This window comes from Somniosus microcephalus, unplaced genomic scaffold (genome assembly GCF_052327205.1).
Source record: "Somniosus microcephalus isolate GS21.2 unplaced genomic scaffold, FLI_Smic_1.0 unresolved_chr8, whole genome shotgun sequence".
In the NCBI taxonomy this organism is placed as follows: domain Eukaryota; kingdom Metazoa; phylum Chordata; class Chondrichthyes; order Squaliformes; family Somniosidae; genus Somniosus; species Somniosus microcephalus.
The window spans coordinates 22,990,659-23,134,837 of NW_028225186.1; the positions used below are offsets into that span (position 1 = coordinate 22,990,659).

The 144,179-nt window shown below is 46.2% G+C and overlaps 1 protein-coding gene across 3 annotated transcripts; it reads left to right on the forward strand.

Annotated features, from left to right (window-relative positions):
* The first annotated feature begins 50,910 nt into the window (after positions 1–50,910).
* LOC147085683 (cytochrome P450 2J5-like) lies at positions 50,911–103,818 on the forward strand. 3 transcript variants are annotated; one of them, XM_085979166.1, is made up of 9 exons: positions 50,911–51,197; positions 53,755–53,917; positions 54,010–54,189; positions 61,757–61,917; positions 75,145–75,321; positions 78,565–78,706; positions 93,943–94,130; positions 95,468–95,609; positions 97,679–103,818. In XM_085979166.1, the coding sequence occupies exons 1-9, from the start codon at positions 50,994–50,996 to the stop codon at positions 97,858–97,860; spliced, it is 1,539 nt and encodes a 512-aa protein (XP_085835292.1). In that variant the 5' UTR covers positions 50,911–50,993; the 3' UTR covers positions 97,861–103,818. The 3 variants fall into 3 exon arrangements, with proteins under 3 accessions (XP_085835292.1, XP_085835294.1, XP_085835295.1); XM_085979168.1 differs by having other exon boundaries at positions 54,010–54,150; XM_085979169.1 differs by lacking the exon at positions 53,755–53,917 and having other exon boundaries at positions 50,962–51,197.
* The last annotated feature ends 40,361 nt before the right edge of the window (positions 103,819–144,179 follow it).

The following is a 144,179-nucleotide window of genomic DNA, read 5'->3' on the forward strand; positions in this document are numbered from 1 at the left end:
GGGATTTATAAGTAGGTTGCAACGAATAGATGCAATGTGCTTTGAATGCCCAGACACTGCACATCAACAACAGCGCCAGGACACGGACACCCATACTTGAAGTACATTGAATGGAAGGTATGAAATAAGGAGGGAACAGATGCCAAACCCGCCGCCCCTCTGCCATGTCCCACATTATGTGAGGGAGTCCGAGGAGGTCTGGTTGTGAAACATACCAGAAAGGTGGGATATTTTGGAGTGTCCCAGTGAATAATTAAAATTGCCCTTAATATCAGCGGGATAGCCTTACCCGAGCGATGTGATAAACACACGATGGGATTATGGGAGAATCTATTAAAGAAACACTTAATGGGACCACAAGGGCGATTAAATAGGAAAAAGAAGGGGTCCAAGAAATGGCAGAAGCAGGGTATGCGGTGGCAACATTTAACACCTTTGCATAAGCAGTATAGACAAAGAAATCCAAGACTTATCTCAATGCTTAAGGAGGGAAACGATTTGACTTCCCGATTATCAGGAACAGGGAAAGAAATCGCTAGAGAGATGCTATAGGTCGAGCCTCATGCCCAAACCACTAACACAATAAGTGCACGAGTGAATGATCTATCCCAATAAACACATAAAGAACTATTATGATCAATGTATGGCACATGGTGACTAGGGAATATCCAACATAATATAAACCAGTTTAAACAGGTAAGATACCCGATTGAATAAATAATGATCAGCTGTCCAAATGGACATGCACCGGCATTGCCCTCTGCGATATGCGGAAGGTAACACAGGTGTTCCTATCACCAAGTAATTGCATTACTAAAAAACTGAAACTCTTAGCTGTGATTTTAGCTATTCCACAAATAGAGGTTTTGGAGATTGAACCTCTGTGGACAGTACAGAACATAGACGAAGTACACGGTCAATCCCGGGTAAATTTCCATGATACCCCCTCTTAAGCGGTAAAACAAAGTGATACATTCCAGCAGGCGCAAATCGAAGGTTGCACTCAATATTTCAACGTGGTAGTGTGAGCACACCCCATGGAGGGAGGGCAATGCACCACGTGCGAGTTCACCGAGACAGTTAATTGCATGTTGGAGATTAGTCCACTCAATAATAGAGGAAGTGATGTGGCAGCCATGGATGATGGGATGTACTGCATATCAACCACCGAAATTAAGTACGACCACGGTGGCACCGAATGTGCAATTCCACAACCTGACTTCTGTTTTACGCCTAAAACTGTGGCCAAGTTAAGTCATCGTCACATAGTCCCACAAATCACCTTAAGCCGACAGCATCACCTTAAGCAACCAGAAATGGGATGATGAAATGGAACAAGAAGTGATACCGAGTTGGCAAGGCATTCCACGTCTCGAAGAGCACTTGACTCAATTGAAAAAGGTCACTGAGAAGAGCAAACAACATTATCATGAGATCTTGGAAGATTCCATACAGCATTCGAAGGGCTTCGAAAAAATCCTGAAAGACACTCAATGGTGGGAAAGTGTATCGGATTGGGGAGTGAATGTTGATATACATCCATGGATTCATATAATCTCACATGAATTGGTAATCTTGCAGCTTATTTTGGTAAATATGTTGCTCATAATGCTATCTGCAAGGTGTAAAAGAGTACAGAGGAAGAGAAAGGCAAAAGCTTTAGTTAAAGAAAAGGATAAATTAATGCGCTCTGGAATGATCCGAGTTACTGAGAATAAGCATAGGAGGAGAAATAGATTAATTTTCTCTTGTAGTGGCAGGCTATCAATTAATGATAGTGGAAGGATGAAATAACAGTAGTGCTCACAATTTAACACACCTAAAGCCACACGCCTCCTATGAACAGATTGAGCTGATCACTCAAGAGGTAATGGGAAAAGGAAGTGTGCGGGTTGGGTGGTTTGCTTGAACTATTGTACAAATACCAAAAGAGGGGACTAAAGTAGCTCTACTATAATTAACGGGTTAAGAATGGGAATCGAATGAGCTGATAGGCCCTTGCAGTTGTAAGCTTTTTCTAAGTTGCTGAACGAGCAGTTGAGATAACCTAAGTGTAACATATTAATTTTTTTAGTAGTATTCCAATGATTGACGACTGCAAGCTGTATAACATGGAGACAATTGCAAATAGCCGGACATGGAGCCACAAGGGGCCTAAAGGATGAAAGTTCTGCTCTGACAGGGAAGTAAAACAATGAGATGGAAGTAAAAAGTCCAAGATAGGCAGGAAAGGAGAACAATGAGTCAAAAGTAAAATGTTGGCGAACCCCCAACTGGCATGAACGAAGGTGCAACAACAGCTTGCGGTGATAATGGACATATACTTTTCAGATAACAAAGGTGGTACTTTAATGTAACGCAGCATAGGCAACCAATCAGTGAATGTGCATACGGGGCGAAACCCAATCAAATTGTTAAGATGGATCGTGCATGAGGCGAATTATGTACCTATATTTTGTATAAGAGACTGCTTAAAACGTTGTATCATTGGAGAGAAGCCTGGCTAGAGAGATAACATGTTGTCTCACCAACGGTGCGAATAAAGACTGCTTGAATCCTACAACGCAGACCTGGTGTCGAGTGTTTAATTCAAATACTCAAATTCAGAACACATTGCATGGCATTTCATTGCATTGCATTGGAATGGTACCAGGCCAATAAATTTAATTGCTACGTGTAGCATGGTATTGCATTGCATTTCCAAACTTAAATGTTGTGTTTTATATTTTCGCGGGTATCTGTGGTGTAGCGGGGACTGCTGGTAAACAAGGGCCCTTCAGTATATCCTTTAATGGTAGTGTAATTGGTGGGATTGATTTGAGTTAATTTAATTTGACTTAATTAAAGGGTAAGTCATGGCAGGACAGCTCGGCCCCGTGGCATGCTCCTCCTGCGCTATGTGAGAAATCAGGGAAACATCCTGTGTCCCTGATGATCATGTGTGCGGGAAGTGTATCCAGCTGCAGCTACTGAAAGACCGCACTGCGGCGCTGGAGCTGCGAGTGGATACATACTGGAGCATTCGAGATGCTGAGGACGTCGTGGATAACACGTTTAGGGAGTTGGTCATACCGCATGTAAAGGCTGCACAGGCAGGAAGAGAATGGGTGACCTCCAGGGAGAGTAGTAGGCATAGGCAGGTAGTGCAGAGGTCCCCTGTGCCCATACCCTCGCAAAGAGATACAACGCTTTGGATATTGTTGTGGAGGATGCCTTGTTGGAGTGAGGCATCAACAACCAACTTCCTGGCACCATGGGTAGTTCTGCTGCACAGGACAGGAGGGTAAAGAGTGGAAGAGCTATAGTTATAGGGGATTCTATTGTAAGGGGAATAGATAGGCGTTTCTGCAGCCACAAACGTGACTCCAGGATGGTATGTTGCCTCCCTGGTGCAAGGGTCAAGCATGTCTCAGAACGGCTGCAGAACATTTTGGAAGGGCAGTGTTAACAGCCAGTTGTTGTAGTGCATACAAGTACCAACGATATAGGTAAAAAAATCTGGATGAGGTGCTAATAGATGAATATAGGGAGGTAGGATGTAAATTTTTAAAAAAAGACCTCAAAGGTAGTAATCTCAGGATTGCTGCCAGTGCCAGGTGCCAGTCAGAGTAGAAATAGAAGGGTATTTCAGATGAATACGTGGCTCGTGGAATGGTGCATTGTGGGGATTCCAATTCCTGGGACATTAGAAACGGTTCTGGGGGATGTGGGACCCGGACAAACCGGACGGTTTGCACCTGGGCATGATCGGGGTCAATGTCCTAGGGGGAGTGTTTGCTAGTGCTTTGGGGGAGCGATTAATCTAAAATGGCAGGGGGTTGGGAACCTGAGCAGGGAGACAGAGGAAAGGGAAACAAGGATAGAAGCAAAAGACAGGAAGGAGAAAAGTAAAAATCGCAGTCAGATAAATCAAGGATTTAAATCAAACATGGCCACTGTAAATAATAATTCCGAAAGAGTGATTAAAAAATCAAGCCAGAAATCCTCGTGTCTTAATGCGAGCAGCATTCATAATAAGGTGGATGAATTAGCTGCGCAAAAAGAGATAAACAGAAATGATACGATTTGGATTACGCAATTACATGGATCCAGGGTGACCAAGGCTGGGAGCTCAACATCCAGGTGCATTCAATATTCAGGTAAGATAGGCAAAAAGGAAAAGGAGGTGGTGTAGCATTGCTGGTTAAAGAGGGTATTAACACAATTGAAAGGTAGGATATTAGCTCTGATGAAGTGGAATCTCTATGGGTAGAACTGAGAAATACCCAGGGGCAAAAAACGTTAGTGGGAGTCGTATACAGACCTCGAAACAGTAATGCGGAGGTTGGGGATGGCATTAAATGCAAAAATAGAGACACGTGCAATAAGGGCACAGCAGTTATCATGGGTGGCATTAATCTACATATAGATTGGGCTAACCAAATTAGTAACAATACTGTGGAGGAGGAATTCCTGGAATGTATACGGGATGGTTTACTGGACCAATACGTAGAAGAACCAACTAGAGATCAGATCATCGTAGACTGGGTATTGTGTAATGAGAAAAGATTAATTACCAATCTTGTTGTGCGAGGCCCCCTGGCTCGGGGCGAGCATATTATGATAGAATTCTTCAGTAAGATGGCGAGGGAAGTAGTTGAATCAAAGACAAGGGTCCTGAATTTAAATAAAGAAAGCTACGATGGTATGAGGCGTGAGTTGAGCAGGATTGATTGGGGAATGTTACTCAAAGATTTGACGTTGGATAGGCAATGGCAAACATTCAAAGATGGCATGGATGAACTGCAGAATTTGTTCATCACTTTTTGGCATATAAATAAAACAAAAAAGGTGACTCAACCGTGGCATAAAAAGGAAATTAGGGATAGCATAAGATCCAAGCAGAGGGCATATAAATTGGCCAGAAAAAGCAGTAAACCTGAGGATTGGGAGCAGTTTAGGATTCAGCAATGGAGGACAAAGGGATTATTTAAGAGGGGGAAAATAGAGTATGAGAGTAATCAGGCGGGGAACATAAAACCTGACTGTAAAAGCTTTTATACATATGGGAAGAGTAAAAGATTGGTGAAGTCAAGCGTAGGTCCATTGCAGTCAGAATCAGGGGAATTTATAATGGGGAACAAAGAAATGGCAGACCAATTAAATACATGCTTTGTTTCTGTCTTCACAAATGAGGACACAAATAATCTCCCAGAGATGTAGCTTAACATAGGTTCTAATGAGAGGAAGGAATAGAAAAAAATCAGGTATTTGTAGGGAAATAGTGTTAGGGAAATTGTGGGGTTTGAAGGCCGATAAATTCCCATGGCCTGATAATCTACATCCTAGGGTACTTAAGAAAGTGGTCCTAGAAATAATAGATGCATTGCTGGTCATCTTACAAAATTCGATAGAGTCTGGAACAGTTCCCATGGATTGGAGGGCAGGTAATGTTGCCCCATTATTCAAAAAAGTTGGTGAAGAGATAACGGAGAATTATAGACCATTAAGCCTGACATCGGTAGTGGGGAAAATGCTAGAGTCCATTATAAAAGATGTAATAGCAGAGCACTTGGAAAACAGTGACAGGATCGGAGAAAGTCAACATGGATTTAGAAAAGGTAAATCGTGCTTGAATAATCTACTGGAATTTTTTGAGGATGTAACTGGTAAAAGAGATAAGGGAGAACCAGTGGATGTGTTGTATTTGGACGTTCAGAAGGCTTTCGCTAAGGTCCCGCATAAGAGTTTAGCGTGTAAAGTTAAGGCACATGGGATTGGGGGCAAGGTACTGACATGGATAAAGAACTGGTTGGCAGGCAGAAAGCAAAGTGTTGGAATAAACGGGTCTTTTTCCACGTGGCAGGCATTGACTAGTGGGGTACCGCAGGGATCGGTCCTAGGACCCCAGCTCTTCTCAATATATATAAATGATCTAGGCGAGGGAATTGGATGTAATATCTCCAAGTTTGCAAGCAACACAAAGCTGGGTGGGCGTGTGTGCTGTGAGGAGGATGCCGAGAAACTCCAGCATGATTTGGAGAAGTTGGTTCATTGGGCAGAAGCATGGCAGATGTAGGATAATGTGGTTAAATGCGAGCTTATCCACTTTGGTGGCAAAAACAGGAAGGCAAATTATTATCTGAACGGCAATAGATTGGGAGAAGGGGAAGTGCAATGAGATCGGGGTGTCCTTATGCACCAGTTGCTGAAGGTAATCATGCAGGTGCCGCAGGTGGTAAATGTTGTGTATGTAATATGTGTGCTACTTTGAACCTATGGACAGGACTGCACTACTTGTAGGGCGTAGTGATACGCAGTACCACTCCTGGCCATCGGGGTATAAATAGTACTGTGGGTACTGATCTCCCCTCAGTTCCCGCCTGTGGGCATGAAGTAAAGACCTACGTATAGTCCCTACCTCCAACCAGTAAAGACCTGTTTTATTGTTACTGATTAAGTCTGAGTATTAATTACTTGAACAACTCACAGATTTAACACTGGCGACGAGTCTGATTCGGACCCTGCGGCAGTCACTCCACGGCAGCTTCGTCCACAGCCAGGACGTTGCAGAGAGGTTTCCACCCTCTCCACCCCACTGGAAGACATCCTGACCTCGGAGCCTCCATCGGCGACCATCAGCTTCTTCTCCAGCTTGGCGGTGGGTAAGCCGTTGTCTGAGCCGGGCAGCGACGCGACAGGCAGTCGACCGCGTTGGCCGCACGAACGGGGCTGGGGGAGCTGGAGGAATAGGGCGCGAGAGCCGCTTCGAGCAGGAGGCGTTTCAACGGAGCGATCGCATCTCCTGATAAGAGCTGAGAGCCGCTTCGCGATCCAGCGATCGCATCCGCTGATAAGGGCCGCACTCGGGCGATCGCGGCGAAGATAAGGGCCGCACTCGGGGGCTGAAGGGAGACGGCGTTGGGGGACGGGTGAAGACCGCCAAGCGCGGGAAAACCGCCATTTTGTGGGCGGAGGACGACGGCAAGAGCGGGAAACCGCCATCTTGGATAGCAGTAAAAAAAAAAATTCTGAGAAATTGCAAATCTACAATGCCTAAACACGGGAATATTAGTACCTTTGATAGTGACCTCGAAGATTGGGCCATATATGTTGAAAGAGTAAAAAATTATTGTAAGGCCAATAAAATTCGTGACCAAGATAAAGCTCTAGCATTATTAAATTTAATGGGTGCGAAGACATACGGGCAATTGAAACACCTGTTATCACCAGATGAACCGGCGGATAAGACGTTCGATGAGATTGTTACTGTCCTGAAAGATCATCTAAACCCCACGCCGCTGATGCTAGCGGAACGATTTAAATTTTACGACAGAAGGCAGCTACAGCATGAAAGCAATGCTGAATATTTGCTGGAATTGCGTAAATTAGCGAAATATTGCCAGTTTGGAACGGGACTGACAGAGGCACTTCGAGACAAATTTGTGTGTGATTTATTTAAACAGGATACACAAAATGTCTGCTCGAGGAGAATGAGCTGACGCTTGAGAAGGCGGTCACTATGGCAGCAGCACACGAAGCCGCAGCGAGAGGCACGGCAGTAATGCAGCTACGGTCACCGGAGCTCAGTGCACAGAAATTGGGTGTGAGTTCTGGCAAATGTTATCGTTGTGGAAAGACAACGCATGATCAGAACCAGTGTTGGTTTAAAAACCAAGAATGTAGAACTTGTGGTAGGCTTGGACATAAGCTAGAGTATGCAGGTCAGCGAAGAAGACCAGCAACAAGAAGTCACCGCAAGGAAAATACGCAAAGGTACACAAGGTGACTGAACAGGAGTCCGATTCAGACAATAGCAGTAATGAACTGGCTAGCTTAAGAGTACTCAACGCTGGTAAGGGTGCAGACCTCCAGACAATTTGGGTCACTCTTCAGATAGAAGGAGTCCAAGTAAAACTGGAATTGGACACTGGATCGGCATTGACGGTCATAAATAAGAAAGATTATGGAAAGTTATTCCAACATATTCCCCTACAGGATACGGGGATTATATTGGAAACATACACGGGGCAAAGAGTGTACCCCATCGGGAAAATAGAGGTTGCAGTGGTCCACAAGGGCGAAGACAGTCAAATAATGGACTTAGATGTGATATCTGAAGGAGGTCCTCCACTACTAGGACGGGAGTGGATTAGGAAAATGAATATGGACTGGCATTTCCTACAAACAATAACGAGTGAGAACTCGGTGAAGATAGTCGGCCCAGACTCTGGAACGGATGATGGTAAGCCCAACTCAGGTGCAAAAGACAAAGTTTCAGCACAGAATTCCACTGAGCAACAACAACATAGTTTAACTGTGGATTCTGAGTCTGGCAAGTCTACTGATGTGCCCATTTCTGAGGGACACCGGGCTCGAACTCAACTCCATTTCAAACTACAACAGCAATTAGAACAAATGCTTCGCCGTTTTGAGCAAGAGTTGAATGCAACGAAAGAGTTCTTTGATATAGAGTTGGAGAATCTGGAAAGACAACAGAAGCAGCTGATGGAGAAAATGGAGCAGGAGTACACAAAACGTCTGATGTCAGAGGAGTTAACGGTCAGCCAACTCCTGCATATGCTGAAGGACAGGACTCTGAAATGGGAAAATCTTGAACACGAACTTCAATATTCAAACGAAAGGGGTTCGGAGCTCTCAAAGGTTATTGGAAGAGCTGAGGTGGCAACACAGACTGAGATGACTGCAACAGAGCAGCCCTTGGATGCCAAAAGTACGCTGACTCACGTCAACGTAGAACAACAGACCGCTGAAACAGCTGCTCCGGTAGAGGGATTGAATAGTCCGATCAATCAATCTCCAAAAGAAGTTGAAGTAGTAAAATCTCAAATGAGGTCATTAGTAAACGACTTGCTGAAAGCCCAGAAAAAGCTGGATGAAGAGGTACGCATGAAGAAGTCTCTTCAGGAAAGATGTCTGGACTTGGAACAAAAGCTGGCTAACGCCCAGCTGGGTATGGAGGAAATAGAAGACCCTCTCGCTGGCCTAGATCAGGACGACACCGAATATTACTATGTCCTGTCCTGCCCAACTTGTAACTTCGACTCCCACCATACAGAAATCATGGAGGAGCACCGAAAGTCTACGGAACATCGGGAGAAGGTGGCTCTACTACGGAAAAAGGAGGAAGAGAAGGAGGAACTGCGCATGCAGCTGGCAGCTGACAGTGGAGCCCAGAGAGTCTCCAAGAAGCAGAAAAGGAAAAGTCGAAACAGAAGATGACCCATCTGAACCATTATTACCTCCAGCAGATCACACACGTGGTCCCTCCGAACGGAGCCAATTCAGTTCGGAAGTTCAAACTGTTAAATCCATGGAAGGACTATTGAATGAGTCACTCCAGCAACGTGAACCGACTACACCACAGAGATTGAATCTGTGAACTGTTTTCCGCAGAGACTGAATCTGTGATCTGTTTTGACATGAAGTTATCTATGTATCTATGTTATTCTGTTATGTAAACCTGAAGTTATATATGTATATATGTTATTACGTTATGTTAAATGGGGAGATGACTGTAAAGCTAGGAAGGGAGGAATGTTGTGTATGTAATATGTGTGCTACTTTGAACCTATGGACAGGACTGCACTACTCGTAGGGCGTAGTGATACGCAGTACCACTCCTGGCCATAGGGGTATAAATAGTACTGTGGGTACTGATCTCCCCTCAGTTCCCGCCTGTGGGCATGAAGTAAAGACCTACGTATAGTCCCTACCTCCAACCAGTAAAGACCTGTTTTATTGTTACTGATTAAGTCTGAGTATTAATTACTTGAACAACTCACAGATTTAACAGTAAAGAAGACAAATGCTATTTTGGCCTTCCTAGCAAGAGAGTACGAGTAAAGGAACAAGGTTGTACATGTCCTTGGTGAGACCACACCTTTAGTATTGTGTGCAGTTTTAGTCGCCTTATCTGAGGAAGCATGTTCTTGCTATGGAGGGAGTGCAGCAACGATTCACCAGACTGATACCTGGGATGGCAGGAATGACGTATGAGGAGAGATTGGATCGATTGGGCTTATACTCACTGGAGTTTAGAAGAATGAGAGGGGATCTCATTGACATTTACAAAATTCTAACAGGACTAGACAGACTAGATGCAGGAAGGATGTTCCCGTTGGCCAGCGAATCCAGAACCAGGGGTCACAGTCTACGGATATGGGGTAAGCCATTTAGGACAGAGATGCAGAGGAATTTCTTCACCCAAAGAGTGGTGAACTTATTGAATTCTCTACCACAGAAGGCAGTGGTATCCATTTCATTCAATATATTCAAGAAGGAGTTAGATATATTTCTTAAGGCGAAAGGGATCAAGCGATATGGGGAGACTGCAGAGACAGGGTAGTAAATTTGGATGATCAGCCATGATCTCATTGAATGGCGGAGCAAGCTCGAGTGGCCGAATGGCCTAATGCTGCTACTATCTTCTATGTTTTTACATTTCTATCGCATTTGATTGGGATGCAATCTGGCTGTTGTATTGCATCGGAAGGTATTGCATTCCATTGTGTTACATTGGACCGGAATATGACTGTTGGTTTGCATTGCAACGCCCTGCATAGCATTGAATTGATTTTGAAGAATTCCGGACTGTTGGATTGCATTGTCATGCATTACCTGGCATTGTATTGGTTTGGAATGGAAGCTGACTGTGCGATTGATTTGAAATGCATTGCTGTGGATCCGAAAAGAACCTGACAGTCGGATTGCATTTGAACACATTGCAAGGAATTGCATTTCAATGCATTGCATTGGAATTTAACCCGATTGTTGGCTTGCATTGCATGGCATTTCTTGTTTTGAATTGGATTGGAACATAAATTGTCTGCTTGATTACGTACAAATGAATTCAATTGTATTGCATTGCATTTCCGCGGATTCTGACTGTTGGATTGCGTTAGAAAGTGATACATGGCATTGCAAAGTATTGCATTGCATTGGAACGGAACCTGACTGTTGAATGCACTGCAATGCATTGCATGAAATGGCGTTTCATTGCATTGGATTGGAGTGGAGGCTGGCTGTTGGATTTCATTCGAATGAATTGCATTACATCGCATTGAACTGGAACTGAATCTAACTGTTGGATTGAAGTGGAACACTCTGCGTGGCATTGCATTGCAATGCATTGGAAAGGAAACTGACTGTTGCTTTGTAATGGCAAATATTCCATTGCATTACATAGCATCACACCCTGACTGTTGGATTGTTTGGAGCGCATTGCATTGCATTGCATTGGAATGGAATCTGACTGTGGGATTGCATTGAAACAAATGGCATTGTATTGCATTGGAACTGAACGAGACTGTTGGAATACATTGAAATGCTTTGCTTGATATTGCATTGCATTGCGTTGGATTGGATTGGAACGCAATATGACTGTTGGATTGAATTGGCAACTACTGCTTTGCACTGGAACAGAAGCTGTCTGTTGGATTGCACTGCAATGCATTGTTTTGCTTTGCATTTCATTGAAACGGAAACTGACGATTGGATTGCGATTCAAATTGCATGGCATTGCATTGCATTGAGTTTGAAGAATACTTGACTGTTGGCATTGTATTGCATTGGAATAGAACATGACTGCGGGATTACATATCAACGTATTGCATTGGAATACAATATGACTGGTGAATTGCTTTTGAAAGCATTGCGTGGCATTTCTTTGTATTGGAAGGGAAGCTGAATGTTGGCTAGCATTTGAATGCATTGCATTGCATTGGAACGCAATCTATCTGTGGGATTGCATGAGAACCCATAGCATTGCACTGCATTGTGTCCGTAGAAGCCTGACTGGTGAATTGCATTTGAACACACGGCATTGAACCAACTGCATTGGATTGGACTGGAAGGTAAGCTGACTGTTGAGTTGTACTTGGAACACATTGACATGACAATGCATTGCATTCCATTGGCTGAAGAGCTCCTCCCAGTGTCACAGTGCGGATTCTGCCCACTAAGCGGCACAATGGACATGATCTTAACTGTGCATCAAATACATGAGAAATGCAGGGAACGCCACCATCCGCTGTACATGGCCTTCTTTGACCTCACAAAGGCCTTCAACACTGACAAACGTGTAAGATTCTGAAAATTGTAATTAATCCACTGCTGCCATGTGGAGATCCAAATTGGGAACGATTGTGAGATGATAACGGACGGATTCAAAATGTAAGATATGAGACTGTTTTCTACCTTTGTGAAGACACAACATGGCAGAAGTCAGCACGGAGTCCTTTGCCTGGTGGTTGGCAGGGTCCTTTGTTTGAGAGGCCACATGGACATGAAAGAAGAACATTATTGACAAGGAAGTCCCAACCCCATACATCTCACAGTTACAGGAACGTGACCTATCAGAGGGTGGCAGAGAGTAAATTACAATGGAGGCCGGCAGAGGAGGCATTATAACAGAAATAACTCAGGTACAGGAAATTCAAGATTCAGAAGGAAGCCAGAAGACAGAGGAGGAGGAAGAATGAACTGACAAAGCAGGCCAGTCTATGTATCGACTTACAATTTCCCTGGACCGATCACCCAGACATAAAGGAGTATCTATGAAAGTCGTACATATGCTTAGATGTTGCTGAAGGGGTACTTTTATGTACGTTTTAATTAATAAGTTGAAGCCGAGAGTTCCTTGAATTTATTGCGAATTTTCTTCTATGCACAGCCGAGTTTTGAACTATTGTGTGAATAAAGACCAATTTTATTGACCACAATCTTGACTCTCATTTTTAAGATAATTCGTAATACTCGAGGTCCGAACAGTAGTAAGAGAAAGACTTACAACCATGAGGGATTATGGAGTGTCCTCCTCAAATTTGGCTGCACTCAAATGTTTATCACCATCCTCCACCTGCTTCACGAAGACTTGCAAGCCCTGACCCAGACCAACAGATCCCCACCAGACCAATTCACGTATGGACCGGGGTCAAGCAAGGCTGTGTCATCGCATCAACGCTCTTCTCCATCTTCCTTGCTGCAATGGTTCATCTCACCCTCAATAAGCTCCCCGCTGGAGTGGAGCTAATCTAAAGGGCAAACGGTAAAACTTTTCAACCTCCATCGCCTTCATTCCAGATCCAAGGTCCTCCCAACATCTGTCATCAAAGTACATTGTGCAGACTAGGCTTGCATCTGCACACACTCGTTGGTCGAACTCCAAACTCTCATCAACATTTTCACTGAAGTGGACGAGAGCATGGGTCTTACACTTAACATTCATAAGACAACAGTCCTCTACCAACCTTCCCCCACCAAATAGTACTGCCACCCGGTTATCAAAATCCATGACGAGGTTTTCGACAACGAGGACCACTTTTCATACCGAGGGAGCCTGCGGTCAACAAGAGCAGACATAAATGACGACGTCCTACACTGCCTTCAGTGTGCCTGTGCAGCATTCGTTCACCTGAGGAAGAGAGTGTTTGAAGACCAGGAACTCAAACCAGGCACCAAGCTCATGGTCTACAGAGCAGTTGCAATTCCCGCCCTCCTTTTTGCCTCAGAGACATTGATCCTTTACAGCAGGCACCTCAAAGCACTGGAGAGGTATCATCAATGCTGCCTCCGCATGATCCTGCAAATCCATAGGCAGGATAGGCACACAAACGTCAGTGTTGTCGCACAGGCTAACAGCCCCAGTATCGAAGCTTTGACCATGCTAAATCAGCTCCGATAGACGGGCCATATAGTTCCATGCCCAATATGAACCTCCCGAAACAAGCACCCTACTTGGAGCTCCGATAAAGCAAGAAAACCCCAGGTGGGCAGAGGAAATGCTTCAATTACACCCTCAAAGCCTCCTTGAAAAAGTGCAGCATCCCCACCAACACCTGGGTAACCCTGGCCCAAATCGCACAAAGTGGAGGAGAAGCCTCCAGGAAGGCATTGAACACCTCGAGTCTCTTCACTGGGAGCAGGTGGATGGCAAGTGCAAACAGCAGAAGGAGCGCACGCCAAACCAAGCAACCCACCCACCCACCCGTCCCTTCATCCACTGTCAGCCCTACCTGTGACAGAGACTGTAGTTCATGCATTGAGCTCATCAGTCATCTGAGAACTCATTTTTAGTGTGGAAGCAAGTCCTCCTCGGTTCTGAGTGACTGCCTAAGAAGAGGAAAAATATTGCATGGCACTGCATCCCATTGCATTGGAAAGGAAACTGACTCTTGCATTGAATTGGAAGACATTGCATGTCATGGCATGGTATTGCACTGAATTTGAAGTAAACCTGAATGCTGGATTGCATTGTAATGAATAGCATGACTTTGCACTGCATTGCATTGAGATGGAACCCGACTGGTGCATTGCATTGAGTCGCATTGCATGGCACTGCATTTAATTGATTTGGATTGGAGCTGAAGCTCACAATTGTATTGCATTTGAAATCATTGAATTGTATTCGAATGGAAATTACTGCTTGTGAATGGATGGACATGAAATCTGACTGTTGGATTGCATTGCCACACATTGCATGACATGGCATTGCATTGCATTGCATTTGTACGGAACCTCATTTGGATTGCATTGCAACGCATTGTATTTCATTGCATTGGACTGGAACGTATGGTTTATGTTGGATTGCATGGGAATGCATTACATTACATTGCTTTGCATTTGGACAGAATCTGTCATTTGGATTGCTTTCAAAAGCAATACATGTCATTGCAAAGCATTGCTCTGCATTGCAGTCGAACGGAACCAGACTGTTGGATTTCATTACAACGTGTTGCATGTCATTTCATTGCATTGCATTGCTTTGGATCGGAATTTGACTGTCGAGTTGCATTGGAATATATTGACTACTTTGCATTACTTTTTATTGGATCCGAAAGTAAACTGATTGTTGGATAGCGTTAGAGCACATTGCATGTCATTGCATTCCGTGCATTGGATTGGAACGGATGCTGACGGTTGCATTGCAGAGGAAAGCATTGCATTGCAATGCATGGGAACGGAGTCTGACCGCTGGAAATGCTTTCGAACGCGATGCATTGCATTACATTACATTGGGACGGGAAATAACTGTTGAATTGCTTTGAAAGCAACGCATGGCATTTCAATGCATTGCTTTTCCTTGCATTGGAATGGAGCCTGTTTGTGGGATTGAATTCATTTCACTGGAATGGAATGGAATATGACGATTGGATCTTATTGTAATGCATTGCACTGCATTACATTGCACTGGAATGGAATCTGACTGTGGGATTGCATTGGAATGCATTGCATGGTATCGCATTGCATTGTATTGCATTGAACAGTATCTGACCGTTGGGATTGCATTGCAATGTATTGCATTGCATTGCATAGGAAGGAAAGCTGGCTGTTGCAATGTATTTCATTGCATGGCATTGAAATGCATTGCATTGGATTAGAATCGCAGCTGCGTATTGGATTAAATTTGAATGCATTGCTTTGCATTGGAACGGAATCTGACTCTTCGATTGCATTGCAAGACATTGGGTGGCATTAAATTGCATTAATTATGAAGACAGCCTGACTGCTGGACTGCATTTCAACACATGGCATTGAACAGAATGCATTGTATTGGAATGCACCCTGATTTTGGATTGCATTGCAAGGCATTGACACATATTGCACTGCATTAAAAAGGAGCCTGAAGTTTGGATTACATTGTAAGGCATTGCGTGACATTGCATGGCATTGCATTGCATTGATTATGTAAAAATCTTGACTATTGATTGCATTGGAATGCATTGCGTGGCATTCCATTGCATTGGAACGGAACTTGACTGTTGGTTTACATTGCAATGTATTTTCTTGCTTTGCATTAAATTGGAATGGAATATGAATGTTGGACTTAACTGCAACTTACTGCATTTCATTGCATTCAAACGGGATGTAATTGTTGGATAGCTTTTGCAAGCAATGCATGCCATTTAAAAGCATTGCATTCCAATGTATTGAAATGGAACGTGATTGTTTGTCTGCATTGCATCGTATTGCATGGTATTTCATTGCATTGATTTTGGATTGGAACGGAAGCTGATTGTTGGACTGCATTTGAATGAATTGGCTTGCGTTGCAACGCAATCTGATGGCTGGATTGCTTTGCATTGTATTTCATTGTATTGGAAGGAATTAGGCTGTTGCATTGCAGAGGAAATCATTGCAATGCATTGCAATGCATTGGAACGGAATCTGACCACTGTATTGCTTTCGAAAGTGACGCATTGCATTGAATTGTATTGGGACGGAAAGTAACTGTTGAATTGACTGCTGGATTCCTTTGCATTGCATTGAATTGGATTGGAATGAAAGCTGACTGTTGGATTGCTTTGCGTTGCATTTCATTGGATTGAAACGGAAGCTGACTGTTGGATTGCTTGCCAAAACAATGATTAACTGTACTGGCCGCGCTAGACGTGTTCCTATCTCGTTATCCAGCAAGTTAAACACTTACTCAAAAATAATTCTTCGTGAAGCCGGTTGCTGTTTTGAAGCTTTACTTGAACAAATTTGTGAAACTGTAAACAAAGACAAAGTATGTTTTGTACATAACTGAGTACTATACATTCGATATTACATAAGATATAAACATATTTACAACAGTAGAATAGACTAATTGTATAACTAACTAACATTTGGACTAACTTCTATAACTATCAAATATTAACATTTTATAAACATAGTGTTATCAAAATATTACTCTGACAACGTTGCTATTATGGTAAGGAACAAAGATACTCACAGATATTGCCCTTGGCCTAACATATGAAATCAGATTACATTGGATTGTAAAACCCTTATGGAATCCTCCATTACTGCCACGTTCTTCCTGGAATTCTACTTCCTGTGTTACACAGGAAGAAAGATCAGATGACCTTTCCAGCATACAAACTGTTAACACAATAACCACCACCAGAGGGTGCTATCTGCACACATAAAATGTTCACTGCATGTAAAAAGCCCATTGGTCCAGAACATTAACATTTAAATGCATTGCATTGCATTAGGCTGGAACGGAACCTGACAATTGGATTGCATTGCAACGCGTTGTATGGCATTGCGTTGCACTGGATTGGCATGGAAAATGACTGTTGGATTTAATTTGAATGCATTGCATTTCATTGTAATTAAACTGTCTGTGGCATTGCTTGGGAATGCTTTGCTTGTCATGGCATTGAACTGCATTGCATTCGAAGGGAAACTGCCTGTTGGATTGCATTTGAACCCAGTGAATGGCAACGAATTGCATTGCATTACATTAGAACGGAACCTAACTGTTGACTTGCATTGCAACACATTACATGACCTTGCATTGCATTGGAAGATATCTGACTGAGGGATTTTATTTGGAACACACTGCATGGCATTGCAATGTATTGCATTGCATCCGAAAGGAAACTGGCTGTTGGATTGCATTTGAACACATTGCATGGCATTGTTTTGCGCTGCATTGCATTAGAACCGAATCTGACTGTTGGATTCCATTTGAATGCATTGCACTGGAACGGATTATACCTGTGAGATTGCTTGACAACGCATTGCATGGCATTGCTTTGCATTCCATTGTTCCGAAAACAGCTTGAATGTTGGATTGCACTTCATCGCATTGCATGGAATTGCGATGTATTGTATTGGTAAACGGCCTGACATTGGATTTCATTTCAACCCACTGCATTGCATTGCATTGCGACGCATTGCATTGAATTGGGATGGAAACTGACTATTGTATTGCATTGCAATGCATTGCATGCCATGGCATTGTATTGCTTTGGTTTAAAGGAAACCTGACTGTTGGATTGCATTGTAATGCATTGCATGTCATTGCATTGAAATACCGTGGAATGAAAAGTGACTGTTGGATTGCACTGCAACGTATTGCATTGTACTGGAACGCAATGTAACTTTGGATTGCATGACATTGCATTGCTTTGGATTGGAAGAGAAACTGACTGTTGGATTGCATTTGAAAGAATTACGTTGCATTGGGACAGAATCTGTCTGCTGAACTACATTGCAACGTATTGCATTGTATTGCTTTACATTGGAAGGGAACCTGATTGTTGGATTTCATTGGAACGCATTAAATGGCATTGCATTGCATTGGAATGGAACATCACTGTTGGATTGCATTGCAACATATTAAACTGCATTGGAACGCAAGCTGACTGTTGGATTCTACTCGAACGCATTGCATGGCACTGCATTGCATTGGATTCGAATTTGAACTTGAATGTTGGATTGTTTTGGAAAGTATTGCATGAAATTGCATTGCATTACACGCCACTGAAACGGAATCTGGCTGCTAGTTTGCATTGGAACGTATTGCATGGAACGGCATTAGATTGGAATGGAAACATACTGTTGGATTCCATTCGAAAGCAATGCACGGCATTGCAATGCATTGTTTTGGTTTTGAACGAAATCTACCAGTTGGATTTCATGAGAGCGCATTGTATGGCATTTCACTGCATTGTAAACAAAAAGAACCTGACTGTTGGATCATATTGCAACACCTTGCATGGCATTGCATTGCATTGGAATGGAATCTGTTTATTGGATGGCATTAGACCTCATTGCATGGATTTGCATGGCAATGCACTGGAATGGAGCCTGACTGCTGAATTGTTTTGAAACGCCTTGCATGGCAAGGCATTGCATTAAACTGGAAGAAATCCTGACTGTTGGATTGCGTTGGAATACAGTGCATGGTATTGAATTGCACTATATTGCATCAGAATATAAACTGACTGCAAGGGCTATGGAATGCTTTGCATGGCATTGCATTGCATAGAATTGTATTGGAACGGAATCTGACTGTTAGATTTCATGGGAACGCATTGCATGTCATAGCAGTGCATTGGATCCAAAAGGAAATTGACTGTTAGATTGCATTGCATTGCTTTGCATTGGAACGAAACCTGACTGCTGGATTGCTTTTCAATGCATTGCATGGCACTACATTACATTGCATTGGTAGGGAAGCAGACTGTTGGTTTGCATTGGAATGGTACCTGACAGTTTGATTGCCGTGGAACGCATTGCAATGCATTGCATTGGAATGGAACGTGGCTGTTTAATTGCTTTCGAAAGCAATTCATGGACTTGCAGTGCACTGCATTGCATTGGAACAGAAGCTGACTGTTGAATTGCATTGCAACGCATTGCATAGCATTGCACTGCAATGCATGGGACTGGAACGAATGCTGGCTGTTGCATTGTATTTGAACGTATTGCCTGGCAGTTCATTGAATTGGAATGGAACCTGCCTGCTGCAATGCACTGGAGCACATTGCATGGTATTTCATTGCATTACATTGGATCAGAACAGATAATTGCCAGCATCACCTTCTCCATGGATTTTATGACCTGCAGGCATGCCGGTTCCCCACCACTTAGCTCCTGCTGCCTCTGACTGTGCGCGACCTTCTTCTGCTAAAGAGAGGGCAGTGTGTCACTGAATGTCGAGCAATATGATTGGGAGATGTGGCTATCATGGTTGAACAGCTGGAAGTGTATGCAAGCTGTGGGATGTGGGTGTGAGTCTTGCAAATGTGCTAAGAATGTGATGTTGACGGGAAACATAAGAATGTTCGGTATGAGCCTGGCCTGATAGAGAATGTTGGTCGGTAATTAATGGTTTGTGGTGAAATGAGCAGTGGCTGAGACTAGTGATGCAATTGGTAGGCTTTGGCATTTGAAGCTACATTCACTGATTTTCACCGTTCGTGTGAGATCATTAAACTTCTTTCAGCACTGCATCCATGTCCTCGGGGCAAAACTTCTGGCAGTGGCCTCTGCAGCTACTTCTTCCATGTGTCTGGAGGAACCTCTGCACCCCTTGGATGCAGGACATCCCTGCTCCTTTCCACCTCCTGCACCAAAGCCTACAGCGCAGCGTCCGAAAACTTTGGTGCACGACAATGAGCAGACAGCTTGAAGATGGCATTCTGCCTGCATCTCATTGAACTGGCACAGGTAATTGTTCATGGTGATCCCTGTGCTCATCTTCCAGGGCTAGGAAATTTAGCCTCCAATGGCATCGGTATTTCCAATATGTAAATGGCTTGAACAGTAATACAGCTATTGTTGTTTACAGAACCAAAAGCAGGATAGAGATACTTACCAAGAATAGCAACAGCAGCAGAGCTGAGAGAAAATTGGAAGAGCAGTAGTGCAGTTAGCAAAGGTACATAGAATTAATCGTTGCATATAAAGCCTTACCAGGGACGCCAACAGCAGCGAAGATGATATAATAAACGATGTCAGTAATCAAAAGAGCCAAATATATTCGAGCATCTTAAGTTATCCTATCATAATTAGCAGAAAGATATTCAAACTCCCAAGAGGAACTCCTGCCCATTGCTGAAACATTCCAACCTACTGTTCTCAGATTCTGTACCATTGTTATAACATTCCAATCCATTGTTCTCTTATTCTGACACATTTCTGTAACATTCCAATCAATTGTTCTCTGGTAGGCTATGTCCGTAGTGGGCGGGGTGCAATGTCGGCTCTGCTGGGCTAGGGTGCGCGGGTCTCTGTCTATCCTGGGCGGCTAACTTGCTTCATTGGGCTGGGCATTGGTTCCCGATTCCAAGCACCAGGCAGCGGCTAGTTACACCACTGAAATCGTTACAACGAGGATCCGCTCGGCAGTTCAGCAGCTCCTTGGCCTGTCTGTATTTGTCAGGCCCGCAGCATTTCCAAAACCTTCCATTGTGATTGGACCGGGGAATCGACCGCCACCCCGCCCCCACAGACTGAGGCAAACTGTCCCTCCCACAGACTGTGTGAAAAACTGAGCCCCCTTAGACTGTGGGACGCACATTCCTCCTCCCCTCACAGACTCTGTGTAACTGTCCCCCCACAACTTTTATACCAGTGTACAGGTGGTCCACGGAATTTTTAAATCACGGATGGGGGCCTCGGAAGCAAAAACGTTGAGAACACCTGGGTTAAGTGCGAGAAGACAGAGCACTGGTGAAGGAATGTTTTTCAGATTGGAGGTTAGCATTGACCAGAAACTTAACTGGACCAGCCACTTAAATATATTGGCAACAAAAGCAGGTACTCGGCGGCGATTGTCTCAGCTCCTGACAACCCAAAGCCTTTCCACCATCTAAAAGGCACAAGTAAGGAGTGTGATTGAATACTCTCCACTTGTACGGATGAGTGCAGCTCCAACAACACTCAAGAAGCTCGATACCATCCAGGACAAAGCATCCCACTAAATTGTCACCCCATCCACCACCTTCAACATTCACTCCCTCCAACACCGGAGCACCGTGCTTGCAGTGTGTGCCATCTACAAGATGCACTGCAGCAACTCGCCAAGGCTTCTTCGGCAGCACCTCCCAAACCTGCAAACTCTTCCACCTAGAAGGACACGTGCGGCAGGTGAATTGGACCGCCACCACCCCCAAGTTCCCCTCCAAGTCACAAACCATCCTGACTTGAAAATATATCGCCGATCCTTCATCGTTGCTGTGTCAAATTCCTGGAACTCCCTGCTTAACAGCACCGTGGGTGTACCTTCACCACACGGACTGCAGCGCTTCAAGAAGGTGACTCACCACCACCTTCTCAAGTTTCAATTAGGCATGGCCAATAACTGCTGTCCTTGCCAGCGACGCCCACATCCAATAAACTAATAAAAAAAATATACAATGCTGTACTCCAGGGGTGGGTAATAGGACAACTGCACTTCTTGATATTTATTAATGATCCGGACTAAGGACAAAATGCAAAGTTGCAAGTCACACACAATTCTTGCCTTCTGAATATGTCGTCGTTATTTCATCGATGGTGGGTCAAATTCCTTGAACCCCCTCCCTCACAGCACTTTGGGAGCACCTTCACCACACGGAATGCAGCGGTTCAAGAAGGCGGCTCAACATTACCTTCTCAAGGGTAATGAGTGCTGGCCTTGCCAGAGACGGACACATCCCAAGAAAGAATAAATGAAATGAAAGCCTTTCTTCATTGAATAAATCCATTGAATATCTAACAAGTGGCCTCTGTTTAGCTGTCATCAGCCCAGCTCTGTGATATTCTCGGAGAGAAAGATCTATTAAAACACGTTTTTTGAATGGATCATTAACTACTCAAAGGCCCACAGCAGTTCATAAAAAGAGGGAAGCTCATCTCCCTCTGTCTCTATCGCCTTATCTCTCCTCTCTTGTCTGCTATCTCTCCCCTCTCTCTCTGACCCTGTCCCTCTCTCTTTATTACAAGGAGGTTACAGTATACGAGTAAGGAAGTCTTGCTGCAATTATATGGGGCTCTGGTGAGAACACGTGGAGTACTGTGTACAGTTTTGGTCGCCTTACCTAAGGAAGGATATAATTGTCTTAGTGTGGTGGCAACGTGTGTTCCCTGGATTGATTCCTGGGAGGAGTGGTCTCTCCTGTGAGGAGATAATGATTAGAATGGGCCTATATTCTCTGGAATTCAATGAAAGTAGAATGAAAGGTGAACTCATTCTAACATACACAATACTTGGATGACTTGACATCTGGCCCATTGGCCAGTTACAGAGGAACAGATAGAGGCCAATCAGCCTCCAGAAGCCTGTTACACAGGAACAGAATGAGATAATTCAGCCACTCAAGTCGGTAACATAGTAACACGAGAAAGGCATTCAGCTCCTCGAACCTATTACACTTTAACAGGAAGAGGCCATTCAGCCCCTTGGGTAAGTTCGATAGGAACAGGAAGAGGCCATTCAGCCCCTCGAGCCTGTTACATGGGAACAGATGGAGACTATTTAGCCTTTGCGGTCTGTTACATAGATATAGGCGGAGGCCATTCAATCCCAAGACACTTTCACACAGGAACAGGAGGAGGCCATTCAACCCACCGTGTGTGTTACACAGGAACAGGAGGCCATTCAGCCACACCTGCCTGTTATTTTGGAACAGAAGGAGGTTATTTTGCCCGAAGAGCCTGCTACACAGGAACAGGAGAAGGCCATTCACCACTTCAAGCGTGTTACAGAGGAACATGAGGAGGCCATTCATGCGGTCGAGCCTGAAAAACAGGAACAGGATGAGGCCATTCTGACCCTGAACCTATTGCCTCCCAAAAGGAGGAGTCCACTCAGCAGCTCTTGCTTTTTGCATAGGAAGAGGCGGCAATTCAACCCCTCGAACTTGTTGCAGAGGAACTGGAGAAGCTCATTCAGACCCTCAAGCCTGTTGCCTAGTAACAGGAGGAGGACATTCAACACTGCGATCTTGTTACATAGGAAGATTATGCTGTTCAGCCCCTCCAGTCTGTTTGGAACAGGAGGATGCCGACTTGCCCCATCGAGCCTGTTGCACAGGAACAGGAGGATGCCATTCATCCCCTCGAGCTCGTTACACAGTAACAGGAGGACGCCATTCAGCCCCCTCGAGCTCGTTACACAGGAGGAGGAGGAGGTCTTTCATTCCTATTGAAGCCTATTATACAAGAACAGGAGTTGGTCAATCTGCTCATTGAACCTGTTACAAAGCAACAAGAGGAGGCCATTCAGACTCTCGAGTCTATTACATACGTAAGGGAGGAGGCCATTTAAACTCTCGAGCCTGTTATACAGGAACAAATTGATGCCATTCAGGCTTTCGTGACTGTTACATAGGAACAGGAGGAGGCCATTCAAGCCCGTAAGCCAACCAAAGGAGGCCAATCAGCCCTTCGACCCTGTAACACAGGAACATCAGGCGGCCAATCATCCCCTTGGGCCTGCTATATAGGAACTGGAGGAGGCTATTCAGACTCTCGAGCCTGTAGTACACGTACAGGAGGAGGCCATTCAAGCCCTGAAGCCTATTACACTGGATCTGGAGGAGGCCATTCAATCCTTCGAACCTGTTACACAGGAACAGGAGGCGACCGTTCAGTCCCACGACCCTATTGCTTAGTAATAGGTGTAAACCATTAAGATCATGGAGCCTGTTGCCTATGAACAGGAGGAGCCAATTCTGCCGCTCCTGATTGTTGCACAACCTCTTGAGCTTGTTACCCAAGAACAGGAGGAGGGCATTCAGCCTCTCGAGCGTGTTACAGAGTAACATGAGGAGGCCATTCAGGCTGTCGAGTCTGTTACACAGGAACAGGATGAGGCCATTCAGACACTGAACCTGTTGCCTCCTAACAGGAGGAGTCCAGTCAACTGCTCCAGCTTTTTGCATCAGAAGAGGCGGCCATTCTGCCACTCGAACTTGTTGCACAGGAACAGGAGAAGGTAATTCAGACCCTCGAGCCTGTTGCCTAGTAAGAGAAGGAGGCTATTCATACTTTTGAAGCCTATTATAGAGGAGCATGAGTTGGTCATTCTGCCCTTTGAGCTTGTTACAAAGGAAAAAGAGGAGGCCTTTCAGACCGTCGAGCCTATTACCTACGTAAAGGAGGAGGCCATTTAACCTCTCGAGCCTGTTACGCAGAAACAGATTGATGCCATTCAGGCCCTCGAATCTGTTATATAGGAACAGGAGGAGGCCATTCAAGCACTTAAGCCTATTACAAAGGATCTGGAGGAGACCATTCAGTCCTTCGAACCTGTTACACAGGAACAGGAGGCGACTGTTCAGCCCCACAAGCCTATTGCTTAGTAATAGGATTGGGCCATTAAGACCATGGAGTCTGTTGCCTATGAACAGGGGGAGGCCGTTCAGCCTATCGAATCTGCTGCACAGGAACAGGAAAAGGAGAGTCAAACCCTCGAGCCTTTTACACAGTTAATGGAGGAGGCCATTTTACTCGTAGAGTCTGTTACACAGGAACGGGAGTAGGCTCACTCAGCCACTCGAGTTTGTTGCGTAAGCACAGGTGGAGACCATTCATTCCCTCAAGCTTGTTACAGGGGAACAGGAGGAGGCCATTCAGACACTCGATACTGTTAAACAGGAGCTGCAACAGTGGATTCAGCCCCTCGAGCCTGTTATTCAGAAACAGAAGGAAGCCATTCAGCCTCCAGAGCCTACTACATCGGAACAGGAGAATGGCATGCAGCACCTCGAGCCTCCTACACTGCATAGGCATAATAGGAGGACATTCATTCCCTGCCGACAGTTACACAGGAACAGGCGGAGTCCATTCAGACACCCGACCCTGTTAAACAGGAAATGCAGCAGTTCATTCAGCACTTCGAGCCACTTACACAGGAACATGAGGAGGCACTTCGGCCCCTCGAGTCTGTTACATAGGACAAGGAGGAGGCCATTCAATCTCTGCAACGTGTTTGAAAAGTTAAGGAGGAGGGCCTTCAGCCTCTGTAGCCTGTCACGAGAGAGCATGTGGAGGCCATTCAGCCCCTCGAGCTTCTTATGCAGGAAAAGGGGAAGGCCATTCAACCTGCCATGGGCCTATTACAATTGAACAGTAGGAGGCCAATCAGCCCCTCCAACCTGTTACCCAGGAAGAGGAGGGGGCCATTAATACCCTCGAGCCCTTTGCCTATGATCAGGAGGAGGCCATTCAGCTCCTCCTGCCTTTAGGCACAGGAACAGGAGCAGGCCATTCAGCCCCTCGAGTCTGTTGCACAGGAACAGGATAAGCCATTCAGATCCTCGAGCCTTTTACGCCGGTAGGGCAGGAGGCCATTCAGCTCCTCCAGTCTATTGTGCAAGAATAGAATGAGGCCATACAGCACTAAGAGCCTGTTACACAGGAACAGGAGGAGGCTATTCAGCCTCTCGAAACTATCACAAAGGAGCAGAAGGAAGGCATTCAGCCAATCAAGCCTGTTTGACAGGAATAGGAGAAGGCCATTCAGTCCCATGACCCTTTTTAAATAGGAACAGGAGGAGGTCTTTCAGCTCCTTGAGCCTGTTACGCAGGAAAACAAGCAGATGATTCAGGCCCTCAAGCCTGATACACAGGAGCAGTAAGCGGCCATTCGGCCCCTTGAGCCTATAACACGGGAACTGGTGGAGACCATTCAGTCGCTCAAGCTTGTTAGATAGGAATAGGCAGAGGCCATTCAGCCACCCGGGCCTGTTACACAGAAATATGTGCAGGCCATTCAGCCGCCCGAACATATTACATTGGAATCAGTGGAAGCCATTCATCCCCACGAATCTGTTACCCGGGAATAGGCAGAGGCATTTCTGTGGCTCAGGCTGTTACACAGAAACACGTGGAGGCCGTTCAGCGCCTAGAGGCATTTACATAGGAACGGGAGGAGATAATTCTGCCCCTCAAGCCTGTTACAGATGAATAGGCGGAGGTCAGTCAGTCCCTCGAGCCTGTTACACTGGAACTGAGGAGGCCATTCAGCTCCTAGAGTCTGTTACATTGGAACAGGAGGACGACATTCAGCCCCTCGTTCCAGGTGCACTGGAATAGGTGGAAGCCATTCAGCCCCTCTAGCCAGTTACTAAGGAGCAGTAGGACGCCATTCGTCCCCTCGAGCCTGCTAAGTAGGACAGGCGGCAGCCATTCCACGTGGGTGATGCTGGAATGTAGGCTGCTGCGGGTCCTAATGACACTCATATGTTGACCCTGCCAAGTCCCTCCTGAAGTGGTTTGATATCTGCTTGTGTGCAACTCTTGCCCCTTGAGGTGGACTGGGGGCTGTCAGGTGACTGCCCAGATCCATGAGAAAGTGGGGACATTACATGTAGGACCAGCAACTGCTGTGGGTAAGAGGGGACATTTTGATAACGTCATTTTCAGATTGGCCTGTCGCAAAATGTCTTCGAAGGGGCAGTGCTCCAATCCCCAGCCCCATTTGGGCAGGTGCTGAATGAACCTGGAGATGTGGCAGGACCAGCAGTTGTCCAGCCCCACTGTGTCTGTACCACTGACCATAGAGATAGCAGACCATCCCCAGTGTGATTGACTCACAGGCACCAGGGGGATCATTTCTGCCCACTGTGATTGTATCACATACCAGTGGGGAGAGCAGAGCGGCCACAGTGTGATTGTCTCACAGGCAACAGAGGGATCATTACAGCCCCAATATTTTTGCATCACAGACCCTGCAGAATGCAGACTATCCCCAGGGTGATTGTTTCACAGGCACCATAGAAACATAGAAGATAGGAGCAGGAGTAGGCCATTCGGGCCCTCGAGCCTGTTCCATCATTTAATGAGATCATGTCTGATCATCCAAATTCAGTACCCTGTCCCAACTTTCTCCCCATAACCTTTGATACCTTTAGCCTGAAGACATATATCTAACTCCTTCTTGAATATATTTAATTAATTGTTCTCAACTGCCATCTGTGGAAGATAATTCCACAGGTTCACCACTCTCTGGGTGAAGAAATTCCTCCTCATCTCTGGCATACCCCTTATCTTTAGACTGTGACCCCAGGTTCTGGACTCCCCGCCATCGCGAAAATCCTTCCTGCATCTTCTCTGTCTAGTACTGTTAGAATTTTATAAGTTTCAATGAGATCCCCTCTCATTCTTCTAAAATCTAGCGAATATAAGCCCAATCGAACCAATCTCTCCTCTTATGTCAATTCCTGCCATCCCAGGTATCAGTCTGCTGAACCTTCGCTGCACTCCCTCCATGGCAAGAATATCCTTCCTCAGATAAGGCGACCAAAACTGCACACAATACTCAGGGTGTGGTCTCACCAAGGCCCTGCGCAACTGCAGCAAGACATCCTTGCTCCTGTACTCGAGTCATCTCGCTATGAAGGCCAACATTCCATTTGTCTTCTTAACTGCTTGCTGCACCTGCATGCTTACCTTCTGCGACTGGTGCACAAGGGCACCCTGGTCTCGTTGCACTTCCCCTTCTCCCAATCTATTGCCGTTCAGATAATAATCTGCCTCCCTGTTTTTGCCACCAAACTGGATAACCTCGCATTTCTCCACATTATACTGCATCTTCCATGCATCTGCCCAATCAAGCAACCAGTCCAAAATTATATTGGATTTTCTCACCATCCTCTTCACAGCACACACGCCCACCCAGATTTGTGTCATCTGCAAACTTGGAGATATTACATCTAGTCCCTTCGATTAGATCATTAATATATATAGTGAACAGCTGGGGTCCTAGCACCGATCCCTCTGGTACCCCACTAATCACTACCTGCCTCTCGGAAAAAGACCCGTTTATTCCAACTCTTTGCTTCCTGTCTGCCAACCAGTTCTCTATCCAAGTCAATACCTTGCCCCCAATCGCATGTGCTTCTACTTTACACGCTAATCTCTTATCCGGGACTTAATCGAAAGCCTTCTGAAAGTCCAAATACACCACATCCACTGGTTGTCCTTTATCTATTCTACCAGTTACATCCTCAAAAAATTCCATTAGATTAGTCAAGCATGATTTACCTTTTGTAAATCCATGTTGATTTTGTCCGATCCAGTCACTGCTTACCTAGTGCTCTGCTATTACATCTTTTATAATAGATTCAAGCATTTTCCCCACTATCAATGTCAGGCTTATCGGTTTATAATTCCATGCTTTTTCTCGTCCACCTTTTTTGAATAGTGGGGTAACATTAGCTTCCCTCCAATGCATGGGTACTGTTCCAGAGTCTATCGAGTTCTGGAAGATGACCAGCAATGCATCTACTATTTCCAGGGCCACTTCCTTAAGTACCCTGGAATGTAGATTAACAGGCCCTGGGGATTTATCGGCCTTTAGTCCCATCAATTTTCCTAATACCATTTCCCTGCAAATAATGATTTCTTTCAGTTCCACCCTTTCATCAGGCCCTATGTTCCCCAGCATCTCTGGGAGGTTATTTGTGTCCTCCTTTGAGAAAACAAAACCAAAGTATGAATTTAGTTGGTCTGCCATTTCTTTGTTTCCCATTATAAATTCCCCTGATTCTGACTGTAAGGGATCTACGCTTGACTTCACCAATCTTTTTCTCTTCACATATCTATAAAAGCTTTTACAGTCAGTTTTTATGTTCCCTGAAAACTTACTCTCATATTCTATTGTCCCTTTCTTAATTAATCCCTTTGTCCTCCTTTGTTGAATCCTAAACTGCTCCCAACACTCAAGATTATTGCTTTTTCTGGCCGATTTATATGTCGTCTCCTTGGATCTTATGCTATCCCTAATTTCCCTTGTTAGCCACGGTTGAGTCTCCATTTTTGTTTTATTTTTATGCCAAACTGGGATGAACAAATTCTGTAGCTCATCCATTCGGTCTTTGCATGTTTGCCATTGCCTATCCACCATCAACCTTTTGAGTGCCATTTCCCAATCAATCCTACCCAACTCGCTCCTCAGACCATCGTAGTTTCCTTTAGTTAAATTGAGGACACTAATCTATGAGTCAACTACTTCATTCTCCAGCTTAATGTAGAATTCGATCATATTATGATCGCTCCGACGCAAGGGGCCTCGTTCAACAAGATTGCTAATTAATCCTTTGTCGTTACATAATACCCAGTCTAAGATGGCCTGATCTCTGGTTGGTTCCTCGACATATTGGTCCAGGAAACCATCCCATAAACACTCCAGGAATTCCTCCTCAGGCTGGATTATGGGCACAAGTTCCTGGCTAGAGATTTGAACCCACGACCTTCTGAAACAGAGGTGAGAATGATACCACTGTGACATTAATATTGGAACCATATTATCTGTCTGTCTATCTCTCTACCTGTCTGTCTGTCTATCTGTCTGTCTGTCTGTCTGTCCTTCGGCACGTCTGTCCGGCTATACACTCGAAAGTTATAGAGCGTACCTACACGTGCGTTGCATCAAAAGAAAGCTTACAATTCCGGATCGGTCGTAAGCATTTTTCCGTTTCGGCCAGACAAAAATTGCGCCCGCAGTATCCAAAAAACGTTCAAAATTCCACTCATTAGCATCTCATTATCCGCTCATTAGCAATAGAGTGACGGCGAGATCGACCAATCGTATGGCGGGTTCATGGCGCATGAAGGTGTGCCCTCCTACATTAGAGTGACGGGACGATTGACCAATCCTATTCTTCGGTGACCTGATGGTTGACCAATCGGTGCGTGTGCAGGCGGGCCTTATCGTTCTGAACCGAGGTGAGTCTCCGCCATCTTGATTCCAAACTTTTCACTTCTTTTTCGCGCTTTCTGTGTCTTTAAAAAAAAAGTTGCTTTTAAAACACATATTGTTTTTTAAAAAAGTTAATTACTTTCTAAATCATTTATCTAATCTCATTAATTTTCCTACATTTCCCCGTTTTCCAGGTAGGCCTCGAAGCCTGGGCGTCAGTTGCCAGCCATACTGGACACCAGGCAATTGTTTTGTGGCAAGCTCCTCCCACCCCTCACCCCCCACCCACCCGCTGGGCCCGATTCCGAACCAGCGGCAGGCCGTCTTGGTAATGGCTGGCTGGTCTCACTGCAAGCTGCTTGCGGTTCATTCGGGGGTGGGGCGGGGCTCGGGAGGGGAGGGGAAGGGGCAGCGGAGAGGGTTACCCCAGCAATCGGGCTCGCCAGCCACAATTGGCAGCTCAGGCCCAGGAAAGGAGATCGGGAGGCGGAGAGGGGAGGAGGGTTACCAAGGCAACCGGCGCTCGGGAGGGGAGGGGGAGTAGAGAGGGTTACCCAGGCAACCGGGCTCGCCAGCCGCAATTGGCCGCTCAGGCCCAGGCCCGGAGATCGGAGGCGGAGAGGGGAGGAGGGTTACCAAGGCAACCAGGTCTCGGGAGGGGAGGGGTAGCAGAGAGGGTTACCCCAGCAACTGGGCTCGCCAGCCACAATCGGCAGCTCAGGCCCAGGCCCGGAGATCGGGAGGCGGAGAGGGGAGGAGGGTTACCAATGCAACCGGGCCTGGCCAGCCACAATCGGCCGTCTCAGGCCATTCCCCCCCTCTACACCTCTCCCCCTCACCCTCCTCCCCCCTCCCCTCTCCTCCCTCCCCCTCCCCCCTTCCCCCCTCTCCCTCACCCCCCTCTCCCTCCCCCTACCTACCCCTCTCCCCACCTCCCTCCCCCTCCCTCCCCCTCTCCCCCCTCCCAGCCCCCCACCCCCACCTCCCCCACTCCCTCCCCCCTCCCCCCCTGACTCCCCACTTCCCCCCTCCCCCCTCTCCCTCCCCCACTACCCACTCCCCCCACTCTCCCTTCCCCTCCCTCACCCACCCTCCCCCCCACTCCCCCCCACCCTCCCCCCTCCCCGCCCTCCATTCCCCTCTTTCTCGCTCTCTCTCTTCCCCCCCAGTCGCTCTCTCTCTTCCCCCCCAGTCGCTCTCTCTCTTCCCCCCCAGTCGCTCTCTCTCTTCCCCCCCGTCGCTCTCTCTCTTCCCCCCAGATGCTCTCTCTCTTACCCCAGTCGCTCTCTCTCTTCCCCCCCAGTCGAACTCTCTCTTCCCCCCGAGTCGCTCTCTCTCTTCCACCCAGTCACTCTCTCTCTTCCCCCCCAGTTGCTCTCTCCCTTCCCCCCAGTCGCTCTCTCTCTTCCCCCCAGTCGCTCTCTCTTCCCCCCCAGTCGCTCTCTCTATTTCCCCCCAGTCGCTCTCTCTCTTCCCCCCAATCACTCTCTCTCTTCCCCCCCAGTCGCTCTCTCTTCCACCCCAGTCACTCTCTCTCTTCCCCCCCAGTCGCTGTCTCTCTTCCCCCCCAGTCGCGCTCTCTCTTCCCCCCATTCGCGCTCTCTCTTCCCCCAGTCACTGCCTCTCTTCCCCCCAGTCGCTCTCTCTCTCTCTTCCCCCCCAGTTGCGCTCTCTCTCTTCCCCCCCAGTCGCTCTCTCTTCCCCCAAGATGCTCTCTGTCTTCCCTCCAGTCGCTCTCTCTCTTCCCCCCAGTCGCACTCTCTCTTCCCCCCCAGTCGCTCTCTCTCTTCCCCCCAGTCACTCTCTCTCTTCCCCCCCAGTTGCTCTCTCACTTCCCCCCCAGTCGCTCTCTCTCTTCCCCCCCAGTCGCTCTCTCTTCCCCCCCAGTCGCTCTCTCTATTTCCCCCCAGTCGCTCTCTCTCTTCCCCCCAATCACTCTCTCTCTTCCCCCCAAGTCGTTCTCTCTTCCACCCCAGTCACTCTCTCCCTTCCCCCCCAGTCGCTCTCTCTCTTCCCCCCCAGTCGCGCTCTCTCTTCCCCCCTATTCGCGCTCTCTTTTCCCCCCAGACACTGTCTCTCTTCCCCCCCAGTCGCTCTCTCTCTCTCTTCCCCCCCAGTTGCTCTCTCTCTCTCTTCCCCCCCCCCAGTCGTTCTCTCTCTCTCTTCCAACAATAACATGCCCTCATAAAGCCTCGGCACCGCTGGGCACTCCAGCTATTCTGCTATATTTGGTATGTTGCAACCAAAGCTAAACCAATAACTTTACTTTCAGATCCTTAATAAACTAATCAAATTTTCCATTGCCTCTTTTCCATCCTCATAGGTTTTCTTTGAACGATCTCTCCACCATGTGTTGCCCGGACCTAGCGTCCCTCTTGAACATAGAACAATAAACGGAATTCAACTTTACTTCATCACTCACCAAAATTATCCGTGCAGCACACGTGAAAATTAATAAAACACACATTTGTATGTATTATGGTCGGTATTTGGACAACTGCGCATTTTGATATCTATTAATGACCTGGACTTCCGTATAGAGGCCATAATTTCACAGATTGTAGATGACACGAAACTCTGAAATGTAATAAAAAGTGAGGAGGATAGTCGGGCATAGTCAGTCTGGTGAAAAGGGCAGACACAAGACAGATACAATTTAACATAGACAAGTGTAAAGTGATACATTTTGGTAGGAAGAATGATGAAAGAAAAGATAACCTAAATGCTACAATTCTATAGGGGTTGCAGGAACCGAGGGTGTCCAGGGGGAGGGGGGATTTGTGCACAAATCTTTGAAGGTGGCAGGACAAGTTGAGGGGACCGTTAGAGAAGCAGGTTGGATTGTTGACTTTATTAATAGAGATATAGAGTACAAAGGCAACATAGTTCTGCTAAATATTTACAAAACAATAGTTAGGCCTCTGCTAGGGTATTGTGCCTAAATTCAGGGCACCATATTTTAGGAAGGATGTCAAGGTCTGTGAGAGGGCGCAGTGGAGATTTACAAGAAGATAGCTGGGATGAGGGACCTCAGTTATATGGAGAGACTGGAGAAGCTGAGCTGTTCTCCTTGGAGCAGCGAAGATTAAGAGGAGAGTTGATGGAGGTGTTCAGAATCATGCCCAGATTTGTTGCAGTAAATACTGAGAAACTGTTTCCAATGGCGCAAGCTGCTGCACCTTGTCCAGAACAGTGAAACCAGATGACATGGCCTGCGCGTGTAGGGGGAATATTCAAAACCAACCTGCAGAATAAATATTTCAGTGAGCGGGGGGTCAATCTATGGAACAGGGTCTGTAGGGAGAAGGTGGAAGCATTTAGTGTTGCTTCTTTTAAATAAAATTTAGATAGATTTCTTTCAGCAATTAACGTTCTGGGATAAAGTTTCTGAGTAATTTAACACATGATGTGTGGTGAGTATAGTGTTTTCGGTGGGAACAGGGAACATTGGACCAATGATTCACAAAGCTGGGATTTCCTTGCCTCATGGTTGTTTTTGGTAGACAGGTAGACGAAATCATAGCCAATGACCAGGGCCCCAGTATTAGTCAAAATATCACGATGTGGCAAAGAAATTTCACTCAGCTCAAAATTCATAACCTGTTCTAACAGTCTATCTGCAGCCAATGTCTCACCTGTTCTAACAGTCTATCTGCACCCAATGTCTCACCTGTTCTAACAGTCTCTCTGCACTGAATGGCTCACCTGTTCTAACAGTCTCTCTGCACTCAATGTCTCACCTGTTCCAACAGTCTATCTGCACCCAATGTCTCACCTGTTCTAACAGTCTCTCTGCACTGAATGGCTCACCTGTTCTAACAGTCTCTCTGCACTCAATGTTTCACCTGTTCTAACAGTCTCTCTGCACCCAATGTCTCACCTGTTCTAACAGTCTCTCTCCACCCAATGTCTCACCTGTTCTAACAGTCTCTCAGCACCCAATGTCTCACCTGTTCTAACAGTCTCTAGGCAACCAATGGTTCACCTGTTCTAACAATCTCTGCGCTCCCAATGAGTCACCTGTTCTAACAATCTCTCAGGGTCCAATGACTCACCTGTATGAAAAGTCAGTTTACGGAATGAGTCATCAATTGTAACTGTCTCAATATCCAGCGAAAGACCTGTTCTGACAGTGTCAGTGACCATGTCATCTGTTCTCTCTAACAATACAGTGTTTTAGCCGTTTTAAGAGTGTCGCAGTCCCCATCATGACATTTTTTCTTACAGCCTTCCAGAACCCATCGTCTCACATGATTATTCTTTATTCGTTCCTGGGATGTGGGCGTCGCTGGCACGGCCAGCCTTTATAACCCATCTCTAGTTGCCCTGGAGAAAGGGTTTGTGAGCTCCGTTAATTTGCTGATGATTGAGAGCAGATTGATAGGATTGCATTTGTACTGCGTTTTGTCAGGTGGGTTGCCAATATTTTATCTCTACTGGAACAGCTTCTCTAGAGTTGCACCTAGTTCTGGAGCTGAATTATTCAGCAGCCGGTATGTTGTTGGGATCGACAGCTTTTGCTTTACCCAGTGCGCTCAGCTGTTTCTTGATATCACGTTGACTGAAAAGAATTGGCTGAAGACTGGCTTTCCAGACGATGGGGACCTCAGGAAGAGGCCGATAAGGATAATGCAATCAGCACTCCTGGCTATAGGTTTTACAAGCGGTTTATTTATTACATTTTCTTCCAAACTTTGTGTTTGTCCAAGTGTGACTGCCTCACATTCTATCTCCTGATCTTCATGTCTCCCTCTGTTTCTCTCTACCTCTTCTCTCCCTCCTTCTCTCTCCCTCTCTCTGACTCCCTCTTCTCCCTCTCTTTCTATATCTCCCTCTCTCTTTCCTCCCTCTCTCTCTCATTCGATCTCTCTCTCTGTCTATCCCTCCCTCTCTCATTCTCTCTGTCTCTCTGCCTATACTTCTCTCTCTGAGCCTCTCTGCCTCTCTGTCTCTATACCATTCTCTCTGTCTCTCATTCAATTTTGTCTGTCTCTGTCTCTTTCCATCCCCCCCTCTCTCTCTCTCGGTCTCTCTCCCCCCTCGCTCTGTCTCTGTCACGGTCTCCCTCCACGTCTCTCTCTTCTCCCCCTCTCTGTCTCTCTCTCTCTGTCTCTGTCTCTCTCTGTGTCTATCTCTCTCTCTCACTCGCTCTCTCTCTGTCTCTGTCTCTTTCTGTCTCTCCCCCTATCTATCTCTCTCTCTCTCTGTCTCTGTCTCGCTCTCTGTCTCTCTCTCTCTCTCTCTCTCTGTCTCTGTCTCTCTTTCTTTCTCTCTCTCCCCGTGTCTATCTCTCTTTCACTCTCTCTCTCTATCTTCCTCTCCCTCTGTATCTCTCTGGCTGCTTTGCTTTTCCATTCTCCAATAGCCTGAAGAGCAATGACCTGTCAGACGAGTGTTGTGAGGACCTTGTTTCTGCTCTCTCTGTGAAAAACACGCTGAAAGTCCTCGACCTCTCCTTTAACGGATTCATAGACAAATCTCTGTAGCACTTCCACCAACTCATACTGAACTGCGCCAGTCTGCAGGAGATTACATAAAATATTATTATTTTTCTGCTTTGTATTTCATTTAGCATCTGTGGAAAATTGTCAAATATAATGGCCCAGAAATTCGGGTCGGAGGCTTCCCGCTGGTACAAGCCCCCGACATGCACTTACCTTGCGTGCCAGCAGTTGAGCTGTAGGGCCACGTGGAATTCTGCTCCGGGGCCTGGCCCAGCTGCCAGCGCGCTGTTCTTGCGTGTCGCAGGGGTGTTGTTAGTGCGATGCGTCCCCTGGTATCACGTGAGCCATGGGCAGCCAGTCGGAGGAGGGAAAAGCCCATTCATAAGATTGACAGGAAGACCTGTGAAAACTTATGAATACTATGGGCATCAAAATAGAAGTAAAACCTCAAACAAATTTTAAAAAAAATCATACTTTTTAAATAAACTATAAATTACATTAGATAGCTACTTTAAACAATAATTTAAATTTTTGAAAAAAATAATTTATCAAAAAACGGGGCTAAAAATAAACTTACCTTGCTTTAAAGTACTTAAAAATAATAAACCTGTGGAAAAAATGTTTTAATTTTAATTAATTGACCTCTTACCTTGTGAAAAGCAGTCTTTTTAAATGTGTTAATACTGCAGGCTTAACCTCGCGTGAAAACCTGCAACAAAAAAAATAAGTTCAAAGCGCACACGCAGCCTCCGCTGTGCGCGTGTTCGACCTCTGAACCACTTTGTTCAGAGGAATGGAAGTGCCGGTTTTCTGTGCATGCGCAGTGCATGCAGGAAACTGGCAATTCCATTCAGCCTATGGGTGAGTACCCGGTGCGTACTCACCCGTGGAAAGCAGAATTTCTGGGCCAATGTGTAATAAATCTTGTCTTTAGTAACATACCAAGGACATGTTGCTAATGTAACTGAGCACACATTTTCATTCCCTTATCATAGCCTTGGCTCTAAGGGATATGTTGGGATGCAAAGCACAATCTGCAATTTTTCTTATTTTAAATCTCTCCCCTTGCCCCGTCCTTCACTTCCCAGGCTAGAGAGATACAGAGAAAATAGAGAGATAGTGGCTGATGTTTATGCTAATACAGAAAGAAAGATATTGATTGGAAGATAGAAAGAGAAAGAAGGAAAAATGGAAAGTCACAGATAGGATGATAGCAAAAGAGAGAAACGTAGAGTAAGGCAGAGAGATAGAGGGGGGAACAGAAACAGTCAGAGAGAGTTAGAAAATTGAGAGTGGAAGAGACAGAGATGGAGAAAAGGAGATATAGAGAAGGGAAACAGAGAAGAGAGAGGGAGAGAGAAAGAAACAAAGACAATTGCAGAGTAAGCGATAGACACTAAGATACATAAATAGCGATAAAGTGAGAATAACAGAGATATGGAACGAGAATGAGAGAGGGGGCAGAGAGAAACCGAGAGAGGGAAGGAGCATAAATAAATGGAAAACAGCGATAGAGGCAGAGACAGAGAGAGTGGCACACATACACAGAGACAGACACAAATACAGAGGCAGAACTAGAGGCCGAGATAGAGCTATGTAAAGACAGGAATAGTGACAGAGAGAGAGCGAGAGATTAAATGGAATAAAGAAATAGGGTGATGGAGAGAGAAATAAAGCAGGAGAGGGAGGGAGGTAGAGGTGGAGGCAGAGAGATAGAGGGAGAATGATGAATAGAAAGTGAGAAATAGAGTTGGAGAGATAGATGGATGAAAATATATAGAGAGATGGTCAGAGATTGAGACAGAGAGATGTGGATAGACACAGTGAGGGAGAAATAGAGAGAGGGTGGAACAATAACAATTATATGGTAATTAAAGAGATCGAAATATATACAGAGACAGAGACAGAGCGAGACTGAATGATGCACAGACAAATTTGATGACACTGTCATAGGTAATCCATAATATAATTATATGTTAAATTTTTTTCCATGTCATTTAATCTAAAATAATTTCACAGAGCCCCTCTTCCATGGATGTTATTTTCCCCTTCTTTTACAGATTAAAAGCGAATTGTTTCACTTCTCAAGGGTGCAAAGCGCTGGAGAAGCTGCTGAATTGCAGGCATAAGCTTCAAGTCTCCTTATAATGGAGTGAAATCCGCTTCAATGTAAGAAGCTCGCTGTGGATAAAACTGGTTCAAGGGGCCCGTGCTTGGAGCAGGACTGATTTAACTGGTGTTTGTCAAACTGTTAAATCTCTTAAAGAAGAACCAGGCAGGAAATTACCTGGAAGAATGGGACATCTGAGAGTATCGCCCCCTCTTGTGGACTGTGTAAGTTCCCTATGGGAAGTGTGGTGTGGAGAGCAGCTTTGGACAATATCAGACTGTGTCCTGCGGCCTCAATCAGAACAATAATCACTGCCTAGGCTCAACGGAGAAACAGGTCTCCTTGGGATTTGCAGCTGAGCCTCAGCCGCTGCAGCTGGGAAGAATTAGCCCGCCCAGGAGAAGATCAATGAGGGGAAGGGAGCGTTACTCCAGGAATTACTAATGTTCCAGAGCACTAGACACAGGGTAGGTGCATCTCACCACACCTGGAGAAATTTGGGGCTGCAAAGCAAGTATATCATTGCAGAGAAGTGTTGTGAGGTTGATCGCAAGGCTCAGTTGTGAGGAAATGTTGCGAGGGAGTTGATCTCTTCAGCAGGGCGTCAATGTTTCAAACTAGAAAAAGCAAATTTAGGACTGGGCTCAGGAATTTCAACTTCCACAGAAAGTGATATACTTATGAGATGGACACCCAGCGAGACGATAACCTCACGACCGTTGGCCGAACAAGCAGATGTTTCAATGAAGAGACAACCACTTGCTGGATCAATGAGCTGCGGTGGGCCGAATAGCCACCTCCCTTCTGAATTATCAGGTGAACTTGCATTTCTCAATTATCAATTAAAATGAATGCTAATGAACGGTCCTTTCCTGTGTGAAGAGTGGCAGTGAGGAGGTACATTATAGACACCTCCCTGTGATACGTTGTTAGGAGTTATCACAATCCTCATAAGGAGATATCAGCTCTGTGTTTATCTGCAATAAGATAGTGCAAGTGCAAAGCCACTCACACCCATAGGCAAACACAGATACACCCATAGACAGATGCAGACAAACACACAGACACACACATAGAGAAATGTAGACAACACATCCATAGATAAATACATCCACAAACACCCATGGACAAAAGCAGATGCACACACACACACAAATTGCCATAGACAGATAAAGATAAAAACATAAACATCCATTGACAACAACAAACACACAGACACACTCATAGACAGAAACAGATACACAAACATGTAGATGGTAAATGGAATGGGAGCCAAGGATAAATCCATGGGGGACACCAGAGGTAATGATGCAGGAGTGGGAAGCGAAGCCATTGCAGGTGATTCTCTGGCTACCATTACACAGATAAGAATGGAGACAGGCGATGGAATTCCCACCCAGCCGGACGACAGTGGAGAGGCATTGGAGGAGGATGGAGTGGTGAACCATGTCAAAGGCTGCAGACATATCAAGAAGAAGGAGGAGGAGGGGGAGTTTAACATGGTCACTGTCACATAGGATGGAATTTGTGAATTTGATAGGATTCATTTCAATACTATGAAACAGAAAGTAAAAAGAACGAAAGGAAGAAAATCCTAAAACGTTTTACAGCCATACGTTTTTGGAGTGCAGTCACTGTTGTAATGTAGGATATGCGACAGCTAATTTGAGCACAACAAGATCCCAGATAGAGAAATGTGACGATTAGCAGACAATCAGTTTTAGGTAATAAAAACAGGTATTGCTGGAAATACTCAGCAGGTCAGGCAGCATCTGTGGAGAGAATAGCCAACGTTAACGTTTCTGGTCGATAACCTTCCATCAGAACTGGAATAAGTTAGAGATGTAACAGGTTTAATCAAATCAGCGGCAAGGAAAGTGGGAAAGGGAAGGTCTGTGATAGGGTGGAAGGCAAGAGAGATTACATGACAAAAGGGATAATAGCGCAAGGCAAAATGGGGTGGTAATGGGAAAGGATAAGCAACAGAAGGTTGTCAAGAGGAGGTGTAACTTACAGGAGCAGAATCATTATCTGTTACCAACAGCGCTGTCCAGAAACATGTGGGCAACGATTATGACCTGGAATTGTTGAAGTCAATGTTGAATCCAGAGGTCTGTAAAGTGCCAAATCCAAAAATGAGGTTCTGTCCCTCGAGCTTACGTTGAGCTTCATTAGAACAGTGTAAATGGCCGAGGACAGAGAGGTCAGAGTGGGAGTGTTGGGAAGAATCAAAGTGACAGGCCACCGGAAGTTCATGATCAGACTTGCGGGCTGAACAGAGGTGTTCCACAAGGCCGTCACCCAGTCTGTGTTTCGGTCTCCCAGTGTAGAGGAGACTGCATCGTGAGCAGCGAATAGAGTATAATAAATTGAAATAAGTACAAATGAATCTGTGTTTCACCTGTAAGGAGTGTTTGGGGCCCTGGATGGTGGGATGTGAGGAGGTAAAAGGGCATCTGCAATTGCATCTCCTACGGTTGCATGGTAAGGTGCTGTGGGAAGGGGAGGCGATGTTGAAGAGTGGACAAGGTGGTCGCGGAGTGACTAACCTCTTCGGAATGCTGAATGGGTAGTGGAAACGTTGTTCGACAGAGGGGAGAATGATGCACGTGACAATTACAGGCCAGTCAGTTTAAGGTCGGTGGTGGGGAAGCTTTGAAAATAATAATACATTGTACGATTATCTAGTTCCTATCAAAAGACTGAGGTCCACTCAGGCGATCAAATAAACGAGGTTTAATGAAAACTAACAGAGTTTAACGGATAACAATCAGAGAACATCGAATATAGGTCTAGTCAGTTCGGAGGCTCCACAAGGACTGCTTGGGCGGTCTCGTGGCTGACGTAATGACGTCATCACGTTTTCCCGCCAGTGGGGTTCACGTGATGAATGGCGTGACGTCGTCGCGTTTACCCACACTATTAAAGTGGTCACGCTCTGTACATGTAAACAGTGAAAACAAAGATACAGATTCAGGCTATAGCTAACATATTATTGAAGGGAATTATATACAACTGATCGGAGTCCCTTAGTGGCTCTGCCACATGTGCACCCCCAGAATTGTCTATAACAGTAAAAGAAAAATGGCGAGGAGGCCTGACAAGCCTGTCAGAGCGACTTCTGTAGCCTTGATGTGGAAGCTGATGGATGGCGGGTGAGTTGGTGGGCGGTTGCACCTGATCAGGCACGGCGACTGTGTGTGGTCGGCCACGTTTCTGCAGTTGTGCGATGTTGACTGGGTGGTCAAGGCTCAAGTGTGCCGGCTTCAACCGGTCAACCGAAATGTGTTCCGGTTTACCTCCAACATCGACCGAAAAATTTTGTCGCCCGGTTCTAGCACACGGAAAGCACCAGTGTAAGGTGGTTCGAGCGTATCCTGATGAGCGTCGTGCCGGATAAACATATCGTCAGCGTTCTTCAGCTCAACTGGGACGTGGGAGCTCTGCAAGCCGTGATGCGACCTAGGCACTGGAGCAAAACGTCTGGCTGCCTCCTGGTGGCTGATGAGCTGCTGGGATGTGGACCATGGCTCTGTTGGAGTTGGTACACGTAGCGGCTGGCCATATATGAGCTCCACCGAGGATGACTGAAGATCTTCTTTAGGTGCCGTACGAAGATCCAAAAGGACCCATGGAAGCCTGTCCACCCAGCCCGCGCCTTGAAGGCTGGCTCGCAGTGCGGCTTTGAGTGACCTGTGGAATCATTCGCACAAGCCATTCGCCTGCAGATGGTAGGCAGTGGTGCAATGAAGCTTGACGCCGAGCCCCTGAGCCACAGCGTTCCAGAGCTCCGAAGAAATCTGCGGCCAACGATCAGATGATATGTCCGCCGGTACCCCAAGACGGGTGCCCCAAGCGGAGATGAATGCCTTGGCCACGTCTGCGGAAGTAGTGGAGGACAATGGAACCACATCAGGCCATCTTGTGGTGCGGTCCACCATTGAAAGAAGATGAGTAAACCCGTGCGAAGGCGGAAATGGCCCCACCAGGTCCACATGCACATGATCAAACCTATGTTCCGGAACAGCGAAAGTGGCCAATGGAGCCTTGACGTGATGCTGCACCTTGGCCTTTTGGCAGGCCACGCAGGTGTTGGCGCAGTCGCGGACATCAATGTGCATGCCCCGCCACACGAATTTGGACGATATCAGCCATTGTGAGGCCTTCATGCCAGGGTGCGACAACCCGTGTATGGTGTCAAAAACTTTTCGGCACGAGGGGACTGGCACGATAGGGCGAGGATCTCCTACGGAGACATTGCAGAGTAGCGTAGTGCCCGCGGCATGGAATTTGATGTCGGCCGCTTGGAGGCTAGAGGGGTTGGTTCTGTAAGATTCAGCTTCCGGATCCAAGGTTTGATCTGCAGCCATGAGGGCATAGTAGATGTCGAGCTGGACTGCATGTACGGTCACGCAGTAGAGGCAATCCGCCACCAGGCTGTCTTGACCAGACACATGCTGAATTTCAGTGGTGAATTCTGAGATAAACGTCAACTGACGTTGCTGCTGAGCTTGCCACAGTTCAGCGGTCTTGGCCATAGCGAACGTTCGTGGCTTATGGTCCACAAAAGCCGTGAACGGACGGCCCTCTAGCAAGAACCGGAAATGGTGGATGTCCAGATAAAGGGCCAGCAACTCCCGGTCGAACGTGCAGTACTTCCACTCATTTCACCGTAGTTGACAGCTGAAAAACGCCAGCGGTTGCCATGTCCCATTCACCCACTGTTCCTGCACTGCGCCGATGGCATAGTTTGTAGTGGAATTGCGCCATCCTATGTGATGTTTTGGCCTAAGATATCAATCTGCTACAGGCCAAACTGGCACTTGGCTGGGTTGATGATCAAGCCATGTTGACTGAGGCATCTAAAGAGGGTGCGTAAATGGCAGATGTGCTCCTCTTTGTTAGGGCTGGCGATGAGGTTGTTGAGGTAGACGAATAGAGACTTGAGGTCACGAAGCACGGAGTCCATCAAGCGCTGGAAAGCCTGTGCAGCGTTCTTCAATCCAAATGGCATCCACAGAAATTCAAATAGGCCGAATGGGGTGATGACTGCAATTTTCGGGATGTCTTGCGGGTGCATGGGTACCTGGTGGTAGCCACGGATAAGTTCGACTTTTGAAAAAATGGTATTTCACGCCAAGTGGGCAGAGAAATCCTGAATATGAGGGATCGGGTACTGACCAGGAGTAGTGGCATCATTCAGGCATCGTTAGTCGTCGCAAGGTCGCCATCCGCCGCCAGGTTTTGGAACAATGTGGAGAGGCGAAGACCAGGGATTATTCAACTGGTGAATAATCCCTAGCCACTCCATCGTGTCAAACTCCGCTTTTGCAGCCACGAGCTTGCTAGGATCGAGGCGCCGGGCCCGTGCATAGACCGGGGATTCAGTAGTGCTGATGTGATGTTTGACACAATGTTTCATGGCCGTGGAAAAGAAGGTGGGTCTGGTGAGGTCTGGGAAATCCCCGAGGTGGCGGGTGAAGTCGTCTGGAGGTGGGTAGGCACAGGAGAAAGTGCATGACATGGCATAAGCATGGTGGCACGGGATGGAGTGAAACGTGGCCGCATTGATCAACCGGCGGGGCCTTACATCCACCAGGAGGCCGTTGGCGCACAAATCATCTGCCCCAAGGATGGCTTGCGAGACTTTGGCCATGATGAAATCCCAGTGAAACTGCTGACTACCGAAGCACATCTGGACCCGCCGTCTTCTGAAGGTCCAAATGGCCCTGCCATTCGCCGCCTCCAGGGAGGGGCCGTGTCCCCCGGCTTGTATATCAAGATTTGACGTGGGTAGGATGCTACACTGCGCCCCAGTGTTGCAGAGGAAACGTCGACCAGATAGGGAGTTGGTGATGAAGAGGAGTTATCCTGAATTACCGTTTGCCATCGCAGCCACGGGGCACTCGTTATTTCGACAGGGTTGCTTTTGGATTTTTTTGAGCGAAAAGCTGCAGGGAGGATGGCAGCATCTTGCTTTCGAGCCAAAACGGGCGTGGTAGGAGCACAACCCCGCAGGTAGAGGGGCTGGAGCAGCGTCTGTGGGGGATGGGCGTCTCGTGGCAGCGCAGTACTGCTGTGTTACCGCGAACATCTTGTCCGCTTTGACAGCCAGCACTGCGCAGTCTGTGACTTCCGACCTGAGTAGGGCAGCCTGAATTTGCTCCGGTAGCTGGCTGAGGAATAGCTCGCTGAAGAGGAAGCATGCCAGTTTGGAGCCTAGGAGCGTGAGCATTTGGCTCATGAGCTCGGACGGCATGGATTCCCCGAGGCCAGGCATAGCGAGCAGCCGGCCGGTGCACTCCGACTTCATGAGCCCGAAGACCTGTAACAACCGTGCCTTTATCGTTTCATGCTGGTGATCTTCTGGTGGATTACCAAGCAGGCTGATGATCTGCGAGGCTGTGGCGCTGTCGAGGCGGAGACCACGTAATAGTAACGGGTCTGATCTGCAACGATGTTCCTGATTGTGAACTGGGCTTCAGCCTGGATGAACCACGCGGCTGGCTTTTGCTCCCAGAAATGTGGTAGCTTCAAAACAATGGCGTTCGTTTCCATGTTCAGTAACTTCTGCGATAACCGTTTGCAAAAGTCGGGGTAACCAATGTAGGAATGTCTAGTTCCCATCAAAAGACTGAGGTCCACTCAGGCGATCAAATAAACGAGGTTTAATGAAAACTAACAGAGTTTAGCGGATAACAACAGGAGAACATCGAGTATCGGTCTAGTCAGTTAGGAGGCTCCACAAGGACTGCTTCGGCGGTCCCGTGGCTGACGTCATGACGTCATCACGTTTTCCCGCCGGTGGGGATCACGTGATGAATGGCGTGACTTCATCGCGTTTACCCGCGCTATTAAAGTGATCACGTTCTGTACATGTAAAAAGTGAAAACAAAGATACAGACTCAGGCTGTAGCTAGCATATTATTAAAAAGAATTATATACAACTGATCGGAGTCCCTTAGTGGCTCCGCCACAACATAATAATAAGCCACTGACCCACCTAGTCCATGAGCCTCAATTTTGTAAACCAGCCTTCTTTGTGGTACTTTGTCAAACGCCTTCGGAATATCCATGTAGACAGCATCCATTGCATTCCTTTAATCAATCCTCTCAGTTACATCATCAAAAAATTTAATTAGATTAGTCAAACACGATCTGCCTTTTACAAAACAGTGTTGGCTCTAATTAATTAGCTTAAACCTCTCCAAATGTCTGTTAACTTTTTCCTTGATTATTGTTTCTAAAATTTTACCAACCACTGATGTTAAATTGACGGGCCTGTAGCTACTAGGATAGTACTTACACGCTTTGTTAAACAATGGTGTCACATTTGCCACTTTCCAATCCCCAGGCACCTCCCCCGCATATAGGGAAGATTGGAAAATTAAGGCAAGCCCTTCCACTATCTCTTCCCCCAATTCACTTAGCACCCTAGATTGCAAGCTAGCTGGACCACGCGACTTGTTCACTCTAAGCATACCTAGCCATTCTAGTGTACCCTGTCTATCAATTTACATCCCTTCCATTGCTTCTACCTTTTCCACTTCTGCCGATATTTTGTCAGCATCCACTTCCTTAGTAAACACCGATACAAAGCACTCAATGAGTATTCTAGACTTGCCCTGTGCCTCTAAACATATATCACCTTGATTGTCTGTAATAGGCCACAACCAGCCTCGTACTACCCGCTTACTGTTTACATGCCGGTAGAAGATTTTTGGGTTTCCTTTCATGTTAACCACCATTCAAATCTCATATTGTCTCTTTGCCAATCTTATTTTCATCTTCACATCCCCTCTCAACCCATTCTATTTGGTGTGGTTCTCCATTGAAGAATTCACCTGACATTCATCAAACAATCTCTTTCTTATTTCATCATCTTCTCTATCTACCTCGTCATCCAAAGAGACCTGCCTTTGGTTCCCTAAAAATTGCCTCTTGTTGGAATGTGCCTACCCTGTACTTGGAACTCCCCTCCTTAAAGATCATCATTGATCCGTTACATTTTTTTCTGTCAGTCTTTGGTTGCATTTTACCCTGGCTAGATCCTTTCACATCTCATTGAAGTTAGCCCTATTCCAGTTCAGGAGTTCCCCTCTGGATTGTTCATTGTTCCTCTCCATTGCTAATCTAAGTATTATTATACGACGATCAGTCATACTCAAATGTTCTCCCACAGACACTTGGTCGACCTGGCCCACCACATTCCCCAGCACCAGAACCAGCAATGTCTCCTTCATAGTTGGGCCGAAAACATATTGGTCAAGGAAATTTTTTCTGAACACATTTCAGAAATTTCTGCCCGTTCTTTTCCTTTACCCAAGAATTATCCCAATCGTGATTTGGCTAATTAAAGTCCCCCAGTATCACTACTCTATAGCTCTTATTTATCTCTGCGATTTCCCTGCAGATTTGCTCATCTGCCTCCCAGTCACGATTGGGAGGCCTATAGAATACTCTCAATAGCGTGATGATACCCTTTTTACCCCTTTATTCTAAGCAAATGTATTCTGTCCATGACCCCTCAAGAGCATCCTCCCTTTCCAAAACTACAATGTTTCCTTAATCAGCACTGCCACCCCACCAGCATTTTTTCTTCCCTATCTTTTCAGAACACCTTGTACCCTTCAATATTAAGTGCCCAGTCATCACCGTTTTTAAGCCACGTTTCCGTTATTGCCACAGCATCATACTGCCATACAGCTAATTGTGCTTGTAGTTCACCAACCTTATTCACCACGCTTCGTGCTTCTATGTACATGCATTCTAATCCCATTTTTGAATGTTTTATAGTCTTTCTTAGCCTGCTCCTATATAATATGGTACTATTACCGCCTCTTGTACTATTTTCACTCGTACTATCCAACACACTCACTTTTTACGGAACGTGTTCCTATTTTCTAATCCTATATGCTAGTGCACAGCCCCCTGCCAAGTTAGTTTAAACCGTCCGCAAAAGCACGAGCTAACCTCCCCGCGAGAATATTGGTCCCGGCTCTATTGAAATGTAAACAGTCCAGCTTGTACAGGTCACACCTTCCCCAGAAACGGTCCCAAAGCCTCAGGAATCTAAAGCCCTCCGTCCTGCACCATCTCTCCAGCCACGCATTCATCTCTTCTATCCTCCTATTCCTGTACTCACTAGCACGTGGCAACGGGATTATTCCAGAGATTACGACCTTGGAGGTCCTGCTTTTTAATCACTCTCCTAGCTCCCTAAACTCTCCCTTCAGGCCCTCATCTCTCTTTCTGCATATGTCGTTGGTCCCGATATTGAAAACGAGCTCTGGCTGTTCACCCTCCCACCTCAGAGTGTCCTGCAGCCACTCAGTTACATCTTTGTCTCAGGGGAGTTTATACATTTTGGTAGGATGAATGAAGATATACCATACACACTAAATGGTACAATGTTAAAGAGTGTGGAACAACAGAGAGACCAGTGGTGCTTGTGCACAAATCTTTGTAGATGGCAGGACAGGCTAACAAAGCATGTAATAAAGCAGATGTGATCCTGGGCATTATAAAAAGAGGCATAGCGTACAAAAGGCAACAATTCATTCTAAATCTATTTAAAACATTAGTTCGACCCTTGCCGGAGATTATTTCCAAATTTGGGCACCAAACTTTAGGAAGTATGTGAAGGCATCAGAGAGGATACAGAAGAGGTTTATTAGAATGGAGCAAGGGATGAGAGAATAAAGATAAGGGGATCGACAAGAGAAGCTGATGGTTTTCCCCTTGGACCAGGGAATGCTAAGAGGAGATTTGATAGAGGTGTACACGATCATGAAGGATTTAGATAGAGAAACTGTTCCCAATGGCTGTAGCGTTGATAACCAGACGACACAGATAGAAGGTGATTGGCAAACGAACCAAATATGGCATCAGGAAAAACATTTCTAAGCAGGGAGTTGTTAAGATTTGTATGCACTGCCTGTTAAGGTGATGGATATAGTTTCAATAGTAGCCTTCCAAAGGGAATTGGATAAATATTTGAGGTGCAAACATGCAATGATATGGGGAAAGAGCGGGGGAGTGGAAATGACTGGATTGCAGTTGGAAATAGCTGACGCAGACTCGATGGCCGAATGGCCTTCCTCTGTGCTGCTCTATTCTCGGATTCTATGGTTCGATGTTTTTGGTGCTGGCAACACGTTGGAAGGGGTAGGAATGGTGGAGGATGACCCATTGAATGTGGAGCATGGTGCCTATGAATGCGAGGACGAGAAGAAACCTATCGTTATTCTGTGAGGGATGGGTATGTGTGATAGCAGAAGTGCGGGAAATGGAGTAGAACAGTCGAGGGCCCGTTCAATAAAGGTGGAGGGAAATCCTCAGTTGAGGAAAAAGGAAACAACATTGGAGGCATTCGTATGGAAGGAAGCATCACCAGAGAAGATATAATAGAGAAGCAGAAACTGGGAGAATGCAAGAGAGCCCTTACAGGAAGCGGAATGGGAGGAAGTGTAATCCACGTAGCTGTGGGGATCAGTGGGCTTATATTGGATATTGGTCAATAGCCTATTCCCAGAAATGGAGACAGAGAATTCGAGGATGGAAAGGGGAGATGGAGCTTTTAAGGTGAGGGAGGTGTGGAAATTGGAAGTAAAGTGAATGAAATTATATAGTTGAGGGCGAGAGCAGGAAAGGGCACCAATACAGTCATCAATATACCAGAAAAAGAGTTGAGCGAGGAGACCTGAGTAGGGCTGGAACAAAGGTTGCACCACTGATCCAATAAAAAGGCAGGAATATCTAGAAACCATACGGGTTCACATACAACACCATTAATTTGGAGAAAGTGATGAGCATAAGGATCCCCTTTGAACTTTGGGATTTGCAGCACCAAGGAGATTCCTGTGAACAGACCGATTGATGGGCGTCATTTATTGTATTTAGTAATCCGCCGACAGTAAATGCTCAGATGCAAAACCCCAGCGGGTGCGTCCGGGAAGGGAGAAACTGTGGTACAGACTGCTACAGTGGGTACTGTCTTTTTATAGGCGGTACAGAGTGTGCTAATAGGGGCACAGACTGTGGCACAGTGGATACACAATGTGGTACGGGGGCACAGATTGTGGTACACGGGGAGTACTGGCGTTGGAGTGAGGGGTGGGAATGAGGGGCAGTGGATTGAGGTGCGGGGAGGGAGGGGTGCTGCAGAGAGGGGTGGGGTAGTGAATGGTGGTGGAGTGACGTGATGTGGAGCGAGTAGCACTGGAGTGAGAGGTGGGGAAGTGAGGGGCGCTGGAGTGATGCACCAGGAGAGAGGGGTTTTGGATGAGAGGTTGGTGAGTGAGTGGCGGGTGAGTGATGGGAGGTGGAATGGGGGCGCAGAAATGAGGGGCGGTGGAATTAGGGGCAAGGGTGTGAGGGGCAGAGAGTGAGGGGACTGGAGTGAACCAATGTGTAGTGTGGTGTGCAGGCATGCGGGGCAGTGGTGTGTTGCGGTGGAGTAAGGGTCATGGGAGTGAGTGGCGATGGAGTGAGGGGCCGGAGATGAGGGAATTTGGAGTGAGGGGCAGTTGAAGGGGTGGTGGAGTGAGGGGCACAGGAGTGAAGGGCATGGAATGAGGGGCAGAGGAGTGACCGGCAGAGGAGTGAGTGGCAAAGATGTGAGGGCAGGAGCAGGTCTGAACGAAGCTTGAGTGAGTTACAGTGCAATGAATGCCAGGGGAGTGAAGGGCGTGAGAGTTAGGGGTTGGGAGGGAAGGGCGGGGGAGTGAGGGACAGTGGAGTGAGGGGCATGTTGAGATGGGTGAGGGAGTGATGGGAGGAGGATTGAGGGGGGCTGGAGTGATTGGCAGTGGAATGAGGGGCAAGGGAGTGAGCGGTGGATTCTGATGTGCAATCGAGTGAGGATCGGAGGTGTGAAGGGCATGGGAGTGAAGGAAAATGGAGTGAGATTCGCTGGAATGAGAGGCAGCGAATGAGGCATGGGAAGTGAGGTGCTTGGGAGTGAGGGGCAGCAGATTGAGGGTCAGTGGTCTGAGGGGTGTGATGTGATGGGAGGAGGAGATAGGGGCACTGGAGTGAGTGCCGCTGGTGTGAGTGGCATGTGTGTGAGGCTTGCTGTAGCGAGCGGCACGGGAGTGAGGTGCAGGCGACCCAAGGTGGGCGATTGAGGGCCGCTGTAGTGAGGGGAATAGGAGTGAGGGAGGTAGCGTGATGGACAGTAGATTGTGGGTCACCGGAGTGAGGGGCAGGGGAATGACTGGCGCTGGAGTGACCTGCGGGGGATTGAGGGGCAATGCAGTAAGGGCCTCTTGAGAGAGGGGCTATGGAGTGAGGAGGAGGGGATTGAGGTGGAGTGAGGGGCACGGGAGTGTGGGGCTTTGGATTGAGGGGTAGAGGATTGTCGGGCACATGAGGGGCGCTGGAGTAATGTTCGGTGGAGTAAGGGGTGAGGGAGTGAGGGGCGTGCTAGTGAGGGCTGATGGAGTGAGGGGATTGGGTGTGAAGAGCAGTAGCTGTAGTGGTGGTGGAGTGAAGGGCAGGGAATGATGGGCGGGGGAGTGAATGGAGGAAGAATGAGGGGAGTGGGGGTGAGGGGTTGGGGACTGAGGGGTGAGGGAGTGAGGTGTGCTGGAGTGAGGGGCGGGGGATTGAGGGGCGGGGGTTTGAGGGCTGGGGGAGTGTGGGCCGCTTGAGTGATGGGCGGGAGAGTGAGGGGCGGGGGTGTGAGGGGCGCTGTAGTGAGTGGTGGGGGAGTGAGGGCCGCTGAGTGAGGGGCAGGGGAGTGAGAAGTTTGGGTGTGAAGAGCGGTAGAGAGAGTGGTGGTGGAGTGAAGGGCAGGGAATGATGGGCGGGGGAGTGAATGGAGGAAGAATGAGAGGAGTGGGAGTGAGGGATTGGGGACTGAGGGGTAGGGGAGTGAGTGGCGCTGGAGTGAAGGGCTGTGGAGTGATGGGGCAGTGCAGTGAGTGGCAGGGGCCGGGGTCTCACTCCGGTTCTTTGAACGGATTCCAATTAATCCCACTCCCCAGCTCTTTCACTTCAGCCCTGATGCTATTTTCCCTTGAAGTAGTTATCCAATTACTCTTGAATCTGCATCCTCCTCCCTGTCAGGCACCGCATTCCAGATCACAACATCTCGCTGTGTGAATAAAATCTCCTCCTCTGCCCTCTGGCTTTCTGTTGCCAACCACCTTCAATCTGTGCCCCAGGTTACCGACCCTCCTCCCAGGGGAAGCAGTTTCTCCCCATTTCTTCTCTCAGAACCTGTTATGGTTTTGAACATCTCTATTAAATCTCCCCTTAGCCTTCTCTGCTCTGAGGAAAACAAGCCAAACTTCACCAGCTTCTCCACATAACTGAACGAGGTATTTTTGAACACGGACAATGACAGGAAGTTGGGCATCAGCCAGAATGGGCATGTGGTGGACCAATATAACCAGAGGTCGTGGAGGGTGTTGGAAAAACCCAAAATAGCGCTGCTACTAACGTTACAGGAGTCAGTCTGTCGAACTGCCGCTTTACAGAGGAGAAGACCACTTCATTTCGTCCCTGCAGTTTAACTTTACATATGGTTCCTGAAGTCACTCAGCAGGAGCTGACCAGCTTTTCCCTGGGCTGGATATGGATAGCAGTTGTGCTTTGGCTCTTGTTTGTTCTGCAAGTTGTGAGAAGCAGGAGACCAGCCAGGTTCCCGCCTGGGCCCATCGTCCTGGGCTTCCTGGGGAACCTCCAACAGGTTTCCTCAGCAGCGCCTCACCGGTCCTTCCAGCAGGTAAGATCTCAGGGAGTGAATGAGGAGGTTCTCCCTGTAACTAGTCGCTGAGTCATTGAGAGCAAGAAATTCTCTGGTTAAATCTTCAGCTCTTGCTGATCCCAGTCAAGGCAGATGCTACAGTTTGCCTCAGCACCCCTTGGTGAGGGGTGAACAATTGCATTCCTGATAACTATATAAACTTATTGTATCTCCAACTTTTACCTTTCCCAATGAAAGGTCATCGAGCTGACACATTAACTTTGTTTCACTCTCCACAGATGTTGCCTTACCTGCTGAGTATTACCATAATTATCTGTTTTTATTACTATTTAAAAGTGTTTACTCTGTGTGCGTGTTTATCTAGTGTCTGTGTGTAAGTGATTGAGTGTCTCCCTTTATCTGTGTCTGTGCGAAAGTGTGCACATGTCTTGTGCAAGTTTCACTCAAAAGATTTGAGCCCATTATTCAGAATGACATTCCACTGCAGTACTGAAGTAGCGCAGTACTATCGGAGGGGTAGTAAAGAAGGAGCACTACAATGTTGGACGAGCAGTAACGAAGGAGTGCTATACTGTCGGAGGGGCAGTAGTGAGGGAGCGCACCAAATCCGGAGGGGCAGTAGTGAGGGAGTACTGCACTGTCAGAGGGATCGTAATGAGGGAGCACTGCACTGTCAGGGGGCAGCACTAAGGGAGCTCAGCACTGTTAGAGGGCCAGTACTGAGGGAGTACTGCACTGTTGAAGGGGCAGTACTGAGGGAGTGCTGCACTGTTGTTTGGCAGTACTGAGGGAGCGCTGCTCTGTCGGAGGGGCAGTACTGAGGGAGCGCTGCACTGTCGGAGGGGCAATAGTGTGGGCGTGCCGCACTGTCGGAGGGGTGGTAGTGTGGGAGCGCTGCACTGTCACGGGGCAGTAGTGAGGGAGTGTCGCTCTGTTGGAGGGGCAGTACTGAGGGAGCGCTGCAATGTCTGAGGGGCAGTACTGTGGGAGAGCTGCACTGTCGGAGGGTCAGTACTGAGGGAGCGCTGCACTGTCGGAGGGGCAGTACTGAGGAAACGCTGCACTGTTGGAGGGGCAATACTGAGGGAGCGCTGCATTGTCGGAGGGTCAGTACTGAGGGAGCGCTGCACTGTCGGAGGGGCAGTACTGAGGGAGCGCTGCACTGTCAGATGGGCAGTACTGATGGAACGCTGCACTGTTGGAGGGGCAATACTGAGGGAGTGCTGCACTGTCAGAGGGGCAGTACTGAGGGAGCGCTGCACTGTCGGAGGGGCATTACTGAGGGAACTCTGCACTGTAGGAGGGCCATTGCTGTGGATGTGCTGCAATGTCGGAGGGATGGTACTGTGGGAGAGCTGCACTGTCGGAGGAGTAACTTTCAGCTAAGATGTTAAACCGAGGCTCTGTCTCTTTCTCGTGTAAAAGAAGTGCACGGGAGTTCTCCCCGGTGTCCTGGGTCCAATCTTTATCCCTCCACCAACACCACTAAATGCAGATGATCTGGTCCTTATCACATTGCTGTTTGTGGGATCTTACCGTGCACAACTTTGCTGGCGCGTTTCCCACATTACAACAGTGAGTTCACTTCAAAACAAATATTCAATTGGCTGTAATTTACTTTGGGACGTCCTGAAGATTGAAATGCTCTGTAGAATTAGAGCCTTTCTTTCTGAGCAATATCTGAAGGAACTGGAAGTTGTGTGGAAAACCACAGAGGGCTATGGAATGATCTTTGGAACTTACTTATTCCTATGAACTGAGACCATTTCTATATGCGCCCAAGACGGCAGTAAAAGGGCGATTAATAATTTCTGATATTTTGCTTCGTTTAACTTTGGGCCGGTGTGAAATCAGAACAGGAGAAGGCCACTCAGACCCTCCAGACGTTCAATCAGATCATGGCTGATCTGCATCTTAACTCTATTTACCCGCCTTGGTTCCGTAAACCTCAACAAACTTACCCAACAAAAATCTAGAAATAACAACAGAAAACGCTGGAAACACTCAGCAGGTCAGGCAGCATCCGTGGAGAGAGAAACAGAGTTAACGTTTCAGGTGGAAGACCTTTCGTCAGAACTGGAAAAAAAACAGGAAATGGAAAGCAAGTTTAGGGGCGGGGAAAAAATCTCAGTTCTGAAATTGTCAATTGATTCCCAAACACAACAGCTATTTGGGGGAGAGAGTTCCCCATTTCCACCACCTTTTGTGTGAAGAGGCGCTTCCTGACATCACCCCTGAATGGCCTGGCTCTAATTTTAAAGTGGTGCCTCCTTGTTCTGGGCTCTCTATCTACCCTATCAACTCCTCTAATCAGCTTAAACACCTTGATTGCATCACCCCTTAATCTTTAATCTGCAAGTGAATACAAGCCTAGTCTATGCAGCCTGTCCTGATAATTGAACACTTGCAGCCCCGGCCCAAGGCCAATATACCCTTCCTGAGGTGCAGTGCCCTGAAATGAAGGCAGTGCACCAGATGGGGTCTGACCAGATTTCAGTACCTGCTGAACCCTGTGAATTAGCTGCCTTTACAAACACTAACCAACAGAATGTTTAACGCCCTTTCTGTTCTAAAGCTGGGAAAGAAATATGGCGGCATATTCAGCGTGTGCCTGGGATCCGAGTTCTTGCTGGTATTGGATGGTTACTCGGTTGTGAAGGAAGCTTTGGTGCAGCAGGCTGATGCTTTCTCTGGGAGACCGATCACCCCATTGTTCCTCCGACTCCAAGGCCCACACGGTGAGTGACACCTTCTGCTCTCACAGTAGCGGCTCTCAGTCCCACAATTGGCCAGATTGCATTTAAAAACAACAATTTTTTTTCTTTCCCAGGGATTCTATTTTCCAACGGCAGCGAGTGGAGAGAGCAGCGTCACTTCGCAGTGTCACACCTCAGGAATCTGCTCCCTCAGGTGAAACCCTGGATCGCGGCAGAAGCCCGACATCTGAGAGAGAGCTTTCTGGAACACCATGGTAAATCTTTTTGGGAAAGGGCTGATCACCAAGATTACTGTGAGTATCGGTATTTCTTCTCACAGTTGGGTAAATGAAAGAACGTTGTCAATTTCTACTGCACCTTTCACGACATCAGGCCTAACAAAGCCCTTTACATCCAATGAAGGACTTTTCAAGAGTAGTCGCTGTTGTAATGTAGGAAACGCCGCAGCCAATAAGGGCACAGGAAGCTCCCACAAACAGCAGTGATAATGACCAAGTCATCTCTTTTTTAGTGATGTTTATTGAGGGATAAATATTGGCCCCATGACACAGGGGGAGAACTTCTCCTGCTATTCTTCCAAGACAGAGATTGGAACCTTTTACACCCACATGAGAGGGCAGGTTAATCTGGAAAACCGCTCCTCAGACAGTGCAGCACTCCCACAATACTCCTCCTCCGACAGTGCAGCAGTCCCTCAGTACTGCCACTCCGACAGTGCACCACTCTCTCAGTACTTCCCCTCCTTCAGCGCACTTGTCCCTCAGAACTGACCCTCCAGCACTGCAGCATTTTCTCAGTACTGCCCACCTGACAGTGCAGCACTCCCTCAGGACAGCCCATTCGACTGCTTAATGCTCCCTCAGAACAGACACTCCAGCACAGCAGCAATTTCTCAGAATTTCCACTCTGAAGGTGGAGCACTGGCACAATACTACCACTCTAGCTGTGTAGCACTCGCTCAGTATTGACCCTCCGACAATGAAGCACTCCTTCGGTACGGGCCCTCCGACAGTGCAGCCCCCCCTCAAGATTGCCCAACCGAGAATGTACCACTCCTTCAGTACTATCAATCCAACAGCGCAGCGCCCCTCAATCCTGATCATCGGACAATGGCGCTAACCCTCAGGATTGCCCCTCCAGTAGGGAACTGAGCCCTCAGAACTGTCCAAACGACAGTGCAGTGCTCCCTCAGTACCGCCCCTCAGGCTGTTCGGCGCTCCATCAAAACTGCCACTCCGACAGTGCAGTGCTTCCTCAATACTGCCCCGCTGAAAAAGCAGCACTCCCTCAGTATTGACTCTCCAACTGTGCAATGCTCCCTCAGGACTGCCCCTTCGACAGTCAGTTCGGCGATCCCTCAGTACTGCCCCGCCGCCAGTGCAGGGCTCTCTCAGCACTGCACATTCGAAAGTGCAGCGCATCCACAGTTCTGACCCTCCGACCGTGCAGCGCTCCATCAGTGCTGCCCTCCCTGACAAAGCAGCACACCCTCAGTATTGCCCCGCCAACTGTGTGGTACTCCCTCAGTACTGTCCCTCCGACAGTGCAGGGCTCCCTCAGTGCTGTCAGTTCGACAGTGCAGCGCTCCCTCAGTTCTGCCCCTCCAACAGTGCGGCGCTCCAGCAATACTGCCCCTCTGATAATGTAGCGCACCCTCAATATTGTCCCTTCAATTGTGCAGTACTCCATCAATGCTGCTCATCCAGCAGTGCAGCGCTCCCTCAGTAATTCCCCTCTGAAAATGCAGCGCTCCCTCAATATTGGCTTTCCAACTGTGCAGTAATCCCTCAGTACTGCCCCTCCGACAGTGCAGCGCTACCTCAGTACTGCCCCTTCGGCAGTGCAGCACTCCCTCAGTACTGCCCCTCCGACAGTGCAGCATTCCCTCAGTACTGCCTCTCTGACAGTGCAGCGCTACCTCAGTACTGCCCCTCCGGCAGTGCAGCGCTCCCTCAATACTGCCCCTCCGACAGTGCAGCACTCCCTCAGTACTGTACCTCCATCAGTGCAGCGCCCCCTAGTGCTGCCCCTTCGACAGTGCATTGCTCCCTCAGCTATAATCATTCAACAGTGCAGCGCTCCCTCAGTACTGCCCCTCCAACAGTGTAGCACTCCCAAAGTAACACCCCTCCGACTGTGCGCCGTTCCCTCAGTACTGCCCCTCCGACAGTACAGCGCTCCCTCTGTACTGCCCCTCCAACTTTACGGCACCCCCTCAGATTTGCCCATCCCACAGTGCAGCGCTCCCTCAGTATTGCCCCTCCTTCAGTGTAGCACTCCATCAGTACTGCCCCTCCGACAGTGCAGCTCTCCCTCAGTACTGCACTGGTGTTGCTGCCTGAATAATGTGCTCCAATCTCTGGAGTTGAGCTTCAACGCACGATCCCTGGCTCAGAGGCGGAGTGTGTACACTTGAGCCAAAGCTGACTCCTTTCAGTCTGCACCTGTACAAGGTTGATTCCATAAGTGAGCAGGTAATATGTGACCTGGGGCCTGTGGTGTGATGCATAAATTGGACATTTCTTGGAACAACTTCTCTTCCAACTTTAGTGTTTTCCCACCTGAACATCCCTCTTTTGTACGATGTTTCTCACTCTCCCTTCCCTCTGCTACTTCCTGTGATTCTCATTCGCATTGGTCTGTTAATCATATTGAACAAAAACGCAGCGAGTTAAGACCTGGAATACACTGTGGTGGTGGTGGTGGAAGCAGATGCAGTGATAACTTTCAAAAGGAATTGTATAAATATTTGAAGGGGAAAATGTGCTGGGCAATGGGGAAAATGCAGTGGAGGGGATCTAATTGGATAACACTCTCAACGTACGGGCAGAGGCACGATGGGCCGAATGGCCACGTTCTGAGATGTGAGATTCTATATTAACAGAGCTATTAGATGGTTTGGCAGGATAGACTGATGCAATCCTCACGTAATATACAAAGTCTTTGTAGCAGAGGCCACAAGGTGCAGGAACTGGCTAATGGCCCTCGCCATAGCAGGAGGCAGGGCTTCAGATTCCTGAGGCATTGGGAACGGCTCTGGGGGAGGTGGGGCCTGTACAGGCCGGACGGTTTGCACCTCATCAGGGCCGGAACTGATATCAGCACGGGGAGGTATGCTAGTTCAGTTGTGGGAGGGATTAACCAAATTTGGCAGGGAGATTTGCACCAGGATGTATCATTAGAAAAGCGAAATAAAGTGCTCAATGGATTGCTAGAGGCAGAGAGCAATAAAGTAAGAAATGGCAATATATTAGGTGGGGTGAAATTAAGAGAGAATACAGGACGGTCTAAGATGGGTTTACAGTGCAATTATTTGAACGCACAAAGCGCAGTAAACAATGTAAATGAGCTGCAGGCACAAATAGGCACATGGAAATATAATGTTGTGGCAATAAGTGAGACCTGGCCCAAAATGGGCAGGATTGACTATTAAATGTGCCTGGTTAAAACATGGTCAGTTACAATAGGGAAGGAAAGCATATAGAGCTCAGAACTGGAATTGTGTTCTGACCTTTTCTAACGAAAGGTCTTCGACCTGAAACATAAACTCTGTTTCACTCTTCACAGATGCTGCCTGACCTGCTGAGTTTCTCCAGCATTTTGTTTTTGCTTAGTCTATCGATAGCCTTTTGCAGCCCCTTTGCATTCTCCTCAGAGCTCACTGTCCCACCTAACTTTGTATCATCAGCAAACTGGGATACATTAATCTGGGTCCCTTCATCTAGGTCATTAATATAGATTGTAAATAGCTGAGGACCCAACACTGATTCTTGCGGCACCCAACTAGATAGAGCAAGCCAACCTGAAAAAGATCTGTTTATTACTACTCTCTGTTTTCTGTCAGTTAACCAATCCTCTATACATGCTACTTTATTACCCCATCCCCATGAGCCCTAATCTTATGTAATAACCTTTTATGTGGCAACTTATCGAATGCCTTTTGGAAATCCAAATATACTACATCCACTGATTCCCCTTTATCGACGCTGCTAGTTGCATCCTCAAAACACTCTATTAAATTTGTCAAGCACAAATTCCCATTCATAAAACCATGTTGACTCTGCCTAATCTTGTTATGATTTTCTAAATGATTTGATACCACTTCCTTAACAATGGATTGCAGCATCCTCCCGACGACTGATGTCAGGCTAACTGGCATGTAGTTCCCTGTTTTTTCCCCCCTCCTTTCTTGAATAGCGTGTTACATTTGCGACCTTCCAATCCACTGGAACCATTCCAGAATCTAGGGAATTTTGGATGATCAAAACCAATACATCCACTAACACTTCAGCCAGATATTTTAGAACCCTAGGACGTAGCCTGTCAGGTACAAGGAATTTGTTGACTTTTAGTCCCGTTAATTTCTCTAGTACTTTATCTCTACTTATATTAATGCCGTTATGTTCGTCCCTCTCATTAGACCCTTGGATACCCATCATTTTTGGTATGTTTTTGTGTCTTCTACTGTGGAGACAGATACAAAATATTTGTTCAACATTTCTGACATTTCCTTATTCCCCATAATAATTTCTCCCCTCTCAGCGTCTAAGGGACCAACGGTTTCTTTTGCTACTCTTTTCCTTTTTACATCCTTGTAGTAAATCTTACAATTTGTTTTTAAATTTCTTGCTTGCTTTCTCTCATATTCAATTTTTACCCATTTTAACAATTTTTAGGTCAACATTTGCAGGTTTCTGAAACGCTCCTAATCCACAGGCTTAATATTATTCAATGATACATTATAAGCTTCTTCTTTCATTCTAATGCTATCCTAAATTCCTTTAGTTAGCCACGGTTGGATCACTTTTCCCGTGGAGTTTTTGTTTCTAAATGGAATGAATTTTTGTTGAGAATTATGTAATATTTATTTTAATGCTAGCCTCTGCTGACGTATTTTTCCAATCTACCTTAGTCAACTCGCACCTTATATCTATTTAAATGGCATTATTTAAGTTTAAGACTCGAGTTTCGGACTTAGGCAAGTCACTCTCAAAATTAACGTGAAATTAAATCAGATTATGATCACTCTGCCATAGGAGTTCCTTTACTATGAGATTGCTAATTAACCCTGTCTCATTGCACAATACCAGATCTAAAATAGACTGTACCCTGGTTGGTTCCTTGAAATATCGTTCTAGGAAACTGTCCCGAATGCATTCCATGAACTCATCCTCCAGACTACGTTTGCCAATTTGATTTGTCCAGCCTATATGAAGATTAAAGTCCACCAAAATTATTACATTAGCTTTTCTGCAAGCTCCTACTATTTCTTGATTAATATTTTGTACAATTGTATAGTTAGTTTATGGGGGGCCTATATGCTACTCCTACGAGAGTTTTTCTTATCTCCACCCATACTGATTTTACTTCCTCATCTTCTGAGCCTAGATCATTTCTCGCTACTCTCCTTATGTCATCCTTTATTATCAGGGCTTCTGCCGCACCTTTTCCATTCTGCCTGTCTTTACGAAACGTCAAGTACTCTGAAACATTTATTTCCCAACCTTGGCCACCTTGCAAACATGTCTCTGCAATGGCTATTAGATAAAACCCATTTTTCTCTATTTTTGCCACTAGTTAATCTATCTTGTTACGAATGCTTCGTGCATTCAAATAAAGACCTTTTAATTTAATTCGTTTACCACTATTCCCTGCTTTGACCTTATACTCTGTTGCACTGCTACCATTCAAAACTATGTCCCTTCCTGCCACATTCTGCTTATATTTACCCAATCGCTACACTGCTCTATTGCCTAATGGAACAATGGGTTGCCTTTAAAGATGAAATAATTCAGGAACAGTCGAGCTATATTCTCATTAGTGGGAAAGGCATGTTACTAATGTCAGGGCCCCTTGAATGGCGAAACAGATAGAGAGTAATAGGAAGCAGAAAAAGAGCGAGTTTGACTGATGTCAGGTTGCAAAGACATCATATAATCAGGCTATATACATAAAGGTCAGAAGAGAAGTGAACAAGAAAATAAGAGGGGCGAAGAGAGGTTATGAGAATAGAATGGCAGCCAGCATCAAAGTTAATACAAAAGTCTTCGATAGGCATATAAATTGTAAAAGGATTTACGAGGCGGGCTGATAGGGAGACCTATGCATGGAGGCCGAGGGTATGGCTGATGTACTAAACGAGTACTTTGCATCTGCCTTCACAAAGGAAGAAGATGTTGTCATAGGCACAGTGAAGGAGGATGTAGTGTAGACAATTGATAGGATAAAAAATGATAACGAGAGTTATTAGAAAGGCTGGCTGTACTTAAAGTAGATAAATCACCAGGAGTGGATGGAATTCCTCCTAGGATGCTGAGGGAATTAAGGGCGGAAGTCGCGGAGGTGCTGGCCATAATTTTCCAAATGCCCTTAGATACGGGTGTGGTGCTAGGAGACTGGATCATTTCAAATGTTACACCATTGTTCTAAAAAGTGTGTAAAGATAAACCCAATGATTATAGGGCAGTCAGTTTGACCTCGATACTGGGGAAGCTTTTAGAAACAGTAATCAGGGACAAAATTAACAGTAACTTGGATATGTGTGGATTAATTAAGGAAAGCCAGCATGGATGTGTTAAAGTCAAATCTGTTTAACCAACTTGATCTAGATTTTGATAATGTAACAGAGAGGGTTGATGAGGATAATGCGGTTAACGTGGTGTACATGGATTTCCAAAAGGCGTTTGACAAATTGCCAAATAATAGGCTTGCCATCAAAGCTGCAGCTCATGAAATAAAAGGGACAGGGTTAGCATGTATACGAAATTGGCTAATTGACAGGAAACAGAGTGGTGAACAGTTGTTTCTTACACAGGAGGAAAGAACAAAGTGGTGTTCCCCAGGGGTCGGTACTAGGACCACTGCTTTTCATGGTATATATTAATGACTTGGACTTTGGTGTACAGGGCACAGTTTAAAAATTAGCAAATGTAACAAAACTTGGAAGTATCGTCTGCAGTGAGGAGGAGAGTGATAGACTTCAGGAAGACATAGACAGGCTGGTGAAATGGGCGGACACTTGGCAAATGAAATTAAATGCAGAAAAGTGTGAAGTGATACATTTTGGTAGAAAGAATGGGGAGAGGACATCTCAACTATATGGTACAATCCTAAAGGTGGTGCAAGAAAAGAGAGAGATAAAGCACAAACCACTTTTTAGGAAGGATGTGAAGGCCTTAGAGAAGGTGCAGAAAAGATTTGCGAGAATGATTCCAGGAATGAGTGACTTCAGTTACGTTGATAGACTGGAGAAGCTGGGGTTGTTCTCCTTGGCGCAGAGAAGATTGAGACAAGATTCGATTGAGGCAATCAAATCATGACGGGTCTGGACAGGGTAGATAACAATAAACTGTTCCCATTGGCAGAAGTGTCGAGAACCAGATTTAAGGTGATTGTCAAAAGAACCAAAGGCGACGTAAGAAAAACATTTTTTACGCAGTGAGTGGTTAAGATCTGGAATGCACTGCCTGATAGGGTGGTGGAGATAGACTCAATCTTCTATTCCAAAGTGTATTGGGTAAGTATTTCAAGGGAATAAAATGCAGGGCTGCAGGGAAAGTGCGGGAAATGGGACGAGCTGTCAGTCGGCAAGGGCTCGATGGGCCGCATGGACATCTTCCGTGCTGTAACCATTCTATGCTTCTGTGATTCTACAGCAGAATTATTGAGGTCATTTACCACACTGCTATTCTGCTTGAGACCAAATAACCCTCCTAAAACCTGCCGTCTTATGGTTTGAGTGACGGAGTGCCAGATCACACAATAGAGGACGAGGGATTGTTGTTGTTATTAAGCTTCAATTATTGATCTCTCCCCTGCTATCAAATCAAGGCTCACTGTCTTTAATATCGCACTTCACAGATCAGCCCTTCGACCCCCACATGGATATCAACCAGTCCGTCTACAGTGCAATATATCAAGTGTTGTTTGGTCAACGCCTCGACTTCAAGGACCCCACATTCAGGGCCTTCATGGGTCACTTCATGACCATAACCGAAATTGTACCAAGTCTAAGCGTAAAGGTCAGTAAAAACTCGGGGTCACGAGTGTGCATGGCACACACATCACACAGCCATTCATTTACAGCTGGTTCCCAGACAATGAAGATACATTCTGCAGTTTGCATCCAAATTCCTCCTAGAATACAGCTGGTAACTGAAACAAAGTAGAGTGAAAGACAGAGAAAGAGAGGGAAGCAGGGGTAGTGAGAGAGATAGAGTGAATGGCTAGAAAGAAGCAATGGCCGCCTCCTTTTCCTGGTTAAGAGGCTGGAGAGGTGCAATGACCTCCTCCTGTTCATGTGTAACAGCTTGCGTGGCTGAATGGGCCTCCTTCAGTTTATATATAACAGGCCCGAGGGGTGTAATGGACTGCTCCTGTTCCTATGTGAAAGGCTTGAGGGACTAAATGGCCTGTTCCTGTTCCTATGTTAAAGTTTCGAGGGCTGAATGGCATGCTCATGTTCCTATGTGAAAGGATCGAGGAGCTTAATGGCCTGCTCATGTTTCTACGTGAAAGGTTCGAGGGATTGAATTTCCCCCTCCTTTTTCAATGCAATGGACACGTGGGGCTGAATTGCCTCCTTCAGTAAATATGCAAAAGGCTCGAGGGATGTAAAGCCTCCCCTTGTTAATGTGTAACAAGCTCGAGGGGCCGAGTGGCATCCTATGTTTCCTCTGAAACAAGCTCGGGGGCCTCAATGGCCTCCACCTGTTGCAATGTAATAGGCTCGAGGGGCTGAAGGCCTCCACTTGATCATTTATGACAGCTTTCTGGTGCTAAATGATCTCACCCTGGTCATGTAGCATTCTCGAGGGTCTGAATGACCTCCTCCTATTCCGGTGCAGCAGGCCGAATGTGCTGAATGGCCCCTTCCTGTTCATGTGTAACATGTTGATGATGTAAATGGCCTCCTACTGTTGTTAAGTAACAGGCTTTTGGGGCTGAATGCACTCCTCTTGTCCCAGTTAAAAAGATCTAGGGGCTGCATGGCCTCCTCTTGTTACTATATAACATAGAGTCATAGAGTTATACAGCACAGAAAGAGGCCCTTCGGCCCAGCGCGTCCGCGCCGGCCATCAAGCCCAGTCCAATCTAATCCCATTTTCCAGCATTTGGTCCGTAGCCTTGTATGCTATGGCATTTCAAGTGCACATCCAAATGCTTCATGAATGTTGTGAGTTTACATGCATCTACCACGCTTTCAGGCAGTGAGTTCCAGATTCCAACCAACCTCTGGGTGAAAAAGATTTTCCTCGAATCCCCTCTAAACCTCCTGCCCCTTACCTTGAATCTATGCCTCCTTGTTATTGACCACTCTACTAAGGGGAAACGTTCCTTTCTATCCACCCTGTCTATGCCCTTTATAATTTTGCATACCTCAATCAGGTCCCCCCCTCAGCCTTCTCTGCTCCAAGAAAACAACCCCAGCCTGTCCAGTCTTTTTTCATAGCTGAAGAGCTCCAGCCCAGGTAACATCCTGGTAAATCTCCTCTGCACCCTCTCCAAAGCAATCACTTCCTTCCTATAGTGTGGCGACCAGATCTGCACATAGTACTCCAGCTGTGACCTTACCAGCGTTTTGTACAGCTCCATCATAATCTCCCTGCTCTTATATTCTATGCCTCGTCTAATGAAGGCAAGTATCCCATATGCCTTTTTCACCACCTTTCCACCTGCTCTGCTGCCTTCAGGGATCTATGAACATGCACACCAAGGTCCCTCTGATCCTCTATCTTTCCTAGGGTCTTGCCATTCATTGTGTATTCCCTTGCCTTGTAAGTCCCTCCAAAATGCATCACCTCACACTTTTCAAGGTTAAATTCAATTTGCCTCTCTTGCGCCCATCTGACCCAATTATCAATATCGTCCTGTAGCCTAAGGATTCCCGCCTCGCTATTTACCACCCCACCAATTTTCGTGTCATCTGCGAACTTACTGATCAGACCTTTTCCATTCACATCCAAATCATTAAAGTAGTCCACAAACATCAAGGAACCCAGCACCGATCCCTGCGGTACCCCACTGGACACAGGCTTCCATTCAGAAAAACAACCTTCCACCATCACCCTCTGCCTTCTGCCACTAAGACAGTTTTGGGTCCAATGTGCCAAGGCACACTGGATCCCATGGGCTCGTAGTTTCCTGACCAGTCTCCTATGCGGGACTTTATCAAAAGCCTACTGAAATCCATGTAAACCACATACACTGCATTACCCTCATCCACACACCTAGTCATCCACTCGAAAAATTCAATCAAATTGGGCAGACATGATCTTCTCTTGACAACGCCATGCTGGCTATCCCTAATTAATCCCTGCCTCTCCAAGTGGAGACCAATTCTGTCCCTCAGAATTTTTTCCAATAATTTCCCTACCACGGATGTTAGGCTCACTGGCCTGTAATTGACTGGTTTATCCCTACTAGCTTTCTTGAATAATGGTACTACGTTAGCTGCTCTCCAGTCCTCTGGCACATACCCTGTGGTCAGAGCCATGCTGAAAATTTGTGTCAGAGCCCCTGCAATCTCCTCCTTTGCCTCAAAAAGAAGCCTGGGATACATCTCGTCCGACCCTGGGGATTTATCCACTTTTAAGCCTGCTAAAACCGCTAGTACCTTCTCCCTCTCGATGCTAATATGTTCCAATATATCACAGTCCCCCTGCCCGATTTCTATGTCCACAGCGTCCTTCTCCATAGTGAACACAAATGCAAAAAATTCATTTTAAACCCCACTTACATCCTCTGGCTCTACACACAGTTTGCCACGTTGGTTCCTAATGGGCCCTACTCTTTCCCTAGTTATCCTCTTGCCCTTAATATACTTATAAAACTTCTTACGATTTTCCTTTATTTTGCTCGCCAGTGTTATTTCATGGCCCCTCCTCGCTCTCCTAATTTATTTTTTAATATCCCCCTGCTCTTTTTATACTCCTCTAAGGCTTCCTCTATATTTAGTTCTTTGTATCTGCCAAAAGCCCCCCTTTTTTTCCTAATCCATTATCGTATATCCCTTGACATCCAAGGTTCCCTGGGCGTGTTGATCCCACCATTGACCTTTACGGGAACATGTTGCCATTATACTCTCTCAATTTCCTTTCTGAAAGACTCCCATTGCTCCGATGTGGATTTTCCTTCAAGCAGCTGATCCCAGTCCACATTGGCCAGATCCTGCCTTATCATATTAAAATCGGCCTCCCCCAAATTTAGAACCCTTTTTTCCAGTCCATCCTTGTCTACCTTAAATCTCACCGAATTATGGTCACTGTCCCCAAAGTGCTCAACTATTAACACTTCTACCACTTGCCCAGCCACATTCCCTAGAATTAGGTCCAGTACTGCCCCTTTCACAGAATCACAGAATCACAGAAACCCCACAGTGCAGAGAGAGGCCATTTCAGCCCATCGAGCCAAAACCGACACATATCCCACCCAATCCCCGTAACCCCTACACCAACACATATCCCACCCTATCCCCGTAACCCCACGTATTTAATCCCCCTAACACTAAGGGTCAATTTTATCATAGCCAATCAACCTAACCCTCACATCTTTGGACTGTGGGAGGAAACTGGAGCACCCGGAGGTGACCCACGCAAACACGGGCAGAATGTGCAAACTCCACACAGACAGTCACCCGAGGCCGGATTCGAACCCGGGTTCCTGGTGCTGTGAGGCAACAGTGCTAACCACTATGCCACCGTGCTGCCCTTTCTTCCAGGACTTTCTTCATGCTGGCTCAAAAAGCTCTCCTGGATGCACTTTAATAAATCTGCACCCTCTAAGTCTTTCACACTCTGACTATCCCAGTTAATATTGGGGAAGTTGAAATCCCCCACTATAATTACCCAATTATTTGCACACATCTCTGAGATTTGCATACATATCTGTTTCTCTATCTCCCCCTGGCTGTTTGGGGCCCTATAGTACACTCCCAGCAAAGTGCTAGCCCCCTTATTGTTTTTAAGTTCAACCCATGTGACCTCATTAGAGGAACCTGTTAATATATCATTCCTCCTTACAGCAGTAATTGTCTCCTTAATTAACATTGCGACACCCCCTCCTCTTTTACCCCCCCCCCGTCTGTCTCGCCTGAAGATTCTATACCCCGGAATATTGAGCTGCCAGTCTTGCCCCTCCCTCAACCATGTCTCCGTGATAGCAACAATATCATACTCCCATGTGTTCATCAGCAACTTCAGTTCATCCACCTTATTCGTAAGGCTATTTGCATTAAATTAAATGCCATTTAGCCTTGCCCTACTCCCTTGTGCCGTTACATATTTGCTCTGCCTTCCAGTCTGACTTATTATTTCCTCTATATTTGGCTGTACATCACCTCCATTTATAGCTCCACTCTGTATCCCATCCACCTGCCAAGTTAGTTTAAACCCCCTCGATAAGTGCTAGCAAACCTCCCCGCAAGGATATTTGTCCCGTTCTGGTTCAGGTGCAACCCGTTCGACTTGTACAAGTCCCAACTTCCCCAGAAGCAGGCCCAGTGATCCAGGAAACTAACGTCCTCCCTCCTGCAACAACTCTTTAGCCATGCATTCATTTGCTCTATCCTTCTATTCCTATACTCACTAGCACGTGGCACCAGGAGTAATCCAGAGATTACAACCTTTGAGGTCCTGCTCTTTATCTGCTACCTAGCTCCCTAAATCCTTGCTGCAAGACCTCATCCCTCTTCCTACCCATGTCATTGGTCCCAATGTGAACCACGACCTCTGACGGTTCACCCTCCCCCTTCAGAATGCCCTGCAGCCGTTCAGTGACATCCTTGACACTGGCACCAGGGAGGCAACAAACCACCCTGGAGTCACATATACGGCTACAGGAACGCCTATCTGTTCCCCTTACGATAGAATCCCCTACCACTATTGCTCTCCCACTCTTTTCCTCCCTTCCTGAGCAGCACAAGCACCCCTGGTGCCAAGAAGTTCGCTGTTGCTGCCTTCCTCTGGTAAGTCATCCCACTCAACAGTATCCAAATTGTTATACCTGTTTGAGAGGGGGATGTCCACAGGGGACCCCTGCACTACCTGCCTGCTTCTACTGCTCGGCCTGCTGATCACCCATTTCCCTTCTGCCTGTGCAGCCCTTACCTGTGGTGTGACCAACTCACTAAACGTGTCACTCACGACCCTCTCAGCATCGTGAATGCTCCAAAACTCATCCATCCACAGCTCGAGCGCCACAATGCGGTCTACTAGTAGCTGCAGCTGGATACACTTCTGGCACACATGGTCGTCAGGGACACAGGCAGCGTCCCTGAAATCCCACATAGAGCAAGAGGAGCATAACACGGGGCTGGGCTGTCCTGATATGACTTACCCTTTAATTAATTTAAATTAATTCAATACCACCAATTAAAGGAATACACTAGGGCACTTGTATGTTTTACCAACAGTCCCCGCTACACCAGAAACACCTTATCAACTATAAACCACAGAGTTAAAGTTTAAAAAAATAGAGAAATACTCACCAACCAATCACTTACCTGCTCCCTGGTGACGTCAAACTCTGATTACTTGTTACCTCTCTCCCCGCTGCTGAATTGGTATGCCTCGCTGCAGCCGCCGCTTTTAAGCCTCACCTTCGGTCGCTGCTCTCCCCCAGTTCCAGCCGCTGTGGTCGGGCCTCACTGCTGCCGCCGCTTTTAAGCCTCACCTCCGGTCGCTGCTCGATGGGCTTGTTGGCCACTTCCAGTTCATGTATAATAGGATCGAGGGATATAATGGCGTCCTCTGTCTGCTGTGTAACAGTCTCAAGAGTTTGAATTTTATCCTTGTGATCCTATATAAGAGACTCGCGAGGCTGAGTGGCCTCTCCTATTACTTTATAAAGTGACATAGACAGATTAAATGAGTGGGCAATATGATGGCAGATGGAGTATAGCATGGGGAAAAGTGTAAGGTTAATTAATTTGGTAGGAAGAATATAAAAGCCGAATATTTTTAAAGAGATTTAGGTGCCCTCGTACAAGAAACCCTGAGAGTTAGAATGCAAGTACAGCAACAATTAGGAAGGCAAATACCACGCTGGCCTTTATTTCAAGGGAGTTGGAGGACAAGAGTAAGGAAGCCTTGATGCAATTATACAGGTGTCTGGGGAAACCATGCCTGGAGTCCTGTGTACAGTTTTGCAGTCCTGATTGATTCCTGGGATGAGCGATCTGTCCTATGAGAAGACTTTGAGTAGCTTGGGCCTCTATGCTCTGGAGTTTAGAAGAATGAATGGTGATCTCATCGAAACGTATAATATTCTGAGCAGATTGTCAAGGTAGATTCTGAGAGATTGTTTCCCCTGGTTGGTGAGTCTAGCGCTAGGGGACATAGTCTCAGGATAAGGGGATGGTCTGATAAGACTGAGATGAGGAGGATCTTCTTTAATCAGAGGGTTCAATCAACCAAATCAAATCAAATCAACTTTTATTGTCAATGTGAATGCAGTACAATGAAATGTAGGCTTGCGGCTCCAGAGAGTGTACATTTGGATTAAGACATTTAAACATTCAACATACATTTGGCTTGTAGTATATTAACATAAATATAACCATAATAAAGTGCATTGGCAGATGTGCAGGCTTTTGAGTTTATTTGTGGAGTTCAGTAGGATGACAGCCCTGCGAAAGAAGCTGTTCCTAACTCTGGTCGTACGGGTGCGAATGCATCTGTAGCGTCTCCCAGATGGCAGGAGGGCGAACAGACTGTGGCTGGGGTGGGTAGGGTCTTTGATGATGGACCGTGACCTCTGTAGACAGCGTTTATGGTATATGTGCTCTATGGTCGGTAGAGGAGGTGTTGAGGGACCAGGAGAGGTCTTCTGTGATGTGGACTCCGAGGAACTTAAAACTGTCCACCCTTTCCACCACAGCCCCATTGATGTGGATGGGGGTGTGACTTCCGCCTTTGGCCTTCCTGAAGTCCACAATGCTTTCTTTTGTTTTCTTGGTGTTCAGGGCCAGGTTGTTATTAGCATACCACTTCACGAGATGCTGGACCTCCTCCCTGTAGGCTGACTCATCGTTGTTGGTGATCTGGACTACTACCGTGGTGTCATTCGCAAACTTGATGATGGTGTTGGAACCATTAACAGCCACAAAGTCGTGGGTGAAGAGGGAATAGAGGAGGGGGCTCAGCACAGATCCTTGTGGGGCCCCCGTGTTCGGGGTCAGGGGGTTGTGAAACTTTGGAATTTTCTGTACCAAAAGATGTGGGTGCTCAGTCGTTGATTATATTCAAGGCTGAGATCGATAGATTTTTGGACTGTAGAGGTATCATGGGATATTATGATATGGCAGGAAAGTGGAGTTGAGGTGGAAGATCAGCCATGATCTGATTGAATGCTGGAGCAGGCTCGAGGGGCCGTATGGACTTCTCCTGCTCCCATGTCTTATGTTTTTATGTTCTTGTTAGTAACATGCTCGATGGATGAATGGCTTCCTCCTTATCCTATATAACAGGCTCGAGGGCCTCGTTGGCCTCCTCCTTTTCCTATATATTATGTTCACGGGGCTGACTGGCCTCCTCCTGTTCCTACAAAAGAGGCTCGATATGATGAATAGCCTATTCCTGTTCCTATGTAACAGGCTTGAGAGGCTGTGTGGCCTTCTATTTTCCCTATGAAAGAGGCTCGAGTGGGCTGAATGGAATCCTTCTTTTCCTGTGAGACAGGCTCAAGGGGCTTAGAGATGTTAAATGTTCTCCTGTACATGTAAAATTCTCTAGATATAATTGGAATGAAACCAGACGAACCACCCGGCATCGAGCTCAGCACCGGATATGGAGATGACAACAGCACACTCAGCCCATTCGACCATGCAACGACCTCCACACCAACATCGTGGGACTGGTGCCAAAATTTTGAAAGAGCTGTCCCACAGACCATTCAATCAACAGCCTGTTATATTCATACTCACAGGATCATACCTTACAGCCAATGTCCCAAACTCCTCCATCATCATCCCTCGGTATGTCCTGTCCCATCCCCAGGACAGACCCACCAGGGGTGAAGGGACAGTGGTATACCGTCGGGAAGAAGTGGCCATGGGAGTCTTCAAATTTTACCCTGGACCCCATGAAGTCTCATGGCTTCAGGTCAAACCTCCTGCTGATTAGTACCTACCGTCCTTCCTCAGCTGATCAATCAATATTCCGTATTGTTGAACACCACTTGGAAGACTCAATGAGAGTAGCAAGGGCACACAATGTACTCTGGGTGGGGGACTTCAATGTGCATCATCAAGAGAGGCTCGGTAGCACCACTACTGACCGAGCTGGCCGAGTCGTGTAAGATATAGCCGCCCATCTGGGCCTGCAGCATGTGGTGAGATAACCAACAGGAGGGAAGAACCTACTTGACCTCGTCCTCAAAAATCTATCTGTCGCCGATGCATCTGTCCATGACAGCATTGGTAGCAGTGACCACCGCACAGTCATTGTGGTTGGGAAGTCCCGTCTTCACATTGAGGACACACTGCATCGTGTTTTGTGGCACCGTGCCAAATGGGAGAGATTCAGATCAGATCCAGCAGCTCAAAACTGGGCATCCATGAGGCGCTGTGGGCCATCAGCAGCAGCAGTATTGTATCCCAGCACAATCTGTAGCCGCTTGGCTCGGCATATCCCTCACTCAACGATTACCAACAAGACTGGGGAACAAACCTGGTTCAATAAGGATTGCAACATGCCAGGAGCAGCAGCAGGCGTAACTAAAAATGAGGTACCCACCTGGGGCAGCTGCAACACAGGACTACATGCATGCTAAAAATTGGAATCAGCATGCTAAGGGCTAAGCGATCCCACAATCAATGGAGCAGATCAAAGCTCTGCAGTCCTGCCACATCCAGTCATGAATCGTGGTGGACCATTACATAATTAACGGGGGGAGTAGGCTCCATGAATATTCCAATCCTCAATGATGGTGGAACCCAGCGCGTGAGTGCAAAAGACAAGGCTGAAGCGCTTGCAAACATCTTCAACCAGAAGTGCAGAGTGGATAATCCATATCGGCCTCCTCCTGAGGCCCCCACCATCATAGAGGCCAGACTCCAGCCAATTCGATTTACTCCACGTGATACCAAGAAACAGCTCAGCGCACTGGATAGAGCAAAAATTATGGGCCCTGACAACATCTAGGAAGCTCAAGGCTCAGGTAACATTGGCTGAGGAATTAAAATCAGGGATATTTAAGAGGCCAGAATTAGAGGAGTGCAGATATCTCGGGGGCTTTAGGGGCTGGAGGAGATTACAGAGATAGGGAGGGGCGCGGCCATGGAGAGATTTGAATATAAGAATGAGAATTTTAAAAACGAGCCTTTGCTTAAACAAGAATGAATGTACGTCATCAAGCACAGCGGTGATGGGTGAACGGGACTTGGTATAAGTTAGGACACGGGCAGCAGAGTTATGGATTACCTCAATTTATGTAGGGTACAAAGTGGGAGGCCAGCCAGGAGTGCATTGGTATACACAAGTCTACAGGTAACAAAGGCTTGGATGAGGGTTTCAGCAGCGGAGGTACTGAGCCAGGGTTGACACAGGTGATATTTACGGAGGTAGACATAGGCGGTCTTAGTTAGGACGTGGTTATGTGGGAAGAAGCCCATTGCAGGGTCAAATATCAGAACAAAGTTGCAAAGAGTCTTATTCAGCCTCTGAGAGATGCTAGGGACAGGGAACGGTGTTTGCAGCAGATCCAAAAACACGTGTTCCTATGTAACAGCCTAAAGGAGCTGAAGGGCCACCTCCTGTTCCTGTGTAACAGGCTTGAGGGGCTAAATGATCTCCTCCTGTACCTAAGTACCAGGCTCGAGGGGCTAAATGGCATCCTCCTGTACCTAAGTAACAGTCTCGAGGGGCTAAATGGCCTCCTCCTATTCCTGTGTATCAGGCTCGAGGGGCTGAATGGCCTCGTCCTGTCCCTTTATAAAAGACCCCAGTAGAATTAAATACCTCCACCCATTCCTGTTTGACAGGCTTGAAGGGCTGAATGCCTTCCTCCAGTTGCTGTGTAACAGGCTCAATGGGCTGACTGGCCTCTTCCTGCCCTGTGCAGCAGGCTCGAGTCGGCTGAATGGACTCCACCTGTGGCACCTTATCGAAAGCCTTTTGGAAAAACAAATATACTAATTCCAATGGATCCCCTTTATCTACCCTGGCAGTTCCATCCTCAAAACAGTCTATTAACTTGGTCAAACATGATGTCCCTTTCATAAAACCATGTTGACTCTGCCTAATCATATTATCACTTTCTAAGTGCCCTGATAGAACTTCCTTAACAATCGATTCCAGCATTTTCCCGAAGGCTAATGTCAGGCTAACTGGCCTGTAGTTCACTGATTTTCCTGCCTCTCCTTTCTCCTCAGAAGACAAACACGGGACACAAACAACAGAGTACCCTTCGTCGTCCAGTACTTCCCCGGAGCGGTGAAACTACGCCATGTTCTTCGCAGCCTTCAACATGTCATCGATGACGACGAACACCTCGCTAAGGCCATCCCCACGCCTCCACTACTCGCTTTCAAACAGCCGCCTAACCTCAAACAGACCATCATTCGCAGCAAATTACCCAGCTTTCAGGAGAACAGCGACCACGACACCACACAACCCTGCCACAGCAACCTCTGCAAGACATGCCAGATCATCAACACAGATACCATCATCACACGTGAGGACACCACCCACCAGGTACATGGTACATACTCATGTGACTCGGCCAACGTTGTCTACCTCATACGTTGCAGGAAAGGATGCCCCGGAGCATGGTACATCGGCGAGACCATGCAGACACTGCGACAACGGATGAACGGACACCGCGCAACAATCACCAGGCAGGAGTGTTCCCTCCCAGTCGGGGAACACTTCAGCAGTCAAGGACATTCAGCCTCCGATCTTCGGGTAAGCATTCTCCAAGGTGGCCTTCGAGACACACGACAACGCAAAATCGTCGAGCAGAAACTGATAGCCAAGTTCCGCACTCATGAGGACGGCCTCAACCGAGATCTTGGGTTCATGTCACGCTACATGTAACCCCACCTGATGCAGGGTCATCCAGACTCGAGTCGACATTGGCTTGTTCTCTCTACACAGATGCGGCCGGACCTGCTGTGATTTCCAGCCAAAAAAAATGTTTTTTGTCTGCTTTTTTGTTTTTCATACAGACCCCAGCATCTGCAATATTTGACCCCTTGTGACCCCACCTCATTGTTCTTTGATGTAATGTTTCCCTGACTGACCTGTTTGGACACCATTCACACCTTTGACTGCTGTGATTATCTCTCTGCCGAGGTGTGACAAATGGCAGTTGGAAAGGTTACCTGTAAACATCTGACATGATTCTCTGACTATATAAGCTGTGTCTTTATGCATTTCTCCACTTCACCTGAAGAAGGAGCAGCGCTCCGAAAGCTTGTGATTTCAAAGAAAGCTGTTGGACTATAACCTGGTGTTGTGTGACTTCTTACATTTCTCCTTTCTTGAATAGTGGTGTTACATTTGCAACCTTCCAATCTGCTGGTAACGTTCCAGAATTTAGGGAAATTTGGAAGATCACAACCAATGCATCCACTCTCTCTGCAGCCAACTTTTTTAGAACCCTGGGATGTAGGCCATTATGTCCAGGAGATTTGTCGGCTTTTATTCTCCACCTGTTTGTCTAGCAACCTCGAGGGGCTGAATGGTCTCGCCCTTTTCCTATGTCTCTGGCTCGAGGGGCTGAATGCCCTCCGCCTGTCCGAGTGTTACATGTTCGAGGGGCTGAATGGGCTCCTTCTCTTCCTGTGTAACGGAATCATGGGGATCGATGACCTCCTCCTGTTCCTGTGTATTAGGTTTGCGATGCTAAATGGTTTATTCCTATACCTATGTAACAGGCTCGACGGGATTATTGGACTCCTCCTGCTCCTGTGTAACATAATCGAGGATGCAGAATGGCCTCCAACTGTTCCGATGTAACAATTACGTGGGGCTGAATGATCTCGTCCTGTTCCTGTGTAACAATCTCAGGTGATGAATGACCTCTTTATTCTGGGTGACATATTCTTTATAAGCTAAAATACCTCCTACAGCCATAGTGTGACAGGCTCCAGGGGCACAATGGACTCCTCCTTTTTCTGTGTAATAGGCTTGGGGGGTTCAAAGTGCTCCTCCTGCTTCTGTGGAACAGACCTGTGTGCTGTAACGGGCTCCTCTGTTCAATGGGCTGATTGGTGTCCTCATGTTCCTAGTACAGTATTACACATTTTCTTATGGAAACAGAAAGTGCTGGAACAACTGAACAGACAAGGCATCATGTGTCAAGAGATGACTGCAGCGTTAATGTGTCCAGATCCATGAAAAATGGTCAGAGCCCCTAAAGCACCTCACCTTCCTCTCTCCACAGATGTTGCCTGACACCTGAGTGTTTCCAGCACTTTCTGCTATTATTTCAAAGCTCCAGCATCTGTGGTCTGGTCAATGTTTTGCGCGTAGGAGAGGAAACAGTTAATAAAGGTAATCTCAGGCCACCTGATTCAATCTTCATGACCCGTTCTCTTTAACTCTATTATCTGTTACATAAAACAATATATAGAGCTAAAGTAGGGGATTTAAATAAAAGATACTCACCCCTAACTCAGATAGAGATTTCAAAGAAACCTCTTTACCGAGGGATTGGTGTGAATAAGGATGCTGCTGTCAAAAACAACAACAGCAAGTATTTGTTCGGCATTTTTAACAAAGTAAAGCGTCCCAATGCCCTTCACAGGAGCGATTATCAAACAGAATCTGACAGCAAGCCACATAAGACCAAAAGCTCGGTCAAAGAGGTTGGTGTTGAGGAGCATCTTAAAGGAGGAAGGAGAGATAGAGAGAAGGTGAATTTTAGGGAGAGAATTCCCGAATTATTCGAGGTGAAGCTGGATGAGCACATGAGGGAGAAGGGAATAGAAGAATACGCTGATGTGGAGGAGATGATGTAGGGTGGGAGGAGGCAGGTGTGGAGGAGATGATGTAGGGTGGGAGGAGTCAGGTGTGGAGGAGATGATGTATGGTGGGAGGAGTCAGGTGTGGAGGAGATGATGTAGGGAGGGAGGAGGCAGGTGTTGAAGGAGATGATGTAAGGTGGGAGGAGGCAGGTGTGGATGAAATGATGTTGGGTGGGAGGAGGCAGTTGTGGAGCATTAGCACCGGCATAGATTAGAGGAAACCGAATGGCCTGTGTCTGTGCTGTAATTTCCTTTTAATATAAATGTTATGTCATTTCAGATGTATAACCTTTTCCCGACGGTGATGCAGTTCATACCAGAACCACATCAGAGGCTATTCGAAGAATGGGCTCAATCAGTATCATTCCTCTTGGAGCAAGTGAAGCGACATCAAAAGAGCAGAAACCCCGAGACCCCACGAGGTTTCACCGATTGTTACTTAAATAAGATGGAGAAGGTGAGGAACCTTTAGAATCATAGAATCACAACATTTATAGCACAGAAGGAGGGAATTCGACCCATCGTTTCTGTGCTAGCCGAAAAAGAGCTATCCAGCCGAATCCCACTTTCCAGCGCTTGTAATTCAAAGCACTTCAAGTGCATATCCAAGTACTTTTTAAAGAAAGTGAAGCCGTTTTCTGCCTCTACCAGCCTTTCAGTCAGTGAATTCCAGAGCCCCAACACCCTCTTGGCGAACGAAGGTTCTCCCCAACTCTCCTCTTATCCTTCTACCAATTACTTTAATTCTATGCCCGCTGGTTATTGACCTCTGTGCTCAGGGGAATATTTCCTTCCTATCCACTCTGTCTAGAAGGTTTCATCAAGGTGAAGAGAGAGGTCCAGAGTTTGAGGAAGAACGCCGAATGGAGGAGGATCCAGGCAGGAGGGCAATCAGTATTAATAGTGTGTTGAATGGAGGGGGAATTCAGAGGGGGTTACAGCAGGAAGAAAAGGTTTGGAATGGTGTCGGGCGGGAGGAGGTTATGGAAACAGGGCTGACCGTGATCACAAGACCATAGGACAACAGCAATGTAGGAACAGGAGGAGGCCATTTAGCCCATTGTGACTGTTCCACCATTCAATGAGATCGTGGCTAATCTGTTACCTAACTACCTAAACCCGCATTTGGCCCACATCCCGCAATAATTCTGGTTAACAGGACTCTATCAATCTTAGATTTAAAATTAACAATTGATCCAGCATCAATTGCCCTTTGCAGAAGAGAGTTTCAAACATCTACCACCATTTGTATGTACAGTGTTTCCTAACATCACTCCTGAGTCTTTTAGGGCACGACCCCCACACCTTGACGCCCAAATCACCCCTTTTCCTTCTAAATTACAGTGTGTGCTTGCCCTTCGAAATTTAACCCCTGGAGTCCAGGTATCATTCTGGTAAACATTCACTGCCCTCACTCCAAGGCCAATATTTCCTTCCTGAGGTCTGGTGCCCAGACCTGCTCAGAGTACTCCAGGTGTAGTCAAACCAGGGCTTTGTGTAGCTGCAGCATAACTTCTACCCCCTTGTATTCTAGTACTTTAGATATAAAGGCCAGCATTCTTTCAGCCTTTTTGACTATTTTCTGTACTGGTCCATGACATTTACTGATTTATGTACTCGGACCCTCAAGTCACTTTGGACCTCCACTGCTGCTAACTTTTCACCATTTAGAAAGTACCCTGTTCTACCCAGTGTAGGTGCAAAGTGGATGAACTCACACTTGCCTGCATTGAAATCCATTTACCACAGTGTTGCCCATTCAGTTAATCTATTAATATTTCTTTGTAATTTTATGCTTCCATCTGCACTGCTTACATTGTCATCTCACTTTTTATCACCGGAAAATGTGGATATAAGGCTTTCTATCCGATCATCGAAGTCGTTAATAAATACGGTGAATAGTTGAAGTGCCTGGAATTGTCCAGAATGCTACCAGCCTGCCGTGTGGCCCTCAGACCACGCTCCCTCTACCACTGATCCTCCGTTCCACCAGCTGCTTCGCTCACACCCCATTTGGAAGTACAAGGCAGGAAAAATACAGTAAGAGCTTTACAGACAAGTCCTCGCCAAAAGAGATTGGAGGGAATGTTTCACTGGCGTGTTTGTACAACACTGGTGTGGAACTGAGGTAGGAGTCACATATAATTTAAAATATTTTGTGCACAGAGATTACAGTATAAGTGCACAAAGCACTTTAAACGACAGAAGCGGAACCTGTGCTGAAGAAAAATTGCTGATTGCGTACTTGTAGGAAAGTTGTCGATAAATCTGTGAGGCTTATGTCCTTCATTTTCCTTTCTTCCCTTTCCTGCAACATAATGGCATTGCCTGCAGTCCTAATGCTCGCTCATATCTTAGTATCATCTACAATCTTGCAGCCGTCCCCCCAACACACTGGCCTAGATCATTAATACAAATAGGAATTAATAAAGGCCTCTGTGGGACACCACTGGTGACCGTCTCCAAACAGATTCAAATCCATCAACAACGGCTTTCTGCCCACGGCCTTCCAGCCTCTCCTCCATTCAACTCCACATATTACCACTAATATCGGAGGTTTGGACCTTGTGGAGAATTCTCTTGTCCAGTACATGGATTCTTTCACAAATGATGAAACACAAACTGGTAGTCAAGTTCCTGTCTTCCTGTTTAGTAAATATGTGTCAATTGTTGAAGAGGGACACTTTTCGAGATGTGACTCTGTCACTGTCTTGATATCGCAGCTGCATGGTCACATGGCTGTTACCCATGGTGAAGAGACGCCATCTCAACAACAACTTTCACTAATATAGAGCCTTTAACGTAGCAAAACGTCTCAAGGCGCTTTACAGGAGCATAATCAATTAAACATGACATCGCAACTCTTCACTTCACCTGACGAAGGAGCAGCGCTCCGAAAGCTTGTGATTTCAAATAAAGCTGTTGGACTATAACCTGGTGTTGTGTGACTTCTTAAATTTGTCCACCTCAGTCCAACAACGGCATCTCCACATCATGGTTTTAGTAAGGATACGTATAGCAGAGTTGTGGATGAGCTGAAGTTTATGTAGGGAAACAATGCATGAATGTCGGAGGATAGAAGTAGGGACCTTGGTGAATGAATAATATGTTGAACAACATGACTCGGAACTGTGCGATAATATAAGTGTCCATCACAGGCAGTGAACTGTTCAGAGAGACCTGACCCAGGCTGGAGAACAGTTGCAGGGGTTTGATTGATACTTTGTAGAACCTTTCCTCAGGACATGAAACCGGTTCAGAAGAGCAGGTAACGGGGTCTGAACAATGGTAATGGCTGGTTACCATGGTAACAGCTGGGTACCATGCTAATGGGTGGGCACCATTGCAACGTGGTGAGCACCATGATAAAGAGGAGGCACCACAGCAAAGAGGTGCGGACCAATGAAACAGGTGGGTACAATGGCAACGGGTGGGCACCATTGCAACGTGGTGAGCACCATGATAAAGAGGAAGCACCACGGCAATGAGGTGCAGACCAATGTAACAGGTGGGTACAATGGCAACGGGTGGGTACAATGGTAACGGGTGAGCAACATGCTCTGTAGAAGCAGCTGGCCTGATGGGCAGGATGGAGTTTCCTTGTCCCACAAATTCCAGTGGTCTTTGGCCAATAAAAGAGCGAATTCCGGTGTCCTTTTCCTATTCTGTGGTTGTTATTTTCTCTGTTTTCCTTTGTCAGATAAGTGGCGATGGTGAAACCACCTTCAATCATGAGAACCTGATCGCCAGCATCACTGATCTGATCTTGGGTGGCACCGAAAACATCGCATCAGTGTTGCGGTGGCTGTTACTCTATATGAAGGAGTATCAATCCATTCAAGGTACAACTTTACCCATGGCTAAAAACAGCAAGACTCAAAGAGCTAACATAACCCATGGCCAAAGAGAGCGTGGAGTTCAGACACAACATAACCCATGGCCACAGACAATGGTGAGATCAGAGTCAATATAACCCATGACCACAGATAGTGGGGAGCTCAAACTCAGCATATCCCATGACCACGGACAGCGTGGAGCTCAGACCCAACATAACCTATGGCCACAAACAGCGGGGAGCTCACACTTAACATAACCCATGGCCACAGAGAGCGGGAAGCTCAGAGTCAGGAATGAATTTTATCAGCGAATGCTCAGGAAACTGGGCCTCATTTATTTGACAAAGTGGAGACCTGGATGAGTTCAAAATCGAAATGATAATATTTGCTGTCTCGGTATATCGATGTGATGCTGAGCTTTATAGCGGGAAAGTATAGAGTTATATACCGAGACAGCAGAGTTTTATAGGGAGACTGTGCGGGGTTATATAACAGAACAAGTCAGAGATATATACCAGGATAGTGCTGGGTTACATAATTGGGCATTGCGAAACTTTATACCGAGATGATGCCGGATTATATACTGAGAGATTGCGGGGTTATATACCGGGATTGTGCGGGGTTATGTATCTGGACATTGAGGGTTATATACCTCGACATTTCGGGGTTATATACCGGGAAATTACGGAGTGATATACAGGGACCATGTGGATTTTACGGAGTGATATACAGGGACCGTGTGGATTTTTACACCAAGACATTGCGGTTATAAACCAAAACAGTAATGGATTACATACCGAGATATTGTGGAGTTATAAACCGGGGCGGTGCAGAGTTATATACCGGGAGCTTGCAGAGTTATATGCCATGATGGTGCGGAGTTATATACTGGAACATTGCAGGGTTATATACTTGGCCGTTTCGGGGTTACATATCGGGAGAATGTGGAGTCATTTATGGGGACAGTGCGGCGTTTTTTATCGGGACAGCTCGGACTAATATTTCGGGACCGTGTGGGGACATATACCCGGACAGTGGGGGCTTATATAACGGGATGGTGTGGGTTATATACCGGGATGGCACGGGGTTATATACCGGGACTGTTCAGAGCAATATCCAGGGTCAGAGCGTAGTTATATACCGAGGCAGTGCAGGATTATATACTACGACATTATGGGGTTATATTCCTGGAGAGTGCGGTTTTATACACCGGGACAATGTGGAGATGTATATCGAGACCATGCAGGGTTATATACCGAGACTGTACGGTGTTTTGAACCTTGATAGTGCAGTGTTATATACCGGGACAGTGCGGATTTATATACCATGGTGATGACAGTGCAGAGTAATATTGCGTGATGTTGCGAGGTTATATATCCGGACATTGCGGGATAATATACAAGAACAGTGTGGGCTTATATACAGGGATAGTGTGGGTTATATACCAGGAGAGTGCGGGGTTATATACCGGGACAGTGAAGGTTTATATACCGAGATAGTGCAGTGTTATATAACGGGACAGTGTGGAGTAATATATCGAACCAGTGCGGGGTTATATACAGAGACAGTGCGAGGCTACATACCGGGAGAGTGCGGGGTTATATACCGGGTCAGTGTGGGGTTTCTATACCATGAAATTGCGTTGTTCTGAACCGGGAGATTGTGGAGTTGTATATCGAGATGATGCGCGGTTATGTACCTTAAGAGTGCCTGGTTATATACCGCGACAGTGCAGGGTTATATATCAGCTTTGTGCGGCTTATATACCCGGATAGTGCGCGGTTAAACGCCTTGCCAGTCCGGAGTTATATGCAGGATCTGTGCAGATTTACATACCGAGACATTGAGGGATTATGTATCAAGACAGTGCGGGGTTAAATATCGGGAGAGTGCTGGGTTATATACCGAGACAGTGCAGAGTTATATACCTTGACAGTGCAGCGTAATAAAACGTGACAGTGCGGGGTTATATTCCAGGACAGTGAGGAGCTATATATTGGGACAGGGCGGTTTAACTACCAGGAGAGTGTGGAATAATATGCTGGGACAGTGTGGAGTTATATATCGAGACAGTGTGGAGTCTTATACCGAGACAGAGAGTTCTTATATCCCATCAAGGTGTGGAGTTATATACCGAGGCAATGCAGGGTTATATACTCGGACAATTTAGGGTTATATTCCGGGACAATTCGGGGATATATACCAGGAGAGTGCGCGGTTATTTATCGGGACGTTGTGGGTTATATACCCGGACGGTGCAGAATTATATACCGGCGCACTTCAGGGTTATTTACCGTGACAGTTTGAAGTTATATAGAGCCAGTGCAGAGTTGAATACCGAGGCAGTGTGGGATTATACACTGGGAGAGTGCGGAGTTATATACCGGAAGAGTGCAGGGTTAAATAACAGGAGAGTGCAGTGTTATGCACCGGCACCATGCAGAGTTGTATATCGAGGCAGTGTGGAATTAAATACCGTGACAGTGCAGGGTTGTATACCGGGATGGTGGTGTGGTCTATACCGGGACAGTGCGGATTTATACACTGATACGGTACGGGGTTATATATCAGGAAGGGCAGAGTAACAGACTGTGAATTTTGGAGGTGATATACCGGGAGAGTGCGGGTTGTATGACGGGATAGTGCGGGGTTATATACTGGGCTGGTGCTGTGGTATATACCGGGACAGTGCAGATTTTTACACCGAGATGGTGTGGGGTTGTATATCGGAAAGGGGCAGAATAATAGAGCGTGACTTTGCGAGGTTATATACCTGGACAGTGCGGGTTATATATCGGGACAGTGCATGGTTATGTACCGGGATAGTGCGTGGTTATAAACCGAGACAATGTGGTATTGTATACCAGGATGGTGCGGAGATATATACCGGGACTATGCGGGGTTATATACCGGGATAGTGCGGGATAATATACCGGAAGGTGCGGGGTTATATATCGTGACATTCCTTCGTAATAACGCGGGAAATTGCGTTATTATATACCGGGAAATTGTGGGGTTAAATACCAGGACTGTGTGGAGCTACAATTCGTGACATTGTGGTTATACACCGGGCTGGTGCATGGTTAAATACCGGCACCGTGCAGAGTTGTATATCTAGGCAGTGCAGAAATATATACCATGACAGTGCGGGGTTATATACCGGGATGGTGCTGTGGTATATACTGGGACAGTGTGGATTTATTCACTGATATGGTGTGGGATTATATATTGGAAAGGGGCAGAGTAATAGGGCGTGACTTGGCGAGGTAATATACCGGGACAGTGCGTGTTAAATACCGGGAAAGTGCAGGGTTATATACCGAGACTGTGTGGAGTTATATACCAAGACGGTTAGGAGATATATACAGGGAATATGCGGGGTTATATACCGGGATAGTGCGGTGTAATATACCGGGAAGGTGCGGGGTTATATATCTTGAAAATCCAGCGTAATAATGCGGCAAATTGCGTTATTATATACCGGGAAATTGTGGGGTTAAATACAAGGACTGTGTGCATTTACAATTTGGGACGGTGCGGGGTTATGTACCGGGACAGTGCGTGGTTATATACCGAGACATTGTGGAGTTATATACCGCGAAGGTGTGGAGATATATACCGGGACAGTGCGGGGTTATATACCAGGAGAGTGTGGCGTTATATACCGGGACAGTGCGCGGTTATATACCGAGACAGTGTGGAGTTATATACCGGGACAGTGCGGGGTTATATACCGAGACAGTTTGGAGATATATACCGGCACAGTGCGGGTTATACACCAGGCCGGTGCGTGGTTATATACTGGGACAGTGCGGGGTTATATACTGTGGCAGTGCGGGTCATATACCAGGAGAGTGCGGGGTTATATACCGGGACAGTGCGGGGTTATATACCGGGGCAGTGCGGGGTTATATACCGGGATAATGCGGGGTTATATACTGGGACAGTGCGGGGTTATATACTGTGGCAGTGCGGGTCATATACCAGGAGAGTGCGGGGTTATATACCGGGACAGTGCGGGGTTATATACCGGGACAGTGCGGGGTTATATACCGGGACAGTGCGGGGTTATATACTGGGACAGTGCGGGGTTATATACTGTGGCAGTGCGGGTCATATACCAGGAGAGTGCGGGGTTATATACCGGGACAGTGCGGGGTTATATACCGGGACAGTGCGGGGTTATATACCGGGACAGTGCGGGGTTATATACCGGGATAATGCGGGGTTATATACCGGGAATGTGCGGAGTTAAGCACCTTGAAAGTGTGGCAAAATAAAGCGGGAGATTTCGATATTAAATACCGGGAAAGTGTGGGGTTATACACCAGGAATATGCAGAGTTATAAATCGGGACAGTGTGGTTTATATACCGGGCCGTTGCGTGGTTATATGCCGGGACATTGCGGGGTTACATGCCGGGACAGTTTAGTAATATATACAGGGAGAGTGCAGGTTTAAATACATGGAGAGGGTGGAGTTATATACCGCGACATTGCGGCGTTGTATACTGGGAAAGTGTGGGGTACTATACTGAGGCAGTGTGGAGTTATAGAAGGGGACAGTGCAGAGATATATACCGGGAGACTGCGGGGTTATATACCGGGAGAATGCGTTTTATATATCGGGGCAATGCGGGGTTGTATACCAGGACATTGTAGAGTTAAAGACGGAGACGGTGCAGAGATATATACCAGGACAGTGCGGGGTTATATACCGGGACAGTGCGGGTTTGTATACCCGCAATTTGGGGGTTAAATACCTGGCCAATCCTACGTTATATACAGGGTCTGCGCAGATTTATATACCGAGACACTGCCGGTTAAATACTGAGAGAGTGTGGGCTTTTATACCAGGACAGTGCGGGATTATATTCAGAGACAGTGTGGAGTTAAATACCGAGAGGGTGCAGAGATATATACCAGGAGAGTGCGGGGTTATAAACATTGACAGTGCGGCGTAATAAGGCGGGAAATTGCGGTATTATATACCGGGAAAGTTCAGGGTTATATTCCAGGACTGTGCAGAGTTGTAAATCAAAACGATGTGGGTTATATACTGGGCCGGTGCATGGTTATATACCGGGAAAGTTCGGCGTTGTATTCCGGGATAGTGCGGGGTTATATACCAGGACAGTGTGGAGTTATATACCGGGACAGTGCGGGGTAATTTACCGGGCCAGTGTGAGTGATCTACCAGGAGTATGTGGGGTTATATACCGGGCCAGTGTAGTGTAATATACAGCGACAATGCGGGCTTATATAGCAGGACAGTGCGGAGTTACATACCGAGACAGTGCGGGGTTGTACATCGGGACAGTGCATGGTTATATACCGAGACAGTGTGGAGTTATATACCATGGCAGTCTGGAGATATATACCGGGACAGTGCGGGGTGATATACCGGGATAGTACGGAATTATCTACCAGAAAAGGATGTGTTTATATAACTTGACATTGCGGCGTAATAAAGCGGGACATTGCGGTATTATATATCGGGAAAGTTCGGGGTGTTATACCAGGACTGTGCAGAGCTATTAATAAGAACATAAGAACATAAGAAATAGGAGCAGGAGTAGGCCAATCGGCCCCTCAAGCCTGCTCCACCATTCAATAAGATCATGGCTGATCTGAACCTAACCACGAATCTACTATCACAGAAGCATCTCCTGAATCTAACAGAATTAGACACACAAAATAGGTGCAGGATCAGGCTACACGGCCCCGGGGCCCGCTCCGCTACCTAGAGGGCGATGACCGATCCGAACCTAGACTCACATCCAAATTCCTGCCCGCTCCCAGTGACCCTTAATTGCATTTACTTCTAGGAAACTGTCTATTTCTGTTTTAAATTTATGTAATTATGTAGCTTCTACAGCTTTTTGGGGCAGCATGTTCTATGGACCTACCACCCTCTGAGTGAAGCAGTTCCTCCTCATCTCAGTTTGGAAAGAGCAGCCACTTATTCTAAGACTATGCCCCCTAGTTCTAGTTTCACCCATCATCGGGAACATCCTCCCCGCATCCACCCGATCCAACCCCTTCACAATCTTATATTTTTCAACAAGATCGCCTCTCATTCTTCTGAACTCCAATGAGTAGAGTTCCAATCTACTCAACCTCTCCTCATATGTCCATCCCCTCATCTCTGGGATTAACCGAGTGATCCTTCTTTGTACTGACTCGAGAGCAAGTATGTCCTTTCTTATGTATGGACACCAAAACTGTACGCAGTATTCCTGGTGCGGTCTCACCAATAACTTGTGCCAATGAAGCTATACCTCCCAATTTTTAAGTTCCATCCCTCTAGTAATGAAAGCCAACATTCCATTGGCCTTCTTAATCACTTCCTGCACCTGCATACTAAACTTTTGAGTTTCGTGCACCAGGGCCCCCAGATCCCTTTGTACTTCAGTACTTTCAAGTTTCTTGCCATTAAGATAATAACTTGCTCTACGATTTTTCATGCCAAAGTGCATAACCTCACACTTTCCAGTATCGTATTGCATCTGCCAATTTTCTGCCCGCTTACTTAGCCTGTCTATGTCCACTTGCAGGTTTTTTATGTCATCCTCACTCACTACTTTCCCTCCCATCTTAGTATCATCTGCAATCTTTGATATGTTACTCGGTCCACTCCTCCAAATCGTTAATATAGATTGTAAAGAGTTGGGGACCCAGCACGGACCCCTGCGGAACACGACTTGTTACTGATTGCCAGTCTGAGAACGAACCATTTATCCCAACTCTCTGCCTTCTGTTAGATAGCCAATCTTGTATCCATGCCAGAATATTACCCCCAGTCCCGTGATTTTTTATCTTAAGCAATAGTCTTTTGTGTGGCACCTTGCAAAATGCCTTTTGGATGTCTAAACACACTACGTCCACTGGTTCCCCTTGATCCACCCTATATGTTACTTCCTCAAACAACTCCAGCAAATTTGTCAAACATGACTTCCCCTTCATAAAGCCATGCTGACTTTGTCCTATTAAATTATGATTATCCAAATGTCCAGTTATTGTCTCCTTAATACTGGACTCCAAAATTTTACCTACCACAGATGTTAGGCTAACCGGTCTATAGTTTCCAGCCTTCTGTCTACTGCCCTCTTTAAATAAGGGTGTTACATTAGCAGTTTTACAGTCTGCCGGGACCTTTGCTGAGTCCAGGGAGTTTTGGAAAATTATTACCAATGCATCCACAATCCCTATCGCCACTTCCCTGAAGACCGTAGGATGCAAGTCCTCAGGTCCAGGTGATTTATCCGCCTTGAGTCCCATTATTTTACCGAGTACGACTTCCTTAGTGATTTTGATCGTGTTTAGCTCCTCCCCCCTTTAGCCCCCTGTTTGTCCAGTGTTGGGATATTCTTTGTGTCTTCTACTGTAAAGACTGATACAAATTATTCATTCAGTGTTTTTTGCCATCTCCATATTTCCCACCATTAATGTCCTGGTCTCATCCTCTAAGGGACCAACATTTACTTTAGCCACCCTTTTTCTTTTTATATAACTATAAAAACTCTTACTATCTGTTTTTATATTTTTTGCTAATTTACTTTCTTAATCTATCTTCCGTTTCTTAATCAATCTTTTTATTATTTTTTGCTGTCTTTTAAAGTTTTCTCAATCCTCTATCCTCCCACTAGATTTGGCTACCTTATATGCCTTGTTTTTATTCGAATACTATCCTTAATTTCTTTACTTAGCCACGGATGGCTGTCTTTTCCTTTACACCCTTTTCTTCTCAGTGTAATATATATTTTTTGGAAGTTGTAAAATAACTCCTTAAATGTACATCACTGATCATGTATCGTCTTACCCTTTAATCTATTTTCCCTATCCACTCTACTCAATTCTGCTCTCATACCTTCATTGTCTCCTTTATTCAAGCTTAGCACGCTGGTTTGAGATCCAACCTTCTCACCCTCTAATTCAATATGGAATTCAACCGGGACAGTGCGGGGTTATATTCCGGGAGAATGCTGGGTTATATATTGGGAAGTTTCAGAATAATGGAGCTTGTATACTGGGAGAGTGCGTGGTTATATACCGAGACAGTGTGGAGTTATATGCCGCGACGATGCATAGATATATACATGGACAGTGCAGGGTCATATACCGGGATATTGCGAGGTTATATACCGTGAAGGTGCAGGGTTATATACCTTGACATTGCGGCATAATAATGCATCAAATTGCGGTATTTCTTACCGGGAGAGTGCGGGGTTATATACAAGGGTTGTGCAGAGTTGTAATTCGGGATGGTATGGGTTATCTACTGGGACAGTGTGGGGTTATATGCCGGGAAAGTGCGGATGATGCGCCAGGAGAGTGCAGGATTATATACCAGGACAGTGTAGCGTTATATACCGGGATAGTGTGGGTTTAAATAACCGGACAGTGCTGAGTTATATACCGGGGACTGTGCGGGGTTACATACCAGGTGAGTGTGGAGGAATTTATCGAGAGAGTGCGGAATTATATATCGAGACAGTGCGGGATTATATACCGGGAGAATGCCTGGTTATAAACCGGGAGATTTCGGGTTTATATACTAGGAGACTTTGGGGTTATATATCGGGACAGTGTGGAGTTATTTATCGTGAAAGTGCGGGGTTATATTTCGGGACAGTATGGAGTCATTTATCGTGAAAGTGCGGGGTTATATACCCCGACAGTGCGGGTTTATATATTAGGCCAATCCGCAGTTATATACAGGGTCAATACATATTTATATACTTAGAAATTGCGTAGATATATACCGAGATAGTGTAGTGTTATATACCGGGACAGTGCGGGGTTATATGCTGGGATGGTGCGGCGTTATATAACAGGACAATTCAGAGTTATTTACGTGGCCAGTGCGCGGTTATATACCGGGTCGTTGCGACATTATATAGCAGGACAATGCTGCATTTTTAACGGGACAATGCGGGGTTATATGCCGGAAAATTGCGGGGTTATATACCAGGAAATTGCGGGGTTATACACCGGGACAGTGTGGAGTTGTTTATTGAGACAGTGCAGAAGTATATATCTAGACATTGCGGGTTTAGATTCCGGGAAATTGTGGCGTTATATACTTGGACAGTGTGGAGATTCATAGAGTGACAGTGCGGAGTTATATACCGGGACGGTTCTGGGTTATATATCGGAATGGTGCGGGGTTATAGACCGGGAACATGTTGCGTTATATATCTTGATGATGGTCGTTATACACCAGTAGAGTGTAGGGTTACACATCGGGACAGTGTGGAGTTAAATACCGGAACAGTGCGGGTTTGCTTACCAGGAGAGTGCATGCTATATACCGAGAGAGAGCGGTGTTATATTCTGAGAAAGTGTGGGATAATATAGCGGGAGAGTGCCGGTTTATAAACTAGGACGGTAGGGAATTATGTACCCCGCAATGCGGGGTTAGATACCGAAGCAGTGTGGGGTTATATACCGGGAGAGTGCAGGTTATATAACGAGACAGAGCGATGTTATATACAGAGCCAGTACTTGTTTATAGACCGGGACATTGCAGAATTATGTACCAGATCATTGCCGGGTTATATACACGGAATGTGCGGGGTAATATAACATTAGAATGTGGTGTCATACACCGGGTCAGTTTGGATTTGTATATCGAGACAGTGCGGGATTATTTACCGGAATAGTGTGGGGTTATTTACTGGGACAATGCATGGTTATATACCAGGACAGTGCGGTGCTATATATCTAGACAGTATGGGGTTATATACCGGGAGAGTGCGTGGTTATAAACCGGGATAGTGCAGAGTTATATATCTAGACAGTGTTGTTGTTTATATAGGGAGGGTGCGTGGCTATATGCCGAGACAATGCAGAGTTATATAGTTAGACAGTGCGGAGTTATTAACCAGGAAGGTGCAGAGTTATGCATCAGGGCAATGCGGAGTTATTTACGTGTGCAGTGTGGGGTTATGTAACTAGAGAGTGGGGAGTTATATACTGAGAAAACGCGGGGTTATATATTGGGAAAGTGTGATGATATATATCATGAGAGTGCGGTTGAAGTTCTATATCGAGATCGTGTGAGATTATATACCGGGGCACTGTGTGGTTATATACTGGGACAGTGTGGAGTAATATAGCGGGATGGTACGGTTTATATACTAGGCTGTTCCGTGTTTACATACCGGGAAGCTGCGGAATTACATATTGGGATGGTGCGGGGCTATATACCGTGACACTGAGGAGTTATATACATGGACAGGGTGGTGTTATCCACCGGGAAATGTGGAGTTCTATATGGAGCCAGTGTGGAGTCATATACCGGGATGGTGCATGGTTATATACCAGGAGAGTGCATGGTTACATACCGGGAGAGTGAAGGGTGACTTACTGGGACAGTGCAGTTCTTTATATACGAACAATGTGGGTTCATATACCGGGACAATGCGTGGCTATATACAGGGACAATGCGGAGATATATATCTAGACAGTGAGGGATTATACACCAGCAAAATGCGGGGTGACAAACCGAGACAGTGCGGAGTTATATACCAAGAAATTGCGGAGTTTTATACCGGGACTGTGCGGAGTTATATACAGGGACAGTGCGGGGTTATATACCAGGACATTGTGGAGTTATATGCCGGGTAGGTGCGGGCTTATATACCAGGAAAATGAGAAGTTTTATACCGGGTAGGTGCGGGGTTATATACCAGGACAATGCGGAGTTATAAACCGGGAAAGTGCAGAGTTATATACAGGGACAGTGCAGAGGTATATACCGTGACAATGCAGGGTTATATACTGGAACAGTGCGGGGTTATGTACCAGGAGAGTGCAGAGTTATACGCTGGGACAGTGTGGAGTTGTATATCGACAGTGCAGAGTTACATATCTAGAGAATGCGGGGTAACATTCCGAGATGTTGCGGTACTTTACACTGCGACAGTGCCGGGCTATATACTGGGACAATGCGGGTTATATACCGGGACAATGTGGGGTTATATATCGGAACTGTGCAGTGATATATACCGGGACAGTGCTGAGAATAGAAAGCGGGACATTGCTGACTTATATACCGGGATAGTGCGGGGTTTAATACCGGGACGTTTCAGGGTTATATATTGGGAATATGCAGTGTTATATACTGCGACAATGTGGAGTTAAGAAAACGAGACATTGCGGAGTTATATACAGGGACAGTGCAGGGTTATATGCCGGGACAGTGTCGGGTTATATACCAGGAGACAGCGGAGTTATACACAGGGACACTGCAGTTCTATAGCGAGACAGCGCGGAATTATATATCTAGACAGTGAGCGGTTACATTCCGGGTAATTGTGGTGCTCGGAGACTGCCCTGCGGACCTCCTGCAGTGAAGCCCTGGGGCTGGGATGATTGGCCTCCAACAACCACAAGCATCTTCCTTTGTGCTTGGTATGACTCCAGCCAGTGGCGAGTTTTCCTCCTGATTCCCAGTGCCTTCAATTTTCTGGCTCCTTGATGCCACACATGGTCAAATGCTGCCCTAATATAAGGGCAGTCAGTCTCAGCTCATCTGTCTGTGGAACTGGACTCCAGCAAGAGTCTTTTAGCGGAAGCCACAGTCTTAGAATTCACATTTGTCTTTAAACGAAACAAAGTGTTGAACAAGGACATCTGCAATCTCAGCTTGAAAAATGGTCATTAATGACTTTTTGTGTGAATTTCTGTTCATCAGGGGGAGAAATGTTTGCAACTGGAAACAAAGCTTATCCCCACTTTACGTAACCAGTCTCAGAGTTAGATATATCGGAGGTTAGAAGAAAGAAAACGAAAGAAAAGAAAAGATTAGCACTTATACAGCGACTTTGACGACGATCTGATGTTCCAAAGCACTTTACAGCCAATGAAGTACTTTTGACGTGTTGTCACTGTTGTAATGCAGGAAACGCGGCAGCCAATTAGAGCACAGCAAGCTCCCACAATCAGCGGTGTGATAATGACCAGATAATCTGTTTTTCTGTTATGTCGCTTGAGGGATAAATATTGTCCAGCACACTGTGGATAATCCCCTGCTCTTCTTCACCTGAGTTCAGAGGGGCCCTCGGTATAACTTCTCATCCAAAAGATGGAAACTCCGCCAGTACAGCACTCCCTTAGCACTGCACTGGACTGTCATAGAGTAGTAGAGTTAATGTGCACAGAAAGAGGCACTTCGGCCCATCGTGTCTGCGCCGGCCATCACGCCCTCTCTATTCTAATCCCATTTTCCAGCACTTGGCCCGTAGCCTTGTATGCAGTGGCATTTCAAGTGCTCATCTAAATGCTTCTGGAATGTAGTGAGGGTTGCTGCCTCGTCCACCCTTTCAGGCAGTGAGTTCCAGATTCCAACAACCTTCTGGGTGAAAAGGTTTTTCCTCAAATCCCTTCTAAATCTCCAGTTCCTTACCTTGAAACTATGCCTCCTGGTTTTGGACCCCTCTACTAATGGGAAAAGTTCCTATCTATCTACCCTAGCTCTACCCATCATAATTTTGTACACCCCAAACTGGTCCCCCCTCAGCCTTCTTTGCTCTAAGGAAAACAACGACAGCCTGTCCAGTCTCTCTTCATAGATGAAGCGCTCCAGCCCATGTAACATCCTGGTGTACCTCCTCTGCACGCTTTCCAATGCAGTCACATCCTTCCTATAGTGCGGCGGCCAGAAATGCACACAGTGCTCCAGCTGTGGCCTAACTAGCGTTTTTGTACAGCTCCGTCATAACCTCCCTGCGCTTATATTCTATGGCTCGGCTAATGAAGGCAAGTATCCCATATGCCGTTTTAACCAACTTATCTGCCTGTCCTGCTGCCTTCAGGGATCTATGTACATGCACACCAATGTCCCACTGATCCTCTGTCCTTCCTAGGATCCTACCATTCATCCTGTATTACCTTGCCTTGTAAGTCCTCCCAAAAAGCATCACCTCACACTTTTCAGGGTTAAATTCCATTTGTCACTGTTCTGCCCATCTAACAAACCCATCTATATCGTCCTGTGTCCTGACGCTTCCCTCCTCGCTATTTACCACTCCACCAATTTTTGTGTCATCTGCGAACTTACTGATCATAACTCCGATATTTATATCTAAATCAGGAATGTACAGCACAAACAGCAAAGGAACCAGCACCGACTCCTGCGGTCCACCACTGGACACAGGCTTCCAGTCACATACACAACATTCGAGCATCACCCTTTGCCTCCTGCCACTAAGCCGGTTTTGGATCCAATGTGCCAAATTGCCCTGGACCCATGGGCTCTTACGTTCTTGACCAGTCTCCCATGTGGGTCTTTGTCAAAAGCGTTACTGAAGTCCATGTAGACTGCATCAACGGCACTACCCTCATTCACACACCTATTCACACCCTCGAAAAATTCAATCAATTTGGTAAATCAACCTAGATTTTTGTGCCCAACCATTTGGAGTGGGACTATAAACCCATGACCACTTCACTCAGGCGGCAGTGTTCTCAAATGAGCCGCGGCTGACATCGATATATATAAATCGGTCGATCTGTCTGTCTGTCATTCTGTCATTCTGTCATTCTGTCTGTCATCGCGTGTGCGTCTGGCGGGCTATGCGCTCGAAAGTTACAGGGCGTACCTATGCACGCGTTACCGCCAAAGAAAGCTTACACTTCTGAGATGGTTTTAAGTGCATTTACGTTTCAGCCGGGCTAAAATCGCACACGCGGCATCCCAAAAACCTTCAACATTCCGCTCATTAGCATCTCATTATCCGCTCATTAGCGACAGAGTGACCTCGAGATCGACCAATCGTACGGCGGCTTGCTGCCGCATGCGGCCGTGTCAATCGGTGCGTGTGTGGGTGGGCCTTATCGTTCTGAACCGAGGTGAGTAGCCGCCATCTTGCTTCCATTCTTTTTCCTGCTTTCTGCGTCTTTATTTTCAAATATACATTGCCAGCAAAATAAAATTGAATTTATTAAATTCTTTTAAAATAAATCACTCATTTGTAAATATTTTATCTAACTTGAAGATTCTTTTTCCTACCTTTCCCCGTTTTTTCTTAGGCCTGAAAGCCTGGGCCTTTCTTGCCCAGCCAGGCCCGAGCTAGGTAATTGGGCTGCTGCTAAGCTCCTCACGCCCCCCCCCCGGTGTCACGTTACCCGGGGCAATGGCATCAGCCACGAGGGTCAGGGTGCACGCGCAGCAGGAGCAGGTGAGACTCTGTTCCACGCTCGGATCAGGCGGGGGGGGCGGGGCTCTCGAGAGTGTGGATCTCGGCCTTGGTGCAGCTGAGACGCGGCGTCTCTCTCTCTGGCTCGGCCGGGGGGCGGGGCTTGGTCAGCGTCAACGGTTACCCTGGCAACCGGGCCCACCGGCCGTCTCGCACAGTCGCAATATTGAAGCCAGCTCGGGAGGCCGGTGCTCGGAAGATCGCGCCTCCAGAGTTCGGTGTTTGGTTGGTGGGGGGGGCCAACCTCTGGAGTTTGGGGGTTGGGGATCAGGGGGCTCGGGTGTTTGGGGGGACGGGGATCAGGGGGCTCGTGGGCTCTCCCCCTTCCCCTCCCCTTCCCCCCTCACCCCCCCGCCTCTCTCCTCCTCCCTCCTCCCCTTCTTCCCCCTCCTCTCTCCTTCTCCCTCCTCCCCCCTCCTCCCCTCCCTCCCCTCCCCCACCCTCCGCCCCGCCCTCCCGCCCCGCCCTCCCCTCCGCTCCCTTCCCCTCCCCCCGCCCTCCCTTCCCCTCCCGCCCCCCACCCTCCCTTCCCCTCCCTCCCCCCGCCCTCCTCTCCCCTCCCTCCACCCCGCCCTCCACTCCCCTCCCTCCCACCCGCCCTCCCCTCCCCTCCCTCCCCTCCCCTCCCTCCCCCCCTCCCCCCTCACTCCCCCCCTCCCCTCCCTCCCCCGCTCCACTCCACCACCTCCCCCCCTCCCCCCTCCTCCCCCCACTCCACCCTCCCCTCCTCCTCCTCCTCCCCCCCTCCCCTCATCCCCTCCCCTCCCCTGCCCCCTCCCCCGTCCCCTCCCCCTCCCCTCCCCCCTCCCCCCTACCCCTCCCCTTCCCCCTCCCCCTCCCCTCTCCCCCTCCCCTCTCCCCTCGCCCCCTCCCCTCTCCCATCTCCCCCTCCCCTCCCCCCCTTGTTGGGACACATGGCCTGTTTCCATGTTACAACTTCGAAGTATTTTTGAAATAAAACGTTTCCATCTCTGTGCGTCTGTCTAACATTATAATCGGATGTTGGTTCTGCTGATTTTACTCCCTGTTTGTGTTACAGCCAAGGTTCATGGTGAGATTGACATCATGATTGGGCGGCACAAGGAGGTGTCCTGGACTGATCGGGTGAAACTGCCGTACACAAACGCTGTGATACACGAGGTGCTGAGACTAGGGAACGTCATCCCTTTGAACATTCCGAGACAGACCACTAGGGACGTGGAGCTGAAAGGATACAGGATCCCAAAGGTAAAGGCCCTACAATTCCCAGGCTAATGCATCTTGAAATTAGGGTAGGGAGGGATGAGCTGGAGTGAGTGCAATGTGGTGAATGGGATGATTTCAAATCTGGAATCGTTGATGGATTCCAGTCCATAGATATAAACCTAACTCCTGGAAGTTGTCCCAGTCTGTTATGTGTTGCCGTTTGACCCCCAACAACTGGAATATAAATTCAATCTACCTATTCCAGCGCTTTCCTTAAATGAAAGAGAGATTAAAAAGATTGTGTCCACTTTATATAGGTGAGGAATTTTGAAAGGAAGGTTAGTTGGTTAAGAAATTGTAACATCCACCAAGTCGAATTGTAGGCCTTAGAGAGGGTGCAGGGGAGATTTACTAGAATGGAACTAGGGATGAGGGAACTCAGTTATGTAGAGAGACTGCAGACTGGGGTTCTCCTTAGAGCAGAGAAGGAGAAGATGAGTTTTGATAGAGTTGTTCTAAATTCTGAATGGTTATGAGAAACGGTTTCCAGTGGCAGTAGGGTCAGTAATCAATGGACACAGATTTAAGTCAATTGGCTATAAACTCCTGCGGGGAGATGAGGAGAAATGTGTTTATGCAGCGAGTTGTTATGATCCAGAGTGCGCTGCCTGAAAGGGCGTTGGAAGCAGATTCAATATAGAATTGGACAATAATGGAAAGGGTAATGTTCAAGGCTATTGGGAAAGAGTGGGGGAGTGGGACTAATTGGATTGCTCTACAGAATAGTTGGCAGAGGCACGATGGGCCGAATGGGCTCCTTGTGTGCTGTAAGATTCTGAAACTATGATAAGGGGCAAATGAGTTCAAAGGAGAAGTGCCCCAGGCAGCAGAATTAACCCGCTTTCAGCAGGGAAAAAACTAATAACAATACGTGCAAGTTTATACCCTGCCCCATACTCGGGTCAGTTCTATCGTCTCTTTTGCATCTCCACACAGGTCGCATTTCACCCCCTACAATTGTCTTACTCATTTTCAAACCAAGTCATTTCATCAACTTAATTCTGAATATAATCGTTCTCTCTGGTTTTCTACCTGGGCAGAATAGATCCACTAGTTCTTTTCAGTGTGAAGTCACCCTGATGTTTCCTTTGCTTGGTATTCATACTTGCAATTTACAGTAGGGGACAGTGAACAGCCAGGACGATGCCTGGTTCGTCTGAGCCCAACTGTGGTGTCTCTGGTGCTAATTGCGCACCTGGTCTTTATTGTTTTTGTAGCTCCATTGATGCAGCTGTTTCTGGCTGCTAGGTGGCTTTTGTTCTCTCTATTCCTCGCAAATTTTCGAAGATGTCTTGTACTAAACACAGTTTCTTAAACAGGGCACCACAATCATCCCTTCCCTCACTGGTGTGCTCTTGGATGGGACACGGTGGGATTTCCCCACCGTCTTTAACCCTAACTGTTACCTGGCTGGAAATGGACAGTTTCGTCCAGTGGAGGCGCACCTTCCATTCTCTACATGTATGTGAGTTATTGTGGAGTGAAGAATGAGAGGGGCAGAGAAACAATATAAATAATACCAGCAGAAAGAGCCGAAGGAAAGGAGCAGAGAAAAAAACAGATAGAGAGTCTACCTTCGGAGTAAATGGAGACAGGGATAAAAGTCAAGTGAACTGGGAGACACAGAAGAACAGAGATGCAAAAATATAAGAAAGGGAGCGAGGGGAGACAGCAAAAGGAATAGAGACAGAGGGAAACGCAGCAACACCAGGTAGGTATAAAGATCCACGGGGCAGGAGAGTAGCTCCGAACAGGGAAGGGAAGAAAGGCAAAGAAGCAGAAAGTGGGAGGAAAGTAAGTGAGAGGGAAATAGGCAGAAACAAGTGGGTTCAAAAAGGAAGGTATTTTATCTGTGGTTTATATTGGTTGCTTTGGAGAGCGGAAAACATTTCGACAGAAGAAATTAGCACTGGGGTTCATTTCTAGGGCAGAAAATTGAAAAGCAGAGCAGTTATGTTAAACTTGCATCGAACCTTGTTAACACCACACTTGGAGTACTGTGGACAGCGTGTTGAGGTGGAAGAAGTGGGTATGGTTCTTACTGAATAACTTATGTCCATCTACACAGAAGAGAGGGGTGATGAAGACATAATAGGTAAGGAGGGGGAGTGTGACATATTAGAAGAGATAAATATAGTGAGAGAGGAAATATTAAATGGGTGTAGTAATTTGATTGTAGATAAATCGCCAGACCCAGATAAAATGTATCCCAGGCTGTTAAGAGAAGCAAGGGTGGAAATAGCGAAGGCTCTGAAAATAATTGTCCAGTCCTCTCTGGCTACAGGAGTGATGCAGGAGGGCTGGAAGACTGCTAATGTTGTATAAAACACTAGTTAGTTCACAGCTAGTATACTGCGTGCAGTTCTGGTCACCACATTACAGGAATGATGTGATTGCATGAGGGAGGGTACAAAGGAGATTTACGAGGATGTTGCAGGGACGAGCTATGAGGAAAGGCTGGAAAGTGTGGGGTCGTTTTCCATGGAACAGAGGAGGTTGAGGGGAGATTTGATTGAAGTGAATAACAGAATCAGGGGCCTAGACGAAGTGGATAGCAAGGACCCATTTCCCTTAGCAGCGAGATCAATAACAAGGTGGCTTAGATTTAAAGTAATTGGTAAAAGGATTTGAGGGGAGTTGAGGAGAACTTTCTTCACCCAGAGGGTGGTGGGAGTCTGGTCTCACTGCCTGAAAGGGTAAAGAGGCAGAAACCCACATCACATTTAAAAAGTACTTGGATATGCACTAGAAGTGCGGTAACCTAAAAGGCAACTGACCAAGAGCTGGAAAGTCGGATTTGGCTGGATAGCTCTTTTTCGGCTGGCACAGACACAATAGACCTAATGGCCTTCTTATGTGTCGTAAATCATTATGATTCTATGATTCTGGTCTCCTTATTGTAAAATGACGATCGAGGCATTGGAAATGCAAAAATATTTGCAAGGATGATACCAGAACTGTGAGGTTATACCTGTCATGATAGATTGAACAAGTTAGAAAAATGAAGGTTGATGGGTGGCCTGATAGAGTTCAAAATAATGAAGCGCTTTGATAGGGAGACGCGGAGGAAATGTTTCCACTTGTGTGGGAAAAGAAACCTAGGGGCCATCAATATAAGATAGTTACTAATAAATCCAATAGGGAATTCAGGAGAAACTTCTTTACCCAGAGTGTGGTGAGCATGTGAGACTCGCTACCACAGGAAGTGGGTGATCGAATCGCACTGCTGCATTTAAGAGGCAGCTAAATAAACACATGAGGGAGAAATAACTAGAAGGATGTATGGTGGCAGGGTTCGACGAAGGTTGGATGAGGCCCGTGTGGACCATTAACACTGACATAGATCTGTTGGGCAGAATAGCATATATCTGTGCTGTGAATTCTGTGTAAGAGACTAAGAAAGCAGGAGACACAGAGAGCTGGACATGTTGATAAAAGGACATGTAAGAGAGAAGGTGAGAGAGAGATAATGACACTTACAGCCGTCCCAAGGGCCCTGATCTCCTGACTGAACTCTGCTCTCTGACTAGGTCCCCGGATGTGCATTGGAATAAACCTGGCCCAGATGGAGCTCTTCTTATTCTTCACTGATCTCATGCAACATTTTCACATCGAAGCTGCAGAAGGAGGCACCGTCTTGGAACTCGGTGGTGTTTCCGGGGCCACACTTGCTCCGCACCCCTACCGCATATGTGTCCATCTTCGACAATAAGGGCAAAAGCTGCTCCAGGTCCGCTGCTCTTTCAGGATGTTTTTTTTGTGACTTTGCAATCCTTGTGTAGATTATTCTATGCTTTAAATTGCCGAGTGCATCCCAAAGCACAGCTGAATAGCAGTGCAGGAACGGCATTGATGCCCTGCCTCTGGGCCCCAGGCTTTCCAAGTGATTCACGGTAAATATTTTGCTTGTGAAGTGCAGTCACTGCAGGACCAATCTGCACATTTCAAGACCCCACAAACAGTAAGTGGAGGCCAATTCATTAAATATATTCAAGAAGGATTTGGTTAGATTTCTTAAGGCTAAAGGGATCAAGGGATATGGGGAGAAGGCAGGAACGGGGTACTGAATTTCAATGATCAGCCATGATCTGATTGAATGGCGGAGCAGGCTTGAGGGGCCGAATGGCCTGCTCCTGCTCCTATCTTCTATGTTTCTATGTAAAGAGAAAATAACCAATGTTGGTGTTGTTGCTTGAGGGATAAATATTGGCCCAGACACCAGGAGAAATCCATGTGGAATTCCTTTGTGGGTGGAAGGCTGTTTCCAGTGGGGATCCTCAGGGCTCACTACTCGTTCCCTTGCATTTTCTCATATATATCAATGACTTAGATTTCAGTGTTTTGGGCAAGATTAAGAAGTTTGTAGTTGATGCAAATATTGGCCATGTGGTTGATAATGAGGAAGAAAGATTTAGACTGCAGGAAGATATCAATGAACTGGTCAGGGTAGCAGAAAAGTGGCAAATGGAATTCAATGTGGAGAAATGTGAAGTAATGCATTGGGGGGAGGGGTAACAAGGCAAGAGAAGACACTATAAATAGTCGGATACTGAGGAATGTAGACGATCAGACGGACGTGGAGCGCATGTCCACAGATGCCTTAAGTAGCAGAGCAATTGATAAGTTGGTTGGGAAGGCATTCGGAACACTTTTGTTTTTTTGCCGTGAATAAAACACGTTAGGCCACAGCTAGAGTAATGCGTACAGTTCTGATCACCACATTGCCGGAAATATGTGATTGCAATAGAGAGGGTACAGGGGAATTTGCGAAGATGTTGACAGGGCTGGAGAATTTTAGCTATGAGGAAAGATTGGATAGGATGTTTTTTCTTTGGAATAGAGGAGGCTGAGGGGAGATTTAATTGAGCTGTATAAGAAGGACCTACTTCTCTTAGCAGAAATATCAATAACCATGAGGCAGAGATTTAAAGTAATTGGTCGGAGTATTAGAGGGGAATTGAGGAGAATATTTTTCATACAGAGTGTGGTGGGGGTCTGGAACACACTGCCTGAAAGGTTGTTTGAGGCAGAAAACCTCACCACAGTTAAAAGCAATTGGATATGCACTTGAAGTGCTGTAACCTACAGGGCGACGGACCAAGAGCTGGAACGTGGGAAAAGGCAGGATAGATATATTACGGGTGGCACAGACACAATGGATTGGATGGCCCCCGGCTGTGCTGTAGATTTCTTTGATTCTCTGAGTCACAGAAACAGCCACCCTCCCCCAAAATATCTCGTTCGGTGATTCTGCTCTGTACGAACCTCCGCCCACTCTATACCTTTTAGCCCAATCAATACCGACTTCTTTAGGGGTCGTGGGCACTTCTATATCCATCTGAGAGGAAATACGTGGTCTCAGTTTAACATATCATCCCAAAGATGGCACCTACGGCAGTGCAGCGCTCCTTCAGTATTGCTCCTCCGACAGTGCAGCACTCCCTTATTACTGCCCCTCCGACAGTGCAGCGCTCCCTTAGTACTGCCAGTCTAACAGTGGAATGGCGTGTATCCGAGTGTGGAGGCCATGATGGGATCCGAGATCCCGGGCTCCCAGCCACGGATCGCTTATGAGAATGGAGGCAATGCGGGGAACAGGATTCCTCCAGTGATCTGCCCCCAGCACTGAGTCTGCAATGGCACATCTGAGTCCCGCACTCACACACATGCAGCCCTCTACTGTGAGGCTGCTCCAGGCGATGATATCCACCGGGTGTCATGGCAAATGATGAGACAGTATTACTGGGTGGAATCACGGACAACAAAATGTAGCTTTGTGTATGTGTGTGTGTTTGTGTGTGTGTGTGAGAGAGAGAATCAGAACCGAGATAATCCTGTGTCACAGCATGCTAGGTGCCAATATTGGGGAACCACTACTCAATTCCATTGATATTTATTTCCACCTTAGGAGCAAGGCCCGTCTCACGCCCTGCCTCAGTCCATCTGCTGCTGAACCCCTCGTCCTTGCTTTTGGTAGCTCCACACTCCACATTGCTCTCCTGGTCGGCCATTCCATCTGGAAACTTGAGCTTAACCAAATCTCTGCTGCCCGTATTCTAACTTGCACCAAGTCTCGTCCATACATCACCCCCTGTACTCGCTGACCTATATGGGCTCACGGACTGGTAACGCCTGGATTTTAATATTATCATCCTCATGCTCAATGCCCTCCATGGCCTCGCCCATCCATGTTGCTCTAACATTCTCTCGCTCTTCTAACTTCAGCGATCTTTGTGCTTCATTGAATCTGAACTTTTTAACATCCCTCATTTCCATCGCCCCAACATTGGCCGCTGTGCCTTCAGCTGCCTCGTCCCTAAACACTGGAATTCCCGCCTAAATATAAACGGAATGGGGTAATTTACGAGGGCGTGTCGGAGAACAGAGACCTGGGTTTCTCCAACAAGTCTTTGAAGGTAACAGGACGAGTTGATGAAGCAGCTAAAAAAGATTACGGAAGTAGACTTTAGTGAAGCTAGTTATGGTTATGAGGGGCGAGTAGGCTATGGTAGATTGGAAAATAGATTAAACGGTATGTCAATTCAATTTTTCAATTCAATTCAATTTCATTTGCCATATGTAACTAGTACAATGGAATGCTTACTCCCCGATCACTCCCACAATAAGCTGTGGGAGCTCATAGTGACACGTCGCTATTCTCCAGCACCATGTTCAGAAAAAGTCAATTCAATGGCATCCAATGGCAGTGGGAATGCGATATCCCTCAGCCGCTCCATCTTCGCGGCCTCCTCCTCACTGTTGACGGCTCCACGATGTGGTGGCCTGCTTCTCCCGCTCACGGTCCGGGCTCTGGCCACCATGCCTGGCTCTTACTCATGCCCATTGGACTGCGAGCTTCCCACCAAGGAGCTGTCGGCCGACGTGCTGTAGCATGTTGTCGTAGCTGCTGCTGCTGCTTACTGCTGCTGCGCTGCCTCCGCCCGACTCGCCGAACACATCGTCGAAATGTATAAGCTCTGCTCACCGCGGCCTCTTCCTCACTGTGGCTGGCTCCATGGTCCAATGGCCCGGGTTCTGCTTCTGACGTTCACGGTCCGGCATCTGGCCGCCATGCCGGCTACCCTCCTCCCAGTTGGAATGCGAGCTTCCTGCCGTCGGTAGATAAGCAGTGGCTTGCATTTAAAGAAATATTTCATAATTCTCAAAACAAATATATCCCATTTAGAAACAAAAACTACATGGGAAAAGTGATCTAACCGTGGCTAACTAAATAAGTTAATGGTAGCATTAGATTGATAGAATAATCTTATAATGCTGAAAAGAGAAATAGTAAACCTGATGATTGGGAAAATGTCAGAAACCAGCAAAGGTTGAAAAAAAATTGACAAAAAGGGAAATAAATAGAATGTGAGAGAAAACTAGCAAGAAATATAAATGCAAATTGGAAGAGTTTCTACATTATGTACAAAGGTAAAGGGCAGCAAAAGTAAACTTTGGTCCCTTAGAGGCTGAGAAAGGAGAAATTATTATGGGGAACAACGAAATGGCAGAAATATAAACAAATATTTTGTATCGCTCTTCACAGTAGGATGCACAAAAAGCATTCCTAAATTGGTGGGGAACCAAGGGTCTGATGATGTTGAGGAATTTAACGTAATTAATATAAGTAGTGAAAAAGTACAAGAAAAACTAAAGGTATTAAAAGCCTACAAATCGGCTGGACCTGACGGCCGACATATCATGGTTTTAAAGAGGTGGCTGAAGAGATACTGGATGCATTGGTTTAGATCTCCCAAAATTCCCTTGATTCTTGAATTGTCCCAGCGGAATGGGTGGTCGCAAATGTAACGCCACTATTCAGGAAAGGATGGAAAGGACAAACCGGGAACTACAGGCAAGTTAGCCTAACATCAGTCATCGGAAAAATGCTGGAATCCATTGTTAAGTAACTGTTATCAAGTCATTTAAAAATCATAACATGATTAGGCAGAGTCAACATGGTTTTATTAAAGGGAAATCGTGTTTGACACCTTTATTAGCAATTTTTGAGGATTTAACTAACATGGCGTAAACGGGAACCAGTGGATGTCCTTTATTTGGATTTCCAAAAGGCATTCGATACGGAGTCACATTAATGGTAATTTCACAAGATTAGGGCTCATGGAATTGGGGGTAATATAGTAGAATGGATAGAGGATTGGTTAACGGACAGAAAACTGAAAGTAGGGCTAAACGGTTCGTTTTCAGGGAGGCAGACTGTAAAGAATGGGGTGCCACATGGATCAGTGTTGATGCCTCAGCTATTTACAATCTACATTAATGAGCTAGGTGAAGTGACCGAATGTTACCTATCCAAGTTTGCTGATGATACAAAGCTAAGTGGGACAGTAAGCCAAGAGGAGAACAAAAAGAGTCTGCAAAGGTATATAGATAAACTAAGTGAGTGGGCAGTAAACTGGCAGATGGAGTATAATGCAAGGAAATATGAGGTTATTCACTTTGGCAGGAAAATAGCGAAATAGAATATTTTTCAAACGGTCAGAAACTTTCTAATTTTGATGTTCAGAGAGATTTGGGTGTCCTCGTGCAAGAAGCACAGAAAGCTAACAAGCAGGTACAGCAAGCAATAAGGAACGCAACTGGCATGCTGGCCTTTATTGCAAAGGGTTTGGAGTATAAGAAAAAGGAAGACTTCCTACAATTACACGGGGTCTTGTTGAGACCACAACTGGAGTACTGTGCACAGTTTTGATCTATTTATCTAAGAAAGGATATACTTGCCTTCGTGGTGGAGCAACGAAGGTTCAGTAGATTGATTCATAGGATGAGAGGGCTGTCCTATGTTGAGAGATTGTGCAGAATGGGCCTATACTCAGGAGATTAAAAGATTGAGAGATAATCGCATAAAAACATATAAGATTCTGAAAGAGATTGACAAGGAAAATGCTGAGAGGTTGTTTCTCTGGCTAGTTTCAAGAAGTAGTGGGCATATTCTCAGTATAAAAGTAGGCCATTTAAGACTTAGATTAGGAGGAATTTCTTCACTCAGAGGTTGTGAATCTTTTGACTTCTGTGCCCCAGACAGCTGTGCATGCTGAGTCTTTGAGTATATTCGTGGCTGGAATAGATAGATTTTTGGACTCTCGGGGAATTAATGGGTATGGATATCGGGTGGGATAGTGGGTTTGAGGTCGATGACCAGCCATGATCTTACTAAATTGTGGAGTAGGTGTGAGGGGCCGTATGGCCACTCCTACTCTATTCTAATTTGTTCTTATGTCCTTTTAACACCAATCGGTCACAGGGTGAATGCCTCCTGCCTGCTGCCAGGATCCCGGGCATTGACGGCGAGGATGAACTGTTTGTGGTCGCACACCAACTGAACGTCCAGAGAGTAGTGGCCTTTGCTTTTATGGAACACTTTGCATTGTAATGAGGTGCCCGCAATGTCATGTGGGTGCAGCCAATGGCGCCCTGAACCATTGGGAAGCCCACTATCCTTGAAAAGCCACATGAGCATTCGTCCTGCTTATCTCTGGTGATGGAGAATGAGATATGCACCCTTCTCCTGCTGCAGAGAGCGTCTGTTACCTCCTGGATGCAGCAACGACCGGCGAAATGCAAAGCATTTGCAATATCCCCTGTTAAAAACCAGTGCATTCACTATTTCCATGGCTACTTCTTTTAGTACTCTGGGATGCAGATTATTAGGCCCAGTCATATCTCCAGCACTATTTTTTTGACTACAACTAATTTCCTTTAATTCCTCCTTCCCTCTGGACGCTTGGTTCATTAGCCTTTCTGGGAAATTATTTGAGTCCGCTTCCGTGAAGACAGAACCAAAGTATTTGTTTAATTGCCCTGCCATTTCCTTGTTCCCATTATACATTCTGCCGTTTCTGAATGTAAGGGACCTACATTTGTCAGCACTAATCGTTTTATTTTTACATACTTGTATAAGCTTTTATAGTCCGCTTTTCTGTTCCTTTCAAGTCCCCATCAAAATCGAATTTTCCCCTCTTAATCAATCTCTTGGTCCTTTTTTGCTGAACGTTAAATGGCTCCCAATCATCAGGCTTGCTACTTTTTCTGGCAACCTAATATGACTCCACTTTGAATCTAATATTATCTTTAATTTCTTTTGTTAGCCATGTTTGGGCCACTTTTCCTTTTGTGTTCTTGTGCCAGAAAGAAATGTATAACTGTTGCAATTCATGCATTTGTTCCTTAATTTTATCCATTTCCTATCTACCATCAATCATTTTAATGCGGCTCTCCCATTTATCACAGCCAACTCCCACCACATGCCTTCATAGTTTCCTTTGTTTAGATTTAGGACCCTAGTTTCGGATTGGAGTACTTCACTTTCCAGCTTAATGAAGAATTCTATCATGTTATGGTGACTCTTCCCAAAAGCACCATGCACAACAAGATTATTCAATAACCCCCTCTCATTGGACAATACCCAATCCAGGATAGCCTGTTCGCTATTTGGCTCCTCAAAGTACTGGTCTAAAAAAGCCATCTCGTACACACTCTAGAAATTCATCCTCCATAGTATTATTGCTAATGTGGTTTGGCCAGTGTATATGTAGATTAACGTCACCCATGATTACTGTAGTACCCTTGACATGTGCATCTCTAATTTCCTCTTTATTGCCATCCCCTACATTACCACGACTGCTTGGACACCTATAGATAACTCCCCCCAATGTTTTATGCCTCTTGGTGTTTCTTAGCTCCACCCAGACTAATTATACATCTTGATTTTCTGAGCCAATATCATTTCTCTATATTGCTCTCATTTTAGTCTTTACTAACAACGCCGCCCCACCTCATTTTCATTTTTGCCTCTTGATCGTAAATTTCAAATATCCTTGGATATTCAGCTCCATGGTCAATGCTTCACTCTCCAACCCAGCTCCCTGTTTCTGGACTAGATATTCGTCCACACTCCCGGTTCACTGCTTCATTCTCCTACCCAGCTCATCAGGACTAGTTATTCGTCTTGGGCGTGGCGATAAATGTGTGGTGTCGCATCGACCGCCTTTTATATGTTTACTTTGAAACTGTAGGAATTGAGTCATGTTACCTCAGCGCCATCATACCCGACTCAACCAGCCCTCATCAGACAGCCACACGCACACTTTCCAAAGCAACTGTGCAACGACTGACAGCTCAATCCTGGGCTCATGTTGCGTCATTACACAGAATCACCGAGCAGAGATCAAAAGGAGACACTTAGCCTGTTGCTCTCTGTAACCCAGGTTCACTGATTCCCCAGACTAACACAGGGTTATTCTGTAATGCTCAGGAGTAGGAACCTGGGATGATTACCCCACACTAATCCAGAGTAACTGGGTAATGATCAGCAGCAGGAACCTGGGCTGATTCCAACCACACAAACCCAGAGTCTTGGCTAATGCTCAGGAGTAGGAACCTGGGCTGATTCCCCCACACTAACCCAGAGTCTTGGGTAATGCTCAGGAGTAGGAACCTGGGATGATTACCCCACACTAACCCAGAGTCTTGGGTAATGATCAGGAGCAGGAACCTGGGCTGATTCCCCCACACTAATCTGGAGCAACTGGGTAATGATCCGCAGCAGGAACCTGGGCTGATTCCCCCACAATAACCCAGGGATTCTGGTTAATGATCAGGAGCAGGAACCTGGGCTGATTCCCCCACAATAACCCAGGGATTCTGGTTAATGATCAGGAGCAGGAACCTGGGCTGATTCCCCCACAATAACCCAGGGATTCTGGTTAATGATCAGGAGCAGGAACCTGGGCTGATTCCAACCACACTAACCCAGAGTAACTGGGTAATGATCAGGAACAGGAACCTGGGCTGATTCCAACCACACTAACCCAGAGTAACTGGGTAATGATCAGGAGCAGGAACCTGGGCTGATTCCAACCACACTAACCCAGAGTAACTGGGTAATGATCAGGAGCAGGAACCTGGGCTGATTCCAACCACACAAATCCAGAGTAACTGGGTAATGATCAGCAGCAGGAACCTGGGCTGATTCCAACCACACTAACCCAGAGTCTTGGGTAATGATCAGGAGCAGGGACCTGGGCTGATTACCCCACATTAATCTGGAGCAACTGGGTAATGATCAGCAGCAGGAACCTGGGCTGATTCCAACCACACAAACCCAGAGTCTTGGCTAATGCTCAGGAGTAGGAACCTGGGCTGATTCCCCCACACTAGCCCAGAGTCTTGGGTAATGATCAGGAGCAGGAACCTGGGCTGATTCCCCCACACTAATCTGGAGCAACTGGGTAATGATCCGCAGCAGGAGCCTGGGTTGATCCCCCCACAATTGAGAATATAGAATGCAAAAATAAGGTAACAACTCGCTCCGCATGGCCAAGGACCCTGCCAACCTAAAATGGAGGACCCTGTTAGCTTAAAATGGTGGTGCAATGTCGACATCGCTGAGTCACTTGCATATTGTGAGAGATGATCATGTTAATTCAAGAAACTGAAGGCAGCAGGAAGTAAAATGCTAATATGGCTGGCACCCACGATGTCACACCTTGCTGGTGGAACAATGTAGGGTGGAGTGCAAAGGGTATACTGACAATAGGCGATCCGAAAACACATTACCATGCATTACCATAATGATTAGGTGATCGTGAAACCATTACCTGCATATTTTCTATATTATAAACCATTCAGTGAACTGTGACTTCTTTATTTCAAACTGCCAGGCCAGGACATCACTTTAAACTGTGTACGTGCCTCGCTCAGGATTGGTGTAGAATGTACGATGTGTTAATGTCTTTTCAAAAGTAAAGTATAATAATGTGACCCACTGTATGAAAGATTGCTTGCTCTGGTGGAACAAGTCGAGACTCTGCTGGAGTCAGAACGGTGCTGTATCAGAGTAAGTCTCCCGGGACAACAGAATAAAACAACTGTTGAACTAAACCAGTATTCGACTCAGTGTTTGTACTGAACCAGATTGAGGACCAAAAAAATCCGTTTCAACATTTGGTGTCAGAAGTGGGATCTCAACGGACGATCACCGAGAATTCGCGAAATTAAGAGCCGAACTAGTTTTGGACGTGAGAGGAGGAAATGGGCCCCCGGAGTGAGTATGTTTAAATTTACCACTTCGGTTTTCCCCTGATCCGTAAGTCCGATAAAAGTTTTGCCACTCGCTAATTCTTGTGTGGTGTCCCGACGAGATCTGGGTCAATCTGGCGAATACTGTGTAAACTTAGGAAATAAGTATCCAAGTCGGGTAAAGCGCCGGCCTTGTATTTCACTTGGCCCGCTCAGGCTCCGATTGGACTAAAAATAGATAAGTGATTTTAAAGAAAGAGAAAAGGAATACTTGAAAGAAAGTAAAAAGAGAGAGTCGGGGACTCTAGAGCTATAGCAACTTGTACTCGGGGAGTGCAAGATAAGGGTCGTATAAGTAGAATAATTAGGCTAAGAATACCTGTACCAGGCGGTGACAGAGGCTAAATTTACGATTTGAATAATTAGGCTAAGAATACCTGTACCAGGTGGTGACAGAGGCTAAGAATACCTGTACCAGGCGGTGACAGAGGCTAAAATTACTATTTGACTATAGACGACTCACTGTGTTTTTGTTAAGTCTAAGTGTTGTACTGTGTTTTTGTTAAGTCTAAGTATTGTAAGTATTGTAGTGTTGCGTTTCATTTTGTGTGCCGGTATCCGTGAAATATATAAGACACGTGCAAAAAGTAACTCGAATCCTGAAAAAGAACCCTTAGTGTAAGAGAACCATGGGTAATTACCTAGATACCACAAGTGATGAGGGCAGTGCCTTACAAACCTTATGTGACCAATACCCGGACAAAGCCCAACAATTGAGACAACTCTCAGGGGGTTTAAATAAAAAGTTAGGCAGCGAACAATGGCCACTAGGGGGTCCCAAAAGCTTAGAAACGGTTAAACAAGCTCAAGAAGTGATTTGGAAAAAGAATATGGGAAGTAAGACTAAGAAACTAATTGGACTCTGGCGACAGTATTGCCAAGAAATTAAAGACAGTTCCCTATTAGCCAGCTGGCAAGAGAATGCTGTTAAGTTAGGAATAAAGCTAACTGAAGGAGGGAATCCCAAACCCATTGAAATACTTAAGAAAGAATGTGCACATGAGAAAAGGTCTAAATCTGAAATGGCGCCAGATAAAAAGGATAAAAATGAACTACGTAGTTCAATGGTTGGCCTTAGGTTGACGGAGGGAGACGGAACGGATGAGGACTTAAACAATTGGACAATTAGAACTCCTACCGCGGCACCTCCTCAGCCACCCCAATATAATAACATTTATCCCGACCTACCTCTTACAAATCAGACTGGCTTGATCCCTATTACGTCCGTTACCAGTCCACCGACACCCTCCCTTACTGTCCCAAGTCACTCCCCAATCACGCCGATTTCTGATGTTTATATAGACCCTGTTGCTTGTCGAACCCGATCGAAAGATCCAACAAATCCCAAGAAAGACGTGAAACCGGGGAATACCCCTAGTCTGAATTGGCAGAAGAAGAAACGTAGACCCAGACAATTAGTACAACATAAACCAGCAAAAGCAGATGACACTGACTCATGTAGTGACCTTACTGATTCTGAAGACAACCTTTCACCCTTAAACAGTTCCGACTCAGAACCCGAAATTAGCCTTACTAAACCAAAACGAACGCCCAGAAATCTGCCGGTAAGAACAATGCCAAACCCGAATGCAGCGGCTGCCGCAGCCAACCCCACCATAGATGTATTTTTCCCTTGGAAACCTAATGAGATAATGGCTATCCTAACCGGTATGCCAGACAGGAAAAAGGCGCCCGCTAGGTTTGTGGACTTTCTTCGAACCACGATACAGGTGTACAATGCAGACTCCCGAGATCTATGGGCTTTGATTCAACAAGTTTTAACTCCTTCCGAACACACTAGATTTTTGGAACGCCTGACTCACCCTAATCATGCCGCTTTAGAGGCCGCCCACGCCCTCACAGCTGATAGGGAGCGACACATGTTTGCAGCACTCAATGCTACACTCCAAAAACCTATCAATATATCTAATGTCCTAGATACTAAGCCAAAGAAAGATGAGGGACCTGAGGAATTTTTGGAAAGATTCTGTGAGGTTTATCAGGGACAGTCAGGGGACACCAATTACCAAGCAGAGCCAATTCACCCCAATTCTGCGCCATTCTGATGAACTGTCTCCCGGCTGCTGTGGCGACAGCCGTTAAAACCAATAATATGAACTGGGCAGAAAATACTCGAACTCAAATGGCTAGAGCCGTAAAGTATCATTGGAAAGAGAGTAAAGGTTCGGAGAACCAACCCCAGAAGACAGTAAAAACAGAATATGTCGTGAAGGAAGTCCCAATTCAACCACACACGATAGACAAGACAGGGTATCAGATGGAACCTCAATACTGTAACCCTGGAGGGGTAGACTCTCAGAATTATGGATATTACCCTCATCCAAACGGCTTCAATGCTACTGCATACGGCCAACCCTACGCCACTCCACAACAGAATTACGGAGGTGGAGGAAGGGGTAGAGGACAAGGACGGGGATACCAAGGTCAAAGACAAGGGCAGTGTTATAACTGTGGAAAGGATGGACATTGGGTCAGAGACTGCCCATCCTTAGCCTCTGGAGACCCACCTAGGAGAGGCAGGAGAGGATGGAGAAGAAACGGAGGAGGACCTAGAGGCAGGGGAGGATATACCAATTTCTCCCAGAACAATCCATTCCCACAGAATTGACTAGCTAATCTAGTGGTCAGCATTTTACATTCGGACCGAGAACCCTTATTAATGTTGCAAATCCAGGATCAATGGTACCCCTTTTTAGTAGACACTGGAGCCGCCATGTCCTCTGTCCAATCGGACCTTAAACTTCCCCGATCCAACAAGACCCAGGAATTATCAGGCTTCCAAGGTCAAAGGACCAAGTATGCTATGTCAGAACCAGTTCAGGTGACCTACAAAAATCAATCTGCAACCCACCAATTTGTAATAACTACCGGCTTGGACTGCAATTTAATGGCCAGAGACTTACTATGTGCATTCCAACTCAAACTTGATTGTGGTGATGAAGGAATAGCAATAGGACATTGGGCAAATAAAAGGCAATGTTATGTTTCGACTACACCTCAATGGTGGTCACTCGACCTCAATGCATCCTCCTATCATGTGACACTGGCATATGATCGAAGTGGAAAGGATAAGACCCTTGAGGAGTATTTTAAAAATCAGGAAGGTACGGAATGGACAATCGACCTCAAGGCTGTAGTAACTGGACCTGAGGGAAAAGCAGAGTTTGTGCAGGTCCCCTTACACTTGTGGAAGCAGCCTTCGACAGTGGCCCCTCATATCACGCGGGAAGTTAACCAGTCTTTCCACGCCAAAGATTTGGGGCCCATGGTAAAACGAGCGATCGATCAGGCAAACCCTGAATGCCACCAGCCGCAACAGTTACCCGGAGATCTGATGGTCCAATTTTACCAAAACCCTGAGCCTAGCCTGACAGTGGTGCACCGTCATGTAGGGAAAGATATACTGGAGTATGTGAATCCCCAGGTATGGGCCGAAGACCCAACGCATGTAGGTCTAACCGGCATACAACCCATTGAGATCCCAGTGAAGGAAAATGTGACCTTGCCAACGGTACGACAATACCCTTTGAAGCAGCAAGCTATTCCGAGTATAGATAGACTCATTAAGGGATTGTTGGAGCAGGGGATTTTGGTAACATGCCAATCCAGTTTTAATACACCCATCCTAGCTGTTCCGAAAACTGGTAAGCCTGACCAGTATCGCCTAGTGCAGGATTTACGAACAATAAATGCAATTGTTCAGCCACTTCATGCACTGATACCTAATCCAGCACACATCTTGGCCTCGATACCTGCTGATGCTAAAGTTTTTGCGGTAGTCGACCTTCAGCATGCCTTTTTCTCCCTGCCACTGGCCGCTACTAGCCAATACCTTTTTGCCTTCACGTACAATGGCCAGCAGTATACATGGACTCGATTACCCCAGGGCTTTGTGAATTCACCCACCCTGTTTTCGCGGTGCCTTCAACAGCAATTACAGACACTGACATTAAATCGTGGCTCTAATCTGATCCAGTATGTGGATGACCTTCTCATTGCCAGCCCTGATGAGCTAAGTAACAGAGAGGACATTATTCAGTTGTTGAACTATCTCTCAGAATTGGGATATGTGGTATCTCCAGCTAAAGTACTAGTGGCTAAGAAGACAGTTAAATTTCTTGGAGTTATGTTATCAGCAGAGAACCGCAGTCTGGAAACCAGTAGAATACAGCCAATATACATAGATACATAGAAGATAGGAGCAGGAGTAGGCCATTCGGCCCTTCGTGCCTGCTCCGCCATTTAATGAGATCATGGCTGATCCTTTAATTCAGTATCCCGTCCCCGCCTTCTCTCCGTAACCCTTAACCCCTTTTGCCCGTAGAAATATATCTAATTCCCTCTTAAATATATTTAATGAGCTGGCGTACACTGCCCTCTGTGGCAATGAGTTCCACAGGTTCACCACTCTCTGAGTGAAGAAATTCCCCCTCATCTCTGTCCTAAATGGTTTAGCCCTTATCCTTAAATTATGTCCTCTAGTTCTGTTCTCACCCGCCAAGGGAAACATTCCTTCTGCATCCAGTCTGTCTAGACCTGTCAGAATTTTATACACTTCTATGAGGTCCCCTCTCAATCTTCTAAACTCCAGTGTGTACATCCCTAAACTACATAGTCTCTCCTCATAGGTCATTCCCGCCATTCCTGGTATCAGCCTGGTGAATCGCCGCTGCACCCCCTCCATGGCAAGAACATCCTTCCTCAGATGAGGCGACCAAAACTGTACACAGTACTCGAGGTGTGGTCTCACCAGTGCCCTGTACAGCTGCAGCAAGGTATCCCTGTTCCTGTATTCTAACCCTTTTGCTATGAAGGCCAGCATACCGTTTGCCTTCTTGACCGCCTGTTGCACCTGCATGCTCGCCTTCAGTGACTGGTGTACAAGAACACCCAGGTCTCTCTGTACTTCCCCCTCTCCCAATCTATTGCCATTTAAATAATAATTTGCCCTCCCGTTCCTGCACCCAAGGTGGATAACTTCGCACTTGTCCACATTATAGTGCATCTGCCATTTATCCGCCCAATCGCCCAGTCTGTCCAAATCGCTCTGGAGCTTCCTGGTCTCTTCCTCTGAGCCCACCCCACCTCCTAGTTTAGTGTCGTCTGCAAATTTGGAAATGCTGCATCCGACTCCCTGATCCAGGTCATTAATGTAAATTGTGAACAGCTGGGGGCCCAGGACAGATCCCTGTGGTACCCCACTTGTTACTGCCTGCCATTCAGAAAATGAGCCGTTTATTCCAACTCTCTGTTTTCTATCTGACAGCCAGTTCCCTATCCACGCCAAAACTTTCCCCTTTATCCCATGAGCCTCAATTTTCCATGCTAATCTTTTATGTGGGACCTTATCGAAGGCCTTTTGGAAGTCCAGGTACACCACATCTACTGGCTCTCCCCCATCTATTCTACCAGTTACTCCCTCAAAAAATTCCAATAGATTAGTCAAGCACGATTTACCCTTTGTAAATCCATGTTGACTCTGTCCTATCCTGTCCCCATTTGCTAAGTGCTCCGCTATTTCATCCTTAATGATGGACTCCAGCATTTTGCCCACAACTGATGTAAGGCTTACAGGTCTGTAATTACCTGCTTTTTCCCTACCCCCCTTTTTGAATAGTGGGGTAACGTTAGCTACCCTCCAATCCATCGGCACTGTTCCCGAGTCTAATGAATTCTGAAAAATCATCCTTAGTGCATCCGCTATCTCTAGGGCCACCTCCTTCAGTACCCTAGGATGCATGTTATCAGGCCCTGGGGATTTGTCCACCTTCAATCCCTTTAGCTTCCTTAACACCATATCCTTAGAGATATTGATTTGCGTCAGTTCCTCCTTTGCCAATGTCCCTATTTTTCCCGATATCCCAGGGAGGTTTTTTGTGTCTTCCTTCGTAAAGACTGACCCAAAGTATGCATTTAGTTGATCTGCCATTTCCTTATTTCCCATTATATATTCCCCCGTATCTGACTGCAATGGACCAACTTTGGTTTTCACCAGTCTTTTCCTTTTGATATATTTATAAAAGCTTTTGGAGTTAGTTTTTATATTTTCCGCCAGCTTGTTTTCGTAAGCTATTTTGCCCCTCTTGATCATGCCCTTTGCCCTCCTTTGCTCTATCTTAAACTGTTCCCAATCTTCCGCTCTGGCGCTTTTTTTGGCTATTTTATACGCCCTATCTTTGGATTTTATGCTGTCTCTAATTTCCCCTGTTATCCACGGTTGAGTCACCTTTTTAGATTTCCTTTTATGCCAGATTGGTATAAACAATTTTTGCAATTTTGTCATTCTATCTTTAAATGTTTGCCATTGTTTATCTACCTCCAGTCCTCTCAGGAACGTTGTCCAATCAGACCTACTCAGTTCCCGTCTCATGGCATCATAATTCCCCTTGTTTAAATTCAGGACCTTAGTCTCTGAGTCAATTTCTTCGCTCTCCATTTCGAGTGAGAAATCGATCATGTTATGATCGCTCTGACCCAAGGGTCCCCGTACAACAAGATTACTGATTAGTCCCTTCTCATTGCACAGTACCCAGTCCAATATAGCCTGTTCCCGAGTTGGTTCCTCGACATATTGATCCAGATAACCATCCCTTAAACACTCAAGGAATTCCTCCTCCTCATTATTTTTACTGATTAGGCTAGTCCAATCTATATGTAAGTTAAAGTCACCTATGATGACAGCTGTGCTCTTATTGCACGCTTCTCTAATTTCCCTCGTGATGCCCTCCCTAACCTCTATTTTACTATTTGGAGGCCTATATACCACTCCTATTAATGTTTTTCGCCCCTCGCTATTTCTTAGCTCCACCCATATAGATTCTGTATTAACTGAGTTAATATCCTTCCTTTCAATTGCATTTATCCCCTCTTTTACTAGCAATGCTACCCCTCCTCCCTTTCTTTTTTGTCGATCCTTCCTAAATACTGAATACCCCTGTATGCTAAGCTCCCAGCCCTGCTCACCCTGCAACCATGTTTCCGTAATCCCAATTAGATCATAATTATTAACCTCTATTTCCACAGCTAATTCATCTACCTTGTTCCTGATGCTTCTCGCATTAAGGTATAAAACCCTCAGGCTTTTTTTATGCTCACATTTTTTATGAATTAGTTTGGCCCTTTGTTTTTTGTTCCTCACCCTTTTACCATTTATTTCTGTCTGCCTTTCACTTTCCTCTATTTCACTACATAGGTTTCTAGCCCCCTGCCATACTAGTTTAAATGCTCCCGAACTGCTTTATCAAAAATTACCCCGAGAACATCAGTTCCATCTCTGCACAGGTGTAGACCGTCCCTTTTGTATAGGTCACACCTACCACAAAACTGGTTCCAATGCCTCAAAAATTTAAAACCCTCCCTCTTACACCACTGCTCAAGCCACGTATTTAGCCTAACTATCCTGTTCTCTGTACTCTTACTAGCACGTGGCACTGGTAGTAATCCAGAGATTACTACCTTCGAGGTCCTACTTTTTAGCTTGGCTCCTAACTCCCTAAATTCTACTTGTAGGACCTCTTCCCTTTTTTTAGCTACGTCGTTGGTACCAACATGTATCACGACAACTGGCTGTTCCCCCTCCCCCTCCAGAATGTTCTGCACCCGCGCCGAGACATCCTTGACCCTTGCACCAGGGAGGCAACATACCATCCTGGAGTCTCGGTCGCGACCACAGAAACCCCTATCTATTCCCCTTACAATCGAATCCCATATTACTATAGCCCTGCCACTCTTTTTCCCTCCCTTCTTTGCAACAGAGCCAGTCATGGTGCCATGAGCCTGGCTGCTGGTGCCTTCCCCCGATGCGTCACCCCCCCCGACAACAGTACCTAAGACGGTGAACCTGTTGCTAAGGGAGACAACCCCAGGGGATTTCTGCACTACCTTCCTGCCCTTGCTCTGCCTTTTGGTCACCCATGTACTGTCTACGCTGGCCTTAACCTGCGGTGTGACCAACTCACTAAATGTGCTATCCACACCCCTCTCAGAATCGTGGATGCTCCAAAGTGAGTCCATCTGCAGCTCAAGGGCCGTCATGCGGTCCCACATGAGCTGCAGCTGGACACACTTCCCGCACACATAGTCGTCAGGGACACAGGAAGCGTCCCTGATTTCCCACATGTTACAGGAGGAGCATGACACAGGTCCGAGCTCTACTGCCATGACTTAACCCTTATATTACTTTTTAATTTTCTAGTTTTAGTTTATTTATCGACTTTTGTTTTCCCGAAGCTTACTTAGACCAATGTATACTGTACTCCTCTTATTCCTTTTTAAACTAACCAAAAAACCAAATATGCGAGACACCAGCCCCTAAAACGGCCAAACAAGTCAGACAGTGGCTGGGAATGGTTAATTATTGCGACAGTGGATACCTAATATTGCAGTATTAACCAAACATCTGACTCCCTACACGGCTAAAGAGGGAGAGTTTGAGCTGGAACTAGAGGCACAGCAGGCATTTGAGGAATTAAAACAGGATCTGGTCCAAGCACCAGCCCTGGGACGACCCCTGTACGATAGACCATTCCAGTTATACTGCACAGTAATGAACGATTGCTCAACAGCAGTCCTGACCCAGAAGCATGGAGATAAGCATCGACCGGTAGCTTATTATTCTTCAAAAATGGATCCGGTAGCTTTAGGACATCCCTATTGCACCCAGATCCTTACAGCCGTCTACAACAGTCTACAGTCAGCCGCTAACATGACACTTCAGCAGGATATTACTGTGTATAGCTGTCACTCAGTCACTGCGTTACTGGGGCAATTGCAGACCCAACACCTGACTACCGCCAGGCAAAATAAGTATGAAATATACTTACTGAACAATCCTAGGCTTACATTTAAACACTGTAGCACTATCAACCCTGCCAGTTTCATTGCAAACCCACCTTCCGAGAGTGATGAACCAAGCCATGATTGCTTACACCTCATTAAGGATGATACCTCAGTCCGACCTGATTTGTTTGACACTCCTATTACGGATCCCGTTATTACCATGTATACGGATGGCAGTTCTTCAATTGATGACATGGGAAAACGAATTTCTGGTTATGCAATTGTAAATCAGGAAGGTGTCACCTTAGAATCAGCAGCCTTTGAATCCCCTTTTTCTGCCCAGCAAGCCGAACTGTTTGCACTCATACGAGCTTGTACTTTGGGAGAAGGATTACGAATCAATGTATATACAGACTCTAGATATGCCTTTGGAGTAGTTCACGACTTTGGACAATTGTGGAAAAATAGAGGATTTCTAACCTCCTCGGGCAGTCCGATCTCACACCGTCAGTTAGTTTCAGACCTCCTGCAAGCCCTTTTACTCCCCAAACAGATAGCTGTGATTAAATGCTCTGCCCATACCACTGGCCAAAACCCAGTAGATATAGGAAACCGCCGCGCTGATGAGGTAGCCAAAATTGCTTCTAGGAGTCACCAAATGATTGTGCCCCGAATTATGAGGCAGACTAAAAATTCCAAAAAGAATCAGTCTACCTCGGAAAAACTAATGCCAACCATCCAAGAGGTGATTAAGTTGCAGGAGGACGCTCCTGATAGTGATAAGCATTTATGGAGAGAATCGGGATGTGTATATAACCCTTTATCAAAACTCTGGACTACTCCCGCGGAACAGGCTTGCATGTCTGATGAGCTAGCTGTTTGGGTTATTGAATGTGTACACTTTGCAACTCATTGTGGTGCCAGGGCAGTGAGTGATGTGCTTCTAAGTACTTGGTGGCATCCAAGGCTTCAAGCAATAGCACAGAACATTAGCGATCGATGCCTGACTTGTCAACAACACAACCCTGGAAAGGGAATGCCTTGCGAATGGGGAAAACCCCTTTACCTGAGGGTCCCGTTGAGACCCTGCAAATGGACTACATTGAGTTGGAAAGATGTCAGTGTTACAAATACGTACTTGTCATTGTAGATGTATTTAGTAAATGGATCGAGGCATATCCAACCACAGACAATAAAGCCTCTACTGTTGTTAAGGTATTGCTGAGAGAGATCATACCTCGGTATGGTATTCCAACTCGGTTAAGTTCTGACAACGGTCCTCACTTCACTGCCAAAGTGAACAAGGAACTTTGTAGCCAGTTGAACATTCATCAGCAATTGCATTGTGCTTATCGACCACAGGCTGCAGGACTTGTCGAAAGAACCAATCAGACTCTGAAGAACAAACTTGCTAAACTGGTAGCCGAAACCGGCTTAACCTGGTTGAAATTGCTTCCTGTGGCTCTTTCAGATCCGCACCACACCCGCGGGTAAAGCACGACTTACCCCTGCTGAGATTATCTATGGTAAACCACTCAAGACTCCCTGGAACCAAAATGCTGCTACAACGGTGCATTTTCACCATATGACTGAAGAAATGACGACCTATGTCTTGGCTCTTACTAAGATTTTACGTGGGCTGCATTCACAAGTCCGTGCTGCATATGGTGAACTTCCTGACTTATCTGGTTCTCTAAAAATTGAACCAGGTTCGTATGTGATGGTTAAGAACTGGATTCGTAAAAGTCTAGATCCAAGATGGGAAGGTCCGTATCAGGTCTTACTAACAACCCCGACTGCAGCTAAGGTCGAGGGAAGAAGCGCATGGGTGCACTTCCACCATTGTAAATTGATTGGAGAAACCAATCAAAAGGGGGGGAGTTAATCAGTAGATTTCAGTACAGTATAGAGTAGATTTTACGAACAATCATTAATTTTATTTTAATTGATAAGAGACTACAGAACACACGCTCGGCCTTGATTAAGGTGACTGCAGTTTTACGAGGTCTGGTGTTGTGTTTGGATTGTTTTGGCCTGCCGAAATCCTACTTTTATTATACTTATTATACGATTTCTAATTTTTAATTTTTAAAATTTTAGCTTTAAGTTTTTAACTTTGGATCTTGTGTAAGCAGTTTGTTTTCCAGATTAATAACTAATAAGTCGCATTGATTGATCACGGAGGATCAAGATGAGGACCTTATTACTGCTTCTGAGCGTTATCCTGCTCGTGGGCGGGGCGTTCAATCAACTGAAGAAATGCAAGAAAATCACACCTGGAAAAACCGTCCACCTGTGCCGAAGAGATATTCTCCAGTACAAAGACAAGAATCTTAAAGCTTTCGGATCCTGGAACGTGACTAAATGGGACTTCTGTAATGGACTATTAAAAAAGGAAATCAGCATCAGAGGAAATTGAATTACTAAATATATAGAGGGTGAAGCGAGTGAGATGTTAAAGGAGCAAGTCGAGAAGGAATTAATGGAGGAGGAGTATAATAGACTCAATAAAGTAGAGATGAACCAGTAGGATGAAGCCCAGAATCACAGGGTACCTTAGATGGTTATCATGGAATGATAAAAGGGGGGAATGAGAATATAGAATGCAAAAATAAGGTAACAACTCGCTCCGCATGGCCAAGGAGCCTGCCAACCTAAAATGGAGGACCCTGTTAGCTTAAAATGGTGGTGCAATGTCGACATCGCTGAGTCACTTGCATATTGTGAGAGATGATCATGTTAATTCCAAAAACTGAAGGCAGCAGGAAGTAAAATGCTAATATGGCTGGCACCCACGATGTCACACCTTGCTGGTGGAACAATGTAGGGTGGAGTGCAAAGGGTATACTGACAATAGGCGATCCGAAAACACATTACCATGCATTACCATAATGATTAGGTGATCGTGAAACCATTACCTGCATATTTTCTATATTATAAACCATTCAGTGAACTGTGACTTCTTTATTTCAAACTGCCAGGCCAGGACATCACTTTAAACTGTGTACGTGCCTCGCTCGGGATTGGTGTAGAATGTACGATGTGTTAATGTCTTTTCAAAAGTAAAGTATAATAATGTGACCCACTGTATGAAAGATTGCTTGCTCTGGTGGAACCTGTCGAGACTCTGCTGGAGTCAGAACGGTGCTGTATCAGAGTAAGTCTCCCGGGACAACAGAATAAAACAACTGTTGAACTAAACCAGTATTCGACTCAGTGTTTGTACTGAACCAGATTGAGGACCAAAAAAATCCGTTTCAACACAATAACCCAGGGATTCTGGTTAATGATCAGGAGCAGGAACCTGGGCTGATTGCAACCACACTAACCCAGAGTCATTGGCTAATGATCAGGAGCAGGAACCTGGGCTGATTCCATCCATACTAACCCAGAGCCATCCGGTAATGATCAGGAGCAGGAACCTGGGCTGATTCCAGCACCCTAACACAGGGTCACTGGGTAATGATCAGGAACAGGAGCCTTGGTTGAATGCACCAACCCAAAACACGGTCACTGGGTAATGATGAGCTGAGCATTACACAGTGACCCTGAGTTAGTGTGGGGTAATCAGATTAACCCCCATTAACTCAGGGTCAATTAGTAGTGATCAGTAGCAGGAACCTGGGCTGATTCCGCTAAACTAACTCAGGATCACTGTGTAATCATCAGGAGCTGATTCCCCCGCACTAACTCAGGGTCAATATGTAGTGATTAGGAGCAGGAACCTGGGCTGATCCCCCAGAAAAACCCAGGGTCACTGGGTTATGATCCGCGTCATTGAGCTCCGTTCTACTTCCCTCAACTGAAGCTTGGCTCTTCTGGTCTTTATTATTTGCTGAAACACTCCGCTCTATTTACTGGAGTTGAAAGAAACTCTCAGCTCAGAAGCGGCCTTTATCTGATTTCTTATAAACGGCTATTCTGCGTGTGTAATTGCATCCCCAATATTAATAACCTTGTAATATTAGTTTAGTTGAATGCTATCCTCTTCCAGCAGATAAACCTGTCACATTTACAATCATTTCAAAACATCACTGGATACAGTGTCATATTTGCAAATCTCAATAATTACTCAGTCAATCTGGTAACCTTTCTCCCAGCCTCAGTTATAATTTCCCTTTTTAATTCCCTTCCTTTCATATAAGATAGTGACGGTTGTGATCCTGTCTCGTGGAAAGTGCAGTCTCTCCAAATGGTGGCCATGGCAGCGGCGGATCTAATGGTCATTATACTTGACCAGATATTCAATTCAATTCAATTTTATTAGCCATATGTAACTAGTACAATACCAGTACAATGGAATACTTAATCCCCGTAGTGGCACATTGAGGCAGAATCCGACAGTTTTATTTCGTTCAGTGCATCCAAATGTGTAATATCCACGCCGTCCTGCTGGATGCAGCCACATACAGTTCGGTCACTGTCACTTTCACCTTTGATTGATGTGTGGCCATTTGTAGCCAGAAACTGAAAATTTAAAATAGCACAGAGAAAACGGCTGTCGTTGATTTGGGAACAGTGACTGTGATGAGCTGTTTAAAGGAAACTAGCTGGTACTTTGTATACACAGGTCGATTTTTGCTTATGAATTATCCCTGGTTTTGTGATGTAACAAGTGATGTTGTGGAATCACCGGTCGGGGAACAATCGAATTCCTTCATAACATTCTCACTCCTTGTGTCCCATATGTTCTGATTCTGTTCATCAATGATTTCACCGCCAAACACAATTTGGTGGCTAGAAAAGCCCGCAGCATAGTCCGGGGTCCCAGCGGTGGGGCGAGTCCCAGAGACCCAGAGAGGGCGAGTCAGAGGAAATCCATCATTTTACTGCTTGTTTTCTCGAATATTTTCAAATTGTTATGGTCATTGCTGATGGTGTATTCCAAATGGTGGCAAGTGTGGATTTTGCAGGATAGGTCTGTGTCGCTCCCTCTTTATGTACAAGAAATGGCATTCATGCTCCAGCTCCTGAGTTGCTGCACAAACAGTTGCATTTATTCCGTGACCCACAGTGGTTCTGTTAGTGGAATAATATTCCAGAGGCCTGGATAAATGTTAATTAAATACGTCTGAAATAAAGAGCTTGTATCAGTAATGGTAATCATGAAACTATCATAATGTTGTAGAAAAATCTGGTACACTGATGTCCTTTAGGAAAGAAAATCTGCCGTCCTTACCTGCTCTGGACTGTATGTGACTCCAGACGCCCAGCATGTGGTTGACTCCTAACTGCCCTCTGACATGGTCTAGCAAGCCATTCAGTTGAGCACAACCGCTATGAAAAATCACAATAAGAATAACATCTGATGGAACACCCAGCATCGACCTCAGCACCGGCTTCGGCCACCACAATGGTACACCCAGCCCAGTCGACAATGCACCTTCATAACATGTGGGGCCTTATGAATTAATTGGGAGATCTGTCCCACAGACTAGTCAAGCAACAGCCTGACATAATCAAACTCACAGCTTCATATCTTTCAGCCAATGTCCCATTATCCTCCATCCATGGGCTTGCTCTGTCCCAGAGGAAGGGCAGTCAAACCAGAGATGGTGGCACAGTGGAATACAGTCGGGAACGTGTGGCCCTGGGAGTCCTCAACATTGACCCCGGAACCCTTGAAGTCTGACGATTTCACGTCAACATGGGCAAAGAACCCTCCTGCTGATTACCACCTATCGGCTTCCTTCAGTTAAGGAAACAGTTATCCTCCATGTTGAACACCACTTGATAGAAGCACTGAGCGTAGCAAGGGCACAGAATGTACTCTAGAGGGTGGGGACTTCAAAGTACATCACCAAGAGTGACTCGGTAGCAACACTACTGACCGAGCTGCGGAGTCCTGATGGACCCAACTGCCAGATTAGGATTGCGGCATGTGGTGAGAGAACGAACAAGAGGGCAAAATCGTACTTGAGCTCGTCCTCCCCAATCAACCAGGCGCAGATGCAGCTGTCCATGAAAGAATTGGTAGCAGCGACTATCGCACGGATCTTGTGCAGGCGAAGTTCTTTTTAAAACTGAGAACACCCTCCATCGTGTTGTGTGGCACTACCACCGTGCTAATTGGGATAGATTCAGGACAGATCTAGCAGCTCAAAACTGCGCATCCATGAGAAGCTGTGGACAATCAGCAGCCGCAGAAATTCATTGCACCACAGGTTAATATTAACACTCACATTGACACAGTCTACCCTTACAATTATACTGACAAGGACTGACATGAATCAATAAAACACTCCCACAAAACGTTGTTTCACCTTTATAATGAAAGAGAGAGATGCCAATTGTAAATGTTATCCTATTCCCTCTGTAAGTATGAACTAAATCACAGAACACCCTGCACAGATGAAAAAACTACCAGAGAAAATCTTTGTGCAATAGAATTCTCCCAAAAATCCACAATAAATATCAACACACGTACAAAACCATATGTTTCATAGTTTCCTGTAGGCAGAACTCACTTACTCTCTCGCCTAAACTGTCTCAGTTCACCCTCTCTCTCTCTCTATCTCTCTCTCTCTCACCAGGCCTGTCTCTCTCTCTCTCAGTCACTCAATCAATTATTCACTGTCTCACCTAAACTTTCTCAACTCCCCCTCCCCCTCTCGCTCTCTCACTGGGTCTGTCTCTGTCAGTCACTTTCATAATCGCTCACTTTCCCACCTGATCTGCCTCTCCTCTCCCTCTCTCTCCCCTCTCTGCCGGTCTCTTTCACACCTGGCCTGTGTGTCTCTCTCATTCACCCACTCAATCATTCACTCTCTCGGTTAAAATTGCTCACCACACCCTCGCTCTCTCTATCACTCTCTCGCCAGGAAAGCCTATGTCTCAATCACTCACTCAATCACTCACTGTCTCACCCAGCATGCATCATATCTTTATCTTTCTTTCGCACTCACCACCCCACCCCCCCCACTCGTCTGGTAGCTTTTATCCACGTTTTACAAATGGTAAAGGAGTTGAAAATGAGACAGACACGGGCCGCACAGTCCTCGATGGAAGTGAACAATGCCCTTTACACGCTGTGTACTGTACAGGTACAGGAGCTGTTACTGAGACAAACATGGGCCGTGCTGTGCTGACGGAGAGATATAGGATGAGAGAAAGTGAGAGGGAAAGAAAGAATCAAGGGACGAGAGAGAGAGAGAGAAAAAGAGTGAGAGATAGAGACAGAGAGTGAGAGATAGAGACAGTGAGTGAGAGATAGAGTAAGAGAGTGAGAGACAGAGACAGAGAGTGAGAGATAGAGACAGAGAGTGAGAGATAGAGACAGAGAGTGAGAGATAGAGACAGAGAGTGAGAGATAGATACAGAGAGTGAGAGATAGAGACAGAGAGTGAGAGATCGAGACAGAGAGTGAGAGATAGAGACAGAGAGTGAGAGATAGAGACAGAGTGAGAGATAGAGACAGAAAGTGAAGAGTACAGACCCTGAATTACTAAAATCTATAAAAGACATTGATATAATTGTGTTAACAGAAACATGGTGTCATAAGGACGTGCCCACCCACTGTCCACCAATGTACCATGAAATCATTGTGCCCTCAGTAAAGAACACTAAGGTACGCAAGGGCAGAACCTCCGGGGGAATCTTGGTGTGGTATAAAGGAGAACTGGGCAAACACATCTCACCGGTTAAACAGGGTTTCCACATGTATGGCTAAAATTAGATAAAAACATAGGAATAGCAAAACAAATGTCTACTTATGTGCGATCTACATACCCCCAATAGAATCGCCATATTTTGAAGAGGAGTTATTTGAAACTCTCCACATGGAAATCAGCCATTTCCAGGCCCAAGGAAAGGTGCTACTATGTGGGGACCTAAATGCAAGGACCGGATGTGAATCTGACTTCACAGACCCACAGGGCAACAACCATGTGTTTGGCCAGACCCCATTATATGTCACACCAGCCATCACAAATCGGAACAACCCTGACTGTGAAATAAATAAAAGCGGCAGGGAGGTAGTGCAACTCTGCCGAGCCTTAGGCCTGTACATAGTTAACAGTAGATTCAGAGGGGACTCCTTAGGGAGACTCACCTATTCCTCAACTCTTGGGTCTAGTGTGGTGGATTATACAATCACTGACATGGACCCCTGTGATATGAACGCATTCACTGTCAGGCAGCAATCCCCCCTCTCAGACCATAACCAAATAAATGTGTACCTTAAACTTTCTGCCCTTACTACAGACACAAAAAAGGAACCCAGTAAGCTGCATAAACTAAACCAGACATACAGATGGGCCCCAGACAGTGGAGATAAATTCATCACAGCACTAAATTCACCTGATCTCAAAAGTAAAATATCAAAATTTAAAGAATATCTATATAAGATCACCAGAGATGGTGTAAACATGGCCATAGACGATATAAATAGGATCTTCCATGAGCCAGCTGTAAAAGCCGACCTTGTGAAACAGAAGAGGAAACGTTACAAAAGACAAAAAAATGAGAAATGGTTTGATCACGAATGCAAAAATGCCAAAAAAGACCTGAGAAAAATAACAAACCAAAAGCATCGCCAACCAAACAACCCAGACCTGCGTATTAGATACAATGAGACCCTCAAAAGATATAAACACACCATTAGGAACAAAACATAAAACTATACCCACAAAAGACTTGAAGAAATTGAAAACTCCATTAATCAAAATCAATTCTGGGATATGTGGAATAACCTGAGTACAACTCAATTACAAGCATTACCAATCCAAGATGGTGACATCTGGAGAACACATTTTGAAAACCTCTACAAAGACAGCCCAGTAAACGAATCAAACTCAAGTCAACATCATGTCACAGAAAAACTCCACACATTAGAAGTAACAATTGAAGACAACCAAAACCCTCTGGACTCCCCAATCAGTTGGAAAGAACTGGCCACACAAACAAAATCTCTCCACCTGAAGAAAGCCTGTGGTCCAGACAACATCAAAAATGAAATGCTCAAGATCAGCACTATGGAGATGCAGGGTGCGGTACTCAAGTTATTCAACATCATATTACGTTCGGGCTGTTTTCCTGATATCTGATGCCAAGGACTCATCTCTCCCATATATAAAAGTGGAAACAAATCAGACCCAAACAACTACCGTGGCATCTGTGTCAACAGTTGTCTAGGGAAGTTATTCTGCAGTATTCTAAATAGCAGATTAGTGGATTTTCTTCATAAACATAATATCCTTAGAAAAAATCGAATAGGCTTTCTTCCAAAACACCGCACCACCGACCATATCTATACCCTTCACACTCTCATTGAAAAACATATACACCAAACAAAAAATGGGAAAATATTCGCTTGTTTCATTGAATTCAAGAAAGCCTTTTACTCTATTTAGCACGAAGGGCTCTATTACAAACTTCTTCAGTGTGGAATAGGGGGCAAAGTCTATGACCTTATTAAATCGATGTATCTGAAAAATAAATGTGGTGTCAAAATTGGAGACAAACGCACCGGTTTCTTCACCCAGAGAAGAGGCGTCCGGCAGGGTTGCAACTTGAGTCTGACCCTGTTCAACATATACATAAATGAATTAGCAGACAAGCTGGAGCAAAGCGAGTCACCGGGTCTCTGTCTACTGGATGCGGAAGTGAGGTCCCTGTTCTGTGCGGACGACCTGGTTCTGCTGTCTCCCACAGAACAGGGATTACAGCAACATTTAGACCTACTCAACAAATACTGCCAAAATTGGGCCCTGACAATAAATCTAAAGAAAACCAACGTCATGATTTTTCAAAAAAGGCCCAGATGTCAGGAAAACAAATACCAGTTTACTCTCAGTGATACCATCATAGGACACACTATCAGCTACACTTACCTTGGTTTAACCATTACAGCATCAGGGAGCTTCAACATAGCAGTGAATGCACTAAAAGAAACAGCCCGAAGAGCACTTTATGCAATAAAAAGAACATTCTACAACATCCAAATTCCAATCAAAATCTGGCTCAAAATATTTGATAGTATAATCCTGCCCATTGCGCTGTATGGTAGTGAAGTATGGGGCCCACTCAATCACCATAGCTACACTAAATGGGAAAAACACACAATAGAAGCCCTACATGCAGAATTTTGCCGAAGCATTCTTCGCACCCAAAGGAAAACACCAACAAATGCATGTAGAGCCGAACTACACAGATACCCACTGATAATAAACATCCAAAAACGAGCACTAAACTTTCTAAATCACCTCAAATCTAGTTCCCCAGACACCCTTCATTTTAAAGCCCTCCAGACCCAAGAGCTGAACCCAGAAACGAGTCCCCTGAGTCAGTTGTTACTGAAACTAAGTTCTCCTACCCAGCCGGACCCTGACCAGTCCCAGACCAACACTGCTCCCCAAACACCAATCCGAGTGAACCAAATCATTAATCAATGCAAAGAAACCTACCTGGGTTATTGGAACACAAAAACCAAAAGCCAAAGCAGATTAGAATGCTACCGGGCCCTAAAAAGAGAACATGAACTGGCAGACTATCTCTCGACCATCAGAGACACAAAACAGAGACAGATCCTCACCAGATACAGAGTAAGCGACCACCAACTGGCAATTGAAAAAGGAAGATACAAGAAATCCTGGCAACCTAAAGAAAATAGAATATGTGATCACTGTCTGGCCGGCGAGGTTGAGACAGAGGAGCACTTCCTCCTAAAATGCGAAAAATTCAACGAGACAAGAAACATATATTTTGACAAGCTCAGCCTTACAACCCCAGATTTCAAAGAATTGGATGACCTGTCAAAATTAAGAATAGTCCTGGGGGAGGGAGACAGACCATATCTTGGTGCCTAATATGTAACAACGTGTCACAACCTGAGGAACATTGAGTGACTAACGAGCACACCCATAGCATGTATACGCTAAAAATGTTTAAATCATAACCGAATATACACAACAACTGTTTTAAATTAATACTGAATGAGCCCAACGAGGGTCAACGACTGTTTAAATTAATACTGTCTGTACCCAACGAGGGTCAAAAACGTTTGACACCTACAGAATGTTGGAAACCTGTACTTTTTGTTATGTAAGCTTTGGCAACATGGTTCCCTGTAAACTTTCATGCCAATAAAGCATTTGAATTGAATTGAATTGAATTGAGTGAGAGATAGAGACAGAGAGTGAGAGATAGAGACAGAGAGTGAGAGATAGAGACAGAGTGAGAGATAGAGACAGAGAGTGAGAGATAGAGGCAGAGAGTGAGAGATAGAGACAGAGAATGAGACATGGAGACAGAGAGAGAGAGAGAGGGGCAGAGAGTGAGAGATAGAGGCAGAGAGTGAGAGATAGAGACAGAGAGTGAGAGATAGAGACAGAGCATGAGAGATAGAGACATGGAGTGAGAGATAGAGACAGAGAGTGAGAGATAGAGACAGAGAGTGAGAGGTAGAGACAGAGAGTGAGAGATAGAGACAGAGAGTGAGAGATAGAGACAGAGAGTGAGAGAAAGAGACAGAGAGTGAGAGATAGAGACAGAGAGTGAGAGACAGAGACAGAGAGTGAGAGATAGAGACAGAGAGTGTGAGATAGAGACAGAGAGTGAGTGGTAGAGACACAGAGAGAGAGATAGAGACAGAGAGTGAGAGATAGAGACAGAGAGTGAGAGATAGAGACAGAATGTGAGAAATAGAGACAGAGAGTGAGAGATAGAGACAGAGCATGAGAGATAGAGACAGAGAGTGAGAGACAGAGGCAGAGAGTGAGAGATAGAGACAGAGAGAGAGCGATAGAGACAGAGAGTGAGAGATAGAGACAGAGAGTGAGAGATAGAGAAAAAGAGTGAGAGATAGAGACAGAGAGTGAGAGATAGAGATAGAGAGTGAGAGATAGAGACAGAGAGTGAGAGATAGAGACAGAGAGTGAGAGATAGAGACAGAGTGAGAGATAGAGACAGAGAGTGAGAGATAGAGACAGAGAGTGAGAGATAGAGACAGAGAGTGAGAGATAGAGACAGAGAGTGAGAGATAGAGACAGAGAGTGAGAGATAGAGACAGAGAGTGAGAGATAGAGACAGAGAGTGAGATAGAGACAGAGAGTGAGAGATAGAGACAGAGAGTGAGAGATAGAGACAGAGAGTGATAGAGACAGAGAGTGAGAGATAGAGACAGAGAGTGAGAGATCGAGACAGTAAGTAAGAGATAGAGACAGAGAGTGAGAGATAGAGAGAGAGAGTGAGCGATAGAGACAGAGAGTGAGTGATAGAGACAGAGAGAGAGATAGAGACAGAGAGAGAGAGAGAGAGACAGAGAGTGAGAGATAGAGACAGAGAGTGAGAGATAGAGACAGAGAGTGAGTGAGAGATAGACCTACTCGACAAATTCTGCCAAAATTGGGCCCTAACAGTAAATCTAAAGAAAACCAACATCATGATTTTTCAAAATTGGCCCAGGTTGTCAGGAAAACAAATACCAGTTTACTCTCAGTGATACCATCATAGGACACACTATCAGCTACACTTACCTTGGTCTAACCATTACAGCATCAGGGAGCTTCAGCATAGCAGTGAATGCACTAAAAGAAAAAGCCCGAAGAGCCCTATATGCAATAAAAAGAAAATTCTACAACATCCAAATCCCAATCAATATCTGGCTCAAAATATTTGACAGCATAATCCTGCCCACTGCGCTGTATGGTAGTGAAGTATGGGGCCCGCTCAATCAACATAGCTACACTAAATGGGAAAAACACACAATAGAAGCCCTACATGCAGAATTTTGCCAAAGCATTCTTTGCACCCAAAGGAAAACACCAACAAATGCATGTAGAGCCAATCTAGGCAGACACCCACTGATATAAACATCCAAAAACGAGCACTAAACTTCCTAAATAACCTCAAATCTAGCTCCCCAGATACCCTTCATTTTAAAGCCTTCCATGCCCAAGAGCTAAACCCAGAAATGTGTCCCCTGTGTCAGCTGCTACTGAAACTAAGTACTCCTACTCAGCCGGACCCTGACCAGTCCCAGACCAACACTGCCGTCCGAACACCAATCCGAGTGAACCAAATCATTAAACAATGCAAAGAAACCTACCTGGAACATTGGAACAATATAACCAATAGCCAAAGCAGATTAGAATGTTACCGGGCCCTAAAAAGAGAATATAAACTGGCAGACTATCTCTCGACCATCAGAGACACAAAACAGAGACAGACCCTCACCAGGTACAGACTAAGCGACCACCAATAGGCAATTGAAAAAGGAAGATACAAGAAATCCTGGCAGCCTAGAGAGAATAGAATATGTGATCAATGTCTGGCCGGCGAGGTTGAGACAGAGATGCACTTCCTCCTAAAATGCGAAAAATTCTACAAAACAAGAAACATATTATTTGACAAGCTCAGCCAAACAACCCCAGATTTCAAAGAATTGGATGACCTGTCAAAATTAAGATTAGTCCTGGGAGAAGGAGACAGACCATACCTTGGTGCCAAATATGTAACAACATGTCACAACCTGAGGACTGTTTAAAATTAATACTGAATGTACCCAACGATGTTCAACGAATGTTTAAATTAATATTGTTTAAATTAATATTGTATGCACCCAACGAAGGTCAAAATTGTTTGACACCTGCAGAATGTAGAAAAACTATACTTTTTGTTATGTAACCTTTGGCATTATGGTTCCCGGTAAACTTTCATGCCAATAAAGCATTTGAATTGAATTGAATTGAATTGAATTGAGAGAGATGGAGATAGAGAGTGAGAGACAGAGACAGAGAGTGAGAGATAGAGAAAGAGAGTGAGAGATAGAGACAGAGAGTGAGAGATAGAGACAGAGAGTGAGAGATAGAGACAGAGAGTGAGAGATAGAGACAGAGAGTGAGGGATAGAGACAGAGAGTGAGAGATAGAGGCAGAGAGTGAGAGATAGAGACAGAGTGAGAGATAGAGACAGAGAATGAGAGATAGAGACAGAGTGAGAGATAGAGACAGAGAGTGAGATAGAGACAGAGAGTGAGAGATGGAGACAGAGAGTGAGAGATAGAGACAGAGTGTGAGAGATAGAGACAGAGAGTGAGAGAGAGAGACAGAGAGTGAGAGATAGAGACAGAGAGTGAGAGATAGGGACAGAGAGTGAGAGATAGAGACAGAGAGTGAGAGAGAGAGACAGAGAGTGAGAGATAGAGACAGAGTGTGAGAGATAGAGACAGAAAGAGAGATAGAGACAGAGAGTGAAAGGTAGAGACAGAGAGTGAGAGATAGAGACAGAGAGTGAGAGATAGAGACAGAGAGTGAGAGATAGAGACAGAGAGTGAGAGAGAGAGACAGAGAGTGAGAGATAGAGACAGAGAGTGAGAGATAGGGACAGAGAGTGAGAGATAGAGACAGAGAGTGAGAGATAGAGACAGAGAGTGAGAGAGAGAGACAGAGAGTGAGAGATAGAGACAGAGAGTGAGAGATAGAGACAGAGAGTGAGAGATAGAGACAGAGAGTGAGAGAGAGAGACAGAGAGTGAGAGATAGAGACAGAGAGTGAGAGATAGAGACAGAGAGTGAGAGATAGAGACAGAGTGAGAGATAGAGACAGAGAGTGAGAGTTAGAGACAGAGAGTGAGAGATAGAGACAGAGAGAGAGAGAGAGAGACAGAGAGTGAGAGATAGAGACAGGGAGTGAGAGATAGAAACAGAGCGTGAGAGATAGAGACAGAGGGTGAGAGATAGAAGCAGAGAGTGAGAGATAAAGACAGAGAGTGAGAGATAGAGACAGAGAGAGATAGAGACAGAGAGAGGGAGATAGAGACAGAGAGTGAGAGATAGAGACAGAGGGCCCTAAAAAGAGAATATAAACTGGCAGACTACCTCACGACCATCAGAGACACAAAACAGAGACAGACCCTCACCAGGTACAGACTAAGCGACCACCAACTGGAAATTGAAAAAGGCAGATACAAGAAATCCTGGCAGCCTAGAGAGAATAGAATATGCGATCAATGTCTGGCCGGCGAGGTTGAAACAGAAATGCATTTCCTCCTAAAATGCGAAAAATTCAACACATCAAGAAACATATTATTCAACAAGCTAAGCCAAACAACCCCAGATTTCAAGGAATTGGATGATCTGTCAAAATTGAGATTAGTCCTAGGAGAAGGAGACAGACCATACCTTGGGGTTAAATATGTAACAACATGTCACAACCTGAGGACTGTTTAAAAGTAAGACTGTTTAAAATTAATATTGAACGTACCAAATGAAGTAGAAAGACTGTTTAAAATTAATATTGTTTAAAAGTAATATTGTATATACCCAACAAATGTCAAATCGATTGACACCTACAGAATGTTGGAAAACTGTACCTTTTTGCTATGTAAGCTTTGGCAATATGGTTCTCTGTAAACTTTCATGCCAATAAAGCATTTGAACTGAACTGATAGAGATAGAGAGTGAGAGATAGAGACTGAGAGTCACTGCAGGGCTGAAGGGAGGCTGAGAATTACCTGCAACACACGTTCTAGGAGCTGGTCACCCCGCAGCTACAGAGAGTTCAGGGTTTCTGAGCATGAGCAGCGGCTAGAGTCACTGCAGGGCTGAAGGGAGGCTGAGAATTACCTGGAACACACGTTCTAGGAGCTGGTCACCCCGCAGTTACAGAGAGTTCAGGGTTTCTCAGCTTGAGTTGCGGCTAGAGTCACTGCAGGGCTGAAGGGAGGCTGAGAATTTCCTGGAACACATGATCTAGGAGCTGGTCACCCCGCAGCTACAGAGAGTTCAGGAGAATAGTCAGTGGGTGGCCAGCTGGCAGGGTAGGAAGAGGCAGGCGGTGCCAGGAGTCCTCCGGGAGTGTGGCACTCAACCCGCATTCCACTGCTGAATACCAGTGAGGGTGACAACACCTCGGGGGTCTGCTGATTAGAGCACATCCATGCCACAGTGGGGCAAAAGACTGCAAAGGGGGCACAGCAAAGTGTGGAAATGCAGTGGTCATCGGGAATTCGATAGTCAGGGGAGCAGTCAGGGGTTTCAGCAACCGCTGACGTGAGTGCTGCATGTTGTGTTGCCTCCCTGCTGCCAGGGTGAAGGACGTCACTGAACAGCTGCAGAACATTTTGAGAGGCGAAGGCAACAGCCAGAATTAGTGTTCCATGTTGGAAACAATGAAGTAAGTAGGAAAATGGTTGAGGTCCTTCAGGCAAAGTTGCAGGAGCCTCGGATTAAGTTAAAGAGCAGTACCTCAAAGGTAATAATCCATGGCTTATTTCGTGTACCATGTGCTAGTACATATAGGAGCAGTAAGATAAGAGAGGTTAATGCGTGGCTGGATAAATTGTGCAGTAGGAAGGGCTTCAGATTTCTGGAGCACTGGGACCAGTTCTGGGGCAGGAGGGACCTGTTCACGGCGGACTGTTGCACCTCAATGGGGCTGGAACCAATGTCCTCACGGTTACCTGGTGTTGTGGGTTGGGTTGGAACTGATTGGACAGGGAGATGGGCACCAGGATGAAGCATTAGAGAGGATATACAAGATGCACAGAGAACTGGGAGAGACAACTAGCACTGCAGTAATGAGTAATTCAGAAATAGGAGGGTTTAGACTGGGGGAAATGTGAGGCAGATAAAGATAGGTTTGGAGTGAGTAAATACACGGAGTGGGGTAAATAAGGCTGCTGAGCTGCAGGCACAAGTAGTCACATGGGATTATGATATAGTGACAATAACGGAGACATGGCTCAAACATGGGGAGGAATGGGCACTTAACATTCCTGGCTACAATATATTCAGGAAAGATAGGGGAGGAATAAATGGAGGGGTGGCAGTACTGATTACAGCACTAGAATGGGAAGATATACTTGAGGGTTAAAAGTCAGAATCTATTTGGTTAGAATGAATGAAAAATAGAGGTGTTCTTACACTGCTGGGTATATACTATAGGCCGCCAAACAGTGACATAGAGGAGCATATTTTCAGGCAAATTGCAAGAATATTCAAGCACTTTAGAGCTGTAATAATGGGGGACTTCAATTATCCCAATATAGATTGGGATAGTAACAGTGTAAAGGAGGAGGAATTCATTAAATATGCATGATCTTCTTCAGGGTGTTTCCAGCCCAACAAGGAAGGAAGCAGGATCTAGTTCTGGGGTATGAAGTGGGGCAAGCAGAGAATGTTTCAGTGTGGTTGCATTTGGGGAACAATGATCGAAATATCTTTAGGTTGAAAGTAGTAATATATAAGGACAATGAAAAATCAACTGGAGTAGGGCTAATTTCAGTGAGTTGTGAAGGCATCTGGGCCATGTGGATTGGAATCAAAGATTGCCAGGTAAAACAGTAAATGATCAATGGGAGGCCTTCAAAGAGCTGATAGTTCAGGTACAGACCAGACACATTCTCACGATGGATAAAGGAAGGGCATCCAAAGCTAGAGCTCCCTGGTCGAGTAAAGATATGGATTAAAATGAAGGAGGAAGAGGAGCTTCTGAGAATTGTAAGGTTCATAGTTCAGTAGAGAACGAAGCTGAATACAAAAAGTACAGGCGAGAAGTGAAAAAGCAAATAAGAGAGGAAAAGAGACGAGATTAGTGGGTAACATAAACGGTAATTCAAACGTATTTCATAAACATATAAATAGTAAAAGGGATATAGTAATCTGGGATGTTATGATTAAGGTTATCCACCAGGTGGTGATGTAGCAAATGCTGCTGCTAAGGTCAGAGGTTTGCTTCCTGTTAAGGTCTGAGGTTTGCTTCCTGTCAAGGTCAGCAAAGCTGAAATGCCAGGATGAAGGCATGATGTTTGTTACTCTGTTTGTTAATAAAGTACACGTGCTAATTCTATGATATCGCCACTTCGAGTCCTTGTTTCACTACATGGAGAGCTTGTGGAGAGAGAGGGCATGGTTGAGGTATTAATGAGTACTTTGCATCTCTCTTTAATGAAGAGGATGCCAATGTCACAGTAAAGGACGAGGTAGGAGAGAAATTGTATGGGATAACATAAGAAAAGGTGGAGGTACTATAAAGGTTGGCGCACTCAAAGTAGAAAGTTCGCCCAGTCCGGATGGGCTGCATCCAAGTTTGCTGTGGGAATTTAGGGTTGAAATAGTGGAGGCTCGGGCCACAATCTTCCAATCCTCCTTGAGTATGGGAGTGGTGAAAGAGGACTGGATGATTGCAAATATTACACCCCTGTTCAATAAACAGGAGAGGGATAAACCCGGCAACTACAGGCCAGTCAGTGGTGGAGAAACTTTTAGGGACGTTAATCCAGGACATAATTGTTTGGCACTTAGAACATATGAGTTAATAAATGAAAGACAAGTTGCAGATGGAATTTAATACAGAGAATTATGAGGTGATGCATTTTGACAAAAGGAAGAGGGAGAGGCAAAATACACTTAATGGCACAGGTTTAAAGAGTGTGCAGGGACAGAGGGAGCTGGGAATTAATGTGCATAGGTCTTTGAAGGTGGCAGGACATATTGAGGGAATGGTTAGCAAATCATATGGGATCTTGGGCTTCCTAAATAGAGGTATACAGTACAAAAGTAGAGAAGTTATGCTGAATCTTTGTAAAACGCTGGTAGGCCACAACTGGATTAATGTGTCCAGTTCTGGTCACTGCACTTTAGGAAGGATGTGAAGGCCCTTGAGGGGGTGCAGAGAAGAATTACCAGAATGATTCCGGGGATGAGCGATCTTAGCTACAATGAGAGATTAGAGAAGCTGGATTTGTTTTCATTCGAGCAAAGGAGGTTGAGGGGTGTTTTGAAAGAGGCGTATAAGATTTTGACTGGTTTGGATAGTCTAGACGGGGAACGGCTTTTCCCACGAGTTGATGGTACAAGGAATAGGGGAAACAGGTTTAAGGTTTTGGGCAAGAGGTACAGGGGGAATGTGAGGAAAAACTTTTTTATGCAGTGAGTGGTGAGGACCTGGAACTCACTGCTGATGGAAGTGGTGGAAGCGGAGATACTCAATGTTTTCAAGAGGAGACTGGATAGGCACTAGAGGGAAATAAACGTGCAGGGCTATGGGGATAGAGCGGGGAATGGACTGACTTCATTGCTTTAGAGAGAGCCAGCACGGAATCGATGGGCCGAATTGCCTCCTTCTGTGCTGTTATGACTCTATGAAAGCTAGCATGGATTTGTTATTGGCAAATCATGTTTGACTAACCTAATTGAGTTCTTTGATTACGTAATTAAGAAGGTGGATGAGTGTAGTGGCGTCGCTGTTGTGTATATGGACTTTCAAAAGGCGTTTGATAAAGTACCACACAATAGACTTGCTAGCAAAATCCGATGGTGTTAAAGGGGCAGTGGCTGTGTGGATACAACATTGGCTAAAGACAGAAAGCAGAGTCGTGGTGAACGCTTGTTTTTCAGACTAGAGTGAAGTGTGCAGTGGTGTCCCCAAGGGGTCAGTGTCTGGACCACTGCTCTTTTTAATATATATTAATGAGCAAGACATATGTATACAGGCATAATTTCAAAGTTTGCAGAAGACACGAAATTCGGAAATGTAGTAAATAGTGAGGAGAGTAGCAGACGTAAGGAGCACAAAGACAGACTGGTGAAATGGGCAGACAGAAGCCAAATAAAATTTAACACAGATATGTGTGAAATGATTCATTTTGGTAGGAAGAATAAAGAGAGGCAATAAAAACTAAATGGTATAATTTTAAAAAGAGTGCCAGAACAGAGAGACCTGGGGTGTAGGGTTTTCAAAATTCCCACATGCCCCAGAGTTATTAAAAAAGGGACCCTGAAGAACGAAGTTATAAGGGTACCCCAAACAAAATTGCCTCTGGGCCTCGTGGCAGAAGCCTGCAAGATAGAAAAAATCCAAGGCCCTGCAAAACGGCAGGTCAGATGGCATGCCTGGGTCTGTGAGGGACTTGATATTTCTGAAGCCAGACATTAGATAATGCAGAATACACGTTCTTCATTTTTGAAACCAATCAACTCAGGAAAGACTTAATCTTCAACCCATCAAACCTTTTGCATAAATAATTGGTAACTGTTCGAAGTAGCCACCAAGCCAGGGAAACGACGATTAATCATTATGAATAACAATGCCGAGACATTAAGGAACATTTAACAGCGGGGCAGCCACCCAAAAAGCAGTTAAAGTGAACGACAATAATCACTTTAACGAGCCCGCCAAAATTAGAAAAAGAGCTATCCCGGATTTGGCGCGCAGATAAGGAACATCCGAAGTAGTATAATTGTAGGCCCACCGGTAACCGAAAAGAAGACGGGACTCAACACAGGACTCAAAACACACAGGACGCACAGGTCAGCAAGCGGGCTGGTGACATGAGGCGAATGGCAAGGCCCATAAGCAGAGAAGTGCAGCGTAGAGAAGCATTGGGGATGAGCGTGCACACACCCCATTCCAGGTATAAGCTGATGTATGAAGCAGGGGTAGAAGAAGAAGCCGACGACCACGAGCACCACGGTAACAAAAGGGCCAGGTGAACTATAACTTCAGATCATTACCACTGCACAGGTAATGATCTAGGCCACCACAACCAAGCCAACACCAAAGACGACCAACCAAACCCCAACCGCAACAAAACTTCGATGACCAAACCACTACCAGAAGAACAAAACCCGAAGTTTCCACTCTGCAAGGTAAAGTACCCAACAAAGACTTTACTCGCTATCTCTAACGGAGGAAAAGAGGGTACTTTACTCAGACGACTCCACCGCCGCGACCTGGGACCACGTGATGACGGCAGGCCCCAAGGGACACCAAGAGTGAATCCCAAAGCCACAACCGGCTCAATCGACAGGATTCGACCTGTCCAGACACCCTTATTGGTGAGCATAATCCCTGGCCCCTCACAGCTCAATTAGTTAGATATTGGGGGTGGGACAGGGTAAGGGGATCAATACAGTGATTTCTCCCTCGATATGCCGTGTGTTCCCCAGTCCTAATTAAGTGTACTCTTGTAAGCCTGTAACTATTCCAGTAATATTCATGTTGTAACGTTTATTGTGCCTTTTTAATAAAGAATACAGTTTTCTTGTACCAAACCAGTTTTCTACTCCAATTCTGTGTCGTCGCCTGTACCTAAGTCCGTTGTCGAGAACCCAGGGGTGTGGGAGCGATTCGAACCACACAGAGACACAGTCAGAGGCAAGCTGACTGCGCACAAGCCACCGCCTACAGGGGGTGTATGTACACAACTGTTTCAATGTGGCAGGACAGGTTGAGAAAGCTGTTTAAAAGACTTACGGGATCCTTAGCTTTACATATAAAGTCAGAATACAAAAGAAAGGAAGTTATGCTGAACTTTTTACAATCACTCTTTAGGCCACAGCCGTAGTATTGTGTCCAATTCCGGGCACCACATTAGGAAGGGTGTCAAGTCCCTGGAGAGGGTGCAGAGGAGATTCACTGGAATGGTACCAGGGATGAGGAACTTCAGTTATGTGGAGAGACTATAGAAACTGGTTTCCTTGAAGCAAAGACTTGAGGGGAGATTTGATAGAGTTGCTCAAAATCCTGAGTAGATAAGAAGAAACTGTTTCCAGTGGCACATGATGCATTTCTGGGTGAGTAACCAGAGGACACAGATTTAAGGTAACTGACAAAAGGGCTGACATGAGGCAAACATTATTTACGCAGCAAGTTGTTGTGATCTGGAATGCACTGCCTGAAAGGGTGGTGGAAGCAGATTCAACAGTAACTTTCAAAAGGTGAAAAAGTTGCAAGGCTATGGGGAAAGGGCAGGGGATTGGGACTAATTGGATAGCTCTTTAAAGGAGCTGGCACAGACACGGTGGGCCGAATGGGCTCCTCCTGGGCTGTATCGTTCTATGAGGGGAGCGGGGTTGGAGACGGGGCTGATTGTACACCCTGTGTTCATGCCGAGCGAGCAAGCACACCAGGAGCTGGATCTGGTCATTGTGACCCTGTGACACCTCGAGTGGAAGAGGCTGCGTGCGGCCGCTTTGTGACATCACTCCTGGATGATGTGATGTCACGTGGAGACAGCGCCCCGCCCCCGGTTACGGACCATCAGTGGGATGTCATTGTGGTAGGATCTGGAGTGACAGCTGACAGTGGAATTGTGTTTATTCCCAATAAAGAGGGCAAAGGGCAGAAAAGAACAAGTTAATATTTAGTTAAGTAATAAAACACACTCATTCTTTGAAAACATATTCAAATTAATTATAATCACAGTCACAAAAGCAGCCCCAATGTATTCCAGTTACAGATTCTGTGATTGAAATGAATTATTTTCTTTTGAATGTCTCTCGGAGTGAGCAATATCTCAGGAAGGTGGAGAGAGAGAAGTCAAATCATCACCACACTGACTGGGACTGGAGAATTGTTGCTGGATTCACAGAACAGATCTGGTGGGATCAAGCCCACCAGTTTCTGAGACGGGATAAAACCGGAAAATTCAACAATGATTGAAATATTGAGGAACTTTGCTGAGAATCCCATTAGTCTAGGATTTTGCCGAGGTGAGCGTCTAACAGGGTACTGGGAGCTGTTGCACATCTGCCGACAGTCTCGGCTGTTGATGCGACAAGTTGAAGGGAGCTTAACTCGTAGATAAACCTTGCCCGTACCTCACATGGGAGTGCTTGATGGCACAGTGTAGAGGGAGCATTACTCTGTATCTAATCCGTGCTGTACCTGCCCTGGGAATGCTTGATGGCACAGTGTAGAGGGAGCTTTACTCTGTATCTAACCCGTGCAGTACCTGCTCTGGGATTGTTTGATGGGACAGTGCAGAGAGGGCTTTACTTTGTATCGAACCCCTGCTTTACCTGCCCCGGGAGTGTTCAATAGGGCAATTTAGAGAGAGCGTCACTCTGTATCTAACCCGTGCTGCACCTGCCTGTGATTGTTTCATGGGACAGTGTAGAGTGAGCTTAATTCTGTATATAACCCATGGTGTACGTGCCCTGGGAGAGCTTGATGTGACAGTGTAGAGGGCGCCTACTCTGCATCTACCTGTTGGGCAAGGTCCAGGGCTGAGGCTCCTCAATCACTGCATCCTGGCTTCCCATACGTTCCTGACTGCAGTCGCACCATCCTGTCCCTGACCACTGACTAACCCTAAAGTACTACATAATCTAAACGCGGGACTGCCTCCTGGATCAAAGTGTCCAGGTAACTCTCCCCCTCCCTGATGCATCGCAATGTCTGCTGATCGTACTTCAGCTCAACAGTTCTGCAGATGTGGTTGCTCGAGATCGTGATTCTCTCCACAGACTTCCCCAGAGAGAGTGATAGAGAGGGGGAGAGAGACAGAAAGTGAGTCATAGAGATAGAGTGAGAGTGAGAGTGAGAGAGGGAGAGATGTAGAGCGACCGAGAGTTAGAGGGAGAGAGATACAATGAGAGTGAGAGCTATAGCGACAAAGAAGGAGAGAGAGAGAGAGAGCTGTATAGAGTGAGGCACAGACTGATTGACAAACAGAGGGAGAGGAACAGAAAGAGAGAGGCAGAATGAGGGAGAGAGCGAGAGCGGGTGAATAAAAGAGAGAGAAGAAGAACCAAATAGATTGGGAGAAACAGAGATTCAGAGCGAGGGATAGCGACAGATACAGAGAGCTGGACAGAAACAGAGAGAGACTAAGAAATGAGAATAATATAGACAGAGTGGGGGAGGGTGAGAAACTGAAAGAGAAAGAAGGAGTGACAGATAGATAGTGAGAGATGGGAGGGAGAAAAAGAGAGAAAATGAGAGATAGAGATGTAGACAGAAAATAGAGAGAGCGCCAGAGAAGGGGAGAGAGAGGTAGAAAGAGCGACAGAAGAGGAAAGTGTGAGAGCGATAAGCAGAGTAATAGATAGAGAGAGATACACACAGAGAGAGTGAGGGAGAGGGAGAGAGAAGCACAGAGAGAGAGAGTGACAGGGGGCAAGAAGGTGACAGAGAAAGAGACCAATACAGTGATATGGGGTGAGACAGAGGGGAACATAAGGACTGACAGGCAGAAATGGAGCGACAGAGCGAGATGAAGAGCAGACAGGGGGTGCGAGTGAGAGACGCATATTGGGAGTGAACCAAGGAGACCGACAGAGAGAGACTGCAATATGGACGAATAGATAGGGTTCGAGGGCGGGAGAGCTAGAAAGGGCGGGACATACAAGATGGAGGGACACAGGGACAGTGAGAGTAACAGAGACTGAGAGAGAGAAAACGTGGGAGAGGGGGAGACAGAGACAGATACAGAGAGATAAACAGAGATTATGGGCAGAGAAAGACAGCAACAGAGACAGAGAGGGGCAGTGCGAGATTAAAACAAACAGAGAAAGATCGTCAAAGAGACAGACAGTTTGAAAGAGAGAGAGACAGCCATACATACAGCCAGCGGACAAAGAGAGCGAAACGGAGGATGGCGGGAGACAGATCGAAGGATGGGGAAGATGGAGAGGGGAGAGGGAGATGGAGGGGGGAGGAGATGAAGAGGGGGAGAGGGGGGATACAGTAAACTCTGTATCAAACCCGTGCTGCGCTTCCCTTGTGAGTGTTTGATGGGGCAGTGTATAGCTAGCTTTACTCTATATCTAACCGGAGCTGCACCTCCCTTGGGAGTGTTTGAGGGGACAGTGTAGAGCGAGCTTTACTCTATATCTAACCCGTGCTGCAGCTGCCTTGGAAGCGTTCGATGGGGCAATGTAGAGGGAGCATTACTCTTTACGTAACCGATGCTGCATCTGCCTTGGGAGTGTTTGATGGCACAATGTAAAGGAAGCTTTACTGTGTATCCAACCCGTGCTGTACCTGCCTTGGAAGCGTTTGATGGGGCAGCGTAGAGGAAGCTTTGCCCTGTATCTAATCCATGATGCACATGCCTTGGGAGTGTTTGATGGGTCATTGTAGAGAAAGCTTAACTCTGTATCTAGCCCGTGGTGCACCTGCCTTGGGAGTGTTTGTTTAGAGAGTATAGATGGAGCTTTACACTGATGGGACAGTGCAGCGGTTGATTTGCTCTATTTCTAAACCATGCTGTCCCTGCCCTGGGAGTGCTGGATGGAAACGTGCAGTCGGAGCTTTATTCTGTTTCTAACCCATGATGTCATTCCCTTTGGAATGTTTTTGGGACAGTAGAGACGGAGCTTTACTCTGTTTCTAACCCGTGTGGTACCAGCCCTGGACGTGTTTGATGGGACAGTGTAGATGGAGCTTTACTCACAATTTAGCCAGTGCTATACCTGCCTGAGAGTGTTTGATGGAGCAGTGTAGAGGGAGCTTTACTCTAACTAATCCGTGCTGTCCCTGACCTGGGTGTGTTTGATGGGCCAATATAGAGGGAGCTTTACTCTGTATCTAAACTGTGCTATCCCTGCCCTGGGATTGTTTAATGGGACACGGAAGACGGAGCTTTACTCTGTATCGAACCCATACTATAAATGCCTGCCTGTGTTAGATTGGGCAGCATAGAGGGAACATTACGCAATCTTCCTCGTGCTGTCCCTGCCCTGCGAGTGTTTTTTGATACAGTGTAGAGGAAGCTTTACTCTGTATCTAACAGATGCTGCACCTGCCCTGGGAGAGTTTAATGGGACAGTTTAGAGGGTGCTTTACTCTGTATCTAACCCGTGCTGTCCCTGACCTGGAAGTGTTTGATGGGACAGTGTTAAGGGAGCTTTAATCTGTATCTAAACTGTACTGTACCTGCCCTCTGAGTGTTTGATTGGACAGTTTAGAGGGAGAATTATTCTGTATCCTACCCTTCTTTTAACAGCTATGGGAGTGTTTGATTGGGCAGTGGAGATGGAGATTTACTCTGTATCTGACCCGTGCTGTACCTGCCCTGCGAGTGTTTTATGGGACAGTGTAGAGGGAGCTTTGCTCTGTATCTAACCCGTGCTGCACCTCCCTTGGGAGTGTTTGAGGGGACAGTGTAGAGCGAGCTTTACTCTATATCTAACCCGTGCTGCAGCTGCCTTGGAAGCGTTCGATGGGGCAATGTAGAGGGAGCATTACGCTTTACGTAACCGATGCTGCATCTGCCTTGGGAGTGTTTGATGGGACAATGTAAAGGAAGCTTTACTGTGTATCTAACCCGTGCTGTACCTGCCTTGGAAGCGTTTGATGGGGCAGCGTAGAGGAAGCTTTACCCTGTATCTAATCCATTATGCACCTGCCTTTGGAGTGTTTGATGGGGCATTGTAGAGAAAGCTTAACTCTGTATCTAACCCGTGGTGCACCAGCCTTGGGAGTGTTTGTTTGGAGAGTATAGATGGAGCTTTACACTGATGGGACAGTGTAGCGGTTGATTTGCTCTATTTCTAAACCATGCTGTCCCTGCCCTGGGAGTGCTGGATGGGACCGTGCAGTAGGAGCTTTACTCTGTTTCTAACCCATGATGTCATTCCCTTTGGAATGTTTTTGGAACAGTAGAGACGGAGCTTTACTCTGTATCTAACCCATGTGGTACCAGCCCTGGACGTGTTTGATGGGGCAGTGTAGATGGAGCTTTACTCACTATCTAGCCAGTGCTATACCTGCCTGAGAGTGTTTGATGGAGCAGTGTAGAGGGAGCTTTACTCTAACTAATCCGTGCTTTCCCTGACCTGGGTGTGTTTGATGGGCCAATATAGAGGGAGCTTTACTCTGTATCTAAACTGTGCTATCCCTGCCCTGGGATTGTTTAATGGGACACGGAAGAGGGAGCTTTACTCTGTATCGAACCCATACTATAAATGCCTGCGTGTGTTAAATTGGGCAGCATAGAGGGAACTTTACGCAATCTTCCTCGTGCTGTCCCTGCCCTGCGAGTGTTTTTTGATACAGTGAAGATGGAGCTTTACTCTGTATCTAACAGATGCTGCACCAGCCCTGGGAGAGTTTAATGGGACAGTTTAGAGGGCGCTTTACTCTGCATCTAACCCGTGCTGTCCCTGTCCTGGAAGTGTTTGATGGGACTGTGTTAAGGGAGCTTTAATCTGTATCTAAACTGTGCTGTACCTGCCCTGTGAGTGTTTGATTGGACAGTTTAGAGGGAGAATTATTCTGTATCCTATCCTTCTTTTAACAGCCATGGGAGTGTTTGATTGGGCAGTGGAGATGGAGATTTACTCTGTATCTAACCCGTGCTGTACCTGCCCTGCGAGTGTTTAATGAGACAGTTTAGAGGTAGCTCATCTCTGTATCTAACACGTGTTGTACTGCCCTAATATTGTTTGATGAGACAGTGGAGAGGGAACTTTAATCTGTATCTAAGCTGTGCTGACCGTGCCCTGGGAGCGTTTGATGGGACAGTGTAGAGAGCGCTTTACACTGTATCTTTCCGGTGCTGTACCTGCCCTGGGAATATTTGATGGGACATAGTAGGACGAGGTTTACTCTGAATCTGAATGGTGCCGTACCTGCCCTGGGAGTATTTGAAGGGACAGTATAGAGGGAGCTTTACGGTGCATCTATCCTGTGCCGTACCTGCCCTGGGAGTGTTTGGTGCAACAGGGCAGAGTGCTTTACTCCGTATCTGACGCGTGTTGTACTGCCCTAGTAGTGTTTGATGGGACAGTGCAGAGGAAAATTTACTCAGTATCTAAACTGTGCTGACCCTGCCATGGGAGTGTTTGATGGGACAGTGTAGAGTGAGCTTTACTCTGTATCTAACACGTGCTGTCCTAGCAATTGGAGTGTTTGATGGGACATTGTAGAGGGAGCTTTACTCTTTCTAACCTGTGCTGTACGTGCCCTGGGAGCTTTTGATGGGACAGTGTAGAGGGAGCTTTACTCTGACTCGAACCGGTGCTGTAACTGCACTGGGAGTGCTTGATGAAACAGTGCAGAGCGGGCATAACTCTGTATCTAACACGTGATATCCCAGCCCTTGGATTATTAGATGGGACAATATAGAGGGAGCTTTCCTCTGTACCTAACGCATGTTGTACTGCCCTAGTAGTATTTGATGGGAGATTGGAGAGGGAACTTTAATGTGTATCTTACCCTTGCCATCCCTGTCCTGGGAGTGTTTGATAGGACAGTGTAGAGGGAGCTTCACTCTGTATCCAACCTGTGCTGTAACTGTCCTGGGAGTGTTTCATTGGACAGTGTTGAGGGAGATTTACTCTGTGTCCTACCCTTGCTGTATCAGGCATGGGAATGTTTGATTGGGCAGTGTAGAGGGAGCTTTACTCTGTATCTAACCCCTGCTGTACCTGCCCTGGGCGTGATTGTGGTGAGAGTTACGAAG

Excerpts from the sequence above, each read along its gene's own strand:
- LOC147085683 (XM_085979166.1), top strand. The coding sequence starts at position 50,994 with ATGGTTCCTGAAGTCACTCAGCAGGAGCTGACCAGCTTTTCCCTGGGC. Across the intron at positions 94,131-95,467 it reads AAGGATACAGGATCCCAAAG|GGCACCACAATCATCCCTTC; the intron begins GTAAAGGCCCTA and ends TTTCTTAAACAG. Across the intron at positions 95,610-97,678 it reads GCACCTTCCATTCTCTACAT|GTCCCCGGATGTGCATTGGA; the intron begins GTATGTGAGTTA and ends CTCTCTGACTAG.